At 33.6% G+C, this 123,296-nt stretch overlaps 3 protein-coding genes across 4 annotated transcripts in view; 1 reads left to right on the forward strand and 2 right to left on the reverse strand.

The window, feature by feature from the left end:
• Positions 1–46, reverse strand: part of LOC129944864 (piggyBac transposable element-derived protein 4) — a 1,080-nt gene extending 1,034 nt beyond the window's left edge. Inside the window, exon 1 of the mRNA XM_056054525.1 lies at positions 1–46. This exon is cut by the window's left edge and continues 1,034 nt beyond it. Within this exon, the coding sequence (XP_055910500.1) occupies positions 1–46 (46 nt within the window).
• Positions 47–15,320: 15,274 nt separating this feature from the next.
• Positions 15,321–15,902, forward strand: LOC129944865 (uncharacterized protein K02A2.6-like). The gene has a single exon (XM_056054527.1). The coding sequence runs from the start codon at positions 15,321–15,323 to the stop codon at positions 15,900–15,902; it is 582 nt and encodes a 193-aa protein (XP_055910502.1).
• A 6,804-nt stretch (positions 15,903–22,706) lies between these two features.
• LOC129944176 (protein-tyrosine sulfotransferase) lies at positions 22,707–113,475 on the reverse strand. 2 transcript variants are annotated; one of them, XM_056053410.1, is made up of 7 exons: positions 112,308–113,475; positions 94,183–94,313; positions 47,254–47,494; positions 46,926–47,105; positions 29,479–29,615; positions 28,985–29,183; positions 22,707–23,072 (listed from the first exon to the last, which is right to left on the reverse strand). In XM_056053410.1, the coding sequence occupies exons 1-7, from the start codon at positions 112,452–112,454 to the stop codon at positions 22,833–22,835; spliced, it is 1,275 nt and encodes a 424-aa protein (XP_055909385.1). In that variant the 5' UTR covers positions 112,455–113,475; the 3' UTR covers positions 22,707–22,832. The 2 variants fall into 2 exon arrangements, with proteins under 2 accessions (XP_055909385.1, XP_055909386.1); XM_056053411.1 differs by having other exon boundaries at positions 22,902–23,072; positions 29,023–29,183.
• Between the last annotated feature and the right edge of the window lie 9,821 nt (positions 113,476–123,296).

Here is a 123,296-nt window from a genome sequence, read left to right on the forward strand (position 1 = left end):
CGAAGTGAATAAATTTTAGCAATAATTGGAACCGATTGCGTGACATTACATGGGGAACAAAATTATTTTTATAAAATTGGTTTGTCTTCCAATACAGAGAAATACAAGGCCAAGAAACTTCTTTATCTCTGGTACATTGGTATCGTCCCAGTTCTTCATTCGAGATCTTCGAGTTACGGTTGACCTTGCCAAGGACTGATTAGCGTTCAAATTGGTTTGGGACACAATCAGTTCATAAACTTCGTCAGTTACCATCAAGCTGAACAAGTCGATTGGCCTTATTGAACTGATTTCCATATTTGATATCCCAGGTGTAGAATGATAGTCGGTAAACACAAACGTCTTTAGTGATCTTCCGGCAGCCCAAATATTTGATGGAATATCGACAACATCAGCGTCTTCATCCTCCGTGGATTCGTAGTTGTCCTCAGAAGCATCCATGTCACTCGATCCAGCACCAGATGGCACGTAGTCACTGGAATTGGACCCTTCAAAATCCAAACTGTCACCGCTATCAGAATCTTCATCTGTGTTTCTATTCCCATAAAACAATCTTGTTGGGATTCCCGGGTTGTTAGCCATTTGAAATATAAGAAATACACACACTTTTATATGAATAGCCTGAAAAATGAATAAAAAATCAGAAAGGAAATAACGGAAAAAACAGCAAATATTGTGAGACCACCGGTGGTACACGTGGCACCATATTAATTGTCATATTAACAAAGTGCCATGTGAGCCACCGGTAGACACAGCCTAAAAACACGCGTAAGACATCACAAACGAGAAAAGACAATAACAGAACACTTAACACACGAGTAATAACCAATATGGAACGATATTTACACTTTGAAATTTTTTAATAGTTTTTATTTTGTATGGTGGCAGTCAACGTGTTTTAATATTTGTCTAAGGTATTTAGACTTTTAATAAAAACTTTTTGATAACTGATAAACGAAGGCTTTTCCTAAATTGGCACTAAAAATAAACTTAATATGACATCAAGTTTCAAGGTTTGCTAAAATTTCATCAACATGTTTTTTTTTTTGTGGATAAAGAGGACACAGACCTAAAGCAATGGGGTGTAAAAAAAAACCTATAAATAATTAAAAACTAATTCAAAATATCTAAAAAACAACCTTTTTTGGTATTCTAAAATAAAAAATCCTTATTTTAATTCACAAAAGTATACGAAACATTTCATAAATTTTTTTTATTCCATATCGTACATTTTTAAATTAACAGGAAATTTGAAAAATTATTGAAAACTTGAAGTTCCGGGCATGTTCACAGCATTTGGCATTTTAATGCTATTTGGTTTGTATTAATAATACTTTCATCTAGAATCTCTGGAAAAATTCGAGTCTTCCTAATAATCAACTTTGGATTATAGTGGCTCAACCATTTTTTTAAAAATTTGTTTCTGTTTTATTTTGTCTTACTTTTTTCTTTATCTTGCCAAAGAGTGGAATCTCAGCATATAGTTTTCCCAATACATAAGAAATGAGACCCTCTAAATTGCCCCAACTACAGATGCATCAGTCTCCTGAACATTGCATATAAAATCCTCTTTGCCGTATTATGTGAACATCTGAAGCCATTTGCAAACACTAGAGGCACAATCTTCCAAAAGTCCATCCAATTATTCGGATACGCAGATGATATTTTTTTTTGACAGGAGCAAATCTTCAGAAACCACCTCTTCATTAAGACCAATCTTGAAGAATCGACTTCCAATTTTTCTTTCTTAATTTTGTACAATCACTTTGGGGGAAGTTTAAACGTTTCAACATGGTTTCTTATATTCAAGACGGACTCCATTTCAGAATTAGTATGACTTTGCAGTCTCTGGTTGTGCGATACAGCGTATTTTTTTAACAACTTCTGTACCAAGGTGCATTAACTATTCCACGAAGGACTTTGTTTTGGAATTTTTGGATGATTTCGGTATTTGTTTTTTTTGCACAGCCCCATAATTGGATTCCATAGGTCCAAACAGGCTTCAGTACTTGATTATACAGCATTATTTTGCTTTGGATTGATAAATCAGAGTTGTTACCAAGCAACCAGTACATTTTTCTATATTTCAAGTTTAGTTCTTCTGTTTTCTTTTTGATGTGCTCTTTCCACTTTAGCTTTGGATCCAAAGTCAATACAAGTTATTTGGCCGTATTGGCGCAAGGTACAGCTTGATTATTAATGAATATTGGAATATTGTTTATCTTTTTATTTGTAAAGATTATATGTAAAGATTTTTCTTCATTGAGTTTGATACTCCATTTTTCGGTCCAAGCTCTCACTGTGTCGACGGCATTTTGTAGTTTTACTGCTGCCTTAAAGACACATTTGTCGGGTACTAAAATTGAGGTATCATCTGCAAAAGTAGCCATTATGGTGTGATTTCCAACTGGAATATCCCTTGTGTATAGTAAATACAGGGTAGGACCTAGGACACTTCCTTGTGGTACACCGGCTTCTATTTTCTTCAGTTCTGAGTATTCTTGATCGTACCTTACTCTAAACAATCGGTCTGAGATGTACGATTTTAATATTTCAAAGTACTGTCTGGGAAGATCCCTTTGCAGTTTGTACTCAAGTCCCTCATGCAAAACCTTGTCAAAAGCTTGAGCAACATCTAAGAAAATAGCTGAACATACTTGTTTTTCTTGTAATGCTTTTTCTATTACATCCGAAATTTTATGAACTTACTCGTAGTGTATCGTGGAATGTTTATTTCTAAAGCCAAACTGATGGTTTGGGATTAACCTTCTTTCTTCTATGATTTTGCTAAGTCTTTTCAGAAGCAGTTTTTCAAAAACTTCTGCCATAATTGGCATAAGCGATATTGGTCTGTAAGCCGTCACTTCTGTAGGTCGTTTACCTTGCTTTACCGGTGCTTAAGGCATTCATTTATTATATATCGGAGGTTTATGAGCTTTCAATGGTATTTCTTTCATAACCTGAGCAGTAATTAGATGGTAACCTGGTGATTTTTTATTTGGTAGTTGATGTAAACACATACTTTTTATTTCTTTAAGTCTTACAATTGGTATTTCACTTTCATCTATCTTATCAACAAACTGCAAGTTATTTTCAGCTGCGTTTGATAAGTATGGCTTAAAAACATTCGCAAGATGTTCAGCGAAAAGGTTAGCCTTTTCTTTCGGGTTACCGATCCATTTCCCATCTTGAGATTTCAAGGGCGAGTTTTGTAACTGCGGTCTTTTCAGGCGCTTGGCTGCTTTCCATAGCGAAAAATCGGTTGAAGCATCAGTCGTTAAATTCCTTAGGAATGTACTGAGTGAATCATTTTTGAATTTGTTTTTTAAGTTTGTTGCTTATATGGTTAAACGTTGTTTTAGCATCTAGAAATCTAGTATTTTGCCATTTTCTTCGAGCTCTTCTTTTCTCTATTATCAACTCTCTTATCTCTAAAACATATTTTATTTCATTTAGTCTTCTATTAGAAAATGTTGGAGTACTTTCTTCAGCGGCCTGTTGCACATCAGCAATAAATTGTTGCACTTCATGGTCAATTTGCTCGATTGTATCCATGAGAGATAATTTATAAAACTTAAAAGTCTTTCTCTAAAATCATTCCAGTTTGTTTTCTTATTTACAAGCTTTGAATTACTTTTTTCTAGTACTTCCGATTCACTTAGAAGTATGATCTGATGACAGGTCATAACTACCTTCGACACTAATGTGATTTCGTTTGATTCCTTTAGCTCCGAAAGTCAATAACGTCTAATATTTTGTTAGTATCGGAAGACCAGTAAGTTGGCGACCTGGAGGAATAGAATTCGCAATTGTATTTACGGCCTGCTTGGAAAAGTCTTTTGCCTTTTGTTGATATAAGTCTTGAACCCCGATGGGTGTGTTTCGCAGAAAGTTATGCCAAAGAAGATTAAATAGATCTGTATAGTCATCTTCTGTCGGAGAGCGCCTTGGTGGGCAGTATATAGCTGCTATCTTAAGCTCTTTCTTTTTCATACCAATACTAATAGCTGTTACTTGCATATTTTCGCTGGTAAACTTGGTTACTTCATAATGTTTTAAGCTTTCTATTATAAGAATCGACGATCCACCTCTTGCCTAGTCAGCTGGATGTGGAGCGTGGTAACATGAATAGTTTTCTATTACATTATCTAGTTTTTGCCCATTGGAGAAATCAGTTTCGGAACCAGGCAAATATCGATATGTTCTATAGATCTAAAAAAAATTTTAATTCGGATGAATGTTGTATAAGACCGTTTGCATTCCATGTAGCATTTTAAGTGTTCTGCCCATCATTGTTTTATAAGAGCGACTTTTTCGCTTAGCAGTTTGATATTCAAATCCTGTTTATCAATTCTTTGAAGAATAAGTTATAGCATTTCTTTTATGGAAGTCTCTTCATTCTTCCGCACATTTTTAGCAATCTGAGAATGAGCTTTTTTTTCATCGCTTTTACTTTGAATAGCGTTTTTAGGTGGTTCGTTCTTAGTATTGTTTTCAGCACTTAAATCGGTATTGATGTATTTTTGCTTCTGAACTCTTGGAATTTTTTGGGAACTGGGCATCTTCTACAGCTTGCCGGGTGATTACCCTTGCAGTTCACACATTTTGCTTTCTGATGTTTGCTCATAGGACAATTTTTAGTTGCATGTTTTTCTTTGCACTTTGCACAAGCAAACTCTCGGTTGCAGTATTTTTGGGTATGACCAAAATCTTGGCAACGTTTGCACTGCGGACAACTTTAAATTTTCGGAGTGGTTCAGCTATGCCCAAGATTGATCTTACTTTATAAATCTCCTCGAGACTTTGTTTGCAGTGAAAAGTAAGCATGAAATAACCTCTTACTTGTCATCGATTCTCTAGAAGAGTTTTTAATTGTCTCATTCTTAACAACCAACTAATGTTGGTTGGGGCCCAGGTCCGCCCCGGACTGTAGCGCAACTTTAAGTAAGTAAGTGCTGGTTAAAAATGAAGAACATTACTCGGACCGATTTGTGGAATTTTAATTTTTGAAAATTTAAGTGCGTGTGTATGTAAGTTCGTATGTCCGTACGTTCGCGACGTTTTTGTCGTCCATAACTCAAGAACCATTAAGATATCGACTTCAAATAAATTTTGTTATACAGATAATAAGAAAGAAAGATGCAGAAAGGGCTCTCAAGAAAATTGCGTGGGTGGTTTTTTACCATAATAGTTTTAAAAAAAGGTGAACATTTTGGTTAACCCTAAATATCTTACGAACCAAAAACGCTAGAGACTTGAATTAGATTGTATATAATATATTGTAACGTGATATTAAAGAAATATATTTTTTGAAAAAAAATCAATTTAACGTTTTTTTTTTTATAAATCAAAAAACTGAAAAAAAATGTGTCATCTCCAAAATATTACGACTTAAATATGATTTAATCTCAAAAAAAAATTTGTGCAGCGAAGAATAATGTTTTTGACATCTGATAAAATTTTGATAAAAATCGAATTGAGAGTAGTTTTTACTAAAAAATAAAAATCTAAGAAAAACATTACTCAAAGTTGGTAAAAATTGAATATCGATTCAAATATCTTTTCAAAAGCTTGAGATTTAGGCTTCAAACTTATTTTATCTTATAAGAAATATAAGATCGCATTGACAGTTTTTTTACAAAAATAAAAACCTAAAAAAAATTAATAAAAGTTGGTAAAAATTGATTTTCAACATTCAGTAAAATTAAAAAAAAAAAATAGAATTGACAGTTTTTTTTTAAAAACCTAAAAAAAAATTAACAAAAGTTGGTAAAAAATGATTTTCGACTCAAATAGCTTTTCAAAAATTAAAAGTAATGGCTTCAAACTTATTTTGCTTCACAGAAAATAATGTTTTCATTTTTATATATAAATCCAGCAGTTCGTTTTTTTCACAAAAAATAAAATTGAAATCGAGGCGGTAAGAATTGGTTTCAAGGCTCTTCTGGAGAAATAATTCCCGAGAATCATTGACCTTACTCAGCTTCTACAACTCGACAAGTTCGACGCTCAGGTAGAAGAAGAAATCATTAAGAAACTACTGATATTTCTAACTCAACGAAACTTAAAGAATCCTTTAAAATAGTGTTGAATTTTTTTAATGAAAACAGAAATATTCATTAAGGAATTTTTTTAAAACATTTTCGAAGATTTTGCACAAGACAAGAGAGGCAAAAGTTTTGAACATCTAAGAAAAGTTGTATTTCAAAAATGAAAAATTCTGTAAGATCCAAAGAAACTTTAAAGAAATTTAACCAAATAAAAAGAATAAATATTGAAAACGTCTTTAGTTGTCAAAATAAAGGATTCATAAAATTGTCTAGAGTCATGAGCATGACTAAGTTGTCATTGATTTTTATCTTGTTAGTATATTGCCTCTAAGTCTTAAAAATGTTCAAAAATAAGTTTCAAAGGAAATTCGTTCCAAATCTGAAATTGACAATAGACATCCGCCTTAAAATATCCAGGTTCATGTGAACTATGCCAAATTTGATTTTCTTTCGAAAACACAAGCTTCTCATTTCCCGGTCAAAAATACAGACAAAATCCCTTCCTTAACGTGCAATTTTGATGTTCTCCTTTTCTTCAATTTGTTTTTCCTGGAATGCTTCTATCATGTCCCTTTCAAAGTAGAACCTATCCATATAGAGAAGACTTTGATTCTTGTGAAAAAAGAAATCAATATAGCCTTAAATTGTTCTTTTCTTTACTTCATGAAGTAAACTAAAAAAAAAGGACAATTTCAGCCAAAAGTATGGAGATAATAAAAAGGCTTTTCTTTTGAGAGTATAAAGGAAATAGAAAAAACTTCAAAAAAATAAACCTACATGAGAAAAATGAAGTTATGAAACTTTTCATTGCATGTTGGTTTATTATTTTGATCACGTGCCAGAAAATTAAAAAAACAAGAAAAAAGTAAATAAATTTAAATTTAAAGTCAGCATAAAAGTTCTTATGACCATAAAGTTTTTGGTTGTAGGATTTTTTTCCGTCTTGTCTTGATTCCGTGGGGTAAATGATCTATAAAGCTTAGTGTACAGAAACATCATTAAGATGCCATCAAATGATGGTTCTTTTTTTTTAAGGACAACTTACATGGTTGCTAAAGTCTTATAATTAAGCACCTAGATACGTATCTTTTTGCTTTGCTCTCCTACTCTTGTTCTGCTTGCGGATGATGGTGCTATAGCACATAGTCCTTAATTAATTTAAGTTGTGTTGAAAATATTTTGTTGTGTGTCTTAAGTTCTTATGGGAAACGTGTTTAATTAAGGCCAGCACGTTTTGTTGTCCTCTTTAATATTATGAAAGTCTGAAAGTTCTATACATAGATACATACTTATACATATATAATATATATTTTAAGTCTTGATGTGCATTTTGTGAGGAAGTTAACGAGTGTGAACTAGCTTCGTGCATCGTAATCACCTGACACAGGCAAAGGACGTGTGTAATCCTTGTTTAGGGCTTTTCTCTTCTCGTACTTATACAAAGTCCATATAACAACACCCAGTTCCGTCATCGTGCACTACCCACTAGCTGTCCCTAGCGCTGGCTGCTAGGGCTGACTTGTGGTGCCTTCATATCACATCGGCTAGAGAGTAGTACTATGTCCTGTGTAGCCGGGTACAGTCGAATCAAAAACTCATTTATCCCCTTTTTGTTTTATTTATTTTGGAAACCATCCAAAAGTAGTCCACACCACAAACAAAGTTTAAGTTTTGTGTTGATGTTCACTTCTAGTTTATGAATCACTTGAGACACTTCTTGGGTAAAAGCCAGTTATGTCATTACATATCTAGTGTGTTGTAGTCCATACTCCATACTTACATATACCAACCCTACTCCTATATAGTGTACCTGATGATGATCAAGAATATCCTTTACAGTTTTATACAATGTGGACTGTGGTTTGGAGTCCTTTTTTTTGTTTTGTTTTCTGTGGGCAAACACAACATTGCCATCAGAGATACATGACGGAAGAAGAGGAGGATGACAAAGTCATATGACCAGACACGTCTCACCACACCACTGACTGGCGGCAGGCTGATGGTTGCCACATGAACTACATACCCATAGAGATAGACCCAGCATATCATCCTGGTTTCTGAATACTGGATGAATGATTGGAGCTGGAGGACTGCATCATGTTGTGTATATAAGTTCGATATATTGTAGACAAATATATTTACCAAGCAATTAATTAGTCTTGAATAGACGATATTATACTATGTATGTGCCTACGTTTGTGTAAGATGATGGTTTATTAGACAAAGAGTCAAAGTGATGAATGCTGCAAAAGCTTTGTTGGTTATGGCTCTAAGCTTTTGGCTGACAGGTTCACCGGGGGGAGTGGGGTTAGAATGATAGAATATAATCTACTTTCCTTGTTGAGTGGGTATTGAATTTAATTTCCATTTACATGAATAATAAGGCTCTCAATAGGATTGGCAAAGGGAGTAGGTATTGATTGTTGAGAGTTCTGTTCGATTCCAAATGTAATTCAATCGGAATTTACATAATATGATGGGAATATTACATCATAATGATGTAAGATGAAAATCATTAAAATTTTAATCATTTACAATAATTAGCGATAGTGTATACTGCAGAAAATATATGTACGGTACATATTAAGTATAGGGAATACTATATTAAGGATAACCCAAATTAATACATTAAAACGTTATATTATTCTATTTATTAAAATTAATTGCAAATATCAGTCAATGAATATAAATAATTTGGATTAAGGGTATATTACTGCACAAGTAAGTGAGTGATTGAGTTTATTTGGTTCTGTTTGCTTGAATGATTTATTATTTAATTTAAATTATGAAATTACATCTTTAAAACTCAACTTAAAAAAAAAAACTTTATAATAAAAATGTAACAAAGTTGTTGAGAGCAAAACTATCAAGGTCGTCCGAACTTGATTTTATAATGAAATTTGAATATATTTGAATAAGATTTGAAAATATACCTGCAAAACAAGTTTTTCTACAAAATTAAGTTAGACATTTTTGATCATAAAAAAAAGTAGACAATATCAAGACAAAAAAAGAGGCTGGGATGCGACCCACACTGATAACGTCCCTTCCCGTGTGTCGATTTGTCTGGCTTAAAAGTTTGTCTATATGTACTCGTATTAATTTTTACCAAATTTGCGTACTATTTTTTGTAGATTTTATTTTTTTTTTTAAACGGACAGTTGAATTTTTATATAGAAACTACTGAATATCGAAAACAATATTTCCTGTGAAGAAAAATAAGTTTGAAGCCAATATTTTAAAATTTTTGAAAAGATATTTGAGTCGTAAATCAATTTTTACCAACTTTTATTAATTTTATTTTAGGTTTTTATGTTTTGTAAAAAAAACTGTCAATTCGATTTTTCTCAAAATTTTATCAGATGTCAAAAACATTATTCTTCGTTGCACAAAATTGTTTTGGAGATGAAATCATATTTTAGTCGTAAAATTTTGGAGGTGACAAATTTTATTTTCAGTTTTTTTGGTTTATAAAAAAAAACCGTTATATGGATTTTTTTCAGAAATATATTTCTTCGATATCACGTTACAATTAAAAAAATTAATTCAAGTCACTAACGTTTTTGGTTCGTAAGAAATTTAGGGTAAACCAAAATGTTCACGTTTTTTTCAAACTGCTATGGTAAAAAACCACCCACGCAAAAGATCCAAAATAACGTTTAAGGCGTTCGTTGGGCTAGTACGCATGGCCCCTTAGGTGCCCACGCAAGCTGTGCTCTGAGCATTCTTTAGTTTATCAATATTATAGGCTTTGCTAAGAGCTGGGCACCACACAATCGACCCATATGTTAAGATTGGACGTACTACTACATAAAATCATCTTCGACTGAAGTCCACACTTTTTGCCGAAAGTTTTGCTGCAGTCGTAGAAAGCAACACAGGCCTTCTTAACCTGTACTTCAATATTTAGTCTTTAGTCTTCTACACCGAACTTAACTAGCCATTCTTCTATGGATTCGGTAAGGACGTTGTTAAAAGCACCTTCTATGTCTAGGAAGTTGGCAAGAGTAAATTCTTTATAATGGGTTGTTTGTTCTACAGTACGCAATACCTTTGACCTGTCTCCACGACATGGGTACATGTTTCAGAAGGAGGCATCCTTTGAAAATTTGTTTCAGCCATGGAACTGCCACATCATGCAACTTTTGAAGCATAACTGGCAGTATGCTATCCATACCTGGGGAGAAAAACTGTTGATGGCCCACAAAATATTTTCTCTAGTTATAACGGAATTGACTTGCTCCACATGAGCTACGTTTAGCTCTGTGGTTTCAAGCGATTCGGGGTTATCACTCATGGAACCCGGAAAGTGCGTCTTCATCAGTAGCTCAAGAGATTCGGCTGGAGAGGCTGTCCAGGTTCCATCAGGCTTTTTTTAGAAATGAAGGATTACAATGTTCCTTCGATAAAACTTTGCTGAGCCTTGCGGAGTCCTTTATGCCTTCGATTGATTGACAGAATTCTTTCCAGCCTTGTCTTTTCGCTGATGACAGTAAAAGGTTGGTAAAACTTATGTTTGTGGCAGATATTGAAAATTGTCCTCGTCATTTTCCTAACACTAGGAGTGCTATGAATAGTACTTCCTGTGGTTTTGGGTTGCTCACAAGTGCTGGAACTACCAGCGCTATAAATGAGCTCTCCTTCAAGGTATCCTGGCTGGAGGCCAAGAGTTCATCCTCCAAGTCTGTAGATGATTCTACGTTTGTCATGTCTAGTTCGTCCATTTTGTAAAAGTTTTTTGAATGTTGGTCCCACGAGTAGGTCGTAAAAAAGAGGTCAGCCCCGGCAGAGACGATATACCAGCGTAAGGCAGAAGATAAGACGGGTCCTGCCAAGGCACCCTCTCTTACATCCCATAACAAAAATCCTTCTATTATCCTTGAATAGATTATGCATGTTATAAGTATCAAAATTACAAAAATATTAGAAAATCTCTTTTCCAAACGGAGTGGGATAATAATGAAACATCTAATCTTTTAAGTATATGAAAATGTATGTACCTAATATTCTTTTTCATTATTCAGATTCACCCTAAAATTATACAAGACATTTCCCTTAAAATCGCTATGGGGGTTCTTTTTTTTGTCCATTACATTTTTTCTTTCTTTTTCCTGAGACACAGAATTCTTGTTTTATTTCGAAAAAAAGAAAAACTTTTTTTTTATGATGAATGACAATTTAAAGTTTGCCCTTGTCATCATCATATCAAATAATATTTTCTTATTTCCGTTGGGAAAACTTTGTACCAAAAAATATGTTGATTTTTTTTTATTTCAATTATTGTATTTTTTTTTTCTTTATAAATTTCAATTTTGAAGGAAAAATAAAATAATAAAAAAAGACTTTTCAACAAATGTTAAACATTAGATTAGAACTTTATAAACTTAATAATTAAGTTGGATTTACAAATAATACAAAGAAGAATGACAATAAGAAATGTTTTAGTTTATTTAAAAATTATCTTAAAATAGAATTCATTATTCTTTTCAGTAGACACGTTCGGGTTTTGGGTTATCACTGGGAATATTATATGAAAAGATGTAACTACTTAGTTAGTAAGTAAATTTTGAAGAAAAATAAATAAAAAATATGAATCAATCAACTGATTTTAATAACATTTTTAATATATTGTTTCTTTGAAATCTAAAATAAATTCAGCTGTATTAAATGCTTCTGCAAAAAGAGGTTTTTGATATATGAACAATTCTCTGAAGTACACTAACATCTGAACACGGCTCATCGAACAACTCTGTACGAGCTTACAAGTTTGAGAGCTGAAATATTTTCCTTTTTTACCTCTTTCCTCCTTGAGCCGACAACTTGTCGACATCTGCGCATTAAATAACTCCTATTAAATTATAATTAGTTTCTTACAAATTATTGTTATAAAGTTGAACTACATTTAGTTATAGAAGTATTATAATTACTTAACCTTGAATGTCATTTGATTAAACTCGGACATTTCATTTGGCTACGAGAAAAAAAAAGCAAGACAAACAAATTTGACAAACTTAACCTAATCGCTTGGTTGGCATGTGCTTTAGCTTATCAATTTCTATATTAATCTATTGAATCTTCAAAATGGCAGAACGAGAAGATCTAATGAAGGAGTTCTTGAGATCGCAAAATTAATACCTTAACGTATTGCAACGAGTTTCCTCAACAAGTGGTTCTACCAAGGTAGCTGTGCCGAAGTTCCAGCGATTTCCTGGCGTATAAGGTGGTGAGTGATGATGATAAAAAGCTTATTTTTTATCATGGCTTGGGCTAGATATATATAATTTACTTCAAAATCTATTGGGAGGTGGAAAAGTGACAGACAAATGCTATGTAGATCTGACAGCAAAGCTCTCAGACCATATTAAAGAAAAAAATCACATTTCAATGGCTCGTTACGAGTTTTGAAAGTGTCGAATGCGTACTGGCCAATCATCTTACATACTCAACATGACGTAGTACGTTCAGCTTCAAAAAACTAACCCTTTGTTATCAGAAGTTTTTTCCATTGCGGAAACGTATGAAGCGACCCAGAAATCGATTAAGGTTAGCAAGTCTGATAGTGTTGAGCCGTTGGAAATGAACCAGGTTGAGGCAGAGAGTTGGAAGAGTTCTAGAGGTAGAAGCAGAAATAGGTGGCATGATAAGGAACAATATCAAGGTGGTAGTAAGCACAAAACGAAATCATATCCAGTATGCATCAGTGGTAAAGTCAATAAGATGAAGGGTAAGAAAGGGGATACTGAGCATGTTCAAGAAATAGACAGTGTACTTACAGTTGGTGAAATACGCCAAACAGGTTCAAAGTGAGAAATTTTTGTGAATTTGAACAATCACAAAGTTAAGTTTTTGCTCGACACTGGAACTTGTTGTTCTCTGATTGGTTTGTCGGGCTCACTTCGTTCCAGTTTTAGGCGCACTACATGTAAATGTCGAATTCGGATTCACCATAAACAATTAACTTTATTAGTTGCCGATGTACCATCCGGGCACAATATTTTCGGATTAGATTAGTTCAGTGCATTTGGTCTGATGATAAAATCTCTAAGTGAGAATATTGTTTTGAATTTAAACTCAGACGTGGACCACGAAATACAAAACCTTTTTTCAAAGCATGTTGAGGTAGCATCTAAGAACTTAGGGTTGTGTAATTCTATGAAAGCACATTTGTATCTAAAACCTAACACTAAACCCAAGCTCAACAAAGTGAGACCTATTCCATTCACTTTAATGGATGTATTCAAGGGAGAAGCTAAGCGTTTCGAAAAAGCTGAAGTTTGGAAACCTGTCAGATTTAGTGAATGGGCCGCGCCTATTGTCGTTGTTTCTAAACGTAATAAGGGGGTCCGCATATGCGGTGACTTCAAGGTTACCGTCAATCCTCACTTAGAAGTAGATCAGTATCAAATTCGAAGACCAGAGGCTCTTTTTAATAAACTTGCAAGTGGACAGCGATTTTCGAAAATAGATCTTGCAGACGCTTATTTGCAAATAGAGCTAGAAGAGGATTCAAAATCGCTGACTTTCGTGAATACACTACTTGGGCTCTTCATGTACCAGAGACTTCCCTTTGGAATGTCGAGTGCTCCAGCTATTTACCAAAAGACGCTAGAACAGGTATTGTCACGGTTGAATTGTGCCATATGTCTGGATGACTTATTAGTATCTGGGAAAGATGACAAAGAGTACTTACTAAATCTTGAGGCAGTGTTTAAGAGGCTTTTTAAAAACGGGTTGCGAATCAATCGAGAAAAGTGCATATTCTTTCAATTCACAGGGAATTCGCCCGACTCAATCTGGAGCTCTTGCAGTTAAAAAAATGCCATTCAACAGACTTGAAAGAATTACAAACTTTCCTAGGAATAGCAAACTATTATGGAAAGTTTAATCGGAACTTTTCCGAAGTGGCAGTACCACTTTTTTTTTTTTTTTTTTATTCACAAGCACTCAAGGGGTTATTAGTACCTTTTATATGTTTATATTTAAACACAGTGCGAGCGTTAGGAAAATAGGGAAGGATTTAAGAGGAGATACCGGTGCACATTGGTCTTAAAGTTGTGATCATCAAAATGGGAGGGAAAAACAGAGTTGGCCAAAGCATTCCACATTCTCGATGTGCGATTTAAGAAAGAATCTCTGTACTTAACAGTACGCCCGAAATTGAGCTCAAGGGTAAACTGATGAGCATTCCTAGAAGTGCGAGTATTACGGCTGAATTGGTTAAGGGGTGGAATGCAACTGGCTAAACTTAAACTTCTGCGTAAAAAAAATGTACCTTTTATATGGGGCTCGTCACAAGTAAAGGCATACGAAATTCTTAAAAAACAACTGGCTGATGCTACTTGTGTTGTTCATTATCGACCGGAGTTGCCAATAGTTCTAGCAACTGACGCATCTTCCTATGGAATAGGATAGCGCACTTACATGAAATGGGAAATGAATCACCAATTGGCTTCGCGCAAAAAGGTAGCCAAGTTGAAAAAGAGGCACTTTCTATCACATATGGAGTACAAAAATTTCATCAATACTTATATGGACGCACATTTCTGTTGATAACAGATCATAAGCCATTAGTGTCGCTCTTCAACCCCGAAAAGAAATTGCCTATAGTGACTCCCAATAACTTACGACGTTATTTATCGAACTACAGAGAAGCATGCCAATGCTGATGCCTTGTCTCGTTTTCCAATTGGGCCAGATTGCCAGTTTGACCGTGAACAAGATGAGATCTGCATGGAAATTTCAGAGTCATATTCGGAAAAAGTTGAGTTTTTTTCCAATTGCAAAGGCGGATATCGTAGCCTTTATTGATAAAGACATTACCCCTAAAAAAATTCGCAATTTTCTACTTTAAGGTTGGCCAGAAAAATTATCAGAGGAAGATCAGGATGTCAAACCATATTTCAATACAAGAATGTCACTTTCAGACTATCAAGGGCTAATCTTGTTCCAAACCGAACATATTTGACTCGTGATTCTAAAAGCTTTTCAACGAAGAGTAACAGAGATGCTACATGAAGGACATTGGGACATTTTCCGAATGAAACACTTAGCCAGAAGGTACTGCTGGTGGCCAAAAGTGGACCAGGCTGTAGAGGAACGAGATTCCAACTGTAAAGTGTGTCAATCATCTGCAACAGACCCTCCGAAAGAATACAGCTCCTGGCCAACACCCGAAAGACCATAGCAAAAAGTCCATATTGATTACTCTGGACCGTTCGTTGATCAAATGTGGCTATTGATGCATACTCGAAGTTTCCATTTGTTGTGCCTATGAAGAATTCTACCACCACCACCGCGACCATTGAAGCCTTAAAAAAAATATTCACCATAGAAGGACTGCCGGAAACTTTGGTGTCGGATAACGGGCCACAATTCGCATCATCAGACTTTACTAATTTTTGCAAAAAGAACGGAATCCAGTATTTAGGGACCGCACCATTTCAACCTGCCTCAAACGGTGAAGCCGAACGATTTGTCCGCACGTTCAAAAACCATTTCAAGAAAATCTTCAATGAGAACCCCAACAAAGACATAGCCTTATTCCAATGCCTATCAACTTATTGCACCACCCCAAATCCAAAAACGGGAAAATCACCTGCTGAATTGTTGTACGGAAGACTGATTCCAGAACATCATTCGAATACTACTACTACATCGTCACAAACTCTACCAAACAAGTTCAAAACCAACGAAGCTGTATATGCCAGAAACTTTGCAAAAGGTCATCGTTGGATAGAAGCCACTATTATCAAGCCTATAGGAACCAAGATGTACTTAGTTAAAACGAATCGTGGATTGTGGAAGTGTCACCAAAATCAGCTCAAATTAAGAAGTGAAGCAACTGATTCCTAGTATCATATTCCTGAAGCAAAAAACGTCCGTTGGTAATTTAAACCAACCACATTATCAAGCAAGTAACTCTCCAAATAATACTAATTACCTTAGTAATTCCAGTTCAATACAACAATCAAAGTCTATTCTTAAAATGAAGTCTCCAGAAGTGAGCAGGCCTCGGCGGTCTAACCGAGTCCGACGTCCAGTTGTCCGTTGAAATATTTTCCTTTTTTACCTCTGTCTTCCTTGAGCCACCAAATTGTCGACATCTGCGCATTAAATAACTCCTATTAAAATTATAATTAGTTTCTTACAAATAATTGTTATAAAGTGACATGAAGAAGAACCACAACTTTGTCCATCGTTCAAGTACAGCTAAGAATATTGCTGTTTTAGCACGAAGTTCTGACAAAAAGTCTTAAGGTTTTTAAAAATCAGTTAACACAAGAACTTGAGCCGGTTGATACGTCAATAAACGTCAGTCATATCTTCACTGGTTAGATCCTTGAAATGCATTAAAATAATCATTTCATCGCAAAATCTTTTTCAGTGATGAAGCCCATTTTCACATTTGAGGGTACGTTTACAAGGAACATTCTCCCTTTCAAAGCTCCAAGTATAATCGTTGAAAAGCCTCATCATCATCAATGTGTGACTCTTTAGTGCAGTTTCGTTTTCTTTAAAAATAAAAATATCAAACTTCAACCTTTTATGTAAAATTCTTTATAATTTAGCACTAAAATAAGAAGTTTATTTATAAAAAAAAACTCTTTAGTTTAAGTGCATACTAATTGTTTCTATGTTTCTCTAACTTTCTAAGTACTTATGCCCCAAGGAGAATTGAAGATGATCTAAGCAATACTTAAGAATAAAGTTACTAACAAATTGAACTCTCCATCCATATAAAACCTGAAAAGGTATCTTAAAGGTATTAAATTAAAGTTACACACAAAAAGAGCCTTTTGACCGAATTTCTCTGCCCATGTACTCGTATCTGTATTCAATTAAATTTCCTTTTACTATCTATGTAAGCTCTTTTCCGGTAAATCGATACACATGTATTTTGCAATGAATTGTAACTTTGTTCTTCTTCTCTTTTGAATCAATTCTGATGAAGGTTTATTATGACTTCCGAAATAGAGCTCTAGATATGTTTCATATATGTATTTTGTATATGGATGTGCGAATTTGAAAAACATCTATTCATACATGAATAGACATCACTCTTATGTGTTACGAGTTACGTTTTGAGAACCATAATCACCATCAAAAGCCATTCAGAGGATCCGGTCTCGCTCTATGCACACTATATTCTACCTACTCTCTAATGAATGTACCTATAGGTTGAAATTTTCAAAGGATTTTCTTTCTATACGTACAAAGTTATTTAGATACTTAGATACAATATCTAATATATAGATACAAGTATATTTTGAGAGGGTAGATTCTAATTGAAAATATTTAGTATTGCTTATAGATATACTATAAAAATAAACACTCACTCTCGCTGATCTATTGAAATAGATACTTTTTGAAGTTTTGAACGATGAGCTAAAAGTTATTTTTAAAAATAAATATTTCAAAAACTGCACTTCAATCCAATAGACAAAAAAATACACACACCCCATTTTATTTTTTCTTTTATATTTTTATTATAAAAATCCTCAATAAGACTTTTTTTTGTATTACATTATTTAGTTATTTAAATTTATCTATACAGTTTTTTTTTTGTAGTTTTACAATGATTTTTTTTTGTCAATATTATCTACTTATTTTTATATTTTATTTTAAATAAATATATTTTATTTTAAAATTCCATTTATAAATATACACATTTTTTAAAATTACAATTGTATTTTATTTTCGTTTTTATGGTAAAAAAATATTTTGTGTTATTTAATTTAATAAAAAAAAATTAAAAGAACAACAAATAGAAAACATTTGTATGCTTTTTAGTGGAAAACATGTTATTGTAAATTTGAGCCTGAAAATAAAATAATTAAAAATAATAGAGAAATAAATTTATTCACAACGATTACATGTTTTTTGATTTTATATAAATTCATGTAGACTGAGATTTTTGTTAAACTTAATTTATTTATAAATAAATACGTAAAATTGTTAATTGTTAGTACATAAATGTTATTTTTTGATTTTTGTTTTGTTCAATTTTTATGAAATGAAATCAAGAAGAATTTCAAGTGTTGGTCTTTTTTGTTCCTTACCGTAAGGAGTAAAAATTTTGGAGTGGAGATTATTTTAAAAGAATATACCTACAAATTTTTTCAGGATTACTTTGCCTTTTTTTTTTTTAATTTATGGCTTGGAATTTGCAAAGATGTCAAATTTGTCATTATTGATTTAAAAATAAAAGGACTAAAATTCAAAAATAAAATAGGGCCAACATAAGACAAGCTAAGTAGACAACATTTGAACCAGACTAGGGCACGAAGTGAGTTCGTCTCACTTGCTCTCTAAAAATAACTTCCAAAAAGATTATGAGTCAGAAAGTACGAAAATATACATTCGTTTCATATTTTAAAAGGTTGAATAAAAAAAAAAACAAATACACTGTGACTTAAGAAAAAAAAACTCGAAAATTTTGTGGTATCAAAATTTTTATTAAAAATTAAATTTAAAATTTAAGAACACACCTGAAATATAATTTTTTCCTCTAAAATTTAAGTACTATTCGATTTAAAACTTAAATTATTTTAAATATTTGGGAAAATCGTTAAAGCGGTAGTTTTTTAAATCCATTCTGTATTTTGTATTTTTTGTAATTGATTTTTGTACAAAAACACTGACCCATTTTCGGGAAAGCGACTTTAAAAGAAACAATTATTTTTTAAAAATCCAAAAAAAAAATTTCTACATTTTTAAAATTCAAATATTATTTAAAGACTATAAGAGCTTGTGCATAAAACAAAATATAGAATTTGTTTCATGGATTCTCTGAAAATGTAAAAAAAATATATTCTGTGTTGAAAGAAATGAAGTTTAGAAAAACATTTTAGAAAAAAGAGGCTGGGATGCGACCCACACTGGTAACTTCCCATCCCGTGTGTCGATTTGTCTTGCTTAAAAGTTTGTCTATATGTACTCGTATCAATGTTTACCAAATTTGCGTACTATTTTTTGCAGATTTTATTTTTTATGAAAAAAAGGACTTTCGGATTTTTATATAAAAATTACTGAATATCGAAAACAATATTTTCTGTGAAATAAAAGTGTTTAAAGCCAATATCGTAAAGTTTTGAAAAGATGTTTGAGTCGAAAGTAAATTTTTACCAAGTTTTAGTATTGTTTTTTTTTTCGAGTTTTATTTTTTGTAAAAAACTGTCAATTCGATTTTTTTCAAAATGTTATCGAATGTTGAAATAATATTTCTTATAAGATACAAATAGTAAGAAGCTATTATCTCAAATTTTTTAAAAGATACTTGAGTTGAAAATCATTTTTTACCAACTTTTTTAATTTTTTTTTAAAAAAACTGTCAATTCGATTTTTTTTTAAATTTTACTGAATTTTTGACAACAATATGTTTTAAAAGATAAAAGTAAATTAAAACCAATATCTCAAAGTTTTGCAAGGCTATTTGAGTCGAAAGTAAATTTTTACCAACTTTTAGCTTTGTTTTTTCGGTTTTTAATTTTTTGTAAACAAACTGTTAATTCGATTTTTTTTTCAAAACTTTACTGAATGTTGACAACAATATTTTTTGAAAGATAAAAGTAAATTAAAGCCAATATCTCAAAGTTTTGAAAAGATATTTGAGTCGAAAGTAAATTTTTACCAAGTTTTAATATTGTTTTTTTAGAGTTTTATTTTTCGTAAAAAAAAACTGTCAATTCGATTTTTGTCAAAATTTGTCCTAATGTTGAAAACAATTTTTCTTATGAGTAAAAATTAGTAAGAAGCTATTATCTTAAATTTTTGAAAAGGTACTTGAGTTGAAAATCATTTTTTACCAACTTTTGTTAAATTTTTTACGGTTTTTATTTTTTGTAAAATAACTGATAATTCGATTTTTCTCAACATTTTTCAGAATGTTGAAAACAATGTTTCTTATAGGATAAAATAAGTTTGAAGCCCAAATTTCATGTTCTGGAAAAGATATTTGAATTGATATTCAATTTTTACCAACTTTGAATATTGTTATTTTAGATTTTTATTTTTTATAAAAAAAACTTTAATGGGTCCGATTTTTCAAATTAAAAATATTGACATTTCTTGACGTTCAAGGTCACCAGAGTAAAAATAAAAGATTTTTAGAAAGATGCCTGTGCGTGCGTGTGTTTGTACGTTCGTACGTGTGTACGTTTGCGACGTTTTTTTCGTAGTCCACAGCTCAAGAACCAGAAGAGATATCGGATACAAATAAATTTTGTTATACAATAAGACAGAAAGATGCAGAAAGGGCTCTCAAGAAAATTGCGTGGGTGGTTTTTTTTACCATAGCAGTTTAATAAAAAGGTGAAAATGTTGATAAACCCTAAACATTTTACGAACCGCAAACGCTAGAGACTTGAATTAAATTTTATATAATATATTGTAACGTGATATCAAACAAGTATATTTTTTGGAAAAATTCCATTTAACAGTTTTTTTATAAATCGAAAAACCTAAAAAAAAAATTGTCACCTCAAACATTTTTCGACTAAAATATGGTTTCATCTCCAAAACAATTTTGCGCTATGAAGAATAATATTTTTGACATCTGATGAAATTTTGAGAAAAATCGAATGGACCGAATAAAAATTAACAAAAGTTTTTAAAAATTGATTTTCGACTCAAATATCTTTTCAAAATTTTAGATAATAGCTTCTTACTAATTTTATCTTATAGAAAATATTGTTTTCAACATTCTGAAAAATGTTGAGAAAAATCAAATTGACAGTTATTTTATAAAAAATAAAACTCTAAAAAAAAACAATACTAAAACTTGGTAAAAATTTACTTTCGACTCAAACAGCTTTTCAAAAATTAGAAATATTGGCTTCAAACTTATTTTATTTTACAGAAAATATTGTTTACGATATTCCGTTATTTTTATATAAAAATCAAACAGTCCGTTTTTACATACAAAATAAAATCTACAAAAAATAGTACGCAAATTTGGTAAAAATTGATACGAGTACATATAGACAAACTTTTAAGCAAGACAAATCGACAGACGGGATGGGAAGTTATCAGGTCGCATCCCATCTTTTTTTTTTTAATTCAAATTTAAAAAAAAAAACAGCTGTTACAATTTTTCTCTTGCATATTTCTAAATCCTAAATTAAACGTATAACAAAATTTTGAACAGACTCTTTTAATACAGGAGCAAATGCAATCGACCACGTTGTACATTTTATTATTAAAAAAAATATTGAGGTACATTTTTTAACAATTTACTAAAATGTTGATGCCATATTGAAGTTACTAGGGTAAAATGATTATTTTAAATACGTCTTAACTTGTAACGTAAGTTACAAAAAAAGAATACTTTATCATTTTGTTACTAAATTACTGCGACTTCTGACTTGTAATTTTATATTCCCCAGATGAATTTTTGATATTTTAAACAACTTGCATTTTGAAAAGTATGTATGTATATGAATTAAGTCTAAAATATTTGCGCGGAATATAAAAATAACTGATTTAAAATTTATGGAACTTTCGTTGTATATGACAACGCTGGCTCCTGAATTCATAATAAGTTTAAAGAGAAGCTATTGTATCTCAACGTAATTGACCTAGTTTTTGTATTGTACAATCGAATTGAAAAAAATACTGATCGTATTAATTTTCAAGACAAATTTCAATTTTACGTCAATGATATTTATAAGTTCAGTTTGATATAAAATCTAACTCCATGTGGCCCTAGAAGCATAACAAATCTAAGATCTCCAAACTGAACATAAAAATAGATATTTTATTTTGAGTTCATTTCACTTTCAAAACTAAATTACTATTGTTTCAAAAACATCAAAAAATCAAAAGAAGTTTATTGTCTTCCAGTTCTTCAAAGGAAACGAAATAAAACATATTTCTGATAATCAAAAACTAAATGTGTACATATTAAGATGAGGATTCACCATTTTTTTCTTAGCAAATTTTCTATAAAACATGTTCTACGATGAATTTTACTAAAAGTTTTGAACAAATATGTAAACAAAAATATTCATAATCATATTCAGTCACTTTACAGTTAGTAAAAAGAATGAAAAAAATAGTTGTTTCTTTTATTTATTGTTTTTGTTAATGTTTAATTATTTCCTATTTATTTGAAATTTTACATTTTTTTTGTTAAATTTTTATCATTGTCTATACACACAGTTTTTAATATTCTATATTTATATATATATATATGTATTAGTGTACATACATTTGTATTTATTCCATAAATTTATATATTTATTTTGTATTTTTCTTTATATTATATAAAAGCTCATAACAATATCTTACCTTTTATAATTTGTTTTTACAATGCATTTGTTATGTCCTTAGCTAAATTAATACAAAAAACATGCGAGACTTAACACATACTTCATATATATATTTTTTTTAATCATTAATATAAAATATATCAATTAAATGCATTCAATACTCACAACATCATAAATCTGTAAAAAAAAGAAAGCTGCTTTCTCCCTCTTTTCCATTACATGGCATCATTACCATTTCATGTTTATATAATATATATAAAAAGTTAATATACAAAAATTATTAAAAAATAAAAAAAAAAATCTTAAAAACATTGCAACATTAATTTAATTACTAAAATAATTTTTGTTTATATAAAATTTAAGAAAAACTTAAACAATTAATTATTAGTTTTTTTAAATCAATATTTAATTATACTTTATTTAATTTTTTGTTTGTTTTATTTTATTTATTAAGAAAGAAAAAAAAAACTTAAATAAATTGTTTATTATGGTTTATACGAATAGGAATTCGGTATCATGTTTTCCCGATGGTGAGTTTTTTCGATTTTAATTGTGAGTCCTTTGGTTTGGTATCGGCTTGTAGTGTATCACCTTCGTCTTCTTTTTGTTGTTGTTGTTGTTGTTGGTGCTGCAAACGAACATCTGAGAATAAATCATTTAAACTATCCTCGTCTGATTTTGTGTCCTTATCGACTGGCAGGAGTTGGAGTACCTCTTTGGCACGATTATCCCATAGCTTTTTGTTGGCTTTTAGCTGTAAAAAATAGGATTTGAATTTTTATGATTAAATAAGGTTATGTTTAAAATTGGGTAAACTTATAATAAAAAATCAAATACAAAATTAAAATATATTTATTAAAAATTTACAAAAAAAAGAATGTCTAAGTGCAGCGAAATTAATTAGGAAAACCAAACTTATAAGCATAAAGTTAGCAGAGCAAAACGTTTAAGACAATACAAAAGTTAAGCAAGTAAAGTGAAAGATATTAAAGCATAAATTATTTCTATAATTTTACAAGTTTTCTTCAGAGTAATATTTCCATAATATTTTTGCATTATTGAAATGGAAGCTTTTGTTTTTATTTAAAGGGTGGTTGAGTTTTAAGGGCCGATGTTGATTTTGAATAAAAAATTAATTGTTTGCAAAATGACTGTAATTTTTGTATTAAGATAAAATAAATATGATTCAATTATGTATTTAACAATATATTGGAAAAATGGCCGCTGCGACCTTGGACGCACACAATTTGAAGTCTACGCCATTAATGTGGCGAATAATCTTATCCTTTAGCTATTGAATTCTTGCTAGCTTATTGATGTACATCTTTTCTTTCAACGTCACCAGCGTGGCAAAATCGCATCGTCACATCCTGGCGGTGCCCGCTGGATACCAAACTAACGACGAGCGTTGGATCCATTGCATCCATGAGTTGAGTCACCTGAGTTATCTTTTCAGGAACTAGGAGCAAAAGAACAGAAATACCGCTCTGAATGCATCAGCTCACAATTAAATCCAAGAGCGTCTGACACATATTGTGCGGCACACTGGTCAGCGTCTGTACCCTGTGAGGCGGCTGAATATATACTATGGATAGAAGTAACTGACCTATTTATAGTACGAACACTAAGTTAACAAAATTATGGCAATGAACAAAACGACTAGATTAAATACCCCAGGTGGCACTCCAGTGAAACTGGTAAATCCACTCTCTCACGAGGTCGATCTTATGGATTCCGGGGAGGACCAATTATTGCTTACAAATATTGAGAGACGGAGTTCAAAAATGCAAAGAACTCCCCCAAACAAATTTACTTCAGGGGTTACATCATCGACAACCTCAAACAATCCTATAGATGTTAAAAACATCACCGAAAAAGGAACCAAGATCAATGAAGAGATCGACATCACAGATCAACAGAGTTCCAACAAAGTCAAAGAGAAAGCCCAATCAAAATCAAAGAACTACTTTGAAGAATGGCAAATTGAAATAGCGACAAGAAAACAACTTGAAGTTCTAGTTCAAAGTCTTCAGCTGCAAGTGAAAAAACTCGAAGAGAAAGTTTCTTTGCTTGACAAGAAAGATTCAGAATCCAATTCAGTTAAGTCCAAAATATATTGAACCTGAATATCAAACTGATGAAGAAGAGCTCTTGTTTGAAACTGAGAAAAAGAAAAATAAGCACACCACAAAGAAACGTAAACGTAGTCTCAAGACTCCTTCAAGAAATCAGAAAAGCTCTAAAACCGAAAATAACAAAGAGTTGATTACAGGAACTAAAGTGTTAGCTGTTGCTAAATCAATATCTCACGCTTAAGGCAGCAAAAAAATTACACCACCACCAATTATAATCTCAGGATTTGCAATTCTTGGAGATCTTAAGAAAATAATAGAAAAATGTACTTAAAAAGCTTGCAAATACACATCGTACAACAAAGACAGTGGAAAGTCACAGTCGAAGAATCTGACGAGTATAGATCTGTCACTGAAGAACTGAGCAAAACACCAAATACAATGGCACTCATATGAGAACAAAGCTACAAGGTCAATAAAAGTAATAGCCAGAGGTCTTCATTCCTCGTTCTCTCCCGAGGAAGTAGTAGAAGGTCTTGTACAAAAAGCTTCCAAGTCCTGTGATGCAGTCAATTTATTTAAGAATGAGACAATTAAGAACTCCTCTGGAGAATCCAAGTAAGAGGTTACTAACTTTATTCATGCTTACTTTCGACAGCAAACAAAGTCTCGAGGAGATTTATAAAGTAAGATCAATCTTGTGCATAGCTGTTAAAATTGAACCACTCCGAAAATCTAAAGTTGTTCCGCAGTGCAAACGTTGCCAAGCTTTTCGTCATATCCAAAAATACTGCAACCGAGAGTTTACTTGTGTAAAGTGCGAAGGAAAATACGCAACTAAAAATTGTCCTATGAGCAAAGATCAGAAAGCAAAATGTGTGAACTGCAAGGGTAATCACCCGGCAAGCTATAGAAGCTGCCCAGTTGCCAAAAAATTCCAAGAGTTCAGAAGCAAAAATATCTCAATACCGATTAAAGTGCTGAAAACAATGCTAAGAATGATCCACCTAAAAACGCTATTCAAAGTAAAAGCGATGAAAAAAAAGCCCATTCTCAGATTGCTAAAAATGTGCGGAAGAGTGAAGAGACTTCCATAAAAGAAATGCTATAACTTATTCTTCAAAGAATTGATAAACAGGATTTGAATATCAAACTGCTAAGCAAAAAAGTCGCTCTTATAAAACAATGATGGCCAGAACACTTAAAACGGTCTTATACAACATTCATCCGAATTAAAATTTTTTTTAGATCTATAGAACATATCGATATTTGCCTGGTTCCGAAACTGATTTCTCCAATGGGCAAAGACTAGATAATGTAATAGAAAACTATTCATGTTCCACGCTCCACATCCAGCTGACAAGGCAAGAGGTGGATCGGCGATTGTTATAAAAGAAAGCTTAAAACATTATGAAGTAACCAAGTTTACTAGTGAAAATATGCAAGTAACAACTATTAGTATTGGTATGAAAAAGAAACAGATTAAGATAGCAGCTATATACTGCCCACCAAGGCGCTCCCCGACAGAAGATGACTATACAGATCTATTTAATCTTCTTCGGCATAACTTTTTTGTTGGTGGAGACTTCAGTGCGAAACACACCTATTGGGGTTCATAACTTATATCAACAAAAGGCAAAAGACTTTTCCAAGCAGGCCGTAAATACAATTGAGAATTCTATTCCTCCAGGTCGCCAACTTACTGGTCTTCCGATACTAACAAAATATTAGACGTTATTGACTTTCGGAGCTAAAGGAATCAAACGAAATCACATTAGTGTCGAAGGTAATTATGACCTGTCATCAGATCATACTCCAGTGATTCTATCACTAAGTGAATCGGAAGTACTAGAAAAAAGTAATTCAAAGCTTGTAAATAAGAAAACAAACTGGAATGATTTTAGAGAAAGACTTTTAAGTTTTATAAATTATCTCTCATGGATACAATCAAGCAAATTGACCATGAAGTGCAACAATTTATTGCTGATGTGCAACAGGCCGCTGAAGAAAGTACTCCAATATTTTCTAATAGAAGACTAAATGAAATAAAATATCTTTTAGAGATAAGAGGGTTGATAATAGAGAAAAGAAGAGCTCGAAGAAAATGGCAAAATACTAGATTTCAAGCTGATAAAACAACGTTTAACCGTATAAGCAACAATCTTAAAAAACAAATTTACAAATTCAAAAATGATGCACTCAGTACATTTCAAAGGAATTTAACGACTGATGCTTCAACCGATTTTTCGCTATGGAAAGCAGCCAAGCGCCTGAAAAGACCGCAGTTACAAAACTCGCACTTGAAATCTCAAGATGGGAAATGGATCGGTAACCCGAAAGAAAAAAGCTAACCTTTTCGCTGAACATCTTGCGAATGTTTTTAAGCCATACTTATCAAACGCAGCTGAAAATAACTTGCAGTTTGTTGATAAGATAGATGAAAGTGAAATACCAATTGTAAGACTTAAAGAAATAAAAAGTATGTGTTTACATCAACTACCAAATAAAAAATCACCAGGTTACTATCTAATTACTGCTTAGGTTATGAAAGAAATACCATTGAAAGATCATAAACCTTCGATATATAATAAATGAATGCCTTAAGCACCGGTATGTCTCGCACCATTGGAAAATTGCTGAAGTATGAAAAAAATCATACCAAAACAAGGTAAACGACCTACAGAAGTGACGGCTTACAGACTAATATCGCTTATGCCAATTATGGCAGAAGTTTTTGAAAAACTGCTTTTGAAGAGACTTAGCAAAATCATAGAAGAAAGAAGGTTAATTCCGATAGACAAAGCTCATAGAATATCGGATGTAATAGAAAAAGCATTAGAAGAAAAACAAGTATGTTCAGCTATTTACTTAGATGTTGCTCAAGCTTTTGACAAGGTTTGGCATGGGGGACTTGAGTACAAACTACAAAGGGATCTTAACAGGCAGTACTTTGAAATATTAAAATCGTCCATCTCAGACCGATTGTTTAGAGTAAGGTACGATCAAGAATACTCAGAATTGAAGAAAATAGAAGCCGGTGTACAACAAGGAAGTGTCCTAGGTCCTACCCTGTATTTACTATACACAAGGGATATTCCAGTTGGAAATCACACCATAATGGCTACTTTTGCAGATGATACCTCAATTTTGGTACCCGACAAATGTGTCTCTATGGCAGCAGTAAGACTACAAAATGGCGTCGACACAGTGCGAGCTTGGACCGAAAAATGGCGTATCAAACTCAATGAAGAAAAATCTTCACATATAAACTTTACAAATAAAAAGATAAACAATATTCCAATGATCATTAATAATCAAGCTGTACCTTGCGCCAATAAGGCTAAATATTTTGGATTGACTTTGGATCCAAAGCTAAAGTGGAAAGAGCACATCAAAAAAAAAGAGAAGAACTAAACTTAAAATATAGAAAAATGTACTGGTTGCTTGGTAACAACTTTGATTTATCAATCCAAAACAAAATAATGCTGTATAATCAAGTACTAGAGCCTGTTTGGACCTATGGAATCCAATTATGGGGCTGTACAAAGAAAACAAATACCGAAATAATCCAAAAATTCCAAAACAAAGTCCTTCGTGGAATAGTTAATGCACCTTGGTGCATAAGAAATACCGATCTACATGGTGACTTACAAGTAGAAATGGTTACAGCAGTTGTTAAAAAATACGCTGTATCGCACAACCAGTGACTGGAAAGTCATACTAATTCTGAAATGGAGTCCGTCTTCAATATAAGAAACCATGTTTGGAGATTAAGAAGAACCAAGCTTCATCAGCTTATGGTCTCAAAAAAAAAACAAGGGAAAGTATTAAAAGTGATTGTACAAAATTAAGAAAGAAAAATCGGAAGTCGATCCTTCAAGATTGGTCCTGATGAAGAGGTGGTTTTTTAGTGGTTAAGAGTCCCACACTACTTGGTGTCGAATACTGCCAAGTGTCTTTTGAAGATGTCCTCCTGTGAAAAAAAAAACAGTCCATAAACAGGGGGTTTTTGACAATCACTCTTGAAAACGCCAAAATGCGAACTATTTTAATAACTAGAAAGGTTAGAATTAGAACATTACTTTGTCAGAAATCTAATTTAAAAAAAAAAAAGGTTTTGAAATTTAATAAACAGCGTTCTTGCAATGCTCAACTTTATGTTGGTATCAGTTTTTTACATCACTTTTAAAATAGAGGTCAAAATTTGTTGGAAAAATTCTACGTTTTGGAGTCTTTGAGGAATTTTTAGAAATACGCTTAGGTAAAATAAGGCTCGACAAAAATGTTTGAGCATCATTTCCCATTAATTGCCGTGCATCAGCTGATTTTTTGTTTTCAAGTAACTACTTAAATTTCAAAATAAACTATTTCTACAAAAATACCAAAAATAATTTTAACCAAAATCCAAATATCTACAAAATTAATTTTTTAAAATAATACAATAAAAGTTCCTAAAAATAAAAATTTACTTTTTTAATGCATCCCTGAAAACGATAAAAAATTAATGAAATAAAGAATAAATAAGAAAGTTTGCATCACCACGCAGGCAGTAGATGCCAACATCAATATACACACGCCACCATAAGCCACATACCTTAAAAGTATTATCCTGTACCCAAGCATCTGGCTTACCATAATCCGGTGGATTTGAATATGGGTCATAGCCCAATACCGATAACATTGGTGCTATGTCAGCCATATCGTGTACCACATCTTCCGGAATTTGACCTACCCACTTTGACAATGCCTCTAAATTGACTGGTTTAATAACTTGATCTGAAGACCTTTCCACTCTGAAAAAAAAATCCAAACAAACAAAAAGTCCAAAGAAAGGCATGAGAATGAAAAATTCATACATTAAATTCAAATTTATAAAGTCTGCGCAACGACAGACAGTGTTGGCGTTTTGGTTGGCAAGAGAAGGTATTCCATCAAATAAATATACACTATTATAAGATTTTTATAAAATGAATGAGTCAGCCAAGGATACAACTGTTTCCACAGTGATTTATTACAACGCGTCCTCTTTCTTGCCAACTTACCAGAGTTTGAGATACTTTACACAGAAAAAAAAGATATTAAACTCACTTAGACAGTGGCACCCCATTAGGTTTGTTTATGAATTCCTCATGATGCAGCACTGAGTCATTCCATGGCACATCTAGGAAATTCAAAATCTTCCTCATCCATTCTTCGGGATGAAGCACCAGTTGTTCGTAATAGACCTGCAATTAATTATATAAGGAAAGCACATCCAAGTCAGAAAATATTATTTAAGGCGAAAATAAAAACAACACCAAAATAAAACAAAAAAAATATATAAATCTATCAAACACAAACACACACATTATACAGACAGACACATTTCACAGGATCTGTTCCTAGAGAATGGAATTCTCTATCAAAAAGGAGTTAAGAGTAAGAATTAATCCACATGATAGATTGCCTTAGTACCAAAAGGAATGAAAGAATTTTTCAGCTGAAGAAAAACCAAAAAAACAAATTCGGAAAATCTTTGATGAGAAAAAGGAAATAAATAAACGAAATTCCTCAAATTGTTGTTTTATTTGTAATTTTCAGGTTTGAACTTCTGAATGAAAGCTTTAATTGATTCTGGATAAAAGGGGAATTAAGGTTTTCCTGGAATTCTAGATTAAAGGTTAAAGTTTCGTTTCCGAGTTATTTTTTCTTCTGGGTTAAGTAATGAGTTAACATGAAGAAGGCATATAAATGGTGTCCAATGGCTTAGAAAATGTGATGAAAAGAGTGTTTGGCATGTGACCTAATATATAAAAAAGGTTGTACATTAAGACCAATTATCTGCCCCAGCCTTTTCTAGACATGATTTAATTTACTTAACTTATGACTTTGAGTTACAATTTCGAAATATTGATATTGAAGCGTTAGAGGTAAATGCTAGAATCATAATACGATCTATAAACTGCCCTCGTCAGATCTTCAAGTCGATTTTCTCAACAAAAATTTTAAGAGGTTCTATGATAACTTCGTTCAGGTACGATCAAAAGTCGTAGATGCGGCAAATAAACCTTGGTTAACGTTGTATATCCGATCTTGCATATAAGGCTTGGGTGCGATATCGAGTATTAGAACTAAGGCGCACTTACTGCCTACGTAACAAGGTGGTGACCGAAATAAGAAATGCCAAAAGCCGTTGGTTTTCAAATTACCTTCGCAAAGAGGTCGAAAATTATGGACAGCTCTGAAATAGATAATAATATGCTGAACAAAAGCTTTGTTAGTTCTTCCATTGAAACCTCAAGTACTTCAAATTCTCATTACCATGAAGTTGCTGGGCCTGCGTCTATAGAACCAATTACCATCTCTGGTTTCGGTTTTTCCTATGTCGACTCTGCCGATGTTGTTAAATCTATTCTCTCAATTAAATCAAAAGCCGTTGGCATTGACGATATACGACTTCCATCATTTCTCAAAATTTTACTACCTATTCTACTACCATACTTAACCTATATTTTTAACTTCATCATCATGTCTGGTCTAGTTTTGGCATCCCTGTCAAACTTATCCGTTTGTGCAGAATGACGATGGAGAATGCACGCTGCTCTACCAAGGTCGGAAAAGATCTTACCGATGCATTTGATGTCAAAAAAGGTTTTAGACAAGGCGATGCACTGTCATGCGACTTCTTCAACATCGTTCTGGAAAGAATTGTGCAAAACTCAATTATCAACACTAGAGGCACAATCTTCCAAAGGTCCATCCAATTACTCGGGTACGGAGATGATATTGACATAATTGGAAGATCAGTGGTCAATGAGTTCAAGACCAAGTATATTCTGTTATCAAAAAAGGACACTTAACGACGACGTCTTGGACAAAACGTCACCATGGACAGCTATAATTTTGAGGTAGTTAAGGACTTTGTCTACCTAGGCACCGCTATTAATGCAGACAACGACACCAGCGCTGAAATCAAACGAAAAATAACTCTTGCAAATCGCTGCTTCTTTGGACATAGAAGGCGATTGAGAAGTAAAGTCCTCTCTCGAGCATGTAAAATCACCATCTATAAGACACTCATCATCCCGGTTCTCATTCATGGCGCTGAGGCCTGGACCCTGTCAAAGAAAGATAAGAGCGTCTTAGAATGCTTCGAGAGAAAAATTCTTCGGGTGATTTTTGGTCCCGTACGCATAGATGGAGAATGGAGGAGAAGATATAACGGCGAACTGTACGGGCTCTACAGCGACACTGACCTAGTTAGCAGAATTAAAGTCCAACGGCTTAGATGGCTAGGTCATGTAGAGCGGATGGACATCAACGCTCCAGCCCGGAAGGTCTTTAAATCCAATCCCGAGGGACGGCGCAGTAGAGGTAGACCGCGACTCAGGTGGCGCACCCAGGTGGGAGAGGACCTCAACCAACTTGGCGTTTGAAACTGGAGACAGCTAGCTAGAGACCGAGCTGGTTGGAGACGCTTGTTGGTTGAGGACCAGGTCCGCCCCGGACTGTAGCGCTACCTTAAGTAAGTAAGTAAGTATCATGTCTGGTCACTATCCTATGCAATCAATGGAAGCTAGCGAAAATCTTACCTATACCAAAAAATTCCAAAGGGATAGAGTTCAGGCCAATTGCTATTTTGTCCTTTCTGTCTAAAGTCTTTGAAAGACTCATTCAAAAACAATTAAATAATTTTCTTAATGCCAACAATGTAATTACTCCTATGCAATCTGGTTTTCGGAAGAAACATAGTTGTATTACTGCCCTAATCAATCTTATTGAAGACTTGAGGATGAAGATCATGTGTCATTTTTAGTCCTCTTAGATTTTTCGAAAGCTTTCGATTCAGTTGACCACACATTATTACGCAGAAAACTTATTAACGAATTTAATTTGTCTTATTTGGCAGCAAACTTATATTTTTCATACCTTACAGATAGATCAAAAACTGTGCAAATAAATGGGTCGCTATCAAATTTTCTACCGAATTTAAATGGTGTTCCGCAAGGCTCCATCCTTGGTCCATTGTTGTTTTCAATTAACATTAATCAAAGAAATTTTGTTCCTTAGCTTTGTACGCCGATGATGTGCAGCTTTGCTTAAATTGTCCCCTCGGTTTAATTGAACACTACATTAAATGGTTAAATGAGGATCTTGAAAGGATTCAGAATTGGTCCACAGCAAAAAGGCTTCAACTAAATCCTTTAAAGACTAAATGTATAGTTATTTCCAGAACACCTCTTGATCTGTCTTACTTTTCTCGTATTGTCATGAACCAAACCCCGATAGAATTTGTTGAGACGGCTAAAAATGTAGGTATAATATTTATTATACTCCCATAAAAACGCGTCTATTAATTGCCAAAACCTTAATAATACGAATTCTTACTTATGGATGCGAAATTTTGTCTTCTTGTAGTTACCAAAGTAAACGAAAACTTACAGTCACATTCAACAATACTGCCCGCTATATTTTTGGACTTCGAAGATATAATCACATCTCAGAAATTTCAAATCATGTTCTAAACATGTCACTTAAAAACATGCTCAATTTTCGGACAATGTCATTGGTTTCTGATATCCTACTTTCACAGACAAAAAAGAATACGGCAAACCTCATCTGTCAGATCATTACAACTTAACAGCCCACGTTACTCTTCTCCTAATTCTGAACGATTGGAATCGGGTAGAATGTACTTTTATTACTAGAGTATAATTATATGTTTAAATGGGAGACATGTGCATTCAAGAGGACACAAGCGTCCACAGGTTTTTATCAAAACCAACCTCTGTCTATCAACTTCTACTCTCACCTCCCCGTGGTGAACATCGTTTGCCCCAGTGGTCAGCAAACGAGAGAGGGGGGGAATGTGTTTCCACTAAGGCACCTCTAATTATCCAGGCGGCAGCGGACGAATTCTCGAGATGGAATCAGCGGTGGAGTCTACAGTTCCAGTACGGTTGAACTACTAAGTGAAAAACTAATAGGGCTTCTTCGACATATTCGGAGCCCAGGACTGTAAGGAGCTGTTTATCAGGCTCCCCGTCCTTAGAGTTGTACTAAGGATCTGGCGCTCCAGGTTGGTGATTGTTCCCTGGGGGTGACTTCCTGGCCACGAAAACAATACCTTTAGTTGCGAAGCACCAACAAGCCTCGCATATGGACGGATTCACTTTTGACAACCCAGCCAAACGAAATAACGACGTGGAATGTTAGGTCCCTTAACCGACCACGTACAGCTGAACAATTAGCTGAAAGCTTAAACTGCTGCAAGAAGTGCGATGGGAAGGACCGGCCTAACGCAAATTAAAAGACTGCGATATATACTACGGCGACTGCTACCGAGAACAAAGACAGCGTCTATTTGGGTGTGGATTTGTTGTTGCAAGTAGACACAGGTAAAAAGTCTTGAGTTTCAACTGTGTGAGCGTGCGCAGCACGACAATCCGCATGCGCTCATGCCCCAACAAAGGAGAAAGATGAAGACACCAAAGACATATTCTTCGAGCTCTTGGACAAGAGATATGAGCAGTTCCCTGGCTATGACATTAAAATTGTCTTAGGAGATTTTAATGCCAAGCGAGGAAGCGAAGGCATCTTTGGTGGCATAATCGGGAGATACAACCTGCACGATACTACCTTCGACAACGGATTCAGACTGGTCGATTTCGCTTCGGGGATAAACGTTCTAGTAGCTAGCACGAAGTTCACACATCTCAATATCCACAATGGGACATGGAAATCTCCTGATCAATCAACCGTCAATCAGATTGACCACATTGCGATCGACGCAACACCCTTCTCCAGTATCTAGGATATCCGAACATTCCAAAGAGGCCCACATTGACTCGGACCACTACCTCGTTGTAGCCAAGGTACGTCTACGGATATCCCGATTCAAGGCAAAACAAGGAAGTACTGTGAGAAGATTCGACGTTAGACGGCTACAATCGCAAGAGACTGCCATGTCCTTTTCCGATCGAGGCTCTAATAACCTCTTAAGGAGTCCTACGCTGCCTGCATTAAGCGTTGAAAACCCGTGGCAACATTGCCTTGCAGCCATCAGAGATGCCGCCTCTGAAGTGCTAGGTTTCACACGACCACCACAGCGAAACAAGAGGCATACAAAACGGCGCTGCACAAAAGGACTAGAGCTGCTCGCGAGCTCTACACGCAGAAGAGGAGAGAGGAACACCAGCTTCTTAGATGGAAAAAAAGAGAGCACGGTTCGTTAATTTTACCAAAAGGTAAAAAAAACCTCCCAAGGGTACAAGCCATGAACAAGCCTGTAAGGACGATCAGGGGAACATCGTAGTAGAACCGCAGTCCATGCTGAGAATATGGAAAGATCACTTCTCCAAATTATATAACGGCGATGGCTAACCGAATTCCGCTGTAAGTGAGATAGAACCACTCAACCTTGGCGACGCAGATCAACAATTCCGCCTACCCGACCTTGACGAAGTGAAGATAGCTATATCTTAACTTAAGTCAAACAAACCTGCTGGAGCTGACGGCACCGCTGCCGAACTATTCAAAGCAGCAGGCGATGACTTGGTAGGGAGCATGCACCAACTCATCTGTAAAATATGTAACCGATACATAAGGTAGGAGACCCTCTACAGAGCAATGTCTGGTTTTCGCATCCCTGTCAAACTTATCCGTTTGTGCAGAATGACGATGGAAAATGCACGCTGCTCTATCAAGGTCAGAAAAGATGCATTTGATTTCAAAAAAGGTTTTAGACAAGGCGAAGAAAGCACTGTTATGCGACTTCTTCAACATCGTTCTGGAAAGAATTGTGCAAAACTCAATTATCAACACTAGAGGCACAATCTTCCAAAGGTCCATCCAATTACTCGGATACGCAGATGATATTGACATAATTGGATGATCTAAGCGTAATGTCAGTGGAGCGTTTTTGAGCACTGCGACGGAAGCGAAGAAGATGGGTTTAGTGGTCAATGAGGGCAAGACCAAGTATATGCTGTCATCAAAAAAGGACACTGAACGACGACGTCTTGGACAAAACTCATTTATGGCGCTGAGGCCTGGACCCTGTCAAAGAAAGATAAGAGCGTCTTAGGATGTTTCGAGCGAAAAATTCTTCAGGTGAATCGAATTGACATTTTTTTTTACAAAAAATAAAAACCGAAAAAAAAATTAATAAAAGTTGGTAAAAATTGATTTTCGACTCAAATATCTTTTCAAAAATTGTAGATATTGGCTTTAAATACTTTTGGCTTTCAAAAAATATTGATGTAAACATTCAGTTAGATTTTGAAAAAAAAACGAATTGATGGTTTTTTACAAAAAAAAAATTAATAAAAGTTGGTAAAAATTGATTTTCGAGTCAATATGTTTTCAAAACTTTCAGATATTGGCTTTAATTTACTTTTATCTTTCAAAATATATTGTCGTCAACATTCAATAAAATTTTGAAAAAAATCTAACTGACATTTTTTTATAAAAAATAAAAATCTAAGAAAAATACAATATTAAAACTTGGCAAAAATTTACTTTCGACTCAAATAGCTTTTCCAAAACTAAAAATATTGTCTTCAAACCTTTTAGTATTTTTTTTCATAAAAATAAAACAGTCCTTTTTTCATAAAAAATTAAATCTACAAAAAATAGTACGCAAATTTGGTAAAAATTGATACGAGTACATATAGACAAACTTTTAAGCAAGACAAATCGACAGACGTGATGGGAAGTTATCAGTGTGGGTCGCATCACAGCCTCTTTTTTTTGTCAGACATTCGCGTAAGTACATAGTCGTTTCAGAATGTAGTCCTAAAGTACTCAAGTTCAATAGCTTTTTATGTTGCTTTCGGTAACGTGCAATAGATGCTAAAATAAAGTTTATATCGTATGCGGACTGAAATTTTAAGATTATCGAAGAGTTGACGTTTTGTAAAGTGCGTATTCGAAACACTAAACACATTTGTTACCCGTGGCGTGGGTGAGTGCGTAGGGCTTTCATGCGAGAGGTCTTCGGTTCGATCCCTCCCTGTACCATCTAAAGTAATTCTTGTCATGAAAAGTACTTTTCAAATAATCCATTCGGATTCGGCATATAAACTGTAGGTCCCCTCCATCCCTGCAATTAATCGAATGGTCGAGAGTTTTAAGTCACTAGGACCTGGTTCTCTATGTACTGTTGCGCTACCTAATTTATTTATATTTCAAACATATTTAATTTCACATCTTAACTTTTTTTGGTTCAAAATGGCTAAGACTTTAGGAGAAAAAATTAATATCTTTAATATTAAAACAAGCAAAAAAATAAATTTTGATCCAACAAAAAAAACATAATAGCAATTTCATAACCGCTAGTTTTTTATGTGATTCCACTTCTCTTGAAATATTAATACCTGTGTAAACACAAATTTCGATTTCACCATCATAAACATTAATTAAAAGTGTAAAGCTCCATTTAAGAAAATGACAAGAACGAAGCGTTTTTCCTTAATTGAAAGCACCCACTTATAGGTTTATTCACTCTACTCGTATCTGAGTATATTATGCCCCCCTAAAAGACTCTCAGAAAAACATCTGCTTTGAACGCCTACGGCCGGCAGCATCTTTGAGGCTATTTATTTTTCTTTCCTGTCTCATGTTTGTTTCTGTTTTTTTTTTTGCACTGATTTCTCAAAAGAAAATATGTAGGTCCTTTAAAAAGAAATACAAAAAGAAAACTCCAACAAAATTTGCTTTTTCAAAAACAATTTAAACTTTGTCGACATTTTTCTCATTTCCGTTTACTAATATTTATATAAAAATATAAACACAAAAAAACAGAAACCAAAGATACACCGACATTTTTATTTCACAAATTGTGTGTGAATGATGTTGAACAAATAAAATAAAAGAAACTCCAACCCTCCAAAGGACCAAAAAGGATCCGTTTATCAGCTAAGTAAAGGTTCCGTTGGTATAACTACCATCATAATTTCTGTATTAACTATATACCATAATGAATACGAGTATCTATTTCCGGTGACAACGCACAACGACAACGCGTCGCTCGACGACGAGGAAAACGAGGAGCAAAGCAAATAACGGAAGTGATTAATATTGGTTAATTTTTTGGAACTTAATGAGTTTAATTAATGTTTTAATTATTTTATCAACGTTTGTTGCTTCCCATTAGACTTCTCTTTTTTTTATATATATATAAGCTTTCTGTAGGTAGATATATTCATGTATATAGTTTATATATAGAATACAAATGGAGTGGAAACTTTTAAACATTAAATAGCCATAAAGCTTTGTGATATTTATCTACCCTAAGGGATGATTTTTGTTTTTGTTTTTTTTTTGTCGTTTGTTTATTTCTGATGGTTAATGCATAATTAATTTTAATGGAAAATTTGTGGAATTAATTCTCAGGGAATTGTGATGAGAGTAATTATTTTAAAATTATAATAATGAACAACTTGATTTGTAGCTGTTATCGATAAGGCTTTTTTTTAAGAGTGAAGAGTGAAGTTTGGTTGGTTGGTAAATGGAAAAAAAAGGAAATTTATTATTAGCGGATGATAAATGATTCGATACAATTAGGTATCAACATTTAACAGATTAAATTGTGACAAAGTTAAAGTGGCTTATTTATTATTATTAATATTATTATTATTATTATGACAAAAATTATGGTATTAGTTGTGGTAAATCTGTTAAAGTATGAAGTGGTATTCAAAAAATTGTTACAGCGAATTTGGTTTACTTTGAGGGAGGCTTTAAGGATTAAGTTTAAAAAAGGATGCACATTATGTGATTATCTTTTTTGATAAAAATATGTACAACATTAAAAACCTTACATAGGTAAGTTCTTGGTTCAATGAAAATGAATGTTGATATTTTTGGAACCAAGTCAGAAGAATTTTCTTTTCCCAGGAAAAATTTATTGGACTACAAAGATTGTTTTCACGTGAAAAAAAAAACACTTTTTTTATCATTTCCTTGGGGAACCTATTCGAAGGACAAACATTACTTTAAAAACATACAAATACAAATAAAGTTTTGTGACGCACGTGTTATTGATTCAGTTGAATGGAATGGAATGAATGAATGAATGGAAAGGATCAAAATTGAGATTCTTGAAAATAATTATTGATTAATATTTCGTTTTCCTTTTCCAAAAACTGTTTCTGTTTACAAAAATATTTCCTACTTTAATTTTAAAATTTACTTTTAAAATAAGTTGGTTTTCAAAAATGTAAATGCAATTTGATTATTGGAAAAAATCCTGACTTTTTTTAAATTAACTTTGTATGCACAAAATGTTCAATTTGAGTTTCGAAAGAAAAAGTTTTATATTTGTTTCCAAAAATAGTTCTGACATTTTGGCTGATCAAATATTATTAGGACAAAAGGAGCCTGTGCAGGAAAAAGACCATGTATTTAAATCGGTTTTTAAATTCCTGTAGTACTACAAAAATATATTTTTGGAAGAATCTGAAAAACATAGGAATTGGTAAATTCGATAACAAATCTACAGATTTGCTTGACATAAATGCCCTAAACTTATCTTTCGTCTCAAGCACGACAGGCACCTCGCATTTTCCAAACCGGGTTAATTCATCGGAGAATAATATATCAAATAGTAGGCCTAATACACCCCTTTTCGACTTCTCTCCCATTACCCCAGAGGATGAAGTTGAGGCCCTTCTATCGATAAAATCTAACGCTATAGGACTCGATATGATGCACCCTAAGTTTTTAAAAATTGTTCTCCCTACCTTGCTACCATTCATCACACTCATTTTTAATTCCATTTTAAGAACACGTGAGTTTCCTTCTCTATGGGAAAAAGCAAAGGTTATTCCTATACCAAAAAATTCCAAAGGAAATGAGTTTAGGCCTATATCTATATTGCCTTTTTTGTCGAAAGTTTTCGAGAGAATACTTCAAAAGCAAATAAACGAGTTTCTATCACGATTTGACTTATTGACCTCAAGACAATCTGGCTTTCGAAAGAAAAATAGCTGCTTGACTGCCTTGTTAAGTGTTTCTGAGGATATTAGAAAAGCAGTTGATATGGACAACGTTACTTTCCTAATTCTTCTCGATTTCTCTAAGGCCTTCGACATGGTAAATCACAACATTCTTTGCCTTAAGCTCTCAAATTATTTCAATTTTTCCTCCTCTGCAGTCGATCTATTGTTTCCTCATTTGAAAGAACGTGAACAGAAGGTTGAACATAATCAACAAAAATCGATGTTCTTACCTGTTGCGAATGGTGTTCCACAAGGGTCAATACTAGGCCCCTTGTTCTTTTCAATGTATGTGAACGAGTTGCCTAGTATTGTAAAAAATTGTTCCATTCGCATGTATGCCGACGACACTCAGCTCTACCTAAGTTGTCCCTTAGGGATGATTGAACACTACGTTGCATGTATTAATGAAGATTTAAAAAGAATAGATCAATGGTCAATCGAAAATTGCTTGCTACTTAACCCGATAAAATCGAAATGCATCGTTATTCGCTAGGAATAAGATGGATGTGTCATATTTTCCTCAAGTTGCTCTCAAAGAAAATGCCATCATGTATGTCGACAAAACTGTAAACCTCGGTGTTTTGTTCAATATGACCCTGACTTGGGAGGACCATATCAATAGAATGGTGGGTAAGTGTTATAGTATCCTTCGTATGCTTTGGCCATCTCAATATTTAATTCCAATAAAAATCAGAGTTCTTTTAATAAAAACGTTGTTTCTGCCTTTAATCACTTACGGTTGCGAAATTTTCTGCAAACTTGACTTCGAAAGCAAAAGAAAACTTAGTGTCGTCTTTAACTGTGCTGTTCGTTATGTTTATGGACTTAGACGTTTTGATCGAATATCCAATTACGTGATTCAATTTCTCGGAATGACATTTGCAAATTTTCTCAAATATCGAATTTTAACTTTTTTCTCTGATATTCTTCAAACCCGACAACCTGAATACCTTTATAATGAGATAAGATTCCTAAACTCAAATCGTTCCGCTCAAGTTTTGGTCCCGCGTTTTTGTTGTGCGACATCCGAACGCCAGTTTTTTGTAAACTCCTCACGAATGTGGAATTCGTTACCACGTGAAATAAGAAGTTTAAATTGCGCAAAGAAATTAAAAAATGAATTAAAACTGTACCTTAGCAATTAATTACAATTAAAACAATTAATAATACATTTTTTAAATTCATCTTTTTATAAAATTGTATAAGTACTTATTCTTACTCGTATTAATATTTTTGTTATTATTATTCTCTTTCTTTCTTTTTGTAATTTGATGTTTTAACATTTTAACTTATATTTATTGTGATACAAAATGCCGTAGCTGCTGCACACTTTAAAGCTATATTATAAATATAAATTTATGTTCTTACAATGTTAGCTAATCATGATTAATAAAATTCTAAATTCTAAATTTTTATTGAAAGAAGCCAAGCAAAAAAAAAACTAAAGAAAATTTGATAAGAATCTATCGGTTCGTTATTGAGAAAATTCGAATTTCGGAGTTTTGACCGAACAAATTTTATGAGCAAATCAGTTTTAGCCTTAAAAATAAAAAAAAAAAACTAACATAGATCTGCTTTAAACCTTAACTTTCAAGTTTGAATTCAAGTGAACCGTTTAGACTGTAGGGGCTAGGACTGACAGAATTACGGACGGAATCCCGTTGCTTACTTTTTTCGACTTCTCTACCATCGTTATGTCATGTTTTATTGAAATCTTGAATTCGAAATTTTGTAAAAAGCTTTTTCTTAAGTTTGACTAATCTTCGAAAGTTGGAATGTTATTTTCGGAAGTCAAACCCATTGTATTGACGTGGATATCAAGACATTCCATCTACATATTAATTAATAACATACAAATAAGCATTCACAACTCAAATCCCAATAGTAAGCAATTGATTGATTTAAAATGTCTAGACAGACGCGTCTCACAGTTACAAAATCATATTTAGGGGTGAAACCCTTTTTACTTAAATGCATTTTAAAAAGTTACCTATACAACACTATTGATTAAATGCTATAAGGCATTCGCGACTTTTATCGCAATAATCTATGGTTTAAGTTTGCTTACAGTTTCTGCTTGTTAAGATTTTATTTGTTGAGATTCAAAATATTTAAATTACAATAGATTGTCATCAAAAAACATTTTAAAAAAGAGGCTGGGATGCGACCCACACTAATAACTTCCTATCCCGTTTGTCGATTTTTCTTGCTTTAAAATTTGAAGGTTTTTGTGTTGGGTTAAAAAAGTTGTTAGTTGAATTATTCTTACAAATTTCAAAATACCAACAATATTTTTCATATAAGGAATTAGTTTATTTTGAAAATCTAGTTTTGTTGAATAGATTTTTAGTCGAAAACAAATTTTACCAATTTAATGAGCATTTCTTAAATTTTTACAAATTGAATGAACCGAACATCAATTTTTATTTTTTGTAGATTTTATTTTTTTCTGAAAAAACGGACCGTGGGATTTTTATAAAAGAAACTTCTGAATCTCGAAAACAATATTTTCTGTGAAAAAAAGTAGTTAAAGGCCAATATCGTAAGGTTTTGAAAAGATGTTTCCGTCGAAAATCAATATTTACCAACTTTTATTAATTGTTTTGTTTAGTTTATATTTTTTGTAAAAAAAACTGTCAATTAAATTTTTTTCAAAATTTTATCGAATGTTGAAAACAATATTTTTTGAAAGATGAAAGTAAATTAAATCAATTTTTAACAACTTTTATAAATTTTGTTTTGAGGTTTTTATTTTTTGTAAAAAAACTGTCAATTCGATTTTTCGCAAAATTTGTCTTAATGTTTTAACAAGTAAAAATTAGTAAGAAGCTATTATCTCAAATTTTTCAAAGTATATTTGAGTCGAAAATCAATTTTTACCAACTTTTATTAAATTTTTTTTAGGTTTTTATTTTTTATAAAAAATCTATCAATTTGATTTTTGTCAACAATTTTAAGAAATTTGAAAACAAAATTTTTTACAAGATAAAATTAGTTTGAAGCCAATGTCTAAAATTTTTGAAAAGATATTTGAGTCGAAAATCAATTTTTACCAATTTTTATATATTTTTTTTTTAGGTTTTTAATGTTTGTAAAAAAAACTGTCAATTCGATTTTTCTCAAAATTTTACTGAATGTTGACAACAATATTTTTTGAAAGATAAAAGTTAATTCAAGCCAATATCGCAAAGTTTTGAAAAGATATTCGAGTCGAAAATCAATTTTTACCAACTTTTGTTAATTTTTTTTCGGTTTTTAAATTTTTGTAAAAAAACTGTCAATTTGATTTTTCTCAAACTTTGTCCTTATGTTAACAATAATATTTTTTATAAGTGAAAATTAGTAAGAAGCTATTATCTCAAATTTTTGAAAAGATATTTGAGTCGAAAATCATTTTTTTTCAACTTTTGTTAATTTTTTTTTAGGTTTTTTATTTTTTGTAAAAAAACTGTCAATTCGATTTTTTCAAAATTGTACTGAATGTTGACAACAATATTTTTTTTAAAGATAAAAGAAAATTAAAGATAATATCTCAAAGTTTTGAAAAGATATTTGAGTCGAAAATCAATTTTTACCAACTTTTATGCATTTTTTTTAGGTTTTTATTTTTTGTAAACAAACTGTCAATTCGATTTCTCTCAAAATTTTACTGAATGTTGACAACAATATTTTTTGAAAGATAAAAGTTAATTCAAGCCAATATCGCAAAGTTTTGAAAAGATATTCGAGTCGAAAATCATTTTTTACCAACTTTTGTTAATTTTTTTTTTAGGTTTTTATTTTTTGTAAAAAAACTGCCAATTCGATTTTTCTCAAAATTTGTCTTAATGTTGAAAACAATATTTTTAACAAATAAAAATTAGTAAGAAGCTATTATCTCAAATTTTTGAAAAGATATTTGAGTCGAAAATTATTTTTTACCAAATTTTGTTAATTTTTTTTTTAGGTTTTTATTTTTTGTAAAAAAACCGTCAATTCGATTTTTCTCAAAATTTGTCCTAGTATTGAAAACATTATGTTTCTTATAAGATAAAATAAGTTTAAAGATTAAATTTCATGTTTTTGAAAAGATATTTGAATCGATATTCAATTTTTACCAACTTTGAGTTATGTTCTTTTTAGGTTTTTATTTTTTATAAAAAAAACTGTCTATTCGATTTTTTCTCAAAATTTTATCAGATGTCGAAAACATTATTGCTTATTATTTCTTTGGGGAACGTACTCAAAGGACAAACATTACTTAAAAACATACAAATGTATAAAGTATTGATTCAGTTGAATGGAATTAAGATTCCTTCTTAAAAAAAAGTGTTATTAGAAAAATGTTTCCAGGATCAAAATTGAGATTCTTGAAAAGAATTATTGATTAATATTTCGTTTTTCCGATTCTAAAAACTGTTTCTGTTTACAAAAATATTTATATATACTTAAATTTAAAAAATTACTTTTAAAATAAGTTGATTCTTAAAAATGTAAATGCCGTTTGATTATTGAAAAAAATCCTGACTTTTTTAAATAAACTTTGTATGTTCAATTTGAGTTTCGAAAGAAAAAGTTTTATATTTGTTTCCAAAAATGGTGCTGACATTTTTGCTCATCAAATATTATTAAGACAATAAGAGCCTGTGCAGAAAAAAAGACCATATATTTAAATAGGTTTTTTGTAGCAATACAAAAATACATTTTTTATTGAAAGAAGCCGAGCAAAAAAAAAACAAAGAACATTTAATAAAAATCCATCGGTTCGTTATTGAGAAAATTCGAATTTTGGAATTTTGATCGAATAAATTTTATGAGCAAAATAGTTTTAGTCTTAAAAATGAAAAAAAAAACCTAACATAAATCTTTAAACCTTAACTTTCAAGTTTGAAATCAAGTGAACCGTTTGGGCTGTAGGGGCTAGGACTGACAGAAATACGGAGGGAATCCAGGGGGCCCACTTTTTTCGACTTCTCTACCATCGTAATGTCATGTTTTATTGAAATCTTGAATTCGAAATTTTGTAAAAAGCTTTTTCTTAAGTTTGACTAATCTTCGAAAGTTGGAATGTTATTTTCGGAAGTCAAACCCATTGTATTGACGTGGATATCAAGACATTCCATCTACATATTAATTAATAACATACAAATTAGCATTCACAACTCAAATCGCAATAGCAAGCACTAGTTGATTGATTTTAAATGTCAAGACGTCTAGACAGACGCCTCTCACAGTAAAAAATCGTATTTAAGAGTGAAACTCTTTTTAACTTACATTCATTTTAAAAAGTTACCTATAAAACACAATTGATAAAATGCTATAAGGCATTCGTGACTTTTATCGCAATAATCTATGGTTTGGGTTTGCTTACAGTTTCTGCTTGTTAAGATTTTATTTCTTGGTATTCAAAATATTTAAATTACAGTAGATTGTCATCAAAAGAAATTTTAAAAAAGAGGCTGGAATGCGACCCACACTGATTACTTCCCATCTCATTTGTCGATTTGTCTGGCTTTAAAGTTAAAAGGTTTTTGTGTTGGGTTAAAAAAGTTGTTAGTTGAATTATTCTTACAAATTTCAAAATACCAACAATATTTTTCATATAAGGAATTAGTTTAGTTTGAAAATCTAGTTTTGTTGAATAGATTTTTAGTCAAAAACAAATTTTACCAATTTAATGAGCATTTATTAAATTTTTACAAATTGGATGAATGAACCGAACATCAATTTTTATTTTTTGTAGATTTTATTTTTTTCTGAAAAAACGGACCGTGGGATTTTTATAAAAAACTTCTGAATATCGAAAACAATATTTTCTGTGAAACAAAGTAGTTTAAGGCCAATATCGTAAGGTTTTGAAAAGATGTTTCCGTCGAAAATCAATATTTAAAAACTTTTATTAATTGTTTTGTTTAGTTTATATTTTTTGTAAAAAAAACTGTCAATTAAATTTTTTTCAAAATTTTATCGAATGTTGAAAACAATTTTTTTTGAAATATAAAAGTAAATTAAAGCCAATATCTCAAAGTTTTGAAAAGATATTTGAGTCGAATATCAATTTTTAACAACTTTTATGCATTTTTTTTAGGTTTTTATTTTTTGTAAAAAAACTGTCAATTCGATTTTTCTCAAATTTTTTCTTAATGTTGAAAACAATATTTTTAACAAATAAAAATTAGTTAGAACCTATTTCCTCAAATTTTTAAAAGATATTTGAGTCGAAAATCATTTTTTACCAACTTTTGTTAAATTTTTTTCAAGTTTTTTATTTTTTGTAAAAAAACTGTCAACTCCATTTTTTTCAAAATTTTACTGAATGTTGACAACAATATTTTTTGAAAGATAAAAGTTAATTTAAGCCAATATCAGAAAGTTTTTAAAAAGATATTCGAGTCGAAAATAAATTTTTACCAACTTTTGTTAATTTTTTTTCGGTTTTTTAATTTTTCGTAAAAAAACTGTCAATTTGATATTTTTTAAAATTTAACTGACTGTTAACCATAATATTTTTCGAAAGACAAAAGTAGTTTAAGGCCAATATCTACAATTTTTGAAAAGATATTTGAGTCGAAAACAAATATTTACCAACTTTTATACATTTTTTTTTAGGTTTTTATTTTTTGGAAAAAAAATTGTCCATTCGATTTTTCTCAAAATTTTATCAGATGTCAAAAACATTATTCTTCGTTGCACAACATTTTTTATAGATGAAATCATAATTTAAGTCGTTAAATTTTCGAGTTGACACATTTTTTTAAAGTTTTTTTGATTTATAAAAAAAAAAAAGATAAATTTCAAAAAACATACTCCTTTGATATCACGTTAAAATTTAGTATATAAAATTTAATTCAAGTCTCAAGCGTTTTTGGTTCGTAAGATATTTAGGGTTAACCAAAATGTTCACCTTTTTTCAAACTGCTATGGTAAAAAACGCAATTTTCTAGAGAGCCTTTTCTGTTTCTTTCTGCCTTATTATCTGTATAACGAAATTTATTTGAAATCGATATCTCTTCTGGTTCTTGAGCTATGGGCGACGAAAAAAACGTCGCGAACGAACGTACGTATACACACACGCACAAATATCTTTCTAAAAACCTTTTATATCGGCTCTAGGGACCTTGAAACGTCGAGAAATGTCAAAATTTTCAATTTGACAAATCGGACCCAATACAATAACTTCCTATGGGAAGTTAATAAGAGCACTTTGCAAACGTTGTTCAAAAGTCAATCCATTTGTTATGAAATGACAAACCAAAATTAAGTGACAGCTGTCAAAGACACGTCTAAAAAAACCGTTACAAAAAGTGCTTTATGAGAGACCCTGTAGGTGTGAATGTGACATTTGATTCTTTTTTTTATACGCCTGATTAATTTTTAACCAAATCAGCGCTCCCAAAGGTCAGTAAGTAAAATTTTATTATAATTTCCATTCAATACATCAAACAGTAAAACACTTCGATTCAATTTAAATCTCTTTAAAACGATAAAATAAATTTAAATGATAAATCAACATCCTTCCATTCACACAAGTATATAACTTTATATAGATATTTATTGTACATGCGGTAGACTTACCATCATGCAACGTTCCTTCCCTATTTCTTTGCATTGGTTGTGCATAACCTCAATCGCATGATTCCACTTTGCCATGCATTGCCGATAATTCGTCAAATCGAATCCAGTAATCGTGACTTTCCGTGAAATAATTGAATGCACTGTCGCCCGACCATCACGAACCATGAAGAGGAATTTTGCCTTCAATAATGAATACAAAAAAAAGTGGATAAAATATTGCAACTCATGGTTATCGATCAAATTTAACTCAATCTCATCGCATCGAAGCCTCAGAGCTTGATTTTTTTGAAATTAAATTCTTATGAAGGCCGATTGAAATTGAACTTACATTTGGGAATAGTTCTATCACATAGGTACCCATCTTGAGAGTGAGTGGATCCTTATTGCACAACCGTGGCGCTGGCTCCCCGTGCTTGGCGATTATCTCCAGGCAGAACTGTGCAATGGCACTGTTCATGACTTCCTTGGTTATGCCGGCTTCTTGCAGTCGCAAACTTTCCTTGTCCGATTTAAGCCAGTGCGATCGAAGCTGAAGGATTCTTGGAATAACACGTGTCTCCTGGCCACATCTGCAATTGAAAAAAAAATATATAAGGTAAGATAATGATATTCGAAGGGTTGAGGGAGGGAGAATAACATATTTTTTTTCTAATTCAATAAACCTCTCAGGTCATATTATTTTTGCCTAGAATTACTGAAAGACTTTCCCTTGTCTACACAATGGATTTTCTATTGAGTTCCGTTTCGAAGCACGAACTATGTTTTCTGCGGAAAGATGAGACCATCATTACTAAACTTAATGCGACTCTGGATGTTAGGATCACGTAGCCAAGCCAAGTCGTTGTCGTTCTTCTCTGTTCCCATGGGTGATGTGTATCTGGGTTTATAGGCATAGACTAGCAAACGGGAGCATGCGATGGGGTACCTACTGCTACTTCTGGTGCTTCTTCCGGAAGCCATTATCATTTCTTCTTTTTTTGTTTTGGTTTTTCTTTTTTCTCTCGTTTCTTTCTTTCTATTCGAATTTTTCTCAACTCGCAAACTTTTCATTCGCGAAAGAAGTTTTTACATTAAATTCTTTTGCCAAGCTTTATGACGCGGTTCTTGAAACTTTCCAAGCAGTTTCACTTCTATATTTTGTGATAATGAGAAGTTATGAACTGTGACCTAAAAGGTGAATGTGCGTTTGATATTTCCCATCAGACCATACATATATATATTTAGAGAGACGTGGGGCTGTAGGGAGGTTAAAGAGAGGTCTAATGTCTTGAGGGTTGGTTTCATTTTTTCATTTTGAACCTCCTCTGCATACATACATAGGAAACATAGGGACTGAGAATGTCCATTATGTCGAGTAAATTACCTTAAATTTTTGACAAAAACTTAACGCATATAAAAAAAGGAAAAACACAACAACATAGGAAAAAAAACAATATAAGTAAGAAGCTATCAACGCGTATAACTGTGACGTGACTGCGAGTAAATGAAAATTCTTTATTTAATTTTAAAATGATTTAAGGGAGGTTTGTGCGTTAAATGAAATTGATATTGCGATTTAGAACAAATTTAAAGTGAACAATAAAAAAAAATATTTAATGAGCTGGTTTATTATTTTTTTTAACGTTTGGGTAAACTTTTACGTGTTAAGGAGGATTTTGAGTGCAGGGAATTTTTATAAGAAAATGACTAACGAAATTCTAGCTTGAACGACGACGACGATATTTGAACACATTTATTTGCCCGCAATAAAAGAAATGTTTTGGTGAATACGGATTTCATGTTTAAAGTGCACGGAGGATTGTCATTAAAGAGCTTGGGTTCAATTTTATATTGTGGAACTTCTAACGTTTTTCTTCTAAAATTGTTCATCCAATAAAAAAAGTTCTGAACTCTCTACGTTTCTCTTTGTCATTCTTGGAACGAAACTTCAAAATTATTCAATACTGAGAAATGTTTCATAATTCATTTAAAATTCGACAGAAAGGAAGTAAGTTATGATTTTTTGAAATTTTGAAACTGCTGTTTCTCAAGAATCACTTGACTTATGGAAAAACTTGATGAAATTCTAAGATATAATAAGCACATATTTTAAATTTTAAGACTTTTGTATTTATTATGAATTTAAATGATTTTTGAATATTTTTAAAATAGTGTTAAATGAAAAATGTTCGATGAAAAATTTGTACTTAGACTTTCGGAAAACTTCAGTCACTTTTCTTTACTAAGACAATCGAAAGAATTTGGTTAACTTCAAATATGTGACAGTTTGTTGTATCTCCTAAAATAAAGTTCACGACTGGGTAGCTTAAACTTGCCCTTCCCTTGCTGCTTCCCTTAAAATAAGTTCATCTCCAAACTTTTCACTGACACTGAATTAATAATTTATTGATTTATTATTATCAGTGTTTTTTTAAAAAAAGCTCTATGAGCAGAAAAGGCGAGAGGAACGCCGACTTCTCAGAAGGAAAAAGAGAGGGCATGAGAAGCGTGCGGTCGAAGATGTTGAGAGGTTTAAAAGCAGGAATGAAGTTCGAAAGCTTTATGAACAGGTGAAACGAAATTTACAGGTACATAAACCTAGTACCGAAGGCTGCAAAGACGAAAGTGGAAACATTATATTGGTACCGCAGTCAATGCTGAGTATATGGAAGGACCACTTCTGCAGACTGTATATAACGGCGACGACGAACTGAATTCCGCTGTCAGGCAGGATGATACATTCAACATAGACGACGAAAGCCAACAATCCTGTCCTCCAGACTTAGACGAAAAAAAGATTGCCATATTTAAGCTGAAGTCTAATAAAGCCGCTGGAGCGAATGGCTTGAATGCCGAGTTCTTTAAAGCAGCTGGATATGGTTAGGAGCATGCATCAACTTATCTGTAAGAGATGGTCGGAAGAAAGCATTCCCGTTAAATAGAACCTCAGTATTGTTTATCCGATCCAGAATAAAGGAGACCCTCTAAACTGCACCAACTAAAGAGGAATCAGCCTACTTAACAGTTCCGTAATATGTGAACGTCTAAAGCCCATTTTCCTTCTCAGTGTGGTCTTAAACCAGGAAAGTCCAGAGGAAAAAACCCAAGAACACCAATTCGACACCCACCAACTTTTCACCGATTTCAAGGCAGCATATGACAGCATCTACAGGGACGAGCTGTATAGAGCCATGTCTTGTTTTGGCATCCCTGGGAAACTCGTCCGTTTGTGCAGGATGACCATGGAGAATTCACGCTGCTCCATAAAGGTTGGAAACAACTTAACAGAACCTTTTGATGTCAAAAAAGGTTTTAGACAAGGTGATGCGCTGCCATGTGATTTTTTTAACATCGTGCTTGAAAGAATAGTGCAGAGCTCAAACGTCAACACTAGAGGCACTATCTTTCAAAAGTCTGTTCAATTACTGGCATATGCTGATGACATTGACATAATCGGAAGAACTCAGCGTGATGTCAATGGGGCTTTTGTGAGTATTGAACCAGAGGCGGCAAAAATGGGTTTAACGGTTAATGAGGGCAAAACAAAGTACATGCTGTCGTCAAGAAAGGACATACAACACCGACGTCTTGGTCAAAACGTCACCATCGACAGACGTTACTTTGAGGTAGTCAAGGACTTCGTCTACCTAGGCTCCGCTGTAAACGCAGAACACAACACCAGCGCTGGGATCAAAAGCAGAATAACACTTGCTAACCCCTGTTTCTTTGGACTAAGAAAGCAATTGAGTGGTAAAGTCCTCTCTCAAGGGACCAAAGTGTTGCGATATAAGACCCTTATCATCCCCGTCCTGCTATACGGTGCAGAAGCATGGACTATGACAAAAGTTCTTGGTGTGATCTACGGTCCGGTATGCATCGAAGGGGAGTGAAGGAGAAGATGGAACGACGAGCTGTACTGGCTGTACAGCTGTGCAGTAGACTTAGCCAGAAGGGTAAAAGTCCAACGACTAAGATGGCTGGGTCACGTAGAGCGCATGGAAATCAATGTTCCGGCCCGGAAAGTCTTCGAATCCACACCAAGAGGACGGCGCAGTAGGGGAAGACCGCGGATCAGGTGGCACGCACAAGTTTAAGGTGACCTCACCCAACTTGGAGCGAGAAGATTTTATGGGCGATGTTAAGTAGAATTATTTCTCTATAGTTGGTGCAGTTTAGAGGGTCTCCTTTTTTCAGGATCGGACAAACAATACTGAGGTTCCATTCATCGGGCATGCTTTCTTCTGACCATATCTTACAGATAAGTTGGTACATGCTCCTAACCAACTAATCTCCAGCTGCTTTAAAGAGCTTTAGACTTCAGCTTAGATATGGCAATCTTTACTTCGTCTTAGTCGGAAGGACGGGATTGTTGTCATTCGTCGTCTATGTTGAATGGATCATCCTGCTTGACAGTTCGTCGTCGCCGTTATACAGTCTGCAGAAGTGGTCCTTCCATATCCTCAGCATTGACTGCGGTTCCCTTATGATGTTTCCACTTTCGTCTTTGCAGCTCTCGGTTCAAGGTTTATGTACCTTTGAATTTTGTTTCACGTGTTCATAAAACTTTCGAACTTCATTCCTGCTTTTAAACCTTTTAGCATCTTCGACCGCACGCTTGTCGTGCCCACTCTTTTTCCTTATGAGAAGGCGGCGCGGCGTGCCTCTCGTCCTTTTATACAGCGCCGCTTTGCGTCCCTGTGGTTTGGCTGCATTTGCCAGCCAACATTCCTCATCAAACCAGGTTTTCCTTGTTGGTGGGTGTTTGAAACCTAGCACATCAGAGGCGGCTTCTCTGATTGCATCTTGGCAATGTTGCCACTGGTTTTCGATACATTGTGTTGGCGGCAGATAACTTCGAGAGAGTTTACTTGTAACTCGGTCGGAAAAGGATCTCGATCGCGATCTCTGGCGATTGTAGCCGATCCACGTTGTACCTTCTCCCAGCACCTCCCTGTTTTGCCTTGGGTCAGGAAATCCGGAGTGCTACCTTGGCTACAACGAGGTAGTGGTCCGAGTCGATGTTAGCTCCTCGGAAAGTTCGTACATCCATAATGCTGGAAGCGTGTCTGGCGTCGATCGCAATATGGTCAATCTGGTTGACGGTAGATTGATCTGGAGAAGTCCAAGTTCCTTTGTGGATGTTGAGGTGTGGAAAACGTTTACTGGCTACCATGAAGTTCCGCCCCGCAGCCTGAATCTGTTGCCGGAAATGTTGTCGTGCAGGCTGTTCTTCCCGATTATTCTACTAAAGATGTCTTCAATTGCTAGCTTGGCATTAAAATCGCCCAGGACTATTTTAATATTATAGCTCATATGTTTTGTCTAGGAGCTTGAAGAACGGATCTTTGGTGTTGTCGTCTTTCTCTTCTGTGGGGGCGTGCGCGCATATCAGGCTAATGTTGCCGAATTTAGTCTTGATGCGTATGGTCATGAGGCGCTCATTGATGCACCTATAGCTCAAGACATTTTGCCTAAGTCTGGCTCCAATGACGAAGCCATATCCAAACAAACGCTGTTGGTTTTCGTGGTAGCAGTCACCATAGTAAATATCGCAGTTTTTCATCCTCTTTTTGCCCGGCCCATACCATCGTATTTCCTGGATGTCGGTGATGTCTGCTTTATAGCGGTCTAGGGACTCCACTAATTCTTCGGCCGCACGTTTTCTGTTAAGGAACCTAACATTCCACGTACTGATCCGAATTTCATTGTCCGCTATTCGTTTGCGTTGGTTGTCAACAGTAAATCCGTCCGTATCCGAGTCTTGTTAGTGCTTCGCAAATAAAGGTATTGTTTACGTGGCCAGGAAGTCACCCTGACGGACGGCACAACCCCCAACCTAGAGGGCCAGATCCTTAGTATAACTCCAAAGAAGGGGAGCCGGATAAACCGCTCCTTACAGGCCTAGGCTCCGAATAAGTCAAAGAAGCTTTATAAGTTGTTCAGTAAGTAGTTCAACTTTACTGAAACTGTTGACGCCAGCGTTGATTCCATCTCGAGAATTAGTCCGCTGCCGTCTGGATAAGGAGAGGTGCCTTAGTGGAAACCCCTCTCCCCCTCTCTCGTTTGCTGCCCAGAACAACTTTCCACTGGGGTTGGAACCCAATCTCCAGTTGAAGTACTAGGCACCCGATGTTCACCGCGGGAAGGTGAGAGTAGGATTCTTCTATCAAGAACATCTTTTCAAAGTATAGATGCTTAGCTTCTTATATACATAAATAAAGAATCATTATTTTCTCAAATGTCCTGGATCAAAATTAAAATATTGAAAACTCAAATAAACGTGTCTTCTCTAAGTGAAACGAACAAAATATAACAACAATGAGAAAAATATTTCATTATTGAACGCAAATACCATGAAACGACATTTTTCATAGCCCTTAAATATTTTTTTTATTAGGAACAGTAGCTATCAATTTTTTTACTGAGTGAAATTTTCTTAAAAAAAAAAAAAAACATTTTATGTATGTTCCTTTATTACTGTTGGGCGCTTCATTCCCTGCTTGATGTCGTTCCCCCTTCTCTACTACAATGATGATTGAAAGACTTTCGAGTAAAAATTTCTATCATAAACTGATAAGTTGATAACTTTGCTGTTTTTATTATTTATTTATTTATATTTTTTCTGCATAAGGAGATAGCATCTTTTTTTCTGTCTATAGAAATATTTCCGGGGGGTTGAATTCACCACACTTTTAACATCTAATCGAATTGACCTCAAACATCATAGCTACTGTAGATGGTTGTCTTCCTCTCGACAGTTGATGGAACGGAAGAAGGACGATAATAACGAAAAAGGAAGACTTTAACTACTAACGAAGGCGGCAGCACATCACATCTGGGATCCGAGGAGATAAAAAGGACTAAGGACTGAAGATACAGAAAGGACTACAAAAAAAAAGGAATATTATTACCATCAATATTGTTATACCTTCACTCATACACACATAAAAACATTATTCTTATTTCCTTAGATTTTTTGAAAATAGAACTTCACTGATTTTTTATCAGAGACAACAACAAAATCTCTGTAAAATGTCTCGTTCATAACAAAACTGCATTCACGAACAAGGAGAGTGTGGGAGTGGAAGGCAGAAACCATCAGAAATAGATGAATAATTGAAAAAAATCATAAAAGGAAAACTTCTCTAGGACATCGATTGCTTCCTTATCCAATATGAAAATGATGTCCCGATGATTTTTTTCATTTTCTTTTCATATTTTTTTTTAGATGAATTTAAGTTATTTACACAAGCATAACTATTACATACATACTTACATAGATTTTTTGAATTGTGAATTGAAGTTTGGAAAATGATAGCATCCTTTGCTCGGAGTATAGAAACTTGACTTTATCATCACACAGAAGGGAATTTTTAATTAATTCCATTTTTGTTGTCTCTCTATTATTCATTTCCATATTTTTTTTTAATAAAGAGAATAGAAGAGAATTTCTGTTTGAAAGGATATGATTTCAAAGGAAAGAAAGTTTTGCTATAAGTGCCAGTTGAGCATTTTAGTTATAAAGAAGGGTGATGAGCTATTTATCGATTTTATTGCATAATTTTCAAAAATTCTATGAAATGGAGAGGAAAAGAGAAATGTGATTCATATAATTTGTTTTGAAATACTAAGAATTCCAGTGATATTTCTAATATTTATAAAACACTCATGGAATGAGTAAAAGAGTTAAACGAAGAGCAAAATTGTTTGGAAGTTTATTTTTTTTTCTGTGGAAATACTTTTTTCTATGGAATTTAAATGCTTTTTAATTTTCTCCAACTGTAAATGCTGGAGTTTGATTTATATTCTGGAAAAAGTGAAGTTAGTAAATTGGACGAAACTAATATGTTAGTGAAAAGATTTCATTGATCAATAGTTCCAAAGGGGTTTATTTTTAGACAAGTAGTTTTCAATATGGCAATATTATTCTCGGTGTTTGTATTTTTGACAGCTGTCATTGTTGAGACGGTGTTACGTTTCTTAAAAATTATTGGAGAACACTATAGATCCATAATTAATGGCATGTTCGTGCTGAATTAGAAGATGTTGAAGTGGACGCCCTATGGGTCCAACAAGACGTCAATATTCTTTTTCCACCATGGCTGGCCATATGCATAAGGAATGATGTTGCTTATCAGCTCTTACCACAATATGGTCTTTGCACCAATTCTTTTTTTAGTTATATGTGGTTTAAATTCTCCGTAAATAACTAAATCATTCACTACTACTTCCTTTATCGAAGCCCTAATTTAGATAGAGTATCAACTTCTCGTGAATTTGATGCTTTGTCTGATTCCATCCACAGAATTGTTTCGTCCTATCCTCGCACTGAAATCGTTGTTACGGGCGATTTCAATGTACACATTTCTTCATGGCTTCAACATTTAGGCCAGTCAACACCAGAAGGAGTGTGTGCAGAAATCTTCGCTGAATTGAACGAATACCGGACGTTGAAGGTCGAGCAGAAAACACTCTTGACTTGTTTCTTACCTGACCCTGATAAGTACACTGTTAGTGGTCTATCTCCCCTAGGCACATCTGACCATTGTGTTGTATCAGAAAATTTCTCATGTCAAAACAAATCAGTTGAAGAAAGAGCTTCTAAGAGAACCGTTTGGCAATACGAGAAAGCCAACTGGGACGGTCTCAATAATTACTTCAGGATCTTTAACTGGTCACTATGTTTCCTCGATAGTGGCGTTGACGCCAGTGCTGATAAGATTCTCCTGGGAATGAGAACTTTAATACCAAACAGGGTTAAGTATTGGTTTGATGCGAGCTGTAAAGAGGTTATTAGGGCCAAAGAGGTAAGTTTCCGTTGCTATAAAGCCAACCGTACTGAGGAAAGCCGGAAAAAACTCAAACAAGCCAGGAAGGCCTGCACTCCCCATATTCGACGGACCAAATTTTTATATGACCAAAAGTCACGGCAAAAAATACTGCAATGTCCCAAAGGCAGTAAAAATTTTTGGTCATTTGTAAAAAACATGAGGAATTCTTCCCCTTTCTTCGGTTCCTACAATCGTTGTGAATAACACTTCATTTCTTAGCTCCTTAGAGAAAGCAAATCTCTTTGCTAGGCAGTTCGCCGCCAATTCAACGCTGCCAGTGAGTGTTAGGACTCCGCCTGTACTTAATCGAGTTAATGATTCTATAAGGCAAATCTTTTTTAGAACTCGTACTGTAGCGAGAGTCCTAAAAGATTTTAACATACACAAATCCGGATGGTTTCCCCGCTATTGTTCTGAAGAGATGTTCTTCATCGCTGAAAAAACCACTGCGTAAGCTTTTTCATCTGTCCTACTCCTCAGGTCTCGTTCCGAGCGTATGGAAAACCGCATTTGTCCAGCCTATTCCCAAAAAAGGCAAATCTACCTCACCTTCTAACTACCGACCGATTGCACTTACGTCCCTTCTTACCAAGGTCATGGAAACGCTGGTTAATTATCAGCTCAAGAAGTATCTTGAAGATCGAAAGCTTCTTAATGACCGACAGTATGGCTTTCGTAGCAATAGGTCCACTGGTGATTTCATGGTTCATCTCACCGAACAGTGGAACAAATCTTAACATAGTTTTGGAGAAAGTAAGATTATTCCACTAGATATTTTAAAAGCATTTGAAAGGGTTTGGCATCAGGCTTTCTTATCGAAAATGAGTGATTTTGGTTTACATGAATCCCTGTTTCATTGGATTAGAAATTATCTTTCGGATCGTTCAATACAAGTAATATTGGATGGATTCAAGTCTGAAAGCCATAAAATAATTGTGGTGTGCCCTAGGGCTCTGTTCTATCTCCAACACTTTTTCTCATTTTTATTAATGATCTCCTGTCTGCCATTTATAATCCAATACATTGTTTCGCTGACGATAGTACTCTTAGCTTTTCATATTCGTTTTCAGACTCACATCCCTCTTCATCGGATGTAGAACTACAACGAATGGGGATTAAAAACCACGTGGAATTTAATGCTTCCAAAACGCAATGCTGTCTTGTATCGTTAAAGCTAGATATACCCCCTTTCCCATTATCCATGGATGGCACTTGCATCAATGAGACTGAACACCTCGATATTCCCGGTATGTGTGTCACCAACCGCCTCTTGTGGAATGATCACATACGCGATGTCGCCAAAAATGCCTCAAGGTGTTTGGGTTTCCTTAGACGATGCAAGTAATATTTCACCCCTTCTGATCTGGCTGTTATCTACAAGACTTACATACATACGTCCAAAGCTTGAGTATAACTCCCATCTCTAAGCTGGTGCTCCTGCAGATCACTTAAGCCTCTTGGATAGTATTGAATATAGAGCATTTAAATTGATAGATGATATTATGATCATAAGTTCATTTACTTCGCTTGAACATCATCGTAAGGTCTCTTGTCTTACCCTTTTTTACCGTTGTTTTAACGGCTTATGCTCTAGTGAAGTAGCCAGTTGCATTATTTCCCTTAAACAGTTCAAGCCCAACTTCGGTCGTACTTTCAAATACAGAGATTCGTTCTTTAGCCGTACTACGCGAATGTGGAATGCCTTACCACACTCTGTCTTTCCTAGTCGTTGCAATATTCAGGAATTCACCACCAATGTGCACCGACATCTCCTTTTAAACCCTCTCTCCTTTTCATAGTAGTGACACTGTGCCTCTGCATAATAAGGGTAGTAATATACCCTTGGGTGTGTGATTATTATAAAAAAAATACATGCTAAACATCCAACGAAAAACAAATCTGTTGGCAGTTGATTTCTAAGATCGTGCGATTTAACACCACTGGACTATTTTTATTGGAGTAACATAAAGTCACTTGGCTACGCAGGTAATTTTGAGACGATTGATGCCTTGGAAGAGAATATTTGACGTGATATTGGGGTTCTCCACTAGAATTAACTGGAAGCCTCATTTTTAAAACATTATGGCAAATCCTTGTGTTTAAAATAGAACTAAGCCTTCTTTACTTTCAATACTAACCTAAATTCAATGCTTATTTATGAAAAAAAATTGTTGGCACTTTGACGTGTGCTTTCGAAGTTTTGGGGAAGAGCTATACACATCTTGAAGCCGATATTCAAAAAATAGGAGTTGTATTTACTTCCTAAAAATGTAAATTCGAAGAATGTGTTTCTTAATATATACTTGCAATAATTTTAAAAAGAAGTTAAAACTTTGGTTGGGTTTGAATATATTCCAAATAAACAAGAGGACAATTATAAATTACTTAGTTCGTGCCAAGATTAAATTAAGCGATTTTAAATAAATGGGTTCATTTTTTGTTTTTTTTAAATTTTGTTTTTTAATTGAAAGAAGCCGGAGTAAGAAAAACAATTTTTCAATTTATGGTTTTATTTTTGAGAAAATTTTAATTTTTGATCAAAAATTTGTTTAGGAACAGCTATTATTTTAAGTCTTAAGAACATCAGAAAAAATCCTAACGCACATCGGCTCAAAACCTTCATTTCTAACTTTAAACTCTATCAACCCAATGGTTTGGGCTACAGTGTCTTTGACCGACAGACGGATGGAATCTGGTAACCAACTTGTTTCGACTTTGCTATAATCGTTTTTATATTTGATTACGATCTCAAATTCGACATTTTTAACAAATGCAATACTTACCACATACAGGGTGTCCCACGGGAACCGGATCAAAAACAAATGAATGTAACTCCAATAGCTAAATGACCATCCTGTTCGTAACAGGTGGCAAGTCGGTCCAAGAAATTTCGGGGGACGCGCTCCAGTAGGTCTTGTTCAATTGACGCAACTTCAAAAGTTATTGCTTCCTTCAACGCTTCCAAAGTGGAAAGTTTCGACTCGTAAACGCGTGATATAAGGTATCTCCAAAGGAAAAACTCACACGTCGTCAAGTCAGGGGACCTCCGGGGCCATGGCACGACCCCAGAGCGTGACACAAGGCGCAGTTGGGGAACATCTCACGCAAGAGGGCGATTGTGGGTCTGGAAGTGTGAGGGGGGTCCCATCTTGCTGAAACCAAACATCTGCTTCGTCTTCTTCTGCGTAATTGAGGTCTCAAAAAGTTATTAATCATGTCCATGTAGCGGATAGAATTGGCGGTGACGGTGTTTATTTCTTCTTCAAAAAAATAGGGACCGATGATAAATTTTCTTGACATTTTACAACACATAGTTACTTTAGGGCTATGCAGTGGTCGTTCATGGAGCTCATGAGCAGCAACATATCGTCATTCATTTTTGGAAGGAAGCAAGTCAATAAAAAAAATGTTGATTAAATTCTACAAATTTATCTTTTTGTTTTCGAATTCACGGTTTTTGACCAAATTAATTTATATTGGGCCTAATGTCATTTTAGATTTTAAAAATATAAAAAAACGCCGAAGGCAAAAATCCGCTTAAAACCATAATTTCTAAAATGGAATTCAATCAATTCAATGATTTGGCTGTAGGGGAGTGGAAAAACAGACAAACGGACGGAATCAAGGACCCTTTTTTCACTCCTCTACCACGGGTGTAAAAGTTTAAAGTAGTGTCCGACGGAAGGTCTATTTTCAGCCGAAGCCGAACTATTAGGCTGAAATAAGTCGAAGCCGAAGCCTCAGGTTGAAAAAAGTCAAGTATTCTCCTTTCCAATTGAATAAAAATATTGTTTTTACTAAAATTTATTGCTAAACATAAGACAAATGAAATAAAAATAATATAATAAAATAAGTAATTATAAAGAAAAAACAAAATAAACAACAGAAACCATACCGAAACCACGATTTAACAAAACAAAACACAAACGATGCGCACAAGTTGTCAGCAAAATTTAAAAATTGAAATTTTGTTCGGCGCCTTCTATAAAAGCTATTTAATACCTTCCGAAGAGAAGATTGCAATCTGTTGTTTTTTAGCCGAATTTCGACCGAACCGAAGGCCAAAGCCGAAACTTCGGTCGGACACTAGTTAAAAGTTTTTGCATCTTCTCAGTTTCAGAACATTTTAAAGAGCTTTTATTTTTTAGTAAACAAAAATCTCACCACCATAGTTCCGTAAATTAGGTCTCATTTATTAAATTAATTCTATAAAAGGTAACGAATCGCTTTTAGTTCCATATGGCTTGCCTATGCACAAGCCATAGTAAAAAGTTATGGCATTCATTATAATTTTTAATGACAAAACTTATTCAACTAAAATATTTAGTCAAACATTTTTACATCCTCCATAACTGGTAGGTAATCAACCTATATTACTACTATAGTCCCCATACCTAGAGCCTCCTAGCCAAGGCCAAGCCATCATCGTCATCATCATCAAAGTATCTACCGCCCCATAAATTCCTTACAAATTGTCCCTTAACTCAAATAGCTAGTAGCTATAAAAAAATATTACATAGAAGATACTCGTAGATAGATATTGGTATAGAAGGTATATAGGTAGATAGATAGATAGAAGTACAAATTATGGCCGTATTCCACTTGGGGGTGTGTAGATAATAAAAATAATTTGAGTGCCGTTCACTTAAACGGAACTGTCATGTCGTTGTGCCCTATGCCCTCCGGCTTCTATATGGTCGGGTCCAATGTTATACATTCGTCACATAATATCACTTCACCCATCACCCATCGTCACATTGCTCGCCCATCGTCAACACCATCGTTTGGGCTTCTTGATGTTTTTGTTGAAAGCATTCATTCTTTTTCTTCTTCTTCTTCTTCTGCTTTCTCACCCTCTTCCTCTCTTTTGAAGTCATCATCCTTTGTGTGTAATATCCTAAATGACAGTTTTAGTAAGAAAGGTCCTTTTTTCTCTCCGTGTGTACTGAGTACATATTTATTAGAACAAAATGGCGTTAAATTAAAATTACTTTTCTTATTACGATGTGAAAATGTCCTTATTTTTTTCCCTTGCTTTCTTAATGCTATACAAAACAACAAATATGTACTATATAAGAAAAGTCCTTGTAAATTTGCAACAAACTCTCGTTACGATAGAAGTTGATCAAAACAAGCATTCGCATAATAAAATTATACAATTTGCAACTTGGTACTGTGAAAGTAGCGGCATGGTGCCGCCACTATGCCACGTAAAGTATATATTTACAGAAAATTTATAGTGCATGTTTTACATCTCTGCACGCTCTTATAGATTTATATACTTTAAAAACTTCCATAAAATCAAGGACCTCTCCTATGGGATACTTATTTTGTACACATTCTTAAATATACCTACACACATACACATACCACGACAGTATGAAGGACGAAAGTAACTTCGAAAAATAATGAAGGTGATTTGCACTCTTAAATGCGAGGACGGATTTTAAGTGTCAATGTTGACGTAATACTTTTTTTGGCGTTGTTGTTGTTATTGTAACGTTGAGCTGGAGCACAAACATTTCATGGCGTCTTAGGGTTTGATTAATGGTTGTATTAAGGATCGCTTAGATATGCGGGAGGTGAAATTATTTTCTTCGTTTTATTTTGAACAACCCATTACCGAGCTGTAATGGAGACAAATTGAAAATTAGGGAGAGGGTTTTTCTTTTGGTAGTGGAAAAATTAATTGGTTTGTGAAGTTCAATTAATATCAATTTTTATTTTATTTTTGCTAACTTTTAGATACATCACCAGATAAGGTTTGATGTAAGTTTTTCATGCATCAGTTTTGATTAATCGATGTGTCATGGAGGATTTCCTTTGAAATATCAAAATGGATTATGTACTTACCTATTTATATAACTCTACCTGTATCTGAATGCTAAAAGTAGTGAAATATTTATATCTTGACATAGGTTTTTAGTAGAGAACTATTAGAAAAATACAATTTGGAATTCGACAAGTAATCAAATAACCGACCGTTAATATTATAATCGAAAATAACTGATATCAAACTACACAATGAAAGAAAATGACAATAATTCAAGTATATGCACAAACAAAAAAAGCTGATGACGAAGAGATGCTAAGGTTCTTCAGCAACTTAGAGGAAATATATACAAATAACAAATCAGAAGTAATGTATGTGTTTGGAGACTTTAACGCTAAGCTTGGAAAGAGACTAAACAAGGAAGAAAAGAAAACAATAGGACCCTACGGATATGGAGAAAGATACGAAAGAGGAGAAAGGGTAATACGATGCATCGAAGAGATGAATTTGAAATTTGGTAACTTGTTTTTCAAGAAAAAGGATAACAGAAAATGAACGTGATATCACCGAATGGTAAAATAAAATAGACCTGATTTTGACAAACAAAATCTACTTGAAAGCGTTAACGATTCTATGGGACAAATCTTCTTTCGCACTCGTTCAGTTACTAGAGTACTTAAAAACCTTGACACTCACAAATCCGCTGGCTCGGATAGTATCCCCGCTATTGTTCTGAAGAGGTGTTCTTCAACGCTGGCAAAACCATTGCTTAAGCTTTTCCATCTGTTCTATTCTACAGGTCTCTTTCCGAGTGGATGGAAAACTGCATTTGTCCAGCCTGTCCCTAAAAAAGGCGAATTTTCCTCACCATCCAACTATCGTCCAATTGCACTTACATCCCTTCTTTCCAAGGTCATGGAAACGCTGATCAATTTTCACCTTAAGAAATATCTTGAAGAACAAAAGCTTCTTAATGACCGGCAGTATGGCTTTCATAGCAATATGTCCACTAGTGATCTCATGGTTTATCTGACTAAACAGTGGAACAAATCTTTACATCGTTTTGGAGAAAGTAAGATTATTGCACTTGATATTTCAAAGGCATTTGATAGAGTTTGGCACCAAGCTCTCTTATCGAAAATGCGTGCATTCGGTAATGATGAATCCCTTCTTCGTTGGGTTAGAAATTACCTTTTGGACCGTTCAATTCAAGTAGTATTGGATCGGTTAAAGTCTGAAAACCACAAAATAAACGCTGGTGTGCCCCAGGGCTCCGTTTTGTCTCCGACGCTCTTCCTCATTTTTATAAATGATCTTTAGTCTGAAACTTCTAACCCACTTAATTGTTTCGCGGATGACAGTACCCTCAGCTTTTCATATTCGTTTTTAAATTCTCATCCTTGTTCTTCTGATGTGGACTACCAACGGCAGTGTATGATAAGCTCATTCAATTCAGATCTTGACAGCATTGTTCAATGGGGAATCAAAAACCGTGTAGAATTTAATGCTTCGAAAACTCAATGCTGTCTACTGTCGCAAAAGCGTAACCCTCCCCCAATGCCACTATCCATGAGTGGTACTTGCATCGAGGAGACTGAACAGCTATCAGTCCTAGGTATGTGCATTACAAACCACTTGTTATGGAGTGATCACATATTTGACATCGCCAAAAATGCTGCTAAGTGTTTAGGTTTTCTCCGACGATGCAAGAAGTTTTTTACCCCTTCTGATCTGGCTATAATTTATAAGGCCTATATTCGTCCAAAACTTGAGTACAATTCCCATATTTGGGCAGGTGCTCCTATAACCCACTTGAGTCTCTTGGACAGAATTCAAAAGAGAGGTCTAAAATTGATAGGTGACCATTGTCTAACTGAAACTTTTGCATCTCTCGAGCACCGTCGTAAGGTTTCATGTCTCTCATTATTCTATCGCAACCTCTAATGAAATAGCCAGTTGCATTCCTCCCCTAAAACAATTCAACCGTAATACTCGTTCTTTTAGGAATGCCCATCAGTTTACCCTTGAGCCCAATTTCGGACGTACTGTAAAGTACAGAGATTCTTTCTTCAGTCGCACCACACGAATGTGGAATGCTTTACCAGACTCAATGTTTCCCACTCATTACAATGTGCAGGCATTCAAAACCAATGTGCATCGGTATCTCCTTTCAAATCCTATCCTCCTTTTCTAATTACTCGCACTGAGTATAATCATTATAAGGGTATTCATATCCCCTTGAGTTCGCGTACAATATACAAAAAAAAGCATTAACAGCAAAGATAAATCAATTATCAACCTTAAATCGTGACATACAAACCATATATGACGAATTAGAAAAAGTCTGTAAAACTATCAAAACATCAAAAGAAAAATTATCCAACAATACAAAAATCTTAATCTCAAGAAGAGATACTCTACGAACCAAGCAACAATTACTTGACCAAGAAAAAACTGAACTAAAAGAATTAAGACAAACTATCAAACTAGAAATAAGGAAAGATGTCAACAAGTTCAACGAAACAATAGCTAGAGATACGATTAGACAAACAAAATCATTACTTAACAGTCAACAGGAATAGATTATTAGCTTAAAAAGCCAAAATGCAAGCAACATAACAAATAGAAAAGAGTTAAACGAAATTGCTACTGACTTCTTCGAAAAACTATTCTCCTCGATCAAGCATATAACTGAAGAAGTAAATATTAAAAACATAGATATCAATCTCCTAACAACGCAAACTCCCATGTTTAGCAAAGAAAATATTGAAAGGACCATAGACGATTTGAAAAAGGACTAATGCACTGATAATGATGGAATTTCTGCAGAAATGATAATATACTGAAAAAGAATCGCTTTCCAAAATCTTATGTTTACCGAAATCATAAGAACTCAGCAAATCCCTAAGCAATGGAGAGAAACAACCATTAAACTTATACATAAAAAAGGAAAGAAGGACGATTTGAACAATTGTAGACCTATAAGTAACATTTCGACAATTTAAAAGCTGTTTTGAAAAACAATTTAATAATAAACAATAAACAACCTAGGGAACAAGCTGGATTCAGAGAAGGTTTCTCAACAACAGACCACCTACAGACGATGAATCAACTGACAGAAAAGTGCAATGAATTTCAACAACCAGTATACTTTTTATTCGTAGACTTCAGTAAAGCATTTGGCAGCGTTGAACACGAAACAATATGGACATCTCTAGAAAATCAAAATATGGACCCAAACATTATAAGGACTATCAAAAACATATACAAAAAAAATTGTAGCACAAATAAAAACAGAGAGTACAGGACGTAAATTTAAAATAACAAGAGGCGTCAGACAAGGAGACCCGCTTTCACCACCAATTTTTAGCAGTCTTAGAGGATATTTTTCAAAAAATGAACTGGAAGACAAAATATGGTATAAGGATATGTGATGGACAACTTCTAAACAACCTATGCTTTGCGGACGATATAGTACTAATATCTACAACAGAACTTACTAGCTTGTGCAAGAACTATGGACTACAAATCAACAAATCAAAAGTGATGACAAACCACATCAGAAAAGATATAATTCTGGAACATGAAAAAATAGAATACATAAAGGACTACATATATACTTGGGGCAACTAAAATCTTTTAAGATCCTAGAGAAAAAAGAAATCAACAGACTCATTAAAAACAGCTAGAAACAATTCTGGAGCCTCAAACAGATTTTAGAACTGGACCAAAGTGTAGAAACACGAAAATATCTCTTTAACTCCTCTATTTTGCCGGTGCTTACTTATGTACTACAAACCCTGAGCTTGACTAGAAAAATCCTCAGAATAAGACCCAGCGAGTTGGCAACAAAATGGAGACCCGAAAGCAAGAGACGAAAAGGTCGACGGAACAAGAGATGGAGCTACGATCTTTGCTAAATAAACGAAAATTAGTACAGTGAGGCGAAAAATCGAGACCTATGGGCCGCTTTCGGGAAGGCTTACGCCAAAAACTAATTATAAAAATTTGAAAAAAAATAAATAACCAAACTTTTAAATATCAATTATCTTACTTTTCCATTATCTAATTAATAATTCTATATTTGTAATTTGTATCATTCTATCAAATAATTTGTAAAAATTCTAATTAAAAAAAATTTAAAATTGTATCTTTAGATGTATTTAAATGTATTTAAAATGATAAGGCAATAAAAAACTTATAATAATAATGGTTTCAAATTTCTTGTAGCAATTTTTTTAAGGTTTATATATCTAACAAAAGAATTCCAAATACATTTTTCTAATAAAATACTTGAGTTAAAAATTAGTTTTTACCAATTTTGGGTATCAATTTTTGTAGATTTGTATTTTAGTGAAAAAAAACTGTAAATGAATATTTTTAAAATTTTATCAAAGCTTAGGTTATTCAGGCTTGATTCGAGACTTATTTGAGTTTAATCGAATTTATAACTTTTTTTATTGCTTATTGTAAGAAGTACCCGTGGTATGATGGCTTATGCTCTGGACTGTTACTGGCCTCTTACTGCGAGGAATTGACAAATCCTCCAAGAGTCATAACTGTAATATTAATGAAATTAATGAGAAAAATTATAACGATGGTCTCTAGACAGTTTTTTATGGTTTGGTTCATGCGGGGAGCAGCAAATACGAAAAGTGTCTTCAAGTTTGGGGTCTGATAATCTTGAACCATATTTGTTCTTCAAAATGCAAAAACAACAGTGAGTTTTTCCTTCAACTACTTCCAAAGTGTAACTTTTGCAAAGTAGAAGTTTTTTTTTGAGTCAACTGAATAGGTACAAAAATGTATATTGCTATTGGAATGGAATGAAAAAACGGGCTGGGATACGGACCCACACTGATAACTTCCCATCCCGTCTGTCGATTTGTTTTGCTTAAAAATTTGTCTGTATGTACTCGCATCAATTTTTACCAAATTTGCGTACTCTTTTTTGTAGATTTTATTTTTTATGAAAAAACGGACTGTTGTATTTTTATATAAAAATTACTAAATATCGAAAACAATATTTTCTGTGAAATAAAATAATTTTGAAGCCAATATTTTTAATTTTTGAGAAGCTATTTGAGTCGAAACTAAATTTTTACAAAGTTTTAGTATTGTTTTTTTTTTAGAGTTTAATTTTTTTATTAAGAAAACTGTCTATTAGATTATTTTCAAAATTGTATCGAATGTTGAAAACAATATTTCCTTTAAGAAAAAATTAGTTTGAAGCCAATATTTTAAATTTTTGAAAAGATATTTGAGTCGAAAATAAATTTTTACCAACTTTTATTGATTTTTTTTTAGATTTTTATTTTTGTAAGAAAACTGTCAATTCGATTGATCTTAACAGTTTTCAGAATTTTGAAAACAACATTTCTTATAAGATAAAGTAAGTTTGAACCCTAAATTTCAAGTTTTTGAATCGATATTCAATTTTTACCAACTTTTAGTAATGTATTTTTTAGATTTTTATTTTTTATACAAAAAACTGTCAATTCGATTTTTCTCAAAACTTTATCAGATGTCACAAACATTTTTCTTCGTTGCACAAAATTGTTTTAGAGCTGAAATCATATTTAAGGCCTAAATTTTGGAGTTGACAATTTTTTTTTCAGTTTTTTTGATTGAAAAAAAAAACGTTTAATGGATTTTTTTCAAAAAATATTTTTCTTTGATATCATGTTACAATATATTATATAAAATTTAATTCAAGTCTCAAGCGTTTTTAGATCGTAAGATATTTAGGTTTAACCAAAATGTTCACCTTTTTTCAAACTGCTATGATAAAAAAATCCACCCATGCAATTTTCTGGAGAGCCCTTTCTGCTTTATTATCTGTATAACAAAATTTATTTGAAATCGATATCTCTTCTGGTTCTTGAGCTATGGACGACGAAAAAACGTCGTGAACGTACGTACGTACGGACGTACGAACGTACGTACACACGCACGCACAGACATCTTTCTAAAAATCTTTTATTTCGACTCTAGGGACCTTGAAACGTCGAGAAATGTCAGAATTTTCAATTTTGACAAATCGGACCCATTACAGTAACTTGCTATAGGAAGTTAATTAACTACATTAAAACGTCTGCCACCTTTATCAGCTCCAGTTAGGCCTTGGTCTCTAAGTAAATCGATTTTAGCTTTTTTAACACTGTTAAGACACATAGATCTACTCATTTTCCTTAAAATTTGAAATCAAGAATTAAATTTTACTGAAAACAGTAAAGTCGTTAATTTAAATTGTCAAGCACTCCAAAAAACTTATAAACAACGAAGAAAATGGGTTTGTACCTATTCAGTTGACGTAAAAATAGCTCCTACTTTGCATATAAAACACTTTGCAAGTGGTTGAAGAAAAACTCACGGTTGTTTTTGTAAAATTCTTTCGGAATTTTCTGCTTAACGTCTTAAGGGAATAGTTAGCATCAACAGATGGCATAATAACCATCACTGTTTGGAAAAAATGGACAAAGTATATTAAAAATGTTTGTGCCTAATCAGTTGACGAAGAGTGTATATGTCGAGCCAAACATACTAGCCAAGTTGATAGCTATAGTTTTTTGCAATTTTTGATATTTTCCTGGAACAAGCTCACTCCTAAATTCTTCAGTGGATCCAGTTTCAAACATTTGCAGGGAAGTATCTTCTTGAAGGTCAATTAATTCCAATTGTAATGAAGCTTTTGAAAGATCGAGTAACTTCGCAGCCACTTCAGACCATTTTGCTACTACAGTGACTTCACAAGGCAATTTAATTAATTGAGATAGCTGCCCAATCTCTGCAAAACCTTGGAATCTTACTGCGAATTCGTTTTAAACATCGGGTTTTGAAAACACTGCAATGTCTTCTTCTTCAGAGTTCTTCTTTTTATATTCAAGAACTGTTGGGAAATAAATAAATTCTTTTTTTCGTTATAACTTTTTCTAATACATCCAGCTTACGATGAAAAGCGGACACGTTTGGATTTAATCACAGAGTAACTTCCCATTTACGTAACTGGATGTGTTAAGTTTATTTAAATATTTCAGAACATCTCTTTGAAAAGCCAAAGCTCTTTTGTTATGAACTCCAAGTGTTTCCATTGTTTCCAAGTTTTGCAAGAAGGAAATAACTTGCTCTTTAATCAATAAGAAATGTTCAATAGTATGACCTTTACTTAGCCAACGCATATTATTGTCTTTTTTTGTGGAATTGCTGATGATTTGCTTCGTAATGTCGGTCGTTTTAAATTGACACTTTTAATAATAGTAGCAGTTTTATTGCATATGGTGCATACTGAAACCGTTTGAGGATTATCAGGCAGCGTAAAACAATATTGTTTAGTCTACTTGGCCAGAATCTTCCTAATTTCAGTGTTCAAATTTTTGCTTTTTAGGATCCATATTATTGGTAGGAAACGTTTTTAAACATGCAAAATTATAAAATAATCGACATAACGAAAGCACCGTAAATAGATCTTACAATAAGACCGACAAACGATTTTACAGCAGATGAGACCTTTGATCCTACCTTTCTCAGGCGAATGCCTGTATAGTATTGAAACCATGGGTAAGTAGTACTGAGATCATGCATTTTGTGATTTTCTGCCTTTGCATATCTATATCCTTATAATTTTTAAACTACAGCTACCTTCAGAACCACCATAATCCACTCTTTTGGTAAAATTTAGACTTATTTATGATTCACAATCACGAAAACGTAAAAAAAAATCTCATGCATACTTAATTTTATTTAAATTTAGCAAAAATCGCTTTATGAACCACCCTGTATTTAAAAAGAATTATTTTACTTTTTTTGTTAATCCACATCCAATTTGTAAATTTTTTTAGAAGATAAATTATCTTTGCCATGGCAATAATATGTTTTAATTTGGTTGTATTCTTAGAAACGCTTCATATTGTTAGCAGTATTTTATTCAAATATTAATATCCTTTCAATTTGCCTCAGTAAAAAACAAACACAATATTACTCGTGTTTCCGAGATTATTATAATTATACGCAAATAATAAATCATTTTCATTTGAATTTGCATTAACAGATATTTTAAAGATGTACAATTCAGCTAACATCTACGTCGGTACATTTACGTCGGTATGTTAAAAATTCTCGAAATTTCAGAGGATTAACAAAATTCTTTTAAAACGCTCAAAAATAAGAGTTCATGTTTTGGATAAAGGAGTAAACCAAACATAAGAATTTCATACGAATTTCTTATCAATTCTTTTTATCAGTTATGGTTGTTGTATAAGAGTTGCTACATTCAACTGCAGTATTAAAAATATTTTCGTGCCAATGATGTTCCAAAACTTAAAAAAGAGGCTGGGATGCGACCCACACTGATGACATCCCATCCCGTCTGTCGATTTGTCTTCCTTAAAAGTTTGCAGGTTTTCGTGTTGGGTTAAAAATGTTGTTAGTTGAATTATTTTTCTTACACATTTTAAAATTACAAATAATATTTTTCATATCAAGAAATAGTTGTGTTCCAAATTCTAGTTTTGTTAAATAGATTTTAAGTCGAAAACCAATTTCCAATTTTAGTAGCATTTCTTTAATTTTTACAAATTGGATGAATTAAATTAATTTGTGAGATATCAAGAACCGAACATCAATTTTTACAAACTTGCGTACTATTTTTTGTAGATTTTATTTTTTTATGAAAAAAAGGACTGTTGGATTTTTATAAAAAAAAACTACATAATATCGAAAACAATATTTTCTGTAAAATAAAAAGAGTTTGAAGACAATATTTTTAATTTGTGTAAGGCTATTTGAGTCGAAAGGACATTTTTACCAAGTTTTAGTATTGTTTTTTTTTTGTTAGGTTTTTATTTTTTGCAAAAAATACAGTTAATTAGATTTTCCTCAAAATTTTACTGAGTGTTGAAAACAATATTTCTTATAATATAAAATTATTTTAAAGCCATAATTTAAAATGTTTGAAAAGATATTTGAGTCAAAATCAATTTTTACCAAGTTTGTTAACTCTTTTTTAGGTTTTTAATTTTCGAATAAAATTATTTTTGAGATAATATAAATGTTCGGCCTTTAAATATTCTAGATTACAATTATTTTTTTTCAGTTTTTTGACTTATAAAAAAATGTTTAGTTTTTTTTTTCCAAATTGTATTAGTTCACAATGTCAATCACAATTCATCATATAAAATTCAATTGAAGTAGCTAGCGGTTTTATAATAAATAATAAATTGGGTGGCGCAACAGTCCATGAAGAACCAGGGCCTAGTGACTTACAACTCTCAACCATTCCTGTGTGCGAGTAATGTTGTCAGGGATGGAGGGGACCTACAGTTTAAATGCCGATTCCGAATGGCTAATTTGAGAAAGCACTTTTTCATGACAAGAGTTACTCTTGGAAAATTTGTCAATTCCTCGCAAGAGGCAGTACCCGTGAAAAGACTTTAGATGGCATAGGCAGGGATCGAACCCAAGACCTCTGGCATGACAGTCCAACGCACTAACCATCATGCCACGGGTACTAGCGGTTTTGGTTCATGATATATTTTGGGTTGACGAAACCTACTCAATTTTAATGAAAGTCCATTCTTCATTTTTCTGCGTTATTATCTGTACAAGAACATCTATTTGAGGTCGATATCTCTACTAATTCTTGAGATAATGATGACGAAAAAAGCTTCCCGAACGTATGGACGTACGAATGTAGGTACCAACGCACATGTCTAAAAAAATGTTTTTAAATCTAGGGATCATAAGTTAGGTTAGGTTAGGTTAACGTGGCTGGGGATTAAAATCCACACACTTAGGCCAAGAGAAAGGCCCATTGTGATACCACATGAATCTAGAGAATTACTTCTTACTAGTCGAACCATTTTGAGGTTTTTATAAAGCGAAGAAGATATTTGATATCCGTTTTAGCTTATCAAAAGAATAGTCTCCCAGATGAAGTTTGCGTCTTAGTAAAAGAGCAGGGCCAATGCAGAGAAGGTGAGAGATTGTTTCATCTTCTTCTTCGTCCATACAGCTCCTACAGAAGTCATTTGAGGCTACACCAAGTCGTATTGCGTGTCTGCCTATAAGACAGTGTCCCGTAAGGACACCTATTAGGGAGCTAATATGAAGTGTGCTTTGATATAACAAGTCTTAAGAGCGCTTTAGGTCCAGTGAAGGCCATATGAGTTTTGTGGCTGCGCATGTTGGTAAGTTGTGCCACCTAGAATTTGCTATCGCAAAAGCTGTTTCTTTTAGCATAAGTTTACATGTAGCTATCGGTATACCTATCTTCTCCCTTTCAGGTGAAATAGGTATGAGGGTTCCATTTTTAGCTAGTTCATCGGCTCTACAATTTCGAGTGATGTCTCTGTGGCCCGCCACCCAACATAGGTGAATGTTAAATTTCTACGCCATCTCCATAAGAGACGATCGACAATCGAGGGCCGTTAGAGATTTGGTTGAGATACCGTCAAGAGATTTAATAGAAACCAGACTGTCAGAGAAGATGCGGACATCAGAAGTTGATATCACGTTTTTTCTTAGCCAGGAGAGAACCTCTTTCATAGCTAAAATGTCCGCTTGGGAGACGCTACAATGATTAGGGAAGTGGAATGAGATGCTTAGATTAAGCTTTTCTGAGTACACACCACTACCAACTCCCTCATTTGTCTTGGATCCATCTGTGTAAAAATGAATACTTTTGTTATCGAGGAGTTTTTGTCTTCCCATTCATCTCTGGATGGAATGGATACCTAGAAGTTTTTTCCAAATAGTTGTTTAGGAATAGTATAGTCTATGTACTTTGGTATAAAACCAAAGAGGTTCAAAATGATGGAGTGCCCCACATTGTTGTTGGTCTATTGAGATGACGCGTCGAGTCTTATCCCTCACTCACTCTCACTTGTTTACTGAAGATGTCGAGGGATGTCAGATGGAGGAAAGTGTTTAACGCTGTTGAGGGTATGGTTCTCAAAGCCCCACTTATGCAGAGACATACAGTGCGTTGGACTCGTTGTGACTTTCTCCATTGCACTCCATCATACTGCAACCCCGTACATAAGTATTGGTGGTATGACCGATGTGTATAGCCAGTAAGTTTTGCGAGGTTGAAAACCCCATTTGCTTCCTATGGCTTTCTTGCAAAGGAAAAGAGCTGCTGTAGCTTTTTTAACTCTTCCCTGTATATTAGATTTCCAACTTAATTATTTGTCCAATATCAGACCAAGACATTTGGCTTCGTTGATAAAAATTACTGCTACAGCTTTTATTGAAGGAGGTACAATTACTGGGATCTTGTATTTCCGTGTGAAAAGGACGAGGTCCCTTTTTTGAGGATTAATACTAAGTCCGCAGTGATCAGCCCATCTTGTGAGCATATTGAGTGCGTTTTGGAGGAGGTCTCTCAGTGTATTAGGAGGCGATAGCAACATCATCGCCATACGCAACCACTCTGTAGCCTTCCCTTCCAAGGGATATTAGTAGTTCGTTAACCACTTTGTTCCACAGGAGAGGGGACAGAACACCACCTTGCGGATTGCCTCTACTAACAGACCTCCCAAACTAGAGTTGATGATCCTGCTTTTTAGCATTAGATTAATCAACTCACAGATTGAGTATTCGACGTTTAAGGTCGTCATAGCAGAAGTGATAGCGGATGTGTCAACGTTGTTGAAACGTCAAGAAATGTCAAAATTTTCATTTTAACTATTCGCACCGATTACAATAACTTCTTATGAGCAGTTTACCAAAAAACATGGTAAGATTCTTTATATTTCTTGACTATAAGTTTGCTTAAAGGCCATATGCCCATATTACAATAGTTTTAAAATAAAAACTTTAAAACAACATCATAAAAGAGAAATATTTTCAAAATGAAGTTATTGAATTTAATGAAAAGTTTACCAAATTTAAATGACCAATTTATTTTGCTATAATAGAAAGCATAATTGAAACATGTAATTTTCATGAGAGATCAATTATACAAAACAATTGGTTATTGGAAAAATTGTCAATTCCTGAAAAAAGTGTCCTCAAAAAAAGAAATCAATCATCTCAAAAAAACTAAAAGGCATGTATCCTTGTCACAAGCCTTACCGAAAAGGCTTTCAAACACAATTATATACAAATTGAAATATTTTCTTTTGCAATTTTGACATTTTATGAAATTGTTCATGTACCATGTTCGTAGTTTAATTAAAAGAATAAAACTCCTTACAAAGGAATTCTCTGTGCTTGTGCTTGAATTGTCAACATACAAAAGAAAAAAGAACAAACAAAACAACAATACCAAACATTTTATAAAGACAAATAATAAATTGGTCAGGAAAATAAAAACGAGAAAGAAAAGATTCTATATACGAAATAACTCAATCGATCTGAAAACACACACTCATTGTCATTTCAATTCAGTTCACGACCTTAATCGATTGATATCGTTTTTTTTTTTTTTAAACCAAAAAACATTACTACCACAGCTCGACATTTATTCACACTTTCCTCCTTTCCTAGTTTCCACTTCCGGTTGTTTTCTTTAAAAAAAAAAGAAAGAAGTTTATAAAATATAAAAACTTTAACAAAAATCCCAAAAGAAAGGCATTTTTCTCTCCAACCACACTAAAAACCCAAGTCCTCCGAGTGTATTCAGAATTCAGAAAAGAAAATGACAGAAGTATTCAATACAAAAACATGCATTGCCCCAAAACAGGAGCAAGAATCATCATCAATGAGGAGCGGACAATTATAGGCGACGACTACGACGACGACGCGGAAGGACTCGAATGAATCGAACAAAAGAATGAAAATCGCAGTTTTATTTTCCATTTTGTATGTTGCTTCCTTTTGTCCGTTTGTGGATAGGATACGCTTTTTTTCTGGACTGTCGAACAATGAAACAACCAAAATCAGAACTCCAACCGGACCTTGGACTCGCACTGGTCTCCATGACTTTAACATTTTTTCGCTTGTGTTCTGTGTCTAAAAGGACTCACCAATATCGTGGACATATGTTCACATGCTTCCTTTACATAGAGCCACCATCCGGATCCGACACAACGTGGTCCTGGTTGTCCTATTCTGAATGAACCAACGTTCCCATTCTTCACAAATATCATATACTAGTCCTTTAAGTTCGTAGTTCGTTCATATGTGTTTATAGGAGAGCGTTTTCAAAAGTGATTTTGAATTCGAAAATTGGACAAAAACCCAGTTGGCCGATATGTTTTATTCCGCTTTTGTGTGCATGGTTTTTCTTTTTATTTCTCTTTGATGTATTCTTTTACTTTTCTATATTATTTTTGTATAGAAAAGAAGGTGGAAACTAAATACTTTGAAAAAGAAAAAAGAACAACAGGATAACGATGATTTGGAAGTTCTCGAAATGTTTTTTTTTCCTTAGAGTGTAACGTGGCGGAAAGTGAAGTGAAAAAAAAAGTAAAAGTTGAATGGGAAAAAGACTTTTTGAGAGAGCAAAAAAAAAAAACCCCAAGAGGGCCAAGGAAACAAGAAAATAAAAACAAGAATCAAAAATAAACTAACGGTCGTATAAATGACCAAAGAAAAGGTTTCCACTTGATCATCTTAGGGACGTTAGTTTTGTTAGGGATTCAAATGGATTTTCACCCTAATGACTTACTATTGTCCTTTTCACTGTGCTTTTTTGAAAGACAAGAGGAAAAACAACATCCTTACATCCTTGTGATTTCATTCATATTATTGTGAAGCAAACAAAAATAGGAACAAAAACAAATTTTTGTTTGCTTTGATACAGATTTGAACGGATGTGTCATTAAGTGACGTGTGATTTAGTTGATGTTGGGTGATTTAGTAAATGTTACATACAAATGTCACATTTAAAAAGTTTTTCGAAATGAACAAACAGAATGGACTCAGTCCATTAAAAGGTTTTCACCTCAAGAATTGAAGATATAGTATAATATAAAAGTTTTTAAGAATTCATTTTTGGTAAAGAAGTAATAGGTACGATTTTTTTTCTTAAAAAATTTAAGCTTTAAATTTGATGAAGTTGAACATCCCATCAGTAAGTATCTACAAAAATTGTAACATCATGATTTAGAACTGCAAAAATTGAAGTTAGACCTCCAAAACGAATTTCCAAGCATCTGCATTGCAACAGCTTTTTGTGTATTTTCAGATGAGGACCACATCTATTGTTTTAATAAAAATAATAGTATTAAATATTTCAGCTAAAACTTTTTATAAAAGTGTTGTGATTGCATCCATTCGTTTTGGAGTAAATTCAATGAGCCTTCGAATGGAAGGTTTAACGAAATTCTTACTCACTATTTCTAATTCCGAGCTTAACCAATATTTCCGGCTTTTTTAATACAAAGAAAGAAAGAAAGAAAGCGGTTTAATAAAGATAAAGATGCATTTAAGTTGAAATGCTTTAACAATTTCTTGAGAACATTCGGTTGGATTTAGTTTATTAACTTCCCATAGGAAGTTATTGTAATGGGTCCGATTTGTCAAATTGAAAATTTTGACATTTCTCGACGTTTCAAGATTCCTAAAGTCGAAATAAAAGATTTTTAGAAAGATGTCTGTGCGTGCGTGTGTACGTACGTTCGTACGTCCGTACGTTCGCGACGTTTTTTCGTCGTCCATAACTCAAGAACCAGAAGAGATATCGATTTCAAATAAATTTTGTTATACAGATAATAAGGCAGAAAGATGCAGAATGGGCTCTCAAGAAAATTGCGTGAATGGTTTTTTTACCATAGTAGTTTGAAAAAAAGGTGAAAATGTTGGTTAACCCTAAATATCTTACGAACCAAAAACGCTAGAGACTTGAATTAAATTTTACATAGTAAAGGGTGATTTTTTTGAGGTTAGGATTTTCATGCATTAGTATTTGACAGATCACGCGGGATTTCAGACATGGTGTCAAAGAGAAAGATGCTCAGTATGCTTTGACATTTCATCATGAATAGACTTACTAACGAGCAACGCTTGCAAATCATTGAATTTTATTACCAAAATCAGTGTTCGGTTCGAAATGTGTTTCGCGCTTTACGTCCGATTTATGGTCTACATAATCGACCAAGTGAGCAAACAATTAATGCGATTGTGACCAAGTTTCGCACTCAGTTTACTTTATTGGACATTAAACCAACCACACGAATGCGTACAGTGCGTACAGAAGAGAATATTGCGTCTGTTTCTGAGAGTGTTGCTGAAGACCGTGAAATGTCGATTCGTCGCCGTTCGCAGCAATTGGGTTTGTGTTATTCGACCACATGGAAGATTTTACGCAAAGATCTTGGTGTAAAACCGTATAAAATACATACAGCTCGTGCAAGAACTGAAGCCGAACGATCTGCCACAACGTCGAATTTTCAGTGAATGGGCCCTAGAAAAGTTGGCAGAAAATCCGCTTTTTTATCGACAAATTTTGTTCAGCGATGAGGCTCATTTCTGGTTGAATGGCTACGTAAATAAGCAAAATTGCCGCATTTGGAGTGAAGAGCAACCAGAAGCCGTTCAAGAACTGACCATGCATCCCGAAAAATGCACTGTTTGGTGTGGTTTGTACGCTGGTGGAATCATTGGACCGTATTTTTTCAAAGATGCTGTTGGACGCAACGTTACGGTGAATGGCGACCGCTATCGTTCAATGCTAACAAACTTTTTGTTGCTAAAAATGGAAGAACTGAACTTGGTTGACATGTGGTTTCAACAAGATGGCGCTACATGCCACACAGCTCGCGATTCTATGGCCATTTTGAGGGAAAACTTCGGAGAACAATTCATCTCAAGGAATGGACCGGTAAGTTGACCACCAAGATCATGCGATTTGACGCGTTTAGACTATTTTTTGTGGGGCTACGTCAAGTCTAAAGTCTACACAAATAAGCCAGCAACTATTCCAGCTTTGGAAGACAACATTTCCGAAGAAATTCGGGCTATTCCGGCCGAAATGCTCGAAAAAGTTACCCAAAATTGGACTTTCCGAATCAACCACCTAAGACGCAGTCGCGGTCAACATTTAAATGAAATTATCTTCAAAAAGTAAATGTCATGGACCAGTCTAACGTTTCAAATAAAGAATCGATGAGATTTTGCAAATTTTATGGTTTTTTTTTTTTAAAGTTCTCAAGCTCTTAAAAAATCACCGTTTATATTGTAACGTGATATTAAAAAAGTATATTTCTAGAAAAAAAATCCATTTAACGGTTTTTTTATAAATCTAAAAAACTGAGAAAAAAAATTGTCACCTCCAAAATTTTACGACTAAAATAAGATTTCATCTCCAAAACAATTTTTTGCAACGAAGAATAATTTGATAAAATTTTGAGAAAAATCGAATTGACAGTTTTTTTATAAAAAATAAAAATATAAAAAAACATTACTCAAAGTTGGTAAAATTTGAATATCGATTCAAATATGTTTTCAAAAACTTGAAATTCAGGCTTCAAACTTATTTTATTTTATAAGAAATATTGTTTTCAACATTCTGAAAAATGTTGAGAAAAATTAACAAAAGTTGGTAAAAACTGTTTTTAAAATATCATTTTATGAAAGATAATCAATTAGGGGTTAACTAATGTTTTATTTTTTTCATGATTACATCATTTCAATTCTGATCCTTTTTTAAAACATATTTTTGAAAAGAAAATATTTTTAAATATTATCCCAAATATTAAAATTTCTTTTATCAAACACTAAACTGCTTTAATCCACTTAATTGTTGCTGTTTACCAAAACTCAGCTTTGTCAGAATATTTTCAAAGTGAAGTAAATGTCTTATTTACCTCTGCTAAATATTAAAGAGTGCATCTTCACATAAGACTATCGAGAAATAATGTTCAACATAAAAGAGAAACAATCCATTCTCACAGATAAATAAATTATCTTTGAAATAAAGATACATTTTACCTTAAGCGATTCTGCATACCTACATAAATTCCTTTTGTACCGCCCACAAAAGAAATAACGATTATTAATTAATTCAGTTTGTCTGGACTTAACTATATGATTACGACATCAGAACAGTTAATCCTCAGCACTCTGACACATGCTATTAACAACCCTTAATTGGAGCCCCTAAATTACAATCATCCCAACAAACCCATAGCCATTATACAAATCTCCCTCAGTGCTACGGGATTTAATATGTAATTGAATTAATAATGCAGTTCTAACTAATCTTTGCAATTAATCGTGCAGGCAAAAACCATTGGGCCTGAATTAAGTTAGCAGACAAGAAAGATTAGACTAATTGGGGTCATTTACGTCACACATAATATATCTTCAAAAACCTACTGACCCACCACCGTTCGCCATATCGCAATCGCCATAGGCCGGCCCCAAAAATGAATTCCAAATTCAAAACAAGAACACAGTAGATACAGTGGCTTACAGCGTTTCGTCACTCAAGTTATTTATTGACTAAGGTTAAGCAACAGACACACTAACACCAATATATATATTTTTTAACTAAACTTTCCGGGTGTTGCAGAAATTTGCTGAACTACGAAATTCATAGCACAGGTAAAGCGTATGCACGAGTTTTTTGCTGTTCTAGTTTTGAAATGTTGATTCTGCACTTTTGCTGCACAAATAAATATGCCACTGTGACAGTTGCTCAACATCAGTTCACTTCACTATTAGTCAACGTTCACCCAAACATGAAATTCTTCGTTGCATTGTTCTTGGTTGCAGTTTGTGCCGCAGGAGTCGCTACGGCAGCTGTTAAGGAGTTAGAGCCATTGCAGCCAAACGACCATCAGCAGCAAGGAGCTGAAGCTACTGACAATTTGGATTCGTTGAGAGTCCGTAAGGCTGCTAGGTCATATGGAGGTGCACCAGCACCAGCTGCTGCTCCTGCTTATCTGCCAAACATCCCATGCCCTAAGAACTACTTGTTCAGTTGCCAACCCCAAGTGGCCCCAGTTCCATGCGCTCCATCATCAGGTGGTTATGGAGGACACGGAGCCTACTCAGAGCCAATTGCTCAATGGTCTGCTTACCCACAGGAAAACTAAAATGGATGTTTAGTGAAATTGGACAGACAAATTCGACAGCGATGATGGCATACATGGAACAAATAAAAAAAAGAATGGAAATAAACTTTCACAAGCTGACAGGTTGTTGTGGATTTTATTTTAAATTTAAAGTTTTGTGAAAAAGTTGGTTGCGTGTTTTGAAAATTAGGGATTTGAAATGTTGTTGGGAAATTTCAAGAAGTTATTATTGGACAGAAAGTTGCTCTATTTTAAGAATTCTATATTTTTTAGTCAAAAAAGTTGCTTAGGATTGGAAAGAATGTGTCTGCAGTTGGATTTATTGGGACACATTCAATTATTTCTTAAGTATTAACAAAAGCAAGGGAATATGAGTTTAACATTGGATATTTTCAGGGAACTTGACAAGATAAACAGAGACTACTAAAGTGACATGGTTTCTAGATAAAAACAACTGGAAGCAGAAAACATGTTAACATTTCCTCTTTATTGTGTCTTGGTTAAAAGGGGATCCTAAAAATATGCAATGACATTTTTGTTTAACAAGAAAAACAATGCAACACTCATGAAATTTACAGACTGTTTTGACTCTGTTTTGCAAGACGTAAAAAGCTATGCTTGTTAAATTCCAGATTTGGACATTCATATGGTTGAGTGTTTTCACGGCTTATTGCAAAGGGTGGCTTTGCTCAGAACCTTTTATGTACCTCTAAAACAAACATAAGATTTCAAGTCAGATTAGTTAGAATTACATCAATTTTGATAAGCTCTTTTGTAAAATAGCACCTGTGAAACTTGGACATTATGAACGTCAAATAGATGTTATGGATTCGGAGAACTAATAATTCCTGATAAAGATTTCTCCTAGTTCTGTCTGGGGTGGGTTCATTTTTGTATTGGAACTTTTGGGTAAGAAATAATTTGTAAAGCGACAGAAATTGTTCAATAAATACCTTGAGTGATTACTTCCAAATCTGCCACTAAGCAAATAATCGGAGGCATTTGTGAATTTTCCTAAACCTAATATGTGAAAAGCTAAGCTATTGATATCGGTGAGAAGTTAAGATTCATGAATTGAGCTGTCACATTCCCCTTTATGCGCACCGTGTGACGACGGGCACCATCATTTTTGTGCAAAATCGTCTACAATAGAGTCACAATTTTTCAAAGAAACGTCCACTTTATCGGAAACGCTGATGATATTGACATACTTGGAAGATTAAAGGGTGATGTCAGTGGCGAGTTTTAGAGCATTACGAGGGAAGCGTAGAATGAGGGAGAGACCAAGTATATACTATCAACAAAAAAGGCCATAGAACGACAATGTCTTGGACAAACGTTACAACGGACAGCTATAGTTTGAGGTTGTAAGGGAATTTATGTACCTAGGCAATAGACAACGACACCAGCGCTGAAATCAAACGGAGAATAACTCTTGCAAATCGCTGGTTCCTTGGGATTATTATGCCATTGAGTAGTAAAGCCCTGCCTCGAGCATCTAAAGTCATTTATAAGTCTATAAGACATACCGGTTCTTATCTATAGCCCTGAGCCTTGGGCCTTTTCAATGAAAAATAAAAACGTCTTAGAATGCTTGGACAGAAAAATTCTTGAGGTGATTTTTGGTCTCGTCTACAAAGATGAAAGAGATAGAGGAGAAAAAAAAACAACAACGAACTGTACAGCGACATAGATCTGATCAAACGAATAATAGTCCAAATCCTTAGATGTCTGGGTCGTACAGAACAAATGGCCAACATCCCTCCAGCCAAAAAGGTCTTCGAACCAAAACTTATGCATTTAAAAGGAGCTGGGATGCGACCCACACTGATAACTTCCATCCCGTCTGTCGATTTGTCTTGCTTAAAAGTTTGTAGGTTTTGTGTTTTAAAAAAGTTGTCAGCTAAATTATTCTTAAACATTTTAGAATTACTAACAATATTTTTCATATAATGAAATAGTTTAGTTTCAAAATCTAGTTTTGTTAAATCGATTTTTGGTCGAAAACAAATTTTTACCAATTTTAGTAGCATTTCTTAAATTCTTAGAAATTGGATGAATGAAATTAATTTGGGAGATATCAAGAACCGAACATTTTTTACCAAAATTGAGTACTATTTTTTGTAGATTTTATTTCTTTATGAAAAAGGGGACTGTTTGAATTTTATAAAAAAAAACTACTGAATATCGAAGACAAAAAACACAAAAAAGTTTGGAGGCCATATTTTTATATTTTGAAAAGCTATTTGGGTCGAAAGTACAATTTTACAAAGTTTAAGTTTTTTTTGTTAGGTTTTTATTTTTTGTAAAAAAAACTGTCAATACGATTTTTCTCAAAACTATACTGAATGTTGACAATAATATTTTTTTATAAGATAAAATCTCAAAGTTTTGAAAAGATATTTTAGTCGAAAATTAATTTTTACCAACTTTTATTAATTTTTTTGTTTAGGTTTTTATTTTTTGTAAGAAAACTGTCAATTAGTTTTTTCTCAAAGTTTTACTGAATGTTGACAACAATATTTTTTATAAGATAAAATCTCAAAGTTTTGAAAAGATATTTCAGTCGAAAATTAATTTTTACCAACTTTTATTAATTTTTTTGTTTAGGTTTTTATTTTTTGTAAAAATACTGTCAATTCGTTTTTTCTCAAAATTTTACTGAATTTTGACAACAATATTTCACAAAAGATAAAAGTAGTTTAAAGCCAATATCTCAAAGTTTTGAAAAGATATTTGAGTCGAAAAAATAACTGTAAAGTCAATTTTTCTCAATTATTTTTCCGAATGTTGAAAACAATATTTCTTATAAGATAAATTTGGTTGAAAGCAATAATTTCAAATTTTTGAAAAGATACTTGAGTCGAAAATCAATTTTTACCAATTTTTGCTAAATTTTCCTTGAAGTTTTTAATTTTTTGTAAAAAAACTATTGATTCGATTTTTCCCAAAATCTTGCAAGATGTTAAAAACGTTATTTTTCGTTGCACAAAATTATTTTGGAGATAAAATCATTTTGTATTCGTACAATTTTCGAGGTGACAAATTTTTTTAATTGGATTTTTTCAAAAAAATTATGTAATTGTTTGGTATCATGTTTCAATATATTATATAAAATTTAATTTAAGTCTCTAGTTCTAGTTGGTTCAAGAGATATTTAGGGTTAACCAAAAAGTTCAAATTTTCTTAAACTGCTATGGTAAAAAAATCACCCACGCAATACGCAATTTTCTTGAGAGCCCTTTCTGCATCTTTCTGCCTTATTATCTGTATAACAAAATGTATTTAAAGTCAATATCTCTTCTGCTTCTTGAGCTATGGACGACGAAAAAAACGTCGCGAACGTACATACACACGCACGCACAGACATCTTTCCAAAAATATTTTATTTCGACTCTAGGGACCTTGAAACGTCGAGAAATGTCAAAATTTTCAATTTCGGACCCATTACAATAATTTTCTATGGGAAGTTAATGAAAAACAATACAACATACACTGAAAAAAAAGGTACGTAATATTGATGTAAAACTACATTGTACCAATGTTTCTTACATTATTTTTCAGTCGATGTTGAAGAACATTGGACCAATGTATTGCAGTACATTACTTGATGTAAGACTACATTGAGTAATGTACAATACATTGAGGCACACAATGTAGGCAATGTAGTTTACATTGGCTGAACGAACTTGTACATTGAGCCAATGTTTTGAATATGGATTAATGTACTATTACATATAGACAATGTACTCGTACATTGGTCGAATGGTCTGTGCATTGTTTTTGGCGGTAACCCCCGTTTAATTCTAAAAAATACATGGAAAAGTAAAGTCATATCTACATTAGAATTCAAGTAATATTATATATCAGTAATGCTGGATTTACATTCATCTTGGTCGAAGAAAGGTTAAGTGGGACTGGTTTATGCCAAAATACCAATGTGAGAAATGAACATTTTTGTCTGCATTATGGCATTTCCTAATTTTCCTATAAAATTTTTTATCACGAAGATCTCTTAATTAGCCCTTTTCTCTCTTCTCAACAAATGCAAATTTTATATCTTACATCCCACTTTTTACGGAAGTCTGCATGAGTGTCAATTGTACATTGCCACAATGTGTCTTTGCATTGAGACAAATTAAAAAAAGTGAATTGGAAAAATGTACCTATTACATTGACTTTAATGTAAGTACATTGAGCCAATGTACAAATTTCCGAGTTCAACTTGCGAAAGTTCAAATATTAACTTTAATTAATTGTACATTGGCGCAAAGTACTTAATACATTGGGTCAATGTACTTAATAAACGGTGATTTTTTAAGAGCTTGAAAACTTTAAAAAAAAAAACGCATACAATTTGCAAAATCTCATCGATTCTGTATTTGAAACGTTAGATTGGTCCATGACATTTACTTTTTGAAGATAATTTCATTTTAATTTTGACCGCGGCTGCGTCTTAGGTGGTCCATTCGGAAAGTCCAATTTTGGGTAACTTTTTCGAGCATTTCGGCCGGAATAGCCCGAATTTCTTCGGAAATGTTGTCTTCCAAAGCTGGAATAGTTGCTGGCTTATTTGTGTAGACTTTAGACTTGACGTAGCCCCACAAAAAATAGTCTAAAGGCGTCAAATCGCATGATCTTGGTGGCCAACTTACCGGTCCATTCCTTGAGATGAATTGTTCTCCGAAGTTTTCCCTCAAAATGGCCATAGAATCGCGAGCTGTGTGGCATGTAGCGCCATCTTGTTGAAACCACATGTCAACCAAGTTCAGTTCTTCCATTTTTGGCAACAAAAAGTTTGTTAGCATTGAACGATAGCGATCGCCATTCAACGTAACGTTGCGTCCAACAGCATCTTTGAAAAAATACGGTGCAATGATTCCACCAGCGTACAAACCACACCAAACAGTGCATTTTTCGGGATGCATGGGCAGTTCTTGAACGGCTTCTGGTTGCTCTTCACTCCAAATGCGGCAATTTTGCTTATTTACGTAGCCATTCAACCAGAAATGAGCCTCATCGCTGAACAAAATTTGTCAATAAAAAAGCGGATTTTCTGCCAACTTTTCTAGGGCCCATTCACTGAAAATTCGACGTTGTGGCAGATCGTTCGGCTTCAGTTCTTGCACGAGTTGTATTTTATACGGTTTTACACCAAGATCTTTGCGTAAAATCTTCCATGTGGTCGAATAACACAAACCCAATTGCTGCGAACGGCGACGAATCGACATTTCACGGTCTTCAGCAACACTCTCAGAAACAGACGCACTGTACGCATTCGTGTGGTTGGATTAATGTCCAATAAAGTAAACTGAGTGCGAAACTTGGTCACAATCGCATTAATTGTTTGCTCACTTGGTCGATTATGTAGACCATAAATCGGACGCAAAGCGCGAAACACATTTCGAACCGAACACTGATTTTGGTAATAAAATTCAATGATTTGCAAGCGTTGCTCGTTGGTAAGTCTATTCATGATGAAATGTCAAAGCATACTGAGCATCTTTCTGTTTGACACCATGTCTGAAATCTCGCGTGATCTGTCAAATACTAATGCACGAAAATCCTTACCTCAAAAAAATCACCCTTTACATTGGCACAATGTAAATTGTACATTGCCACAATGTATCTTTGCATTGAGACGATTAAAAAATTGCATTGGAACAATGTACCTATTGCATTGATTTCAATGTAAATACATTGATTCAATGTATGATCTTTTGAAATCGTTACATTAACTAATGAAAAAGTACATTGAAATTCTAATTGCGTCAATTTCCTCAATTTTTAGTATGGGAGTCGATTAACGTACCCTATAACATTGAGACAATGTACGGTACATTGAAACCGAATAATTTTAGTACATTATTCCAATGTATGGTATATTGGCTGAATATTTTTTACACTGTGCCAATGTAAAACAGCTTACATCGATATTATGTACCCTTTTTTCAGTGTAAGAACAAAAAAGTCCAAAACTGACTGCCTCCACTGAGGCATTTGAGATAGTAAATCAACGAATGAATAAATAACATTTTCACTTAGTTCTTAAAAAAAAAATAAACATAGAAACACAATCAGGATATCCGAAACTAACATCTGTTTTCACTCATTGTTATGGTTAACATTTAACAATGAAAAACCATTAAATATTTAATGTCCTGCAAATGAATCAACAACACAAATCAAAAATACAAAAATTATTTAAATTTTAATTGATTACCCTCGCTATTTTTCAACATCCGATTGCTAACATCCTCATAACTCAAAATACTTGACAGTTTCACAGTAAAAAAAAAAAAACATTGCTAAAGCAAAACCAACAAACGAAAAAAATACACACACCTCAACACATTTTATGTACACACGTATGTTTGTAGATATAGTTGAAATTTCATTTCCTTTGCAAACTACACCGGATACAGATTAATGAAATAACTTTTTACATCCGGTAAAACAAAATACATCGCACACCTTCGCTCCAACACTCTAACCCCATCCCTATATAAATCTATGTAGTCCAACTATGTTTTCTATGTGCCACCTTTGTAAGTACAACAAAAAAAACTTCACCTTTACCTCATCAGGAATTGACAAACAAACAAACAAAATTTTCAAAAATTGCTAAAAATATACCAACATTTCACTCGGCAAATAAACTGATACCATCAGAGTCATCGGCATCAGCATCAGAATCAACCCCTTGTGCCCACAAAACCACTGAAAGTCATCAGTAGCCGCATCGAAATAAATGTCCGGTTCTTTTCATCGAATGTCCTGACAAAAAATTGGATAACAATCGACCACGGCAGGTGAGCAAAAATCATAAATTTATAAATAAAAATTTCATATTTCACCTGCTCTCACAAAGAACCTGCAATACCAACCCCTATATATACAATCTGTCATTCGTTAGACCACATGCTGTGTAGGGAGCTCTATCTATGTTAATGCCTATAGATATCAGTGAAACATCCACCACAGATCACGGGGTGTCTATGTCCACAAAGTTATCAGCACAAAAGGCCGAAAGACATAACACAGGACGCCAACAGTGAAACATCAGCGCTTTTAGCCAAATAATTATTCTCTGGAAAGAATTATTATTATTTGAATAATTTTCCCAGGTTATTTTTTTGAAATATGTTTGGACACAGTGCAGTACCCCAACCACCACCCCTTTTAACCAATATCAACCTATTGTACAAACCTATTTTGAAATGTGGTATTGGTCCATGTTATACGTTCGAGGGTTGAGAATGGAGGTCAATGTGGACTGTGGAGTGCATACCGTGATTTTTCGTATTTGTTTAAGCTTTGGGTGAAAATTTAACTCCACAAAAAAGTTGACATGGAATGTAGATTGGGTATAGCTCGAGATTAGATTTTGTGTGTGTGTGTTTTTTTTAACAATGAAGAGTTGATGACGGTGATTTTGATGTTGATGGCCTTTATCTGGGACCGAATATTTCGATTTGATTTTCGGTTTCGGTTAATTATTTTCATGACCGCAGTTGCGAAATTCAAATGATCTTTGAAGTGGTTTTGAATAAATGCGGAAATAAATGTCAAACCTCAACTGGTATGGAATTTATTTTGTCTATATACGAAATAAAATCGAATTGTAGGCTGAATAAAGTTACATTTTGTATTGCTGCTTTTGAACGCTCTTTTAATAAATAACGTAACTTTTAGTTTAATACATCCACTTCTGAGTGGACAAATTATAGTTGTGGAATTGGTCCAATTTGTCGAATTGACAATATTTACATTTCTCAACATTTCAAGGTCTCAATTGCAAATAAGAGTTTATTTTGAAAAGTTATCGAAAACTAATAAAAATATCTATAAACTTATTTAAAAACTTTAGAAGTAAATAAAAGTTAAAAAGACAATTGATCTAGTCTTATTTTTTTTTTATTTCGACGAATTTAGCAACAAATATGAATTACGAATTTCAGAGTTAGCGCTTTGATTTATCTCAATTTAAAAAATGTCTGCTTTTGAAGATGTTTTAAATCGATCAACAGCCATTCTTCAATGGAATTTGACAAACGAGTTTGATTATAGAAAACTACCATCGAATTTGTGTTGTCTTAAATTGGAAATAAGATACAATTCCATTTTCAAGAGAATATGCGTTTATATCCCTTGTAACGACATAAGCATTCAAAAATTATATTTTTGTTTTTTACAACCTCCAAGACGGCAAACTTTTTAGTATTTTTGCATTATTTTATCTATTATCTTAATAAACACAATCTTAGGTCTACTTTGTAACTTTTAAAAATACAAAAAACGTTTACTCTTCACTTTTCAAAGAAAGCTTAAAAAATTGAAAAGTGAGAAGTCATTTTACATTGGAAATTTTGTGAAACAATATTTGCATTTTTACTTTGCAGGATATTTTTTTGAAAAGTGTTTCATGAAATAGGTTTCTGGTAGAGTTTGAAGATAGATTCAAATCACATTTTTGTACAAAGTCAATCAAAATTTGTTTTTCATCTTGAATATTTTGAGAAAAAATAATTATACCTACTGCTTCTTTTGTTATTGAATGTAAATTTTGAAAATTTTCCTTAAACTTATTTACACACATTTTAATAATTAATTTTTTAAATAATTTTGTTAAACTCTCCATCTATTTTAATAGCATAACATTTCACAAAGATCTCGGAATATTTTCTTCCATGATCCAATTGACTCAGCAGCTGACACATGCACTTTGTTTACGTGTTGCAGCTTAGGCTTTCAGGCCGCTAGAATTGAATGATTTTGGTAAAAAAAACGTCTTTTTTGGTAAAGAGCATATTTGTATCGGTGGATACTTAAGCAAATAAATTTTTCAATGAATGAATTCCAATTTGATTGTATTGCGAAGTTTTGGCATCATCGGACCGTTTTCTTTCGAAAATGACTTTTTTTTTACTGAAATGTAATACATGGAATTGAAGGACTTTTTGATCATGCAGGATGAAGCATCACAAGATTTCTATCGCAACAAATTCTAAAATCTTATTATCAGCCGTCTTAATGTTGATATATTTTGATTTTATTTATCATATTAATTGTACATTGTTTTTGTTTTAATTTCACAGTCATAGCATTGGCTTTTGCCGTCAGCCAGAAGAAAGAGAATAATCTTAACAAGTGCAATATAAATAGAATTGTAATATTTTCAAGTTATATTAAGTTAACTGACTTAACAAATTTGTATCAAGATTCATAATGTTTGTTTTGTAGGGTGGATTTCAGGTGCGTTCAAAAGACTTCGTTCCGGATTTGGTTTCGGTATTTTAGCGCTGTTTTGACGTAACTGCTCAACACGTTCAACTCCTGTCCATTTACGATTCCTTTAGGCTTCATCTAAAGTTAAGACGCTCTTTACCCAGTGTCCTCTTCTAATAGCAGCAAGAATAGGGCACATTGCTAGGAAGTTCAGTACGTCTTATCTAACCCTGTGGTTGCATAGGGTACACTATGTGTTTTCATCTGCACAATATGGTCGGTAATTCAGATGTAGTAACTCTCCTCTCGTTTTAAAGATAGTAGAGATAGTCTCCAACGTGTAGCGGTCATCAAAATAGCGTGAAGGTTGTGTTGCAGACCCTTGTACATACTTCGCGTGTTGCTTAGTTCTGCCATCTCGGTGAACTTACAGACATTGTCTTCTTCAATCCTTGCGAGCAGTGTATCGAAGCTACAGATCCAGTCTTACTTTTAAGCAATTCAATATTATGTGACTCCTCTAGGAGCATCCACTCTCTAAAAAACTGCGATTTTCGGTTAAGAAGATGCCATGCAATGATCCTGGGTAGACGATGACTTGGCAGAGCCATTACTTTCAAAATGTAGTTAAAATGCATTTTTAGAGTAAAGATGTACAGAGGAGAAAGTCCAGTCTCTAGATGTAGCATGTAGTAAGGGGTGTTTTCTGGAAGCCAGCATATTTTTGGTCATATTGAAGAAATCCCCACACCTAGGCAGCGAAACACATTATCGATCTCATCGCCGCTTCAAAGAGCATATATTTGGTGCTCGGAGCTACATATTTTTTGCTTAGGACTTCCTTCCAATTGCAATTGATAGTTTTCTTCGATTCTGTTAGTTTTGCATTGAAATGGTAGTTGAATGAAAGCTTTGGTGTTATAGTAACTTCAAGATACTTATACCCTTTAACCACTTCTAAGTTCACATTTTCCCATTTACACTTTTCATTTCTTGCGAATCTGCCTGTATTACTTCTAAAGATCATGATTTTTTATTTATTTGTATTAACGGTGAGGCTCCAGAGACAACAATATGCTTGTAGTTTATTTATCATTATTTGCATCATTTCCGGGGTTTCAGAGAAAAAGACGATATCGTCTTTAATTCCACCTGACAGAGCTGATGTCAAATCATCTAGGGAGATAGAAAACAGAAGCGGGCTTAAAAGGCAGCCTTGCTTAACCCCCGAAGTCGTTTGAAACCACGGCGATCCTTCGTTTCCGTCCCATATTGTCGTTTTATTATTTTCAACATTTTTGTAGATATTCCCAGGCAAACTGCATCCCTGTTGATCGAATCGAAAGCTGCTTTGAAATCAATAAAGAAAGCATATAAACGTAAGTGAAAAGATGTTGTTAACTGTCGAATAATCTTTCCTGAAGCCGGCTTGAAACTCACTCAAAAGGTTATTAATTTTTACCCAGGCTGTGAGGCTGTCTAGAATGACGCCAGTGAATATTTTCACTATGATGGTGTTCAGAAATGATAAGCCCCGATAATTGTTTGGATCGTTACTATCACCTTTTTTAAATATGGGAAGTATAATATTTTTGGTAAAACTTTCTGGTACTTCTCCTACATCAAATAAGTAATTATATGCATCTGTAAGTTTTTCAATAAAGTCTAACGACGCGTTTTTGAAAAACTCATACGGTACACGGTCTTCGCCTGGAGCTTTGTTGGGTTTGCATCTATGTATCACATCCAGGAATTCTTGTGGGGTGAAGACATGGTCATGGCTTTCATTTTCCAAATGCGGCGAAGCGTGGAGCATCAACTGGTTTGGGTTAGTTGGTTTGCTCAACAAGCTTTCAAAATGTTGTGCTAGGATATTTATATCAATTTGTATGTTTTGGATGAAGGGTATACCACTTAGAGACCGGGATATTTTCCAGAACGAGGTGCTGTCATTTACTTTTGATAATTTGTGCATTAGCTTCAGAGAGTATTTGCTTTGTTTCTCTTTGCACGTGATTTTAAAGGCTTTATTAGCTTCTTGGTACATGCTTTTTGCAAGGTTAGAGTTTGTATCCAAAAGATTTTTTCCTTGCATCTTCGCATTCTCTAGCAAACCATGGATCTTACCATTTCTGATTCAAAGCAAATTGGAATGGCTGAGCTGCCTGGTTTATGTACGAAACCAAGATGTCTGTGTTCCGGATTCAGTTAATCTCATTGTTAGAGACGGAGTCCACTAAACACTAAATGCGAACTTTTCCACTTAAGTTTTGGCAACAATTTCATGTCTCCGTTATTGCTGGATGATTCGACTGTACGCCATATACAAGTAACGAGAAGTGGTTAGTGTTCTGAAAAGACTTGCTCTTCCGTGTGTATGTGTTCTTGTTGCAGGTATCCATTTCAGTGTAAAATCTTGAAAGTATGTGTCATAATATGTCGTGTTTTCTTCAATAAAAGTTTCGAATAATACAAAAATATATACAATTTTTTTAAATATCAACTTGTTTCCTAGACTTGTAATATTATATGAACAAATTTTAAAAGATATATTATTATACAACTTAGCATTACAAGAATGTCTAGTGTAAACGTGGCTGACGGCATTTTTCTTAAAAATAAGTTGGCATCACTGCCCTGCTACAGGTTTGAGAACCTGTGTTGAAGCTGTGATCTGCTGTCACTTCGTTGCTGTCATCGATCAGTTACTGCAGAAATGACATTCCTCCTTCATCATCACATATCAAAACTTGGCTGGAGTTATAATAAAATATTTTTTCTTCAATTTTGAGTGTGTCTTCTCGAATGAATGTTTTAATGTTTCTGTTTTTTGCATTAATTTGGGCTTTAATTTTCATAAGCTTTCTTCTTCTTTCTCTTGCCGCGGTAGGGTAGTCGCTGTGCATTGATATCCCGGTGCCTCTAAACTTTGATGTGTCCTACGTTTTCTTTATTTTGAAGTTCCACGATTACATTTTCGATGTTTGTGTTCTGGGAACGAATTACGCGCGTGGCTGTAAATGTTGCTGGATTTTGGGTTTGGAGTATATCCATACATAGTGAAGTAGCCTTATCTGCTGCCGAAATTCCTGCTTGCGTTGGAAAGTGCATAACAATGTTCTTTTTGTTTGCTTTCATTGACAGAAATTCAACTTGTCGTTCGGAAAAGGATCTGGCGATTTCTGGCGATTGTAGCCGTTCGAGGTTGTACCTTCTCTCAGCACTTCCCTGTTTTGCCTTAAGTCGGGAAACCCGAAGTGCTACCTTGGCTGCAACGAGGTAGTGGCCCGAGTCGATGTTAGCTCCTCGGAAAATTACATCCATGATGCTGGAAACGTGTCTGGCGTCGATCGCAATATGGTCAATCTGGTTGACGGTAGATTGATCTGGAGAGGTCCAAGTTCCTTTGTCGATGTTGAGGTGTAGAAAACGCGTACTGGCTACCATTACGTTTCGCCCCGCAGTAAAATCTATGAGCCTGAATCCGTTGTCGGAAGTGTTGTCGTGCAGGCTGTTCTTCTCGATTATTCCACCAAAGATGTCTTCCCTTCCTAGCTTGGCATTAAAATCGCCTAGGACTATTTTAATATCGTAGTTAGGACTCTTCTCATATGTTTTCTTTAAGAGCTCGAAGAACATATCTTTGCTGTTGTCGTTTTTCTCTTCTGTGGGGGCGTGCGTGCATATCAGGCTAATGTTGCCGAATTTAGCCTTGATGCTTATGGTCATGAGGCGCTCATTGATGCACCTATAGCTCAAGACTTCTTACCTAAGTCTGGCTTCAATGACGAAGCCGCATCCAAATAAGCGCTGTTGGTAGCAGTCACTATGGTAAATATCTCAGTTTTGTATCCTCTTTTTGCCCGGCCCATCCCATCGTATTTCCTGGATGCCGGTGATATCTGCTTTATAGCGGTCTAGGGCTTCCGCTAATTCTTCTGTTGTTGTCCACGTGCATATCCGAAGTTCGTTGTCCTTTATTCGTTTAAGTTGGTTTTACAGTAACAGTAAATCCGTCCGTATCCGAGGCTTGTTGGTGCTTCGCAACTTTGAAAGCTTTTACGTGGCCAGGAAGTCACCCCGACGGCACAACCCTAAACCTGGAGGACCAGTCAAGTCATTTATATTTTTAATTAAAATAATCGCAACACTTCTTTAAAGCCTTGATTCTTAATTCTGTTTAATATTGATCCAATGAAATTTTATTTCAGTTAAATCGATCAACAGTTTTAGATAAGTTATCACAAAAAAGATCAGATGTACAAAATTGAAAAGAAAATTACATTTGTTGCCTTTGCTCTTATTTCTGTTGCTCTTTTATCAAAAAATAAAATAAAAGTGTGCTATTCACGAATTCCTGTTTAATTATATAGTCGCTCTAATTTCAGTAAATTTGTTTTATAAAAAAAAAGCCTTCACAATCAGATCGCGTTCTAGAGAGTATCCATTAATGAACACAAAGCCATATTATTATTTTCGTTGGCATGACATAAAGCTTTGTATATATTTATATAAAATGCAGCTTTGAAATAAAAATCACCGAGAGATAAATTTAAAAACAAATAGCTACTACAGTTGATTATATGGTCGAGCAATGGATATAATATTTGTATTTCAGGTCGAAAAGACAAACGAAAAAGTTATCTCGAAATGCAGGTTATCAAATAAATCCTGAATAAAGCTCTGAGTTTTTGCCAACAACGCAAAATCCTCTACCGATTGCACAAAAATATGTGGTTTTTCGATAGAATCATGAATCAAACTGCTTGCCCTTCTCTGCATGGTGCTCCTATAGTGCTGAAGCCATGTTGTTTAACTGTATATGCAGTCTACCGCACTGCCATATTCGAGTTCGAAATGTTTGGTCTTTTGTGGAAAAGCAAACAATCATTTTGTGAATGCCAACAGTTTTTCCTTCCCAAAAAATCATGATGTGTCTGCTATTTTCCAGGTGCGTTTATCTCCAGGGGTCAATGAAATCGATTTATTTTTATTGCCACCCCTTAAGATCCTTGTGATCATGAGAACAGGATCCTAGTTAAGTGGATTGATATAATTAGAGTCCAAAATAAATTGGAGCATCTAAAATAAATGTTTCCCCCCAAGAAAACAATTGTAGATCCGTACCTGATGGGTCATCTATTCCAATTTGAAACATAGTTTTATGAATGGCATAGTCATCGTCGTCGTCCTGATTGTTGTCATTGACCTAAGCTACCTTAGCTATATGTACAAAACGGACATACTTGAACTAACATTTAAGAGGAAACAATTTTCTGGAATGGCATGTTCCATTTCCATATAAAAACTGATGATACCACTTGAATCGAGAACAAATATCACAATTATATGGCTTAGAGCAGGAAGGTAGTCTCAATATAGGTCACATACACCTCTGTATGCACGTAGCTTATACCTACCCTAACTTCTTAGGTCATTTAGTTTGTATGTTATTTTATTTTATAGAAGAAAAAATAGGTACTTACCTAACATCTGGATGTGCATCGAGCATGGCCCGCATTAGTGTTGTCCCCGATCTGGGCACACCTCCAATAAAAATTAATGGCATTTCTCTGTTGTAGGAGTAGACTTTTTGGTCTTCGCCCATTACATATTTCTACAACAACAAATAACAGACAAAAAGGGAACATTATTTGATATAGTTTGGTTATGTCGAAAAATAGTTATAAAAAGGTTTACAATAAAAAAAAAACATAAATGCCTAGGCTTGAAATTTTTCATGAATTATTTTATTATCGTTATGAATGTATATGGATTGTATAAAGGTAACCATTAAGTTAATTCATGTCATGGCTTATGCATTTTTATGGACTCAATTGGATTTTTCATCTATTGACAAATGAAACACTTTATTCAAAGTTATAGATACAATGGATTGCTTTCTTTAGGGTGGTCTTGTCGTTGCTTATTGGTTTTAGTCTTATTACATCCGAGCGGAGAGTTTGCATTGATGTACGACCATACATTACTTGCTTTAGGTGGTTCATTGATTTTCATTTGACTTGAAGCTCAATGGAGTGGTTTTGATAGTCAAGTCGTAAATTTATGTTTGATTGGACTATTTAACAATTTATTGTGAGATATTTTTAATTAATACAAAACAACCCATAAAGACAGTAGATCAGGTCAATTTCTGTGGGAGCTATAAGTTGAAAGGTATGGTCTAGATCCATGCTTCGTTATGTCCAAGATTGATTGCTAAATATGCTGTTTCAAGTTTGAAATCAAAAATATAAAAGAGGGATGCGACCCACACTGATTACTTCCCATCCCGTCTCTCGATTTGTCTTGCTTAAAAGTTTTTTATAAAGGGTGATTTTTTTGAGGTTAGGATTTTCATACATTAGTATTTGAAAGATCACGCGGGATTTCAGACATGGTGTCAAACAGAAAGATGCTCACTATGCTTTGACATTTCATCATGAATAGACTTACTAACGAGCAACGCTTGCAAATCATTGAATTTTATTACCAAAATCAGTGTTCGGTTCGAAATGTGTTTCGCGCTTTACGTCCGATTTATGGTCTACATAATCGACCAAGTGAGCAAACAATTAATGCTATTGTGACCAAGTTTCGCACTCAGTTTACTTTATTGGATATTAAACCAACCACACGAATGCGTACAGTGCGTACAGAAGAGAATATTGCGTCTGTTTCTGAGAGTGTTGCTGAAGACCGTGAAATGTCGATTCGTCGCCGTTCGCAGCGATTGGGTTTGTGTTATTCGGCCACATGGAAGATTTTACGCAAAGATCTTGGTGTAAAACCGTATAAAATACAGCTCGTGCAAGAACTGAAGCCGAACGATCTGCCACAACGTCGAATTTTCACTGAATGGGCCCTAGAAAAGTTGGCAGAAAATCCGCTTTTTTATCGACAAATTTTGTTCAGCGATGAGGCTCATTTCTGGTTGAATGGCTACGTAAATAAGCAAAATTGCCGCATTTGGAGTGAAGAGCCACCAGAAGCCGTTCAAGAACTGCCCATGCATACCGAAAAATGCACTGTTTGGTGTGGTTTGTACGCTGGTGGAATCATTGGACCGTATTTTTTCAAAGATGCTGTTGGACGCAACGTTACGGTGAATGGCGATCGCTATCGTTCAATGCTAACAAACTTTTTGTTGCCAAAAATGGAAGAACTGAACTTGGTTGACATGTGGTTTCAACAAGATGGCGCTACATGCCACACAGCTCGCGATTCTATGGCCATTTTGAGGGAAAACTTCGGAGAACAATTCATCTCAAGGAATGGACCGGTAAGTTGGCAGCCAAGATCATGCGATTTGACGCCTTTAGACTATTTTTTGTGGGGCTACGTCAAATCTTAAGTCTACACAAATAAGCCAGCAACTATTCCAGCTTTGGAAGACAACATTTCCGAAGAAATTCGGGCTATTCCGGCCGAAATGCTCGAAAAAGTTACCCAAAATTGGACTTTCCGAATGGACCACCTAAGACGCAGCCGCGGTCAACATTTAAATGAAATTATCTTCAAAAAGTAAATGTCATGGACCAATCTAACGTTTCAAATAAAGAATCGATGAGATTTTGCAAATTTTATGAGTTTTTTTTTTTTTAAGTTCTCAAGCTCTTAAAAAATCACCGTTTATGTACTCATATCAATTTTTACCAAATTTGCGTACTATTTTTTGTAGATTTTATTGGTTTTGAAAAAACGGACTGTTGGATTTTTATATACAAATTATTGAATGCCGAAAACAATATTGTCTGTGAAATAAAATAAGTTTGAAGCTAATATTTTTAATTTTTGAAAAGCTATTTGAGTCGAAAGTAAATTTTTACCAAGTTTTAGTATTGGATTTTTTTAGATTTTTTTTTATGTAAAAAATCTGTCAATTCGATTTTTTTCAAAATTTTACTGAATGTTGACAACAATATTTTTTAAAAATAAAAGTAAATTAAAGCCAATATCTCAAAGTTTTGAAAAGATAGTTTGGTCGAAAATCAATTTTTACCAACTTTTATCAATTTTTTTTTTAATTTTTATTTTTTATAAAAAAAAAATGTTAATTCGATTTTTCTCAAAATTTTATCAGATGTCAAAAACATTATTCTTCGTTGCACAAAATTGTTTTGGAGATGAAATCATATTTATGTCGTAAAATTTTGTAGGTGACAATTTTTTTTTCAGTTTTTTTGATTTATAAATAAACCGTTAAATGGATTTTTGTCAAAAAATGTACTTCTTTGATATCACATCACAATATATTATATAAAATTTAATTCAAGTCTCTATCGTTTTTGGTTCGTAAGATATTTAGGGTTAACCAAAATTTTCACCTTTTTTTCAAAGTGCTATGGTAAAAAAACCACCCACGCAATTTTCTTGAGAGCCCTTTCTGCATCTTTCTGCCTTATTATATGTATAACAAAATTTATTTGAAATCGATATCTTTTCTGGTTCTTGAGCTATCAAAATCAAATGGGGTGGGGCAACAGTCCGTTGTGAACCAGGGCCTAGTCACTTACAACTCTCAACCATGCGAGTACTGTTGTCAGGAATGGAAGGGACCTACACTTTAATGCTGAATTCGAACGGCTAGTTTGAGAAAACACTTTTTCATGATAAGAATTACTCTAGAAGGATTTTTCAATTCCTCGCAAGAGGCAGTACCCGCGAAAATTATTTTTTTTTTAAATTAAGGCGGCACAGGCAGGGATTGAACCCAAGACCCCTTGCATGACAGTCCAACGCACTAACCATCATGCCACGGGTTCTTGAGCTATGGACGACGAAAAAACGTCGCGTACGTACTGAAGTACGAACGTACGTACGCACGCACGCACAGACATCTTTCTAAAAAGCTTTTATGTTGACTCTAGGTACCTTGTAACTTCGAGAATTGTCAAAATTTTTAATTTGACAAATCGGACCTATTACAATAACTTTCTATGGGAAGTTAAAAATATTTAATTCCATTTTTAGTATTAAAAACAGTCCCATTTCAACAGAAAATTTTACCTGAGTTAAACTTAGACGGAGAGCTTTACTTACACTTTCTGCACATCTCTGATAAATGATTGGGTTTCAAGTGCAGTTTTTTCAAACTTCCCATAGATAGCTATCTTATACTCGAACGTACGTTCGTACATTCGGGAAGATTTTTGAGTCCAGCAAAAATATCAACCTTATATAAATTTTGTAACACAGATAATAAAACCGAAAGATGCAGAATATCATAGCAATTAAAAAAAAATGGAAAATTGTGGGTAATTCAAAATATTTCATGGATCAATAATGCTACCAACTTTAATTTTATTTTGTATCAGATAATTTGTTACCCAACTGAAAACAAATATTTTTCACCTCGAATATTTTACGAGCATGCAAATTGTATTCAACGAAGAATAACGTTTTATATTTATTTATTCGTCCACAGACTATTAAGTTTTACAGACTACTTACAATGGAAGTGGAAGTTTATTAGTTTGACACCAGTTGGCTTAAACATTTAAATAATTTTGAAGATTGAAACAACCAGATGAAATGTATATTCGCATTCGTTAGAAGAAATAATTTTTTTTAATAAAAGACGAATTTCATTAATAAAAATATTAAACAAAAGTGGCCCAAGTTGACTTCCTTCTGGTACACCAGAAAGAACGATCATATTCCTAGAACAATTACTCCCGAGCATTGCGTTTTTTCTGTTAGAAGCAGCATTAACATATAAGAAGCATACCTTCGATCCTTCGAAAGCCTTGATAAAATGTGTAAATATCGTGTCAACTTGGAATTTTGACTCAGAAGCATCGGTAATAAACTAAGAATAAAGCATTAGATTAGTAGCAGTTGTCTTTCTAAGAGTAAATCCGTATTATTTATCACAAATTTATTATTTAATTTTAAAATACAAATGATCTCTGACGATAATTTCAAACAATTGCGGAATTTCAAATATTTCTATAGTTTTCTACCAAATTTTTGGAACCAGTCTTATAGATAGGAGAAATGAAAATTTCCACATATGATAAAATTTTCCAGATGATAACGAAAGATTAAATATAATTTGTAATGGGATTGCAAAAAACACATTACTTAAACTCGGTAAAAGTTTATTTTTGACTCAAATATCTTTTCAAAAATTAAAAATTATTGAAAGTTGTTTTTGACATTTATTAATATTTTTTTAATGAAAATCAAAGAGTCAACTTTTTCATACAAATTCAAATCTGCTCAAAATATTACAATAAATTAGTAAAAAAAATCATCTTCGATTCTCGATATCTCGTGGATAAATGTATGTATTGACTTAAAAATGATTTAAAAAAAAAAAAACAATCTGTATTTTTTTATAAAAGAAATAAAAACTTTTAAGATCATTCTATAAAATTGGTAAAAATTGGTTTTCGACTAAAAATCTCCTTGGCAAAAATAGATTTCGAATTGAAACTATTTACCTTATGCAAAATATTGTTGGTAATTTTAAGTACATTTTTTAGAAAAATTCAACTGACAACTTATTTAAAAAAACACGGAAACCTACAAAAACATTCAAAAACTGACAAGAAATTGTATTTGGCCAAAGTATGAGGAGAAAATATAAAGATATTGACTTCAAGGAGTTATTAGTGTGTGGTCTGTTTCTTATTAACTTCCCAAAGGAAGTTATTGTAATGGGTCCGATTTGTCAAATTAAAAATTTTGAAATTTCTCGACGTTTCAAGATCCCTAGAGTCGAAATAAGAGATTTTTAGAAAGATGTCTGTGCGTGCGTGTGTACGTACGTCCGTACGTTCGCGACGTTTTTTCGTCGTCCATACCTCAAGAACTTGAAGAGATATCGACTTCTTTTGTTATACAGATAGTAAGGCAGAAAGATGCAGAAAGGGCTCTCAAGAAAATTGCGTGGGTAGTTTTTTTACCATAGCAGTTCGAAAAAAAGGTGAACATTTTGGTTAACCCTAAATATCTTACGAACCAAAAACGATAGGGACGTGTATTAAATTTTATATAATATATTGTAACGTGATACCAAAGAAGTATATTTTTTGAAAAAAATCCATTTAACGTTTTTTTATAAATTAAAAAAACTGAAAAAAATATGTCACCTCAAAAATTTTACGACTAAAATGTGAATCCATCTCCAAAACAATTTTGTGCAACGAAGACTAATGTTTTTGACATCTGATAAAATTTTGAGAAAAATCGAATTGACAGTTTTTTCATTAAAAATAAAAATTTAAGAAAAAACATTACTCAAAGTTGGTAAAAATTGAATATCGATTCAAATATCTTTTCAAAACTTTGGGATATTGGCTTTAGTTTACTTTATCTTTCAAAAAATATTGTTGTCAACATTCAGTAAAATTTTGAAAAAAAATCGAACTGACACTATTTATACAAAAAATTAATAACCTAAAATAAATTAGCAAAAGTTGTTAAAAATTGATTTTCGACTCAAATATCTTTTCAAAACTTTGAAATATTGGCTTCAAATTAATTTTATCTTATAAGAAATATTGTTTTCAACATTCGGTAAAATTTTGAAAAAAATCGAATCGACAGTTTTTTTTACAAAAAATACAACTCTAAAAAAAAAAATACTAAAACTTGGTAAAAATTCATTTTGACTCAAATATCTTTTCAAAAATGAAAAATATTGGCTTCAAACTTATTTTATTTTACAGAAAATATTGTTTTCGATATTCAGTAATTTGTATATACAAATCTAACAGTCCGGTTTTTCATAAAAAATAAAATCTACAAAAAATAGTACGCAAATTTGGTAAAAATTGATACGAGTACATATAGACAAACTTTTAAGCAAGACAAATCGACAGACGGGATGGGAAGTTATCAGTGTGGGTCGCATTCCAGCCTCTTTTTTTTTAATGTTTTTGACAAAAATATTCATCACGGTCGGTGTGACATTAATAACCCTACAATTACAAAACATCGCGATACTTGTGCATGCTTTCATAATAATTTAGCGAAACAAATTTTGACCATGTTCGTTACTTAGATAATATTGAGCCCTTTCCGCTAAACTATCGTTAGCCCCAAAATAAAAAGTATTGTACTCGAAAAATTAAATCGTTAAACTTAAATCTCGGTCTCGGGTTAGTCATTAAGCTCTCTTATTGAAAATGCGTGCTTTTGGTATTGACGAATCTATGCTTCATTGATTTAGAAATTTCCTTTCTAACCGTTCAATGTAAGTTGTGTTCTCCTAAAATAAATGCTGGTGTCCCTCAGGGCTCCGTTTTGTCTCCGCCTCTCTTTCTTGTACTCATTAACGATCTCTTGTCTGAAACCGAATCACATCCTTATCCTTTGGATTTGGAATTTCGACAACTTCGGCATCGTATGATAAGGTCATTAAATTCTGATCTTGACAGCATTGTCCAAAAGTATGAACCGTGAAGTATTTAATGCTTTAAAAACTCAATACTGTCGTTAAAACGTAAGGCATCCCATATGCCACTTTGTATGGCATTTGCATCTATAAAACTAATCAAATTTTAGTACCCGGTATGCGTATTACAGATCACCTCCTATGGAAAGATCACAAAATCGATATTACAAAAGATGCTTCTAGGATTTCTCCGACTTCTGATATGGGTGTAATTTACAAAGCCTTCATACGTATCATTGAAAATAATAGGCAATAGAACTATAACCGGAACAATTACATCATGTAATTGTATAGATTCTTTTTTTAACTAAACATCGAGAATGTGGAATGTTTTATTAAACTCTGGCTTCTAAGTCTAATGTTCAAAATCTTAGAGCAATGTGCTCCCGTAGCTCCACTTACATAAATCCTTTCCTATGTTCCTAACGCTTGCACTGTGTTTAAACTTAAACAAACAAAAATACGACCAAGTTTAACCTATATACTTATGAATTTCTGATTCTTGTGGTCTTAGCCAATCTTCCACATAATTCAACTCTTATAGACCTGATAAATGGACAAAAAAGCTTGTTTTGAAATCTAGATCATTTTTTTTGCAAATGTCAAAAATCTTTTAAGTCTAAATACTGATTCATTACCTATCCAATGTCAAGAAACTTCAAAGCACGTTACAAAACAAATATTATCGATGTGCTCCTTCCTCTTAAAAGACTGTAAAACACCCCTTTCCCATTTATCCACACAACTACAAATGAATGTACAGCTTTGCCAAACCTAAAAACATCGTATCACATTCACGTACTCAAATAGTTCTTTAATGAATAAATTGAGATTGAGCAACTCTAACCACAGGATATCAGTGTCAACAAGCCTTTGAGAAAATTTATTATTTTAACTTTCTTATAATAAGATCTAACACTGATTGTCACACGAACTTTCGATAAGTTTTATTTCTGATTGTTATCTCCGAATGAAGAAATCTTTTGTCACATTTTGTTTGTATATTTGTTATATCCTTAGAAATCGATTTGCCTTCATAAACATTTATTATTTGTCTTCCTACTCCAACTTTCTATTGAGGCAGAGAGGTATAAACGAGTATGTATGATAAGACCAAACCAGACCAGACCATATAATTCCTATTTCCAATTTTCCATTCTCTATGGAAATGAAAATGATTATAGAAAACCACAAAGGACATGACAATTTAACTGCCTGAGTTTTATCACCAATAGAATGTTCCTTGTTATTGTTATTGCTTCCTTCCTGTCTTCTGTGATGTCTTCTTCTTTCTTCGAACATATCCTCTCTCTTTGGTCCAGAATCCACTGGAACTTTCTTTAACAAAATTGTCTTCTTCTTTTTTTTACACAAAGCCCATTCAAAGTCACATTTGGTTATATGAGGAAAAGTTTCTTATTCTATATATAGATAGACTTTTCTGACACAGAAACTTTGTAATTATTCTTGGCCCTGCCTCCAATATGCCTTCGCATTTTATCATCTAAAAACTCTAAGATCTTTGCACTAATTTCTTAATCAAATTTTCTACACTTGCCCGCAAGTTTTCTCTCAAAGTCGTATAGTGACTTTATATTCTTTTACTGCACGAGCACAGGATATAGAACGAAGGAAAGAGGAAGGAGGGAGGAAGGATGGAAGAAGAAATTGAGGAAATCCTATCCAACAATTACGGTAATTGCCAATACCTGACAATGGCTTCGCCCTTTACGCAACAGTGAACTTCTGGCGATTTTTTTCTTTCACTAGCCTCTCACTCTTTTTTCAGGTGAAAAGTAGTGACTTAGTTGAAGAGTGGGATTTTTTCTTACTTAAGTTGGAACAATGAATTGTCCACCTTTCCAAGAATAACTTTCCTTCTGTCTATCTATCTATGCCAAGAAAAAAGAAAGACTCTTTTTTCCCTGCGTCTGGACGGATCCACTTGAAAAGTTCAGTAAATCTTCTGTGTACAAGGATAACTTTCACAAAGTAACCTGAAGTTGGCTTCCCTGACTAAACTCAATCTGTATGTTGAGAACATTCATCTTCGGGTTTCAAGGAAAACCACACAAAATTTTTAAGAGGTCACTGCAGGTAGGTGGTATAAGAAGTGGGTAGATGTACCTCACTTAGTTTTAAGGATGAAACTGTGTAATGGAAGAATTTCATGGTTGCTATAAATATTTATGTATACATATGTATGTATGTATATAAATGTATATATAAATATATTTTGTGGTTAACTTTGACCTGTGGTGTTTCACAGATTTTGCAGCTTTTTACTTTTTAGGAAAAGTTTACTTTGGACATCCTTGAGTCAAAAAATAAAAGAAGACTAATTATATAAATTTACTTAAAAAATTACTACGTCTTGTTAAGTTGTAGAAAAGTGTTTGCAGTTTAAACCAACATTCCGAGGTTAAAAAGTTATTAAGTTTTTATGCTGAAGATTTTTACTTGCACCAATTTGAGAGAAAGTTTCTTATGAAAAAATAAAAATAATTGTTTTTTTAAATTTCAAAAGAGATGTTTCACAGGAGACAGTTGAGAACAACCAAATTGTTGAAGTTGCACTGGTTCAATAAATTGATGTAAGATTTAAATGAACTTTGTATTGCTGAATCACCCTGGTCCCGTATAGCGTTTAGAAAACTAGAGAAATTGATGCATTTTTCGTACCAAACATTCTTTTATTAACTCGAAACATTTCATTGAAATTGATGAATGAAGATCTGGTGCAAAAAATTGCTATCAGAAGTGTGCAGAAAAATCTGAGGCAACCCCTTTCAAGATTGAGACACTCACAGAAATCGACCTTTAGCAGACCTAACCTCTCGAGAAGAACGCGATGACTTTTTTTTATAATAAGCGCACACTCAAAGGGATATATTACCCTTATTATGTAGACACAGTGTGAGCACTAGAAAAGGGAGAGAGGGTTTGAAAGTAGATGTCGGTGCACATTGGTTTTGAATTCCTGAATATTGCAATAGCTGGGAAAGACAGAGTGTGGCAAGGCATTCCACATTCGCATAGTACGGCTAAAGAACGAATCTCTGTACTTGACAGTACGACCGAAGATGGGCTCGAGGGTATATTGATGGGCATTCCTAGAAGCGTGAGTATTACGATTGAACTGTTTAAGGGGAGGAATGCAGCTGGGTATTTCTCTAGAGCATAAACCATTAAAATAACGGTAAAAGAGGGTGAGACAAGAAACGTTTCGACGATGTTCAATTGACGTAAATGATCTTATGATGGTAATATCACCAATCAATCTAAATGCTCTACGTTCAACACTATCCAAGAGGCTTAAGTAAGTTGCAGGAGCACCAGTGCAGAGATGGGAGTTATACTCAAGCTTTGGACCTACATAAGTTTTGTAAATAACAGCCAGATCAGAGGGGGAGAAACACTTCTTGCATCGCCTTAGAAAACCCAAACATCTTGCGGCATTTTTGGGGACATCGCGTATGTGATCGTTCCACAAAAGGTGGTTGGTGGTACAGATACCGAGAATATCGAGATGTTCAGTTTCCTCGATGTAAGTGCCATTTAATGTATTTCGCTTTAACGAAACAAGAACGCATTGCGTTTTCGAAGCATTAAATTCCACGCAGTTTCTTATTCCCCATTGTACAATGTGTTTAGGTCGGAATTTAATGAGCTTATCATATTTTGTCGTTGCAGTTCCACATCCGAAGAAGAGGGATGTGAATCTGAAAAAGAATATGAAAAGCTAAGAGTACTATCGTCAGAGAAACAATGTATTGGATTAGATGTTATAGACAGGAGATCATTAATAAAAATGAGAAAGAGTGCTGGAGATAAAACAGAGCCCTGAGGCACACCAGCATTTATTTTGTGGTTTTCAGATACACAACTTGTATTGAACGATTCGAAAGGTAATTACTAATCCAATGAAGGAGCGATTCATGAAAACTTGGGGCATGAAACCGTAAAATGACCAAAGAACTGAAAATGAACGACCTTCTTAATTGTAAGTGACAACCATCAGTATATAGTTGAAAAATTTTATTGTTTAACATTTAACCTACCAACTGATAAGAAGTTTGGTAGTTGGTAACTTTTTAGACTGTTAGGACTTACACGAAATTATATAGAGCTATCAATTAAATGTTGCTTCATTTTTGATTAAATAACAATAAATAAAATGTTTAGAGGCTGAATTAAAGTATTTTTCAACTATCAATTGTTATTTGACAATTTTGTGAAATAGGCTCTGGAGCAGATGAAAACTGACTCCACTTTTGAGATAAACAGTCAAAATTCTAGCGAATGGTGGATTTCCTAACGCACAGGTCTATGCAAATAAGGATTTCGGACAAACTTGGTACGCGAACTAAGGTTGTTTTTGAAATTTCTGTGTCACTATCTTCATAATTCGAATATTCTTACCATTAAATTAAATTGAATTGAATGGCGCAACATTCCGTTGTGAACCAGGGCCTAGTGACTTACAACTCTCAACCATTCCTGTGTGCGAGTACTGTTGTCAGGAATGGAAGGGACCTACAATTTTAGGCCGAATCCGAACGGCTAATTTGAGAAAGCACTTTTTCATGACAAGAATTACTCTTGAAGGAATTGTCAATTCCTCGCAAGAGGCAGTACCAACGAAAATTAATTTTTTATAAATTAAGGTGGCACAGTCAGGCATTGAACCCAAGACTCCTTGCATGACAGTCCAACGCACTTACCATCATGCCACGGATACTACATTTTTTTCTTACCATAGCAATTTAAAAAAACAGTTAAAAAATTTGGTACCCAAAATACCTCAAGAACCAATAATGATAGTGAATTAAATAATATTTTATATCATAGTTTATTTTTGGAAAAAAATCCAATTAAAGGTTTTTTATAAATCAAAAAAACTGAAAAAAATATTTGTCACCTCGAAAATTTTACGAACAAAAATAATCCATTTTATCTCTAAACTAGTTTTATGCAACGAAGAATAACGTTTTTTACGTCTGGTAAAATTTTGAGAAAAACCGCATTGACAGATTTCTTATATAAAAAATAGAAACATAAAAATAACATTCATCAAAGTTAGTTTAAATTGATTTTCGACTTAAATATCTTCAAAAATTTGATATTTTTGATTCAAACTAATTTTATCTCATAAGAAATATTGTTTTTAACATTCAGTAAAATCTTGACAAAAATCGAATGAACAGTTTTTGCATAAAAAATCTAAAAAAAAGTTAGTAAAACTTGACTTTCGACTAAAATATCTTTTCAAAAATCTGAGACATTGTGTTCAAACTAATTTAATCTTGTAAAATATATGTTGTCAACATTCAGCCAAATTTTGAGTATGGAATTATGAGTTTTTTTTTACAAAAACTAAAAACCTAAAAAAAAAATACTAAAAGGTGGTAAAAATTTATTTTTGAATCAAATATCTCTTCAAAAATCAAATCTAACAGTTTCTTATAAAAAATTAAAATCTACAGAAAATATTACGCGAAAATCTCGATATCTCGTGAATAATAGAAGATTTTCACTTCAAATTAATTTTATTAATCTAATTTATATTTGTTTATAGAAGAAATACATATTTTCAAGAAATTCTACTGAAATTGGTAAAAAGTGGATTTCGAATGAAAATTTCGTTAACCAAAATGGATTCTGAAATCAAATTCTTTTATCATGTGCTAAATATTGTTGGTATTTTTTATTTTGTTAAACTATTCCACTGACGACTCAAAAACTCAAAAACGAAGGATTATCAGTGTGGGTCACTTCTCAGCCTCTTTTTGTATTTGTTCAATGAAGTAAATAAAAGTTAACAGGACCATGAACATGGGATTTTTGTTTTCTTTTGAAGAATTTACCAAAAATCAAGAATTTAAAAGTTTAGGGTTAACTCGTTGATTTATCTTAATTTCAAAAAATTTCTGATTTTGAAGAGGTTTGTGAATCCATGGAATCGAAGCCATTCTAGAATGGAATTTCACAGCTTGTTTCAAAGGAAAGTTTCTTTTGTAAGGCTGTTAACAAATTATCTATAAAATAAATTTTATAAATAAGCATATTTAAAAAACAAAGAAGTTTATAATAGTAACTAAAGAGTAATAAAAAATAAATTAACTTAACGATGTCGTAAATGATTTTTCGACAGAAAAGAGTTTACGATTAACGAAAAGTATCATCAATTTTGAGTTGTCTCTAACTGAAAATTAACTACATTTCAATAGCCAAAGGAATATATGTAAAAGTTAAGGTCCCTTGCAACAACTTATGTGTACACTACAGTGGGCTGGGATTGAAGCCCAATACCACGGTGTTGTATCTATGTACGAAATAAGAAAAAGAGTCTGCAGAATAGTTTTTCTAGTGTCGAATGTTATCATTGTTGATACCCATTTGCTGAGCACAAAACTGTTCAAACATACGAGTAGCCTCGCAATTTATTTCTTGAGAAGAATTTCCTAATGTATCTAATAAAAGTACCATGTCCCTTCTTTCCAAGGTCATGGAAACGCTGATTAATTATCAGCTCAAGAAATATCTTGAAGAACGGAAGCTTCTTAATGACCGACAATATGGCTTTCGTAGCAAAAGGTCCACTGGTGATCTCATTGTTCATTTCACCGAACTGTGGAACAAATTTTTCATTGTTTTGGAGAAAGTAAGATTATTGCACTTAATATTTCAAAAGCATTTGATAGGGTTTCGCATCAGGCTCTCTTATCGAAAATGCGTGCTTTCGGTTTTTATGAATCCCTCTTTCATTGGATTAGTAATCACATTTAGAATCGTTCAATACAAGTAGTATTGGATGGATTCAAGCCTGAAAAACACAAAATAAATGCTGGCGTGCCCCAGGGCTCTGTTTTATCTCCAACACTCTTTCTCATTTTTATTAATGATCTACTGTCTGCAACATTTAATTCAATACATTGTTTCGCTGACGATAGACTCGTAGCTTTTCATATTCGTTTTCAGACTCACACCCCTCTTCTTCGGATGTGGCAACTGCAACGACAAAATATGATAAGCTCATTACATTCCGACCTAAACAGCATTGTACAATAGGGAATAAGAAACCGCGTGAAATTTAATGCTTCGAAAACGCTATCCTGTCTTGTATCGTTAAAGCAAAATATACCCCCCTTGCCATTATCCACAAATGGCACTTGCATCGAGGCAACTGAACATTTCGATAATCTCGGTATGTGTATCACCAACCACCTTTTATGGAACGATTACATTCGCGATGTCGCCAAAAATGCCGCAAGATGTTTGGGTTTTCTAAGGCGATGCAAGAAGTTTTTCTCCCCCTCTGATCTGACTGTTATTTACAAGACTCATATACGTCCAAAACTTGAGTATAACTCCCAATCTGGGCTGGTGCTCCTGCAACTTACTTAAGCCTCTTGGATAGTATTGAACGTAGCGCATTTATATTGATCATAAGATCATTTACGTCACTTGAACATCGTCGAAATGTTTCTTGTCTCACTTTCTTTTACCGTTATTTTAATGGTTTATGCTCTAGAGATATAGCCAGCTGCATTTTTCCCCTTAAACAGTTCACCCGTAATACTCGAGCTTCTAGGAATGCTCATCAATATACCCTCGAGCCCAACTTCGGTCGTACTGTCAAGTACAGAGATTCATTCTTTAGCCGTACTGTGAGAATGTGGAATGCCTTGCCACACTCTGTCTTTCCCAGCTATTGCAATAATCAGGAATTCAAAACCAATGTGCACCGACATCTCCTTTCAAACCCTATCTCACTTTCCTAGTGCTCACACTATGTCTACATAATAAGAGTAATATATCCCTTCGCGTGTGCGCTTATTATAAAAAAAGAAGATATTGATTCACCAATTTTTTCAATGCTTATTTGATCTTAATAAACACAATTTAAGATTTACGTTGCGGCTTTTTTAAACACAAATTAATTGCAAAGTCTGAAGAATTGAAAAGTCTTTTGACTTTACAAATTTTGTAAAACACTTTGTACTTTTACTTTGCAGAATGTTATATTTTTGGAAAGTTGCCAAACCAATATCAAGAGTCGTATGATATTTTTCAATGTTCGATTGCACAGTTGGTTCTTTGTTGAACCATGTTCAAGTTTTAAACAACAAACTTCCTTATTTACTCTAGTTCTTTTTTAAGTACCTTTATGAAATCATAGGCAGAGCCTAGCAACCAACCTTTCCTTCAAAAATAATATACAATAAATATGACTCTTCCTAATAATATATGCCGGAGTGCAGTATTATAAATATTTTGTTCAACTATCACAAAGGATCGCGATGTAGCCAAAAATGGTTACGGGCTATATTTTAACAGGGGTGTTAAACATTGATTTATTCAGGTCTCTTGAACATTGGCATAGTCCCTTATTTTACTCTTGTTCAGCGTTATTGGATAATGCTCAAGTGAAATAGCTAGTTATATTCCTTAAAGAAATAAACCGCAATACTTACGCATTCATTAATGCTCAAAAGTTGTTGCGGTAAATTTTACCACAACAAGTTTCACCTCCCTTGTTGCTAACCACCCTTAACGAATTCTTACTGCGGCCCCAAAATTCTAGAAGAGTTTAGTAGAAACCTGGACCATCAGACAGTGACCTGCTCTCCTAGCATTTTGGAAAAGCAAATTTAACAGGTCTCACCAAACTGTGCGAAAGGATTCCACACCAACCAACTGTGCGACGGTTGGCCCACGTATTGGTTGAGTAAGATCATTAAGGCATGAAGTTGATACCCATGCCCAACAATGTGTGCAGGAAAGTCTCACCATCTGTAACTTAGTATGGCCGAGAGCCCATCATAAAGTATTAACGATAGAAAATCACCCAAGAATAATTTAATAACTTTCACTTTAATTATAGGCTTGGCTCCCGACTTTTTTGCAACCAAAATCTAGCGTGTGTGGTACTCGGTAATGCGAGGAATTCCACACGATTTTCCAGAAAGTCTTGGCTGGAATGGGTTCGAAAGTGAAGAGCTGAACTTACTCATTGAGCTACTAGGTGATCGCATCACCTCTTTAAATAGATCGCGTGCGATGAAAGATACCTGGCTTCTCGGTCGCGGGACCGAGACAGATCGATTACCACGCAAAAGATCCGAGAGGATTGCCTGAGGGCAAGTAGCCGTAAGGGTCAAGCTCGCCATGATGATGGCCACTTTTTTGGCTTACACCCAAAAGCGAAGATTAACGAAAATTGTGTGAAGGAATTTTTTGTTTGAAAAAGACGAAATTTTTGTACGATAGTTTTTTTAAGTTTTAGTGAATTGAAGATTTTGTCCTGCTGTGAGGAAAATTGTTGCGGAAGGACTACGGTAGCTGTTGGAAAAAGTCAAAAAGAAGCTAAGTATTGTGTTTTTCTTTGTTTCTTAGAATATTGCTTTTCTTCTGGTGTTCTTCATTTATCTCGAATTCGTCCTTCTGACCTTCGCGTCAAAATTCTGTTTTCCCGGTACTACGGGATGTATTTAACCGTTTGATTTTTTTTTCTTTGTCGAAAATTTTCTTGGGGTGATTTTTCTTGGTTGTGTTTCTTTTTTTTCGAATTTGAAGAATTTAAAGACTAATTTTTCAGCTCCTGGTTTTGGTTAACTTCCAGCTTAAAAATTCCTGGCGCCCACTTTAACCAATACGACGTGGAGAAATTCACCTCGTAGTATTTCGATATCATTTTGATATCAATTTCATTTCAATTTTATTGATCACCTTGATTAATAAATATTCACCTAATCGAAACCCCCCCTTAAGCTGAGCTACCGTGCTGGCAATACTTTTATTGCTACCTGTGGTGAATTCTTTCAACTGCTTGACATATTGACTGACGTTTCTCATAAATTGTCAAATTAATTTTCGCGGCACATCGTCGGTGTACAATTTCGATTTATTGGATTCGAAAATCCAATATTGTCTAGAAATAATCGTAATTATATTCAGTCCGTCGGGTCGGTAGTAAGGTGGAAAAATTTGCAACAAAGTGTTACCCAAAAATCAAACTTCAGCTTTACAAACAAGTAGATAAATATTTGTTTGCAGTACTTCGCGAATATAAATAGAAAGCATCTTTACATCCTTTCTTTGCAATGTTCAGAAATTTACAACTTCAATAACTTTTTTCGTTTTTAGGGCCCGAACAACATATTTTTCATAAAAAGGGTACTAAGACCCCGCTTTGGAATTCACTTTACCTACAGAATTACCGGTGGAAACATTAACGATATTATTTTCCATGTTTAATGTATATAAAAGCTGAAAGACCCTCTACATAAATACCTGATTACAAATTATTTTATTAAGATGATTCAATAAAAAACTCATCAATATTCTCACAAAATTTTCTCCTGAAAGTTTGTGCGGCAATACCATCGACGTTGAATTATTTGCAATAATTGAATTATTATTAATCTTCAATATTTCGTGTATTTTTATTTCTTCCAAAATGACATCTCAAATAAAAAATAAAAGCCCTTATAAAGTCTTAAATTGTCAATTACAGGCATTCAGGTATATCTATAGGCTTATAAGAAGATTTGTTTATAAAATTGCTCCTTATATACATATATAGATCACAAAAAAACTGCACGGTTGGTTTCTTCCTTTTTTGTTCATTCCAGTTTGCTGAACTAAAAAGGAATAAAACTGTCAGCTCTTTCCCATTTTTCCCAAAAGATATTCAATCCGACAGAATCACTTACCTACCAACCAAAAGCAAAGCAAAGCAAAGGAGGTGAAAACAAAAACAAATACGAGGAGATAGGTATCAACAGAAACAACAAAAAGAAAACAAGAAAAAGAAGAAGAACAGATAAAAAATTCCCTCAGCCTCAACTTGACACATTTTCAATTACCATTTTGCAAACAAGAGACACTGAAGAAAACCCCGAAAATAACATTTTTGCAATCGAAAAGGACGACAAAGGAAAACAGAGGTTGCAGGGGGTGGTGAAGGGCTCGAAGGAGCAAGCTTCAGATTCAAGTTCTGACAAACAAAAAGGATATATGCAGGGTTGCAGGTATATGTACAAGTTCATATACAAGGATAAAAAATTATTATCCTTGAAGCGACACTAGCGCCGAGCGACGACAACGACAACGACGACGAAAAACAAGATAGAAAACTTCAAAATGCAAAATGCAAAATGTAAAATGCAAAATACAAAATTAAAATGAAAATTTACTCACCTCTTCTCTGACCATGACAGACTCTTGGTCATCCCTGAACAAACACGTCGGACGCAGCTCCGTAAATTTGAACACAAACATTGTGACAACAACTATCCCGAACATAACCCATAGGGTAGCTTTCTTATTTCGATACGGAAGTCTCATTTTTTCTCTCTCTCGCTTTCGCTTACTTTCTTTGTCTGTTTTGTTATAATTTATATATTATAATAATGCCTTCTTTCTTGCTTGATGTCCTGTAATCCTTTCTCTCTCTCTCGGTGGGTGAGATAAGAAAGGTGAATGAAATATGTCCTTTTTGTTAAAACAACTTTATTGTCGCAGGTCAAGCAGAAGATGAACCCTTCCTGTTCCTGTTTTGCAATCTTTATCCAGTCCAATTTAATTTTGGTTGAGATTTTTTTTTTTTTTTTTTTGTGTGTGTTCGTCCTTTTTCGTTTTGTTTGACTTTGATGGTCGTTCGCTCTATAGTAGGTATACTGCAAGAGGATTCCACGGATGATCCTTGTTCTTTGGAAGAAGAACTCAATGAATGAATGGATGGATGTGGATGTGGACGTGAGTGTGGATGTGGATGGATAGCACAGGGAATTTTTGAAGTTGATTTTCTGTAAATATTTGTGCTGATGGACGGACACGGGATAACGGTTTTAATGATTTTTTATGCAGCAGCCAGGAAGAACCAATTTTGTGATTGTGCGAGGAGTAGCTTATTCATTTTTTTCTTTCCAGTCGAGGCCTCCAGAGTGGGTTGATATACCCTCTATTCTGTGTCCTTCTGCCTTGGAATAGTTTGAGTTACATTCAACTATAGACGATTTCTTTTTCCTTCAGCTTATTGATTTTCTTTCTTTCGTTCTTTGTTTACTTTGGGACAATGATGTTGACTGGGCTTTAGGATACAAAAAAATGGGTTTTTGGTCTTTATTTTTGGGCAAAATTGGCGGGTTGGCTTTTAAGAGTCTTTTTCTTATTTTTTTTTATTGTAACTTTGCTGTTGTCGTCATCCTTGCGTTGTCCTCGTCTTTAGTTGTCAGGTTAGTCAGACGTCTTTTGATGGTCTTCGTCCTTGCTTGTCCGATGCGGTGATGGCAACGACGGTAGCGGTGGCGGATGGTGGAGGTTCGCCCGTTTTTATGATTGGTATTAGAATAGCGATGGTGGTTGTGGTGATATTTTGTTGTTGTTGTAAAGCTTGGTGTTTGGGTTATCTTGTCATCTGCAATCAAAGAAACAAAACCGGAAAAATGGTAATGATGAGAAAAAGGAAATTTTCCATTTAATTGAGGCTATTGAAATTAAATGTGGTTTAAGAAAGAAGTGTCCTGCAATTTAATTTTAAGTGATTTTTTTTGTTTTGTCTTACTTTTGTTGAATCCATTTAGATTTAATAGAGTTATGAGAAATTGGGGGATCTACCTAAAAGATATGGGTCGATTTTTAAAGGATTTTAAGAACTTGTTTTGTTTGAAGAGTTTTTATAAAAGCAATAATTTGGGAAATAATACATTATGTTCTTTTTGTAAAGATATTTAAATAAGATTCAAAAGATTTATGAAACATTTATCCATTTATTTATATAGGCAGATAATAATTATGTAACCAACAAACGTTTTTTTATATTTTTAACACATTTTCGTCTTTTATTTGAAAAAAAATAAGAACAACTTTTAACACTAAGGAAAATAGGGTAAACTACTAGTTTTAGAACTTTGAATATAAAACCCTACTGTTATTTTGGGACGGATCAAAAATGTAGCGTTGTGAAAGAGGACACTTTTTTATTAAAAGTCTGCTTTTTAAAATTAGGTCATGAAATTCTTCTTTAAAAATTGAGTATAGTATTAGACTTAACGACCGTTTTATTATGAGGGTTTTGTAATGTTTTAAAGATATATTATGGCGTCATGTTCAGGAGTGACTCTTTCTGCTAACCCAAAATCCATTCTGGTGTACCTCAAGGGAGGCACTTTGGTCCATTGCTGTTTATTAATTCTACATCTCAAGTGTATGCAGATGATGTTAAAATTTTCTACAAGAATATTTAAATGAACTTTGTAAACAGTGCCACAAAAATCGTATGATTTTAAATATACAGTAGTGAACACGAATTAAGCACATTGAAAAGAGTACAAGTATTTTTCAACTTTCAATTCATTATTACTTGCAAGTAACGATTCATTTTTATGTTGTTACTATGTTTTTAGCTGCATACAAATTTAGCCCGTTTTGCAATCAAAGAGTGTATTTTTAATTTGTGTGTTTTTTAAATATTCCTTTAATGATCTATATTAAAAAAAATTAATTATTCATGGCAAGAGCAAAATGATGCTCAAAGGAAAAAAGAAGTCTGATCTTGAAAATGAAGTCAAAAAAGCGGACGGTAACAGGCATTTCTTAGCTGTTAGAATGTTTCAGAAAGCTTGTTTATAATTCCCTCCGTCATTTCAAAAAGTTTGGAGTGATTAAAAACGTTGAACACGGAGATAGAATTATTTATAGGTTATCGACCAAGGATCTGTTTAAGACCTCCAGTGCCATTCGAAGCAAACTTTCATCGAACTATGGAGTAAATGTTTCCTCAGGGACCATAAGACGCCGATTAAATGAAAACAATCTACATGGGTTCGTTGCTAAGAGAAAACGCTTGCACCTGAAATCTAGGTTACAGTTTGCCAAAGCTCACCTAGACAAAGTTTAGTTTTTGGAAAAACGTGTTCTGGAGCGATGAATCAAAATTTTGCTGGTTCGGATGGGGTGGGAAAAAAATATGTATGGCGTCCAAAAATCAGGGAATATGATCCAAGGTACACAATTAAGACGGTGAAACACGGTGGAGGCAAAGTTATCTTAAAAACTGACACCAAAATGGACCAGAACGTGTACAGAGATACCCTGTTGGATCATATTATACCCTACGCAGAGGACAATTTGCCGTAATTATGGCGGTTCATGCACGACAACGGCCCTAAACACACTTCAAAATTAGTGAAGTGTTCCTTAGAGTTGGATAAATCGATGTTTGGAAGTGGCCAGCACAATCACCCGATCTTAACCCAATCGAGAGTTTGTGGAATGATGTTGAAGAAAACATTGAGCATACAAAAACAACCAATTTAATACAATTGTGCCAGGAGATTCAAAATGCTTGGTATGCAATTTCAAAGTCACGATATGTTTGCCAAGAAGAATTGCTTCTGTACTGCAAAATAAAGAGTTCCCTACCAAATACTAAGAACAAATTAGAATTGATAACTGTAAGTAAAGTTTTATCAAGAAAGTGTTAAATGTGCTAAATTCGTGTCCAGGCAAAAAATATTGATGTTTCAAAAAAAAAACAAAATGGTGGTATTTTGGGTTCTGAGAATCCTCAAGTAATTGAAGAGAGGCCATTACATCCACAAAATGGCACTGTTTAGTGCGCTCTTTGGTTAGGAGGAACGAATATCACCATCCATTCAGAGAGTTTTATGATAACCGACTTTTTTTTGTGCAGAATACGACTTGGAGAATATGTAGTTTTAACGTAATGTTAACGTTCCACGAAATATCAATTCGGTTTTGGTTTGGGCTTTGTTTAAGTATCGTACATGCCTCCTTTATTGCCAGCAGTTCAGCCTGAAAAACGCTAACAAAGCCAGGAAGCCTAAAGGATTTAGCTACATTTAGGGACTCAGAAATGATCCCAGTACCAGCTCCGCACTCCATCTTTGAGCCGTCAGTAAAGATGGTTGTGTCGAAACCTACCGACACCTTGTCATCCTCCCAATCTTCTCTAGATGGGAAAATAATCTTAAAACCCTTACTAAGGCTCAAAGTAGGATTGCAGTAGTCAGTGTCTACCGAGATAATATCCGAGGGAATCAATTTCGTTGTGATGCTGTGACCATAAGGTTTTGACAACCAGTTGTTTGATTCCTTCAGCCTAATAGCGGTGCAGGAAACTATGTATTTAATAAAAAGTTCGATTGGTAGAAGATCCAAAATAACGTTTAAGACTTCCGTTGGGCAAGTACGCATGGCCCCTGAGGTGCCCTCGCAAGCTGTTCTCTGAACCTTCCTTAGCTTATCAATATAATAGGCTTTGCTAAGAGCAGGCCACCACACAATCGAACCATATGTTAAGATAGGGCGTACTACGGCGTTGTACGTCCATAAAATCATCTTCGACTGAAGTCCCTATTTTTTGCCGAAAGTTTTGCTGCAGGCGTAGAAGGCAACACAGGCCTTCTTAACCCGTACTTTAATATTTAGTTTCCAGTTTAGTTTAGGGTCGAGTATAGGTAAGGTTAGGTTAGGTTATAGTGGCTGTCCAAGATGGAAACGGACACACTTAGGCCAGTTTAATGGCCCATTGTGATATTACATGAATCTTGAGGCTTCCTCCTAAGCTCAATGGACCCAGCTTGAGTCCCTTACGAAACGTGAGAGGCTGATTATACCGATATGATTTAGATCGTTTAGATCGTTAAAGAAGAATTCTCCTAGGTAATTCTTGCGTTTTTGAGCTAGAGCAGTCCATACAGCTTCTGCAAAAGTCATTTGAGAATACGCCTAGTCTTGTGGCGTGCTTTCCTATTAGACAGTGTATGGTTATGACACCTATTATCGAGCTTATATGCGATCTGCTTAGAGAGAGCAAGCACCTTGAACGTTTTACATCCAGTGTTGGTCAGTTGTTTTTTGTTACTTGACACGTGGTGATGTTGTTCCACTTGGTGCCTGCCCTCCCCACAGCGTCTTGCATTAGCAACAGTTTACAAGTAGCAATTGGTATGCCAAACTTGGTAGGTTGGGCTGTACTGTACCGTTCCTGGCGAGTTCATCTGCCTTGCAGTTACCTGGAATGTCTCTATGGCCCGGCACCCTGAAAAGGTGAATATTAAACTGTTGCGCCATCTCCATTAGAGATGATCGACAGTTATGGACTGTTATAGAGTTTGTAGAGACAGAGTCCAGAGATTTGATAGCGGCCTGGCTGTCGGAGAAAATACGGATATCAGATGTTGATATCACGTTTTCTTTGAGCCAAGACAAGACTTCCTTAATCGCCAAAAGTTCCGCCTGGAACACGCTACAATGATTGGGAAGGCGGAATGAGAGACTTAATTTCAGTCGTTCAGAGTACACACCTCCAGCAACTCCTTCTTTGGTTTTTGAGCCATCTGTGTAAAAATGGATTGACTCATCCTCCAAGAATGTCCTATCCTCACAAAAAGATCTGGGAGGTATGGAAATATGGAAGTTTCTGATTGTTGGGTGATGGTGGAGAGGGGATAGAACACCACCTTGCGGTGTCCCTCTACTAACGAATCGTCTGCTAGAAGAGTTGCCCAGTTTTGAGTTAAGTATTCTGCTAGTAAGCATTAAATGAATTAACTCCCGAAGCGAACTCTCTACATTTAGAGATGTCAGTGCAGATGTGATTGCAGATGTGTCCACGTTGTTAAAGGCACCATCGATGTCAAGGAAAGCAACCATTGTGAACTGTTTATGATGGAGAGAATATTCGATGGTGCGTACTAAAGTGTGTAACGCTGCTTCCACCAGGGTCGAGTATAACTTCCAAATATTTTGCGAGTTGTTGAGTCGAGGTAGCGTAAAGGGCGGTACTTAAGTTTTAGTGGTAAAGAGCAACAGTTCAGTTTTACTTTGGTTAACTCTTAGTCCACTGCTAAATGTCTTCAAAGCTGACTACGTGATTTCACTAATCACAGAGGTGTACTTTCCTGACACCAATAGCACCAAATCATCCACATAGGCTACCGTCTTCACTCCACAATTCTCTAATTTAACGAGAATTGTATCCATGACCAGAAGCCATAGAAGAGGCGGAACACCCTGGGGTGTTCCCCTACTCACTTGTTTTGTTGCGATTGTGTTGCCTAGAGTGGCTCGAGTCTTCCTATCACTGAGCATGAAAATAATCCAGTCTCGAATGAAGTCTTCAACACCGAACTTAACGAGCTATTCATCAATGGATTTGGTAAGGACGTTATTAAAAGCACCTGAGAGCTTTCGAGAGGTCGTCCAACTGGAATTTCTCTAATATGGTGATCAAGAATGCGCTCCAAGGTTTTAAGCACAAAAGATGTTAAGCTTTTTGGTCTGAGATAATTCGCGGATTCGTGACCTTGCCTAACCACAGTCTTGATTAAAGCAAAGGAGTTTTCAAGTGAAATAAAAATAAGTCTAAAACAAGACTCAAAAATATAATTTCATAATCATTTCCTTACTTAATGATAAACACACCATTAAACTTAAAAAGGGGTACTTGATCCCCTTTTCGCCGTTTCAAAGTAAGAGAACTTTTTAGAGAGTGTGCATCAATGAAGCTTCTGACCAAAATTTAGCTTTGTGCGTTTTTTTTTAATTATTAATAATTGTCTTGGACTAAATTATTAATAAGAAATAAATTATATATACGTCAAAATTTAGGTTAGGAGTACAGATTAGGCAAAAAAGATAAATAAATAAAATCTCATACAATTTTAAATCAAATATAAAGATTTTAAAAACTATTAAATGACAAATAGTTCACACATTTTATATTATTTTTATTTTATTGTGCAGGACACTACAAAATTAAGTATGGATAATATTTTTAAGCTCTACATTCACAAGAAATACGAAATCAGAGTAAGGGAGGTAGATATTTAAATATTTAATCTTTTTTCAAGAATATTTTGTAACAATGTATGTAATGATGTAACAAACCATTGTATTTTCAATATTGGGCAAGAAAATACATTTACCAATTATAATTTGATCAATAATATTTTAGTTTTTGATTAGTTTTATTGCACCATTTTATTGTTATATACATTAATCTCATAAACACATTTCTCTCTTTATTAGTAATTACAAAAATTCCAATTTAAATTATAATTTCATCATTAGTCTGTTATAAATTAGAAAGACCAAAACTCACCTAATCTATTTTTCTAATGAACTACATTTATTATTATAAAACGATTACGAGTAAATCCGGCAGATAAATTTCAAAAACAAACGAACTTTGAAATCTAAAATACTAAATCCGTATGCAAATAAATAAAACTCAGACAGTGAACTTCATAAAATACAGAATACCAAGCAAAAAAAAAAAACACAATTAAAATGAAATACACAACAAATAAACAAATCAAAATAATTAATGTGACACTTTATTGTTATTTGTAGCGCTTTATAGAAAATAATGAGAGTTTCGATAAATGGGAATTTACACACTAAAAAAATGAAAATACGTACAAAATTAATGACAACGACGTTGTCTAATTTACAAGAAAATTTTCATTGCCTAAGCGATATATTTTTTTGTTTTTAATGAATTTAAACATCAAATCAGTTTCACAGTCTGCAGTACTAATGACCGTGACCGACCGTGCCTTGTCGGTCGTTGTGTTGCGTTGCGTCGCTCGTAGCTCGTCAAACGGTCGTTGGTTGGGTCGTTCAATGTAGTGCCGGTTAGCTCAAGCGTAAAATTTAGTTATGTAAGCATTTTTAAACTAAATTAGTTGTTTTACCCTCGGTTTAATTTGTTTAGAAAACAAGGAACACTTCCATCAGATTTGCATAAACTAATTTTAAAAAATAATAATAATATTTCGTTTGCGTTTTTGATACAACATATCATATAAAGGAAGTAAACTAAATTAGTTCCATTAAAGTTCTGAATAGTTTTCAACAGAGTTAGTTCGAGTATTTGTTGCAGGATGTCAACATTTTTGGTTATGATAACTTTTAAAGGATTTTAACTTTGAAACACGTGGAATATAATAAATATTTAACATAACAGTGTTTCGAGTATGATATTATTTTTAGTAGCGAACGTGAAATAGGAATTCATTGATTCGTTAAAAATTAAATTAGAGTTTTGTATCATGATACGTACAATGTACATACAGCCAAAAATTGGTGGTCCTTGCAACTTGCATCTAATTTATTTTAGTAACAAGCCAATTTTTCATAAAAATTATACAAGCAATAAATTGAAATTGAAGCAATGAAGCAAGTTCTAATTTAAATATTCGAGATGTTGAACCAATTACGTATAGTACTTTTGTAACCTTTAGTTTTGTTTGCAACAAAAGTCTGACGAAGTTTTTTTTTTATCAAAAGCCTTATAATAGTCATAAATTATTCGTTTTCAAAACATTAAGGAGGGAAAACTAGTTTCACAAATCATTGGTGGAATTGTATAAGGTTTTAATTGTTGGCTGAAATAATATAAGAACAATATTGAGCACAAATGGAATACCTTTTCTAATCCATGGTACACATTTTAAAAACCGAATAGTTAAATATAAAAGCTATATCATTTATCATTTATTTTTATTTTAACTCATTTTCTTAATTTATGTATGAATTTTCAATTTCTGACATTTAAAGGTAAAAAAACCAAAATGTTATAGCGCTCAAACTAATTTTATTCACTTGCCATAAGAAGTTATTGTGATGGGTATGATTTGTCAAATTGAAAATTTTGACATTTATCGACGTTTCAAGGTCCCTAGAGTCGAAATAAAAGATTTTTGTTCGAGCGACGCTTTATTTCGTTGTCCATAGCTCAAGAACAAGAAGAGAAATCGACTTCAAATAAATTTTGTTATAGAGATAAAAAGGAAGAAAGGTTCTCAAGAAAACTGCGTGGGTGTTTTTTTTTACCGTAGCGTTTTGAAAAAAAAGGTGCAAATTTTGGTTAACTTTTAGTTAAATATCCTGCATCTACATATCTTACGAACTAAAAAGTGTGTCACCTTCAAAATTTTACGACTTAAATATGATTTCATCTCCAAACCAATTTTGTGCAACGAAGAATATGTTTTTGACATCTGATAAAATTTTGAGAAAAATCGAATTGACAGTTTTTTTTATAAAAAATGAAAATCTAAAAAAAACATTACTCAAAGTTGGTGAAAATTGAATATCGATTTAAATATCTTTTCAAAAACATGAAATGTGGGCTTCAAACTTAATTTATCTAATAAAAAATGTTGTTGTCAACATTCAGTAAAATTTTGAAAAAAATCTAATCGACAGTTTTTTTACAAAAAAATAAAAACCGAAAAAAAAGTTAACAAAAGTTGGTAAGAAAGGATTCTCGACACAAATATTTTTTTCAAAAATTTGAGATAATAGCTTCAAACTAATTTTTTCTTATAAGAAACATTGTTTTCAAAATTCGATAAAATTAAAAAAAAATCGATTTGACAGTTTTTTTTTACAAAAAATAAAACTCTAAAAAAAAAAACAATACTAAAACTTGGTAAAAATTTATTATCGATTATTAGCTTTTCAAAAATTAAAAATATTGGATTCAAACTTATTTTATTTCACAGAAAATATTGTTTTCGATATTCAGTAATTTATACATAAAAATCCAACAGTCCGTTTTTTCATAAAAAAAAATAGAATCTACAAAAAATAGTACGCAAATTATTTAAAAACTGATACGAGTACATATGAAAATCTTTAAAGCAAGACAAATCGACAGACGGGATGGGAAGTTTAAGTATTAGTCGCATCCCAGCCTCTTTTAGCGTTATGAGATTGAATGTCTTTTTGGGTTATATGAAATTTTATTTGGGCTTTGTGACCTTTTCTTAGCAATATTTTTTATAATTTTTTTTTTCACTTTGGGCTCCATGTCATTATATGATTTGGGTTATATGTCATTGGGTGATAAGACATAAGATATGATGACAATCGTCGTTATGCCCAAAATAAACGTAATTAAATAAAAACACAAACCCTGTTTCATAAAACCCAAATTCAAAACAAAAAACTATGTTTGGAAAAATGAAAACTAACAATTTGGCCGTTCTTTTAGGTACGTCTGTACATCCGTGACGTTTTTTTCGTCGTCCATAGCTCAAGAACCAGAAGAGATATCGACTTCAAACAAATTTCTTAAGAAAATTGCGTGGGTGTTTTTTTTACAATAGCAGTTTAAAAAAAAAAGTGAAAATGTTGGTTAACCCTAAAAATCTCATAACTCAATAACGCTAGAGACTAAAATATAATTTCATCTCCAAAAAAATTTAGTGCGAGGAAAAATAATGTTTTTGACATCTGATAAAATTTTGAGAAAAATCGAATTTACATTTTTTTTATAAAAAAATAAAAACCTAAGAAAAACATTACTCAAAGTTGGTAAAAATTGATTTTCGACTAAAATATTTTTTTTTAAATTAAAAATATTGGTATTGAGAGAAATCGAATTGACAGTTTTTTTACAAAAAATAAAAATCTTAAAGAAATAATATTACATCTTAAAATATTTGTTTTTTACTCAAATATCTGTTCAAAAATTTTAAATATTGGTTTCAAACTGTTTTAATATCAAAGAACGTATTGTTTTCGAAATTCATTAAATTTCTTATAAAATCCCAATAGTTAGTTTCTTTCACACAAAATTTAAATCTACAAAAAATAGTAAGATTGGTAAAAATCGCTTTTTTACTAAATATCTATTTAATTAAAATAGATTTTGAAATCAAACTATTTCATCATAAATGCAAAATATTGTTGGCAATTTTAAAATATTTTAAAATGATTCAACAAAAAACTTTTTTTTAACAAAAAACGAAAACCTACAAACTTTTAGGGAAGACAAATCGGTAAATGGGAAGTTATCAGTGTGGGTCGCATCCCAGCCTATTTTGTAAAATGTATTTGGGCGTTACGACAGTCGATTTTGGATTCTTGGTATTTTGTTTTTAATTTCTCGGGCTTTATGGCCAATTTTGGATTTTAGGACACTTTCCTGATGAAGGTCGGTTTAGTTTTGTGCTTGTTGCTCAGGAGCTGTGAAGGTTCAGGCGTATTTACATTCACTGTTTTTAACAAAAGTGCTTCAATTTTTAGAGAAAACATTGTTTAATATTTATGTATACTTCTAGCAAGTAAAATAATGAATAAATCTACAACAAAATGTTTAAAATTTTTCGTAACTCTATTTAATTTTAAGCTAATTTTTCAATACAA

Source organism: Eupeodes corollae, chromosome 2, assembly GCF_945859685.1.
Source record: "Eupeodes corollae chromosome 2, idEupCoro1.1, whole genome shotgun sequence".
Taxonomy (NCBI): Eukaryota; Metazoa; Arthropoda; class Insecta; order Diptera; family Syrphidae; genus Eupeodes; species Eupeodes corollae.

Excerpts from the sequence above, each read along its gene's own strand:
- LOC129944865 (XM_056054527.1), top strand. The coding sequence starts at position 15,321 with ATGAAGAATTCTACCACCACCACCGCGACCATTGAAGCCTTAAAAAAA.
- LOC129944176 (XM_056053410.1), bottom strand. The coding sequence starts at position 112,454 with ATGAGACTTCCGTATCGAAATAAGAAAGCTACCCTATGGGTTATGTTC. Across the intron at positions 94,314-112,307 it reads CTGTCATGGTCAGAGAAGAG|AAATATGTAATGGGCGAAGA; the intron begins GTGAGTAAATTT and ends TTGTTGTTGTAG. Across the intron at positions 47,495-94,182 it reads GATGCACATCCAGATGTTAG|ATGTGGCCAGGAGACACGTG; the intron begins GTAAGTACCTAT and ends TTTCAATTGCAG.